The sequence below is a fragment of the Micropterus salmoides genome, unplaced genomic scaffold (assembly GCF_014851395.1).
Source record: "Micropterus salmoides isolate LMB-PRFRI ecotype aquatic unplaced genomic scaffold, ASM1485139v1 Ms_hic_scaffold_2, whole genome shotgun sequence".
Lineage (NCBI taxonomy): Eukaryota > Metazoa > Chordata > Actinopteri > Centrarchiformes > Centrarchidae > Micropterus > Micropterus salmoides.
Genome location: NW_024041150.1, coordinates 9,881,760 through 10,008,588, shown reverse-complemented (window position 1 = coordinate 10,008,588; position 126,829 = coordinate 9,881,760). Strand labels below are relative to the sequence as shown.

The following is a 126,829-nucleotide window of genomic DNA, read 5'->3' as shown; positions in this document are numbered from 1 at the left end:
ACTGAATATGACAAACATTTAAGCCATTGGAAATTTATTACCAAGGAATGACATTACAAGGCACATTCAGATTGTCTTACCTGTGTTAAAGCAGATAGTTCAATACATTCTGCTATTTGAATTCCAGTGTAAATAAAATTCCCCAAATTTACCCACATTTCAAAGCTTCAATTTCAAGACTTTGATGATGAACATGTCATCGTACATATATGAGATGTCAGTGGTCTGTGATGTGTATTTGCTTAAACACTGGGATGGTACAAACATCCTGTATTTCAACAACTGGCCATCGTTTAATTGAAGTGGTCATATTATGCTCATTTTCAGGTTCATAATTTTATTTAGGGGTTGTACCAGAACAGGTATACATGATTTCATGTTCATAAAACACCATATTTATTGTCACACTGCACGTTGCTGTAGCACCTCTTTTCACCCTGCATGTTATACGCTCCGTTTTTGCTAAGGAGTAATGCATCTCAATTCTTCAAGATCTTTGTTGGGAGTTGCACATGCGCAGTTACTGGGTAAGGACTACTAGCCAATCAGAAGCAGAGTAGGGCGTGTCCTGAAAAGCCTGAAAACAGCTTTGGCTAAGCTGTACATATATAACCAGCTTAGCAACATGGACTGGAGCAAAAGTTTCAGAGTGGTGACTTATTAATTTGTAACAAATGAATCTTTCATCTATAAAGTTTCAACTGAGCTCTGTCTCTACTTCACGGTAACAACTTAATGTCCATTGACTGCATGGAGGGTAGCTAGTGTTTGGAAGGGAGAGGAGAGGCAGCAGGTGGACATCTTGTCACCGTGTGCTGAAGCTCTGTGTTTTTTCCACCGGTGTTTTTGAGGGAGTGTCTGACTAGCCGCTAGGCGAGCATAATGAAACAAGAACGTTACAACATTACAAGTACGTCACATAATGCGACATAACATGGTAATGGGAAAAAAGGCTGGACTACAAACAAGCTGTTTTCAGGCAGTTCAGAACAGTGTTTTCTGTGGGACTTTGGGCTTTTTCACTTTGCAAACCTATTTACATGATATATTTACATTTATTTATTTAGCTGACGCTTTTATCCAAAGCGACTTACAATTTCTATACATGTCAGAGGTTGCACGCCTCTGGAGAAACTAGGGGTTAAGTGTCTTGCTCAGGGACCCAATGGTGGATGGGTCACAGCGGGAAATTTAACCCGGGTCTCTCACACCAAAGGCATGTGTCTTATATATTGCGCCAAAAAAGCTATGTAAGAAAATAAAGGACAATGAAAAAGCCTAAAAGCATTATATGACCTCTTTAACTTCTGTTCATGGTTCCAATGACTTAATTGACTCCTTGACCTTTTGTCTGGCACCACCGCTAGCTCAGAATTACCCCCAACAGACAACAAAGTCAGATTTACACGATATTTGCTGTGGACATTTATGCTTCCCAGAGGATGGAACCTTTCAATGTTTTTTTCATAAGATAGAAGATTGTGTTCTCCAGGGGATGAACTCCATGGCCTTTCCTCTGACACTATGTTTTATTCTTTTTTAAATAAGTAAGGCCTCAGGAATAATTACAGTAAATCATCAGTACGTTGGTCTTTCTGTCCAACACTGAGCTAATGCGGAGTGTAATGAACATTTCAGTTGGACTGGTGCTGCTAGCAGTAATTCTACTTTCTACATTAACTATTCAGATGGGTGAGTGCTTAATATCCATAAACAAGCTGCAGCAGAAAGCTTTAACTTCAAAATGTTGTAACTAATGTCATATAAGGCTAAACCTGTGGGTTTTAGACCACATTCTACATTCAATGGAATGTCAATCAGTGATAATACTGTATGGTAACATAACATAATACATCATATCAGTCTTTACAGACAATGTTTGTAATTTATAATGAAACCAGTTACCATAACCCAATGAAGCAGCCTCTCTGCTATAACATATACCAAGAGTTGCCTGATATATAAATATAAATACGTATCACAATGCTGGAAGCAGTTTTTAGTTTTTCAGTTATTACCAACCACAGATAAATTTTAGCTCAGTTATCAACATTCTTGTTTTAACAGTCCCATAGTTTCCTAGCAATTTTCTAGAAAGGCCCTAATGTGTAACTGCAAATTCAATCAATTGGTTACTAATTATTCGGCTAATAGAGACAGTGTTTATAGGTTACACTTCCAATTACTTAACTCCAATTAACTGCTGGTAAGACTGTTTTCAGAGTATTTTAGTCAGTCTCAACAGGTCAGGTAAAATGAAAAAAATGTAAACTTGTCATCTGGCAAACATTCAACAGACATGAAGAAAAAAGTTCCCAATAATAAACATTTACCTGGGTTTAAATAGATTTCTATCAATATTTTCAAGTCATTAAGATTTTAACACTTCTCTGGAATTGAACAACTAAACAAACTTAAATGAGCAGGGTTTCTATTTTCTCCATAATTCGGTTGACCTGCCTTTTACAGCTCCTGACCTCTGCTTGAGTAATTGATAATCTATGTATTTCATTGCACAGAAATATAAGAAAACTGAATTTCAACACAAAACTCTGGGTCCAAGCAACATCAGTCCAACAACATCTCATTTGAGGTGGACCCTGTTTCCACTGCAGATACATAACGTAATTTGCAGCTATTATTTATATGCTACACTGCTGGGGTTTGAATTATTGGACAATGAAACAAGACTACACTGTAAAATGTGGACAATACAGAACTGGAAAGTAACAACCCAACATAAAAAATAAATAGATTGGATTAAGACAGAGATTAATAAATGGATCCAATTTACATTCATTATTCATCATTTTTTTTAAATAACGTTTTTTCAGTGGAAAAGGGCTGCATCTTTCCTAGTAGGAAGTGGGTAATACTAAGGTTGACTAGACAAAAAAATATATATTTTAAATAGTGAATAATGAATGTTCCAGTATTACCCTCCTCCTACTATGAAAGATGCATCACTTGAAGTCTGAGTTGAGATGCAGCTCTCATCAAGTGTAGACCTGCAGGTTCGGGTAAGCTTACTGGACGGCATTGTCTGCAGTAGTTCACCTTCTCTTCCCCTCTCTCTGCCACGCTCTCAAACACAGAGAGCTCTCTAACTGCTACAGCCGCAGGATCAGTACCCAGGAGAGGAGAGGAGTCAGTCCTGACATTTGATCTAGGCCCTGCTATAATGTATAAAGCTGGAGGTTTTGGGGTCGAGTTTGGCTGGTGTATTAACGCTTATTTTTGCGGGGTGAGTGGTGCGGACTGGCTCTCATAACAGTGAAAGCGACCCATGAAAACGAGGAATTTAAGAAATTAAATTCATTTGACCTGTTATGGTCTAAATGCAAGTTTGGAGGGTTTTTTTCACCATAGCAACGATAACATTTTAATAAATTTGTCTAGTGTCACCTACAGTCACAAAATGGTCAACTGAGAATTTAAACACTGTTAGGAATCCGTTTTTATTTTATTTTTTATATATTTTTTAAATAGTGAATAATGAATGTTCCAGTATTACCCTCCTCCTACTATGAAAGATGCATCACTTGAAGTCTGAGTTGAGATGCAGCTCTCATCAAGTGTAAACCTAACAAACATAATATGTTTGTAGTTCAGTTTAAAATCACACTCAATTACATTATTTTTCCTGAAACCCTAAATCTATCAATATTTATATCTTATAAATTTATATTTATATATAAGTAGAAGTAGAGAACGCTTTCAGATAGTGATGATGCAACCTAAGCTGGCACGTGTTACAGAACATAAAAATGCCAGACCAGCATACTACTCGTCATTAATAGAGGAAAATAAGAACAACTTTTCTTTCTTCTTTTCACCACTGTAGCCAGGCTGAGCCAGGCTGACAAGAGAGTCACAGCTCTATTTAGCCATGTATTCCCATAGCTCTCAGTAGTAACGACATTAGCTTCTTTAATGATACAATTCTAACAATTAGAAACAAAATTCACCAAGACCTGCCCTCAACTGGCACCGACTTATCTCTAAACTCAGGAACCTTAGAAACAGCTGTAAAACCAGATACATGTTTAGACTGTTTTGCTTCCCTCGATCTTTACCAACTAACTTCAATAATTCCTTCATCTAAACAATCAGCCTGCCTCTTAGACCCCATCCCGACTAGGTTGCTTGAAGAAGTTTTACCCTTAGTCAGCACTTCTCTACTAGATATGATCAATCTATCTTTATCAACAGGCTATGTACCACAGTACTTTAAAGTAGCTGTAATAAAACCTCTTCTGAAAAAGCCCAAACTTGATCCAGGGGTTTTTAGAAAACTACAGACCTATATCTAAACTTTGACCTTGACCTTTAACCTTTAACCCTTGAGAAAGCAATGGCCAAACAGTTGTGTGACTTTCAACATAGCAACAGTTTGAGGATTTTCAGTCAGGATTTAAAGTTCATCATAGCACAGAGACAGCACTGGTGAAAATTACTAACGACCTCATAATTGCATCAGACAAAGGACTTGTTCCCGTTTTATTAGATCTTAGCGCTGCATTTGATACCATTGACCATCAAATCCTATTATAGAGACTGGAACATTCAATTGGCATTAAAGGAACCGCTCTAAACTGGTTTAAGTCCTATTTTTCAGATCGATTTCAGTTTGTACATGTTAACGATGAGTCCTCCATGCATGCCAAAGTTAGTCATGGAGTTCCACAAGGATCTGTGCTGGGACCAATCCTCTTCACTTTATATATGCTTCCTTTAGGCAATATTATCAGGAAACACTCCTTAAACTTTCATTTTTATGCAGATGATACTCAATTAAATCTATCGATCAAGCCAGATGAAACTAATCAATTAACAAAATGAACAAAAATGTGCCTTCAGGATGATAAAACCTGTAATTTTCTAATGTTAAACTAATAAAACTGAAGTCATAGTACTGGGGTCCCAGCACCTCCGTGACGCATTATCTAAAGATATAGTTACTCTGGATGGCATCGCCCTGGCCTCCAGCACCACTGTGAGGAATCTTGGAGTTATCTTTGATCAGGACATGTCATGTAAGTCTCACATTAAGCAAATTTCAAGGACCGCCTTTTTTCACCTACGTAATATTGCAAAAATCAGGAACATCCTGTCTAAAAATGATGCAGAAAAACTAGTCCATGCATTTGTTACTTTTAGGCTGGATTACTGCAATTCAATCAGTCTGAAAAGTCCATCAAGACTCTTCAGCTGATTCAGAATGCTGCAGCACGTGTTCTGACAGGAACCAGGAAAAGAGATCACATTTCTCCTGTTTTAGCTTCTCTGCATTGGCTTCCAGTAAAATCCAGAATAGAATTTAAAATCATTCTTCTCACATACAAAGCTCTTAATGGTCAGGCACCATCTTATCTTAAAGAGCTCATAGTACCTTACTACCCCACCAGAGCACTGCGCTCCCAGAATGCAGGGTTACTTGTGGTTCCTAGAGTCTCCAAAAGTAGACTAGGAGCCAGAGGGTTCAGCTATCAAGCTCCTCTCCTGTGGAACCAGGTTCCAGTTTGGGTTCAGGAGGCAGACACCATCTCCACATTTAAGAGTAGGCTTAAGACTTTCCTCTTTGATAAAGCTTATAGTTAGGGCTGGCTCAGGTGAGTCCTGAACCATCCCTTAGTTATGCTGCTATAGGCCTAGACTGCCGGGGGATTTCATGATGCACTGAGCTCCTCTCTCCTCTACTTTCTCTCCCTCTGTATGCAACCTCATCCCATTAATGCATGTTACCAAATTCCTCCCTCCCTCTTTATGGTTCACTTTCTCTCGCTCTCTCTCTCTCTCACCCACCCCCAACCAGTCGAGGCATTCTGGCCGCCCATCCTGAACCATGGCTTTAATCTTTAACACTTGAGAAAACTAAAGTCAAATTTTATGCTTTTAAGACCTTATAAGACCTCAACAAATATAAATTTAAGGCACAGGTCTCGTTGAAACAGAAAGGGTCCAAATAGTGTAGAAGGTGGAAGTAATAAGAAAGCAATAAAAATAACCATTGAGTAAAATTAAATGAAGGCTTGAAGGAAATGTGAAAAAAAATGGAATTAATGGGATGAGATGGATGATGTTGATTTGAAGGAGGGGTATCTCTTCAGAAATGAAAACCAGTGAAATTAAGAACTTTTGTGACTCCACAAGGGCTTTTCTTTTCTTTTATCATCTCTACTATGCAGCATCATTCTATCCCTTCCTCTCTCCTCATCAGCACAACTCCTCCTCTCTAGCCAATCATTTTTGTTTCCATTCTTCTCTGTTCCTCGTCCTGTTGACTGCAGCACATTGTTTCTCTATATGTCTCCAGTAGATCCTTTCACTCCAGGTTATCTGACAGGAGAAACAGGGCAAAGATTTGATTAACATGTTGTAGTACTAGTTCTTTTTTTGTGTACAAATGGTTGTTGCTCTGATATGGAATAAATATAGTCCCAAATGTATTGTAGCTGTGTGAAAAAGTTTTGTACTCGTGAAAATGTTTTGAACTTGTGAAAATGTTTTGTAGCTGTGTGAAAAAGTTTTGTAGCTGTGTGAAAAAGTTTTGTACTTGTGAAAATGTTTTGTAGCTGTGTGGGAAAGTTTTGTACTCGTGAAAATGTTTTGTAGCTGTGTGGGAAAGTTTTGTACTCGTGAAAATGTTTTGTAGCTGTGTGAAAAAGTTTTGTACTCGTGAAAATGTTTTGTAGCTGTGTGGGAAAGTTTTGTACTCGTGAAAATGCTTTGTACCTGTGTGGAAAATGTTTGAATGTGTATCTGAATATCAGAAAAATCCAAAGTTTACAGGTACGGATCGATTCTACAGTTACAAAACAAATCTACATTTACAAATACTTTTGTCCCACATTTGACATGTTCTACTGGATAGCCAATGGGAGTGCTCGGGTTAACATGTCATTTGACTATCCAATCAGGAATCTCAGTTCACCATCCAATCACAGATCCAGGAAGGCAGGCCTTTCTTGCCGACAGGAAGTGCCCCGTGAAGTAACTTTTACTCACGGTCAAACCAGTGAACTGTACCTGTAAACTTTGGATTTTCACAAAACATTTTCACGAGTACAAAACTTTTTCACACAGCTACAATACATCTGGGACTATATTTATTCCATACTCCACCACTTTCAGTTATAGGCATGAAACACAGTTTGCTGTCCAAGAGTCAAAATCAATGAGTGTTGCTAAAATATAGCGACATAAGCCCAAACATGGTAAGTGCACTTTTCTTATCTGTCTTTGAAGGGAAACAGAGGCCAGATGTGTCTTGGTTGGCTTTTAAACAAAGGACTAAACGAATCACATTTCACACACAGTTCAGATTCACATTCAGCACTATGAATATTCTCCACAAGGGGGAACCGTTTGTTGGCTGTCATGCAAATCTGACTCATACCAACCTGCAAACCAGGGCTGATTATCTTTGGAAATTTTTAAATACAAGAGGCAATAGGAAAGCTTAGTTTACATACCGTTCTCAATACAGTCCTTGATAAACAGTTCTCAAATGCAATCCTAGACAAATTAATTTGCAGAGTTTTTGTCAACTTTAGTCCTTAAAAACAGACAAAGTTATTATTGTAGGGGATTTTAATATTCATGTGGACGAATGACAGCTTCAGTATTGCATTTATCTCTCTGTTAGATTCCATTGGCTTCTCTCAGAGTCGACTCACTGTTTTAATCACACCCTTGACCTTGTTTTGGTATATGGTATTTTAATTGAACATTTAATAGTGTTCCCACAGAATCCCTCTTTATCTGACCACTGTTTGATAACTTGAGTTTGTATTGCTGAACTACATGCCATTGGGCAAAAATTTCTATACAAGATGTCTGTCTGATAGTGCCATAGCTAAATTTAAGGATGCGATTCCATCAGCTCTAAATACATTATCTAGTCACAAAGTAACGGAGGACTCCTATGCTAATTTCAGTCCCTCCCAAATCGATCATCTTGTTGATAGTGCTGCAGGCTCGCTGCGAATGACACTCGACTCTGTAGCCCCCTCTAAAAAAGAAAATACTAAAACAAAGACGGTTAGTTCCATGGTATAATACTGAAACTCGCAAATTAAAGCAAATATCGCGGAAACTTGAGAGGAATTGGCGTTCCACCAAAGTGGAAAATTCTCGTTTAATCTGGCAAGATAGTCTTAAAACTTCGTCCTCCGTAATGCCAGAGCAGTGTACTACTCGTCATTAATAAAGGAAAATAGGAACAACCTCAGGTTTCTTTTCAGCACTGTAGCCAGGCTGACAGAGAGTCACAGCTCTATTGAGCAAAGTACTCCCATAGCTCTCAGTAGTTACAACTTCATGAGCTTCTTTAATGATAAAATTCTAACTATTAGAAACAAAATTCACCAAGACCTGCCCTCAACTGGCACCGACTTTTCTAAACTCAGGAACCTTAGAAACAGCTGTAAAACCAGATACATGTTTAGACTGTTTTGCCTCCCTCAATCTTTACCAACTAACTTCAATAATTTCTTCATCTAAACCATCAACCTGCCTCTTAGACCCCATCCCGACTAGGCTGCTTAAAGAAGTTTTACCCTTAGTCAGCACTTCTATACTAGATATGATCAATCTATCTTTATCAACAGGCTATGTACCACAGTACTTTAAAGTAGCTGTAATTAAACCTCTTCTGAAAAAGCCCAAACTTAATCCGGATGTTTTAGCCAACTATAGACCTATATCTAACCTTCCATTTCTCTCTAAGGTTCTGGAGAAAGCAGTTGCTAAACAGCTGTGTGACTTTCTACAGAGCAATAGTTTATTTGAGGATTTTCAGTCAGGATTTAGAGCTCATCATAGCACAGAGACAGCACTGGTAAAAATTACTAACGACCTCATAATTGCATCAGACAAAGGACTTGTCTCTGTACTGGTTTTATTAGATCTTAGTGCTGCATTTGATACCATTGACCATCAGATCCTATTGCAGAGACTGGAACATTTCATTGGCATTAAAGCGACCGCTCTAAGCTGGTTTAAGTCCTATTTATCAGATCGATTTCAGTTTGTACATGTTAACAATCAAGGATCTGTCCTCAGACCAATCCTCTTCACTTTATATATGCTCCCCTTAGGCAATATTATCAGGAAATATTCCATAAGCTTTCATTGTTATGCAGATGATACTCAGTTATATCTATCGATCAAGCCAGATGAAACTCATCAGTTAGCTAAACTTCAAATGTGCCTTCAGGATGTTAAAACCTGTGGACCCAGGTTCCAGTTTGGGTTCAGGAGGCAGACACCATCTCCACATTTAAGAGTAGGCTTAAGACTTTCCTCTTTGATAAAGCTTATAGTTAGGGCTGGCTCAGCTGTTATAGGTCTAGACTGCCAGGGGATTGCCCATGATGCACTGAGCTCCTCTCTCCTCTACTTTCTCTCCCTCTGTATGCAACCTCATCCCATTAATGCATGTTACTAACACAACTTCTCCCCTTTCTGGTAGTCTTGTACTTTCTCGTCCCTCTCCTCTCTCCTCCTATCACTTCCTGCAGGTTTTCTGGCTCTGGAGCTGTGGAGTCTGGATCTGTGGTTGCGGGTCACCTGCTGCCCCCGTGTTCCTGCTCGACACCCTCTGCTACAACAACTATTGTTACTAGTCCTATTGTTATTATTGTTATTATAATCATTAACATTACAATTTTTATCATTAATACTACTATAAATATTTATACCATTTTTCATTTAGTCTATAGCAACATCTCCTTTACTGTCTGTACCTCTGTGTGTATATTGTGTAGGCTGCCTCCCTCCCCTCTCTCTCTCCTTCCATCACTCTCTCTTGCTCTCTGTTCCCCTCTCTCTCTCTCTCGCCCTCTCTCTCTCCTTCACCCCAACCGGTCGAGGCAGATGGCCGCCCACCCTAAGCCATGGTTCTGCTCGAGGTTTCTGCCTCTTAAAAGGAAGTTTTTCCTTGCCTCTGTCGCCTAGTGCTGCTCTTGGTGGGAACTGTTGGGCTTCTGTAAATAACATCATAGAGTACGGTCTAGACCTGCTCTTTTATGAAAAGCGCTGTGAGATAACTGTTGTTGTGATTTGGCGCTATATAAATAAAATTGAATTGAATTGAATTGAAATGCATAATTTAAAACAGTAGACCCGAAATGGTTAGTTGATTAATTGATTTTGAAAGTCTGAATTGTTTTATGGCCAGAAACTTAATCCATAAATATTTTGATAATTAAAGAACAAACTAACTGTTGGTTAACCATGTGCCCCCTATAGTGTTGGAAATTATGGTTTGATAGTATTATGGTATTATTCTTGACTGCTTGTCTGCTCAAAATTTTACCTTTTTTTTAAACAAGTCTCTGAGTGCCTCAGTGTTAAACTGAAGAATTTTTCTTTTGACTTTTTGATATATTTTGTGCCACGAAGCCTCATGATTTTTATAGCACACTATTTCCTGTTTAAACTGAATTATTTAAGCCATACTGACAATGTTAGTGTAGGCAGATATATTTTATCCCACAAGCCACAACATCACAGATTTGACAGAAGCCTGCTGTGTTGCACAGCTGTATGGTAGTGAACACACCTGGGTGTTTACTACTGTAATAAGACTTCTATGGGTTCCACCACCCTGGGTTCCTGTAGAGTCAAAAAAATCCAGAAAGGGTCTTCCTATCTTCACAAAGGTTTGAGAGGACTCTGAGTGTGTATTTATTTATTTCTAGATTTAGAAAACAACATCTCTGACCCAATGAAAAAAAAGGACGGGGGAGCGTTCCGTTTTAAGGATCACATGTGTGTAGTGACAGCTAATACACAAAATTGGTAAAAGAGCATTCCGTGATGTTAAACCAAATATGCACAGACTGGGTCAGGATCAAACTGGATTTCAAACATCTCACTAAAACCTTTAAAAGTACTTGTCCAGAACATGTGCATTACATCCAGGGCATAATGGCTCAGTGTTCATATAAATCTTTACCAATCTCTAATCTTTCCCCCTACCATTATTTTGGAGAAGAACGACCCCCCACCCCCGAAAGAAAATATTGTACATTTTAAAGTTAAATGCATTAATTTAGGAAGGAATCTATGAAGAACTTTGCACTCTTGTAAACCATGTTGTGCTCTGGTAAACTATTTAATCATAAACCCATGGTATAGCTATAAATGTGATGTGATGAAACAGCAACAAAAGTCAACCAATTTATCTAATGTTTTTCCAGCAACCCTAAATCAAAGAATAGAAAATAGAATTAATAATTATATAATAGTAATTTCCCTAACATTTTATTGTTGTTGTTTTTTTTACTTTTAATGGACACATGTATATTTGTTCCATACTTTCTGTGAACATATCCAATTAATCTTATTTCCATACCGTATACACTTTATTTTGAAAACTAGACGTTGTCATGTTTATCCTCACACTAAATTCATCAAGTCAAAATAAAGTCAAAATAAATAGATAAATTATGTAAAATGAAGACTTCACAGCCTCTCTTCAGGTCAGACTCTCATACAGCAACACATGTCTTTGTAAAGTGAGAAAATAACAGGAAGGATAAAGTCGCTAACCTGCTAACCTAGTTTCAGTGGATTTACCATAAAGGCTTTAGTATGTGTGCACTCCAAATTTAGGTGTGGCTAACTTAATTGCCTTCTCACGAACGAGTGACAGAAACAGGCCGTTAATGTTACCGTAGTTACCTCAAAAGAAAAGTTGTTGTCTGGAGTTGGATGCCAAAGTGTGTCAGCATGCGAGCTTACCGCAGCACCCAGATAACACGTTAGAGGTTATCAAGCCACATGGCCCAATGTAAGCAGCTTGTCTGTCTATTCTGAAAATAAACATATTTCACTAAATATAAATGTAAAACCATATTATAAAAGTGTGTGTTAAAAGAAATGGATTTGTTCTAGTAAAAACAAATCACCAATTAACATAGGCCAACATTGTTTGTATAAAATAGTGTGTGTTATATGTGTTTAACAGAAAGTGTGAATATTATATAGGCCTAAGTCTGCAAAAGTAAAGTTCCTTTCATTGTCTGTATTTGTTTGTCTGTATGGTGGACTTAAAGTAGTGGATAGTATAAGACCCAGCAAAACCAAAGAGAATGACTAGTTCACTTGTAAAAGCAATTTTATGAAGTTAGAACAGATAACTTAGCAGAGGATGCCTGACATCTAAAATAATTGGAACCATTTAAAAACTCTTATGTAACTCTATTAGCTGTAAAGTAATTACTTTGAGGTAGCCTGGGCTTTTATTTGAGATGTGGTGGGTTAATATGACTTATATTTCAGTGTTACAATTGCCCCCACACACTGCAACTTCTTGCATTTAATTAAATATTTTACTCTTGTTCTTATACGTGAAAATATATCAATTGTATTATTAATTAGTGCACATATACAGTATATCTTGTATCAAAAGATGACTAGTGTAGTATCTCAAGTAGTTTGTGAGTTATTAAGGAAAATGTAAAATATGTTACAATTGCCCCCGGTCTCCCCAACTTTTAATGCATCATACATTTACTCTTACTTGAATAGATTTTTAGAGAAAAATCATTACTTTTTCTCCGTTACATTTGGATACATTCATCATGTAACTTCTATTTATTTATTATTTTATGCATTCATGATCTTTGAGGTGGGTGGGTTGGAAGCTAGTCCCAAGTCTGCTTGTGCTTTGTTATCACGCATTAACATGACTGTTCAGAGCAGAACAATGGCTGAAGTGGCATTTAAATGTTGCTAGCAGATCACTATTTTGATAACACATTTTGTGCATGGTGCAGACAACCCGGTCCCACCCCAGGGCATCCATACTAACGCTTTGTCAGGCTTTCTCAAACCGACGCTTTGTCAGGCTTTCTCAAACCGACGCTTTGTCAGGCTTTCTCAAACCGACGCTTTGTCAGGCTTTCTCAAACCGACGCTTTGTCAGGCTTTCTCAAACCGACGCTTTGTCAGGCTTTCTCAAACCGACGCTTTGTCAGGCTTTCTCAAACCGACGCTTTGTCAGGCTTTCTCAAACCGACGCTTTGTCAGGCTTTCTCAAAGCGTTGATATTTGATGCGCTGGAAGAGGTGGTAAAGGGGGGGCTCCGGTTGTGAAATCAGTAAAGTAGTACTTATGTACTCTTACTCGAGTAGTTATTTTGATGACAACTTTTACTTCTACACGAGTACTTGTTTTTGCAGTAAAAGTACCAGTACTTTTACTTGAGTGCAGTTTTTGGCTACTCATCTGCATAATACCTATCCTTACATAACATGGTTTTACGTCAGGTTTCCCACAGTTTTAACCACTTTTACCTGCATTCCTCCATACTCTGACTAAACATTTAAACTGGTGCCAGAAACATGTATTCTGATCCTGAACTTACTAAACATAAAGAATTACCACTGCAGACCACTGTAATTGTACATTTAGATAGAAATTAAAGTGAATTAAAATAGGCCATTTCATAAATGCGAGGTCATTATACACTGTAAGCATATCAAAGCTGTTTTCTTACCTGCTGTGTGCCTCTTGGATTGGTTCCAGCACCAACACCTTACACTCTCTCTTGGCTATTTTGTCCATTGAAATGACGCTGGGGTCAGGGGGCAGGTAGAGGGCTCTGCCCGTTGGAGATCCAACAGGAGGGGTGATGGCCCCACACTCCACCACACTGCCTGACCTGGAGCAAGCAGAGAATTACAGATGGTTCAATCTGACACACCATTTGAAGAAGTCCAAAGAGTTATACATTTCCAAACGTACATCAGCTTTTGGGCTAAGGCAAGGGGAACCATTGGTGAGATGCTGATCAATAGGGCTGGCAGACAGATGTTAACTTCACTGCAGCCAGAAAGTACCGCCTCACTTAGAAGCCTGTCTAATGGTAAGAGGAAGGGCATTCCCACCCTTGAGGTGATGCATCGTGTTATTGAATTGAATCGCTGACCTGATAATCGTAATCGAATCGAATTGTGAGACCAGTGAGGATGCACACCCCTAGTGGACACCACAGAGAGTCCGCTGCTGCACTTCCGCATTTCCACGCTCCACCTTTTTCATTCTGTCAACATTATGTTATCAATTAACCTCTAGATAATTGATTGACATTTGTGAATCGATTCATAATCGTCCAAGTCCACATCACGATGCATCTAAAAATCAATTATTTTCCACACCCCTAATCAGCAGCCTCTATGAACAACGTTAATGGCAGAGGCAAAGAGGACGTTGACGGAGGAAGCTAAGAAGTGAAGAAGAGTGACCAAGCAGGGGGCGTGGGGGGGTTATCAAATCTTACACAATGTTGCTTTAACAGAAAGATATTGGAAACATTGTTCCACACTAATCCTCCATACCTGACCTGGTGAGACCTGGATAGATGCGGATATGAGAAGCTCTGGGATCGGTTTAGCCTGTGTACATCCAGCAGCTTTCTGACTGCAGGGCTGGATGACATAGATGAGGTCCTCAGTGGCGATCGGGGATCCACTGGAGGGGTGGACACCGAGGCTATAAACTGGAGCTTCAGTTTCATATGCTGGCTCAACTACAGTGTAGGATAGAGATGGAAAAGATGAGTATTACTGAATGTAGCAGTGTTCATTTTGTCATCAAAATCTATGACTAAAATATTTTTTCATAACATTGAATCACGTGAAACCAATTTGTGGTGAACTGGGTAATGGACTAATAACTAATAATGGACTAATAACTGTTTTTAATGCATCTGTGGAAACATGCATTATAACAGTGTAAAACATATTCAAGATATGTATGTACCACATTTATTATACCAAATGTCATCTGCCTCCCAAAATCATTTCAGCGAAGGAAAATATTACCTTTGATAAATTAGGTAAGTATGAAATGTTAAAATAACATTTATATTTAGACATTTTAGCATATTATTTAATTACAACAAACCACCACAACAAGATAAGCAAACTGCAGAAGAGTTGAAAGTTTTCATTTGTTTTTAGTCTTAAAAATGATCAAAGGACTGTAATTTCAACTGTTCTGCAGTTCATATCAGTTGATTCTACAGCTGGATATTAGTAAAAAAAGAAATGGTAACCTTATTTATGTCTACAATTTGTTGAAAACATCAAAGTTGTTGTGAGTGCTAATTATTTTACTTTAGATTATCAGCTATGCAAAAACGGAAAGAGAAAGAAAGATAGATTTAGGTGATATGAGATGGACCACAAAAGAAGAAATAACTCAGCTTGGATTCATTACAGCCATTCAATAAAGGAACACTTGTAGTGCTGTCAGTATACAGGCAAGCAGTGACATCCCCACACTCAGACAAATAATTTTCTTTGGTACCTCAAAAAGTCCAATCCTTAGGATCTGGAAGGCCACAGTGAATGAGAGGGTGGAGCCCTTCCTACACTGTCCCAGGTGGTTGAGGGAAGACTGGCACACCACTGCCCCTCTGGGGTCCTGCTTATCTCCACTTTGAGCTGAGGAACAAAAGAATGAATGGAGGTAGGGACCAGTTGTCAGGGGCAGAGGAGATAACAAGCACATGTAGGAGAAAACATGTTTAAGTAGATTAGGATCGAAAACTGGATCGCTCAATAGAGGTTTGCTTGAAGGCAGAATGAGTTGGATTTGTCAGTTGCGGTTTGCAAACAAAATTTAATGTTGCTTCCCCAATCTTCTAAACAGAAGGTCAGAGGTTCGATCCCCTGGCTCCTCCAGTATGCATGTTGACATGTCCTTGGCAAGATACCGAGGTAAATGGACTGTTTTCTGTTTGACAGTTGTCAAACCATATTCATACCTTCCTCTCATCCTCTTATTGACTGGGGGCTGCACATCCACTACTTAAAGGCTGACACCCAGAAACAGAAGGTAGTGTCTCTGTAGATACAGACAACAGCACACACTTCTAGTTGGCCATAAGTGATCATTGAGAGGGACTATTACAGCCTAAGCATGAAACATTTGAGGACCCTATTGAAATGCAAGGAATTCTTTGTTTGTTTCTAATTCTTTTTCCAAATTAATCACATTTTTGATGGCCTAAAGGTACATAACCCCTACAATATAAGTCCCATAAAATGATGTTTTTTATCTTGTGTGCACAAAAAAATTCAAATTAAAACATGGCTACAAGATTCCCACGTTTTACTTAACTTGTGGCCCCAAGATAAGTTTATATGAATAGAGCCCGCACAATGGAGCAGCTTTTCTTCCCAAAGTAGAGAGTGCACAGTGCCTGCTCCAGCTGCCACCTGCTTAAACCACTCCATGGGTATGGAAAGATTGAACGCAGCCGGTGATACCGCATTCATTATAACCACAAGTGACTTGAGACTTGACTTGGACTCTAGCTCAAAGACTTGTGAGCTTCTCTGTCTGTGACTAATGTTTGCATGTAATGTGCGACTTAGAAAGAGCAGTGAAAACGCCTTTCATTGTATATATTCTGGCATATAATTCAGCACCACGGACAGAGAGCGGAGGTTCATTCATTCATCATTAGATATTGGTAATTTATTTAAACTTCACCAAAAATAAAGAAATGTATTGAATTACATGCTCATTTTCAGTTATTGTTTTCTGAATAAATGATGGCTGGTAGCCTACTGAGCGAAAGCCAAGATCAGTTTCACCGGTGACATTATATCTAATGAATTCAACATTGGGCATCGCTATAACACAAATTGCAACCAATGATGATTAGAGATATCAAATGCTATGCACAACGAGAGGAGTCTGTTAATATATCAGAATCAATAGATGTACATTGCCTAGCCTACATCTGTCCTGCATACTAAATGGGCCTTAATATGCATTTAATGAAAAGGGACAGTATTTCTGCTGGCTTTTGAAAGGGTGATACAGGCTGCTTTCCAACACGGCCACCAGTGGCACAGATGTGCATTTACTGGATTGAGTTACATGTATGACAAGTAAATCAACATATGACATGACATGTATAGCCGCATGTCGTCATTCCACCGCTGGTTGTCGAGGTGGTGTCCAGCAAACGATGTGGGCTTTGTAGATCATTGGCAGACTTTCTGGGGAAGACCTGGTCTGATCCGGAGAGACGGCATCCATCCCACTTGGGAAGGAGCAGCTCTCATTTCTAGAAATCTGGCCAAGTTTATTAGTGGACCAAATAGAAATCTGGCCAAGTTTATTAGTGGACCAAATCCATGACAACCCAGAGTCGCAGTCTAACACACTTCTCTGCTCCTCCATTTCAGGAGTTACTTAGTGAAAATCCTATAGTGACGGTGTCTGCCCCCCCGACCATCGAAATTATTTAAATCAAAGGTAAACAGAAGAAGAGCTGTGCATAAAAACCAAAAATTAAAACCACAAGAGCAATAGTGCAAACTAATAAGAGAGTTAAATGTGGACTCTTAAACATCAGATCTCTCTCTTCTAAAGGTGTACTAGTAAATGAACTAATATCAGATTATGATATTGATTTATTTTGTCTTACTGAAACCTGGCTGGGTGATGGAGAATATGTTAGCCTAAATGAATCCACCCCTCCCAGTCATATTAATACTCACATTCCTCGAGGCACAGGCCGAGGAGGTGGAGTTGCAGCTATCTTCGACTCTAGCCTACTAATCAGCTCTAAACCTAAACCAAACTATAACTCATTTGAAAGCATTGTTCTTGGTCTTTCGCACCCAAGTTAGAAATCACTGCAACCAATTCTCTTCGTTATAGTGTACCGAGCACCTGGTCCGTACTCTGTATTCTTATCTGAATTTACAGAGTTTTTGTCAACTTTAGTCCTTAAAACAGACAAAGTTATTATTGTAGGGGACTTTGATGGCAGGGTGGTGATGGCGCAATCGATAAGACACATGTCTTTGGTGTTAGAGACCTGGGTTCAATTCCCCACTGTGACCCTGAGCAAGACACTTAAACCCTAGTTGCTCCAGAGACATGTGACCTCTGACGTGTATAGAAATTATAAGTCGCTTTGGATAAAAGCGTCACGTAAATGTAATTTTAATATTCACGTGAACGTTGAGAATGACAGCTTCAGTACTGCGTTTATCTCTCTTTTGATTCCATTGGCTTCTCTGTGTTCATGAACAGACTCACTGTTTTAACCACACCCTTGACCTTGTTCTGGTATATGGTATTGAAATTGAACATTTAATAGTGTTCCCACAGAATCCCTCTTTGTCTGACCACTGTTTGATAACTTGAGTTTGTATTGCTGAACTACACCCCATTGGGCAAAAATTTCTATACAAGATGTCTGTCTGATAGTGCTGTAGCTAAATTTAAGGATGCGATTCCATCAGCTCTAAATTCATTATCAAGTCACAAAGTAACGGAGGACTCCTATGCTAATTTCAGTCCCTCCCAAATCGATCATCTTGTTGATAGTGCTGCAGGCTCGCTGCGAATGACACTCGACTCTGTAGCCCCTCTAAAAAAGAAAATAATAAAACAAAGACGGTTAGCTCCATGGTATAATACAGAAACTCGCAAATTAAAGCAAATATCGCGGAAACTTGAGAGGAATTGGCATTCCACCAAAGTGGAAAATTCTCATTTAATTTGGCAAGATAGTCTTAAAACTTGGCTGTTTTAAGACTGACAAAGCTGTTCTTCATCTAAACCATCAATTTGCCTCTTAGACCCCCGACTAGGTTGCTTAAAGAAGTTTTGCCCTTAGTCAAAATTCTATACTAGATATGATCAATCTATCTTTATCAACAGGCCACAGTACTTTAAAGTAGCTGTAATTAAACCTCTTCTGAAAAAGCCCAAACTTGATCCGGATGTTTTAGCCAACTATAGACCTATATCTAACCTTCCATTTCTCTCTAAGGTTCTGGAGAAATCAGTTGCTAAACAGCTGTGTGACTTTCTACAGAGCAATAGTTTATTTGAGGATTTTCAGTCAGGATTTAGAGCTCATCAAAGCACAGAGACAGCACTGGTGAAAATTACTAACGACCTCCTTATTGCATCAGACAAAGGACTTGTCTCTGTACTGGTTTTATTAGATCTTAGTGCTGCATTTGATACCATTGACCATCAGATCCTATTGCAGAGACTGGAACATTTCATTGGCATTAAAGGAACCGCTCTAAGCTGGTTTAAGTCCTATTTATCAGATCGATTTCAGTTTGTACATGTTAACGATGAGTCCTCCATGCACGCCAAAGTTAGTCATGGAGTTCCATAAGGATCTGACCTCGGACCAATCCTTATATATGCTTCCTTTAGGCAATATTATCAGGAAATATTCCATAAGCTTTCATTGTTATGCAGATGATACTCAGTTATATCTATCGATCAAGCCAGATGAAACTCATCATTTAGCTAAACTTCAAATGTGCCTTCAGGATGTTAAAACCTGGATGACCTGTAATTTTCTAATGTTAAACTCAGATAAAACTGAAGTTATTGTTCTGGGGCCCAAGCACCTCCGTGATGCATTGTCTTCAAGATATAGTTTCCCTGGATGGCATCGCCCTGGCCTCCAGCACCACTGTGAGGAATCTTGGAGTTATCTTTGATCAGGACATGTCGTTTAAGTCTCACATTAAGCAAATTTCAAGGATCGCCTTTTTTCACCTACGTAATATTGCGAAAATCAGGAACATCCTGTCTAAAAATGATGCAGAAAAACTAGTCCATACATTTGTTACTTCTAGGCTGGATTACTGCAATTCCTTATTATCAGGCTGCTCGAAAAAGTCCGTTAAGACTCTTCAGCTGATCCAGAACCAACAGACAGGAACCAAGAAAACAGATCATATTTCTCCTGTCTTAGCTTCTCTGCATTGGCTTCCAGTAAAATCCAGAAATCATTCTTCTTACCTACAAAGCTCTTAATGGTCAGGCACCATCTTATCTTAAAGAGCTCATAGTACCTTACTACCCCACCAGAGCACTGCGCTCCCAGAATGCATTATTGGACATGATAAATACCGAGTGACATTTATACATTAACGGCATTTCAGACGATGGCATGTAATACTTATTTTGTCCACTTCGGGGAGCTCAGGTTACATGAGGATAGCTCTGATTGATCCTAAAACAATCTTCTTAAGAGCTGGGGAATTTAGTAATTTTTAACCTTAAATTCAAGCTGGAAAAGTGTAGGATGACATTTCTTTATCATATCCTTTCTAAAGGAAAGTGCTGAGAACAAGCATTGGTTACACATAAAATGAAGGAATGTCATTATAATAATAATAATAATAATAATCCTTATTTGTAGAGCACTTTTCAAAAACAAGTTACAAAGTGCTTTAACAAGTGTAAAGAATAATACAAAAAAAAGATAAGAGCATGAAAATTTAATATAAAATTAGTAAAATACAATAAAATAAAAGGGATAAAAAAGTCAAATAAGATCGGGAAAAGCTCTCCTATAAAAGTATGTTTTAAGAAGGGACTTAAAAGAGTTCACTGACTCAGCCGACCTGATTTCCTCGGGCAGGCTGTTCCAGAGCCTCGGGGCCCTGACAGCAAACGCTCTGTCCCCTTTAGTTTTCAGTCGAGACTCTGGAACAGACAACAGACCTCTGCCCGAGGATCTCAAGGTACGTGCTGGTGCGTATGGGACTAAAAGGTCAGAAATATAACAAGGCGAGAGGCCATGAAGAGCTTTAAAAGTGATCAATAGAATTTTAAAGTCAATTCTAAAACATACTGGGAGCCAGTGTAATGAAGCTAAAATAGGAGTAATGTGGTCATATTTCTTTGTTCTGGTTAAAAGCCTGGCAGCTGAGTTCTGGACAGTCTGGAGTCGATCAATAGATTTTTGGGTTAAACAGGTGAAAAGGCTGTTGCAATAATCCAGGCGTGATGAGATGAAGGCGTGTAAAATGGTCTCGGTGTCCTTAAAAGTTAACATAGATCGAATTTTAGCTATATTTCTAAGTTGATAAAAACATGATTGAACAAGCTTTGTGGTGTGCTGCTCGAAATTTAAATTACTATCAAACCAAACACCAAGGTTCTTTGCCACAGGCTTAATGTGATTTACTAGGGAACCAGCAGATGGCAGTATTTGATTTGCCATCTGCTGGGACCCGATGACCAGGATTTCTGTTTTGTCTGAGTTCAGCTGGAGGAAATTATTTGACATCCATTTTTTAACTTCACAAAGGCAGTTGTTAAGTGAACTCAGCATTCCAGGGTCTGTGGATCTGACGGGCAAGTATATTTGTGTGTCATCAGCATAAATATGAAAAGAAATGCCATGTTTATGGATAATATGTCCAAGGGGAAGCAGATACAAGGAAAACAAAATGGGTCCTAAGACAACCCCTGAGGCACACCATATTTAACTGGACAGAATGAAGAGACATAGTTGTTTACAGACACGCAAAACTTCCTATTTGACAGGTAGGATGAAAACCATTCTAGAGCAGTACCAGAGATCCCCACCCAGTGCCTCAGTCTGTCTAACATGATGTTGTGATCAATGGTGTCAAAAGCAGCGCTAAGGTCCAGGAGTACAAGGACTGAGCACATACCTTCATCAGCAGACATTAAAAGGTCATTGGTGACTTTAAGCAGGGCAGTCTCAGTGCTGTGGTACTTCCTAAAACCAGACTGAAACTTTTCAAATATTTTGTTATTTTCCAGCACAGTGAGCAGCTGTTTGGACACAATTCTTTCTAGAATCTTTGCAGTAAAAGGCAGTTTTGAAATTGGTCTAAAATTTTGTGGGAGGGAGGGATCTAAACCAGGTTTCTTTAAAAGTGGGTTCACGCAAGCCGTTTTAAAATAATCAGGGACACAACCAGTAGATAGGGAGCTGTTGAAAACAGAGATCAAATGGGGCCCAACAGAATCTATTACTTTAGTAAAAATTTTGTAGGTATTATATCAAGTGGGCTGGAGGACACTCTCATTTGTGATATTGTTTTTAAAAGCTCAGACAAGTCGATGGGATAAAACTGGTTAAAACTCTGTTGTTGCTGGTGAGGAACCTCTGAGTAAGAGGCCACGGGGGTAATAGAGGCTCTGATTGACACCACCTTATTGGTAAAATAAGATAAAAACAATTCACAGTCATCATTACTTCCAGCTGAGGCACAAGGAGGGGTTGGGTTTACCAGCTGATCCACAGTCTTAAACAGAAACCTGGGATTGTGTTTATGTGTAGTAATGAGTTCAGAAAAATAGTGTGTTCTCGCATCCTTAACCATTTTATTGTAGTTAATTAATAAATCCTTCAGACTGAGGTAATGGACTTGGAGACTGGATTTTTTCCATCTGCGCTCTGCTTTCCTGCATTCCCTTTTTAGGCTGCGAATGCTGTCATTTATCCAGGGTTGTTTACTAGCTTTAGACATAGGCCTAACCTTTAGAGGAGCAGTAATATTTAGTGACGACAAGCAGATATGATTGAAGTGATCAACCAGATTGTTGGTGTTGGAATCAGACAGGTGTTGGCTTTGGCTCTGAAAGACTGCGCAAAACTTTGAAACACTTTGTTCATTAAAGATGCGACAACACACGGAGCTTGGTGAGGCGGCGTGAGTAACAGGCGAATCGCAGCTAAAAACAATACATCTGTGGTCAGATATGGTCATGTCCACTAATTCCACAGAGGAAATGCTGATACCCAGGGTAAAAACCAAGTCCAGTGTATGACCACGGTTATGTGTTTGCCCTTTGACATGTTGTTTGAAGTTAAAAGAAGTGGCCATATTTAAAAAGTCAGTTGCATTAACATTGTTGGGGTCATCAACATGAATATTAAAATCGCCACAAAGAACAAAGAACAGAGAACAATTCTGTCATTAACCTTGCTGAAAATTAAAACCCAGCAAAATTTACTTATTTAGATTCTTTAAACAACAACAAGGTAACGTAACTACTCAAATAGAGCCAACCGCCACTACTAACTTAGCAAGGATTATTGGTTAAACAGAACAACAGTTTATAATGAAACATTATTTTTGCTGAAGAAGGCAGGAGTTGTTAAGTAAATGTAAATGCTCCGTATTTGTATAGCGCCATTCTAGTCTTTTCAACCACTCAAAGCGCTTTTACACTACATCTGCATTCACCAGTCACACACATTCACACACTGAGCCTAAGTGCTCAAACAGAAACTAACATTCACACCCATTCATACACCGGCGGAACAGCCGCCAGGAGCAATTCGGGGTTCAGTATCTTGCCCAAGGACACTTTGACATGCAGCCTGGGGGAGCCGGGATTGAGCCGCCGACCTTCCGATTAACGGCCAACCCGCTCTACCTGAGCCACAGCCGCATGGGTATTAATTCTCATAAATTTATTAAAACAATGTAGTCATGCTACAATAGGCAACAAGTATCTGCAGTGCATCTCTGGCAAACAGTGTCCATCTTGACAGCGTTTCAGCACCATGCATCATCAATGTAAAAACACAGAGTCTGCCTTCTCTCTTCTCGCTGGAGTCTTGCGCTGACAGCTGGAACGTGGTGCGCTTGTGGACTGCTTGATCTGGGATGTTGATAAGCAGGTAGAGATGTGGGCACAACAGTCTTGGACTTCCCTTCCTTGGCCAACCTGAGTCCCATTTTGTCCAAAACAAACCTTTAGGAGCAGCCTTAAATCCAAGCTGGGCCAACATGGCTAAAATCATGGCTCTCTTTTCTCTCCTCATGGGCGATCATGACAACCCCTTAACGCTGCCTTTGCCATAGCATAAATCACCCCCAAGTTAAAATAAAAGTTTATCAAATAGTCTCTATCCATAGGTATCACCCAAGGTGTGCTTTATGCGGGTGGCAGCAGGAGCAGGCGCAGTGTATGCTCTGCTTTGGCTCTTGTTATACACTTATCTCATGGACGAGGTAATTAAAGACGTGGTATTATGCTCATTTTCAGGTTCAAAATCCTATTTAGGGGTTGTACCAAAACAGGTTTACATGGTTTAATTTTCAAAAAACACCATAATTTTTGTCATACTGCACATTGCTGCAGTTCCTTTTTTCAGCCTGTGTTGAACGCTTCGTTTTAGCTATGGAGTGATACATCTTGTCTCTAAATGAACTTTGTTGGGAATTTCAAATGGGCAGTTCCTAGTTAAGGACTACTAGCCAATCAGAAGCAGAGAAAGGCGGGTCAGTGAAGAGACCGCTTCGATTCAGCTGTAGACTATATGTTCCCGACCAGGTTGGCAATTTGGAGTGAAGCAAGAGTTTCAGAGTGCTGAGTTATTAATCTGTAATAAAAGTATCTTTCATCCATAAAGTTTTAACTGAGCTCTGTCTCTACATCACAGTAACAACTTTATGTCCATTGACTGCTTGGAGGGTAGCTAGTGTTTGGAAGGAGACGAGAGGTGTGCTGCAGCTCACTGTTTGTCCACCGGTGTTTTTAGGGCGTGTCGGAGTAGTAGCTCAGCGAGCATTATGACCATTATTTTCATTGTGATGTCACAAGAAAGGGAAGTAAAGGCAGGACTACAAACGAGCTATTTTTCAACTAGAGAGTATTAATATACTACTTTGTCTGTTCTATTATTTATTTAATTATGTATTGATTTGTCACCGGGCTGGACAGGGGGGGGCACAAACAGACAGCACAGAGAAAGGACAACACCTGTAAGAGAAGGGGGATGGAAGGTGGGGACAACAGGGAAAAGCAGTGGGAAACACCAATTGCAGAAAGCAACAAAACCTGCAATAGAACAGAGAGGGGGGCTTGGGGAGGAGAAAAACAACAACAAACAAACACAAACAATAAAAATAATAATAATAGTAAAAGAAAACCAGCCGAATAGCAGCAATAAACAGCTGACATAGTAAGACAACTAAGAGAACAATGAAAACAAGAAACAGTCAAGCACAATAAATACAGTGGGTACGGAAAGTATTCAGACCCCTTTAAATTTTTCACTCTTTGTTTCATTGCAGCCATTTTCCAAAAATCAAAAAAGTTCATTTTATGTCTCAGTAATGTACACTCAGCACCCCATCTTGACAGAAAAAAACAGAAATGTAGAAATTTTTGCAAATTTATTAAAAAAGAAAAACTGAAATATCACATGGTCAAAAGTATTCAGACCCTTTGCCGTGACACTCATATTTAACTCAGGTGCTGTCTATTTCTTCTGATCATCCTTGAGATGGTTCTACTCCTTCATTGGAGTCCTGCTGTGTGTAAATGAACTGACTGGACTTGATTAGGAAAGCCACACACCTGTCTATATAAGACCTTACAGCTCACAGTGCATGTCAGAGCAAATGAGAATCATGAGGTCAAAGGAACTGCCTGAAGAGCTCAGAGACAGAATTGTGGCAAGGCACAGATCTGGCCAAGGTTACAAAAAAATTTCTGCTGCACTTAAGGTTCCTAAGAGCACAGTGGCCTCCATAATCCTCAAATGGAAGACGTTTGGGACGACCAGAACCCTTCCTAGAGCTGGCCGTCCGGCCAAACTGAGCTATCGGGGGAGAAGAGCCTTGGTGAGAGAGGTAAAGAAGAACCCAAAGGTCACTGTGGCTGAGCTCCAGAGATGCAGTCGGGAGATGGGAGAAAGTTGTAGTAAGTCAACCATCACTGCAGCAATCCACCAGTCGGGGCTTTATGGCAGAGTGGCCCGACGGAAGCCTCTCCTCAGTGCAAGACACATGAAAGCCCGCATGGAGTTTGCTTAAAAACACCTGAAGGACTCCAAGATGGTGATAAATAAGATCCTCTGGTCTGATGAGACCAAGATAGAACTTTTTGGCCTTAATTCTAAGCGGTATGTGTGGAGAAAACCAGGCACTGCTCATCACCTGTCCAATACAGTCTCAACAGTGAAGCATGGTGGTGGCAGCATCATGCTGTGGGGGTGTTTTTCAGCTGCAGGGACAGGACGACTGGTTGCAATCGAGGGAAAGATGAATGCGGCCAAGTACAGGGATATCTTGGACGAAAACCTTTTCCAGAGTGCTCTGGACCTCAGACTGGGCCGAAGGTTTACCTTCCAACAAGACAATGACCCTAAGCACAGCGCTAAAATAACGAAGGAGTGGCTTCACAACAACTCCGTGGCTGTTCTTGAATGGCCCAGCCAGAGCCCTGACTTAAACCCAATTGAGCATCTCTGGAGAGACCTGAAAATGGCTGTCCACCAACGTTTACCATCCAACCTGACAGAACTGGAGAGGATCTGCAAGGAGGAATGGCAGAGGATACCCAAATCCAGATGTGAAAAACTTGTTGCATCTTTCCCAAAACGACTCATGGCTGTATTAGATCAAAAGGGTGCTTCTACTAAATACTGAGCAAAGGGTCTGAATACTTATGACCATGTGATATTTCAGTATTTCTTTTTTAATAAATTTGCAAAAATTTCTACATTTCTGTTTTTTTCTGTCAAGATGGGGTGCTGAGTGTACATTACTGAGAAATAAAATGAACTTTTTTGATTTTTGGAAAATGGCTGCAATGAAACAAAGAGTGAAAAATTTAAAGGGGTCTGAATACTTTCCGTACCCACTGTAAGCAACACAGCACAGCCACGAGAGTTGGAATAATAACAATTAATTGAAATAAGTAACTGAAAGAAAAGCATCAGGAATAATTCTACCAGGGACAACCTACATTTGTTTGTGTCTATGTGTGAGACTGATTGTGTCTGTGTGCGTGTGGGTGAATGTGTCTGTATGTGTGTGTGTGTGTACATGTGTGTGCGCTTAAGCCTGTTAAAGAATGTAGTTGTTAGTGAGAGTGGGACGCCACACAGACACCAGCAACAGGCAGGCAAGAACCCCAGTAGCCAATAGGGGTGGGAGAATTTTTAAAAACAAATTTAAAAAAATAAAAATATGACTCCCAGATGCACTGCGATGCAAACGCGGAAGACCCCGACCCAACCAACAGACGACCCAAAAAATGCAATGCAATGCCGACGGAACGCAAGAGGCGTAAGGAAATGCCTCCCCCGGACTCCAATGCACAAACTAAACGCCCAGTAACCATCCAGAGACCCTGCACAGGGAAGGAAAAAAAAAAAAAAAAAAATACCACGATGCATCTTGATGCATTGGCAATCGCCCCATAATCCCACCGCAGCCCTCCAAACCGCAACCGGATCAACCCACGCAGCGCCCAGAGACCCCCACCCCTAGTAGCCAGGGCACCCCGCGACCCCCCAAAGCGCAAAGGACCCCAGACTGCATGTCCCGGGGGAAGCTGCGCCCCACCACGAGGAGGAACAACTGTGAGAGAGCAGGCAGGGAGAAGCAGCGGGAGCCCCCCGGGGATACACCACCCGCCCAGAAATGGGCAAAAGCTAGAAGCCCGAGTCCCCAGACCCTTAGGTCCAGAGTGGGCCCCCATGCCAGGGGAGCCACGACCCCCCCAATCCGCCCCAGACCAGGCAAGGCCCCCACCCAAGGGTTTATGTAGTGAGACATGACCAAAGGGCGGAAGGTGAAGGAGTGAAGGAGGTCATAGGGAGGCTGGAATGGTCCTCCCCACTGGGACCAGATCCTGACTGGCCCCATCATTCAGTCCCGTCCCCCACCCCCTAAGCAGGAGGACGACAGGTCCCTCCATCCCAGGGCTTATAGCAAGAGCCCCTCTAGCACCGGCAGCACCCCAGAGTCAGCGACAACCCCGCCAAGCCCCAGGACAGGTCCGGGGGGCCCAGCCCCCCCAGCGCGCAGACACGCCCCAGACCCAGAGGTTCCAAAGCCCCGAGCCCCACACACCCCCGAGGCAGCTGAGCGTAGCCCCGACCCAAAGCCCAACAATCCCTCGCCCTCGCCAGTCCACACCCACACCTGAGGCCCCCAACCCCCAACAGGCACGCAAGCCAATCATGACCTACAGGTGAGCCAACCAACACTACCCCGCTACCAATCTATCTAACGCCCCACAACAGCCAAGTAATGCGCTGCACAGGAGGGATGCCAGCCGGCGCAAACTGCCCCCATCCCCTCTGCAGCCAGGGAGACCACAGACCCCCAACCAAGGCTACACCATGACCCACACCGCACGTTCACCACCGGACAAAAACCCACCACAAGCATTCCCCCCGCCCACTGCCCCCCGCCCGGAGCCACACGCCCGGAGCCACAGGGAGGCAGCCAAGCACCGAGCGCCACCACATCCGCACAGCGCACGAGTCAAAATCACCACCCATGCACCGATACCAACAACTTAGCCATATCGATAGGTCTTCACATATCTTCTGCCAGAACTTTTGAACAGGTGCACATTGCCACATAACATGAGTGTAACTATCAGATATGTTACTGGAGCAGTTCCAGCAGATGTTTGACTACATAAAACCCATTCTGAACATCCTTTGTCCAGTATAGTGTGTTCTATGGAGAGTTTTATACTGTATGAGTTGTAGATTGGGATTTGTAGTCATTCTAAAGGTATTTAAACATATCTGCATCCAGAAGTTTTGGTTTGGACTAATTCTTTACACTTGCAGCATAAACAATCAAGCAACTACATTTATGTCTTATGTCTGAAATAATGACATCCAAATGTGGTATAACACTGTTTATTGTTATTATATACTACTAAAACTACAACCTATCACAAATAGATCATTTTTAAAACATCAATAAAAATAAGTATATACCAGACCAGGTGTGTCCTGATGTATCTTGACTGATTATGAAGATAGTTCAGACTGTACTCGTAGCATCGTATCGCTGCTGTGGAGATGATTAAATATATCACAGTATATTTTGCTGTATCTAGCAACACAGTTGGGGCAGGGACACCTGACTGAACCCCATGTTGACGGGGATAATCAGGTGTCCTGGTTCTGCTTCTAGGCATCTCCTCAGTAGTAGACAACCGGAGGAGGAGGAGCATGGCACTCTGGAGGTTTGCGATGTAACTGTAGTCCTTCTCCACCTTCAATGAGTACAAGCTCCACTTCCTGGACTTTTTGTTGTACACCTTGCTGTATAATAATAATACAAATAATATAAATATAATACAGAAAGGAGGATCAGCTTAGTGAAAAGTTTCTAACACCTGACATTGTTCTCTTATAGAGTAATTAGGAAACTATTTCCACATAAAATGCAATCAATAACAATAAATCAGCACCATCTACCTGTATTCCTCATACTGTTTAATATTTTTTGACTCATCACTTATAAATGTATTGAGTAAATTGCACAAGAGTACTCATAATGCAACATACTGAACTGTGTCATCAGCTTTTCTCCTGGCTGGTCTGTGGACATGGTGGTTGTAATCCAGACCAGCCAGCTTGGTCCGATCAGTGCACTGGTGAGAAGCAATGGGTGTTGGAAGACTGCAGGTGACCTGAGGGCGCAGTAGAAATAAAACATACAGGATTTTTTACTTCTGGTAAAATAAGTAATGGCATAACACCAGTTACAGTAAAAGGTTTTCACACAGTAGGATTAGCTACGAACAATGTCAAACTATATTATAGGGACCTTTAGCCATCATTGTTTATGTACACTAACGTTGAAATGTCTTTTTCATAACTACAAACACACAACTACATCATTTGTAAAAGAGAAACATACAGTCAAACGCCTGAAGACACAAGATAATCACACAAACAGATTAGATACAAGGTGTAAACATAGTATAATAAACCTAGATGGTGAATAACTAAACCGGCGCAGTCTACACCTACATTGTCTTACCTAATATTAGCATTGGAAAACACAGCTTGCGCTGCTGTTTTCCAGCTCACCTACAGCTAGATAGAATTCGTCGTCTCTACTCTGGCTCCTACACCAGCCTGCACTCGTAGAAACCGTTAGCTGTATGCTAAGTAGCTAGCTACGTTTGCTAGCGATGAAAGTAACAAATTACCATCAAAATGATAAAAGCCAGATTACCTGTCCAGCAGAAATAAAGCCACACGGTGTAACTTTTCAGCCCCTTGGTGTTCCTCAGTTGTCAGTAACTATCGTTGAAAAGCCACGCAGATACCTCCGGTCTGACCGCTTCGCTCGTCAGGTCTGAGAGAGCTGACCGGGTGCGCGCACGGGTGCAGCTCCTCTAGCAGCACGGCTGGTAGCCATAGCAGCAAGGGAGAGTCACCCAGCCAATCATTGCATTCAGTCCGAATGAAACGAGTGGCTAGTTTACTGCAGCCCTGAGAGGACTACAGACAGACAATTTTTATACTCTCCTTTTCAGAGCACCTAACTTTTTAATATGCCTTGGTGTATAAAGACAGTTTCAACAAATATGACAAAAAGTGTTTCAGAAGCAACTTGTGTGTTGGTAAAGAGAATTGAATGAACAAATGATTTTTGTGCTGATAAGTGAAGCATCTTATCATATGGGCATCTTTTTAATGGAGCTGAGATGCTGTGTATGTCACAAAATGCAATGAAAACTCCATTAGAGAGTGGTAGCTGAAGGAAGCTTACATTGGTGTGCCTTTAAGATAATTACTATTCACTCAACTGGACAAAATGTAATGAACTGATATTTATTTTTTATTTTTATTTTTTTAACACAGCACAATGATATGTAGTGGATGAGATTGGGTAATGGCAAAATCTGCTACTTACCATCAGAATTCCAGATCAGACGGACGGCCAGGAAGTCCCGCAAGTTGTTCAGCAGGGTGTATTTTACCCAGAAGTGTTCCAGAGGCCTGACCACACTGGGACAGGAAGCTGTCATCACCAACCGAGGACGATCCAAGCAGATACTGGGCAATGAGTAAAAACTAGAAATGTATCTGGAGAGAAAGCATACAAGTATCTTAATTTCCTGTAATATACATTTTGAGTTGTCATAGCAGGAAAAGGAAAATGGAATATAGACATTTTTAATGTAATCACCTACACCAGGGCTTTTCTTGCTATGACATTTCATAAAATCAATATATCTCACTGTACAACAATGTAGGTAGTGAGATCTGCTAAATGGCCATATAGAAAATGTTACCTTTACCTTGTGGAAGGCAGTGTTGGAGTGTACCATTGTAACACAGCGACCAATGAGACTTCCAAACCCTACAGAAATATATACTCGTTAGGACACATGATTTCATACAGAAAGGAGTATGTTTCATAAATCCAATGACACATGATGCTATTTGGTAGATCTTCATGAAACATTTAGGACGTTCTGGGAATGTTTAGGGCAGAGGTCACTAATAGGCAGACCACGGTTCGGATCCGGACCCAGCGGCCATATTGTCCAGCAAACCCGGACGTACAGGCGATCTATTATTGAGAATTACTACCTCGTGACGGAGCGTTTCTATTTTTAAATGCACAGCTTTTCGAGCACTTACTGTCCTCGTTTAGCGACACAGGCAACTCACAGACCAATCGCATGTGCTCTAATCGTCTCATATGATGCTGCTCAGCCAATCAAATCTGTGCATTGTTAAGCATTGCCAGAGCTGTTAACGGCCCTGAACATTGCAAGTTGAGTCCGCGAGTGAGGTACACAGAAGAAGAGAGGAGACTTCACATGGCTTTTAACCAAGAATGTACAGATTCATATTCACATGTACATTCTTCCCACAGGCAGTTCAAAACCAGAATATATCATATCTCCAATCCTAGCTTGAGCTCACATTTCTCACTAAACAAGAGAAAGTAGGGAATTGGTAGCCATATAAGAGGGAATGAAAGAGAAGAGGGGGCATTACAGCTGTTCATTTGTTAAGATGTGTTAAGTGTTAATTATAAAATTGGTTGAGACTGAACTTCAGTCACTAAAAGCTACAGTTTTTATTTAATTTTTTAAATGCAGCCTTTAGATTACTTAAATTTAGAATTTATTATTAGAGTAGTTATTTATTATCCCTTCAGTCAGTTGTTGACTAAAAACATATGTTGATACAACTATGCTATACGTTATGGTAGGCTACAGTATGATAACGTAAGTTGATGTTCCGGACCTTTGCTTTGTGAGATTTTCTCTAACTGGACCTATTTAATTCACTCAAAGCACTTTTACACTACATTGCATTAACCCTTTCACAAACATTCATACACTGATGGACATTTCAGTGTTCAGTATCTTGCCCAAGGACACTTCAACATGCAGCCTGGAGGAGCCAGACTTCCGATTAACAGGCAACCTGCTCTACCATTACTACTCTATATTTTTTTTTCCGATTGAGGTCTTTCCATTACGTTTACTGAACATTTTCAGAACATACTCCCAACAAAGTTTGCAGAACCTTTAGGGGATCAACTTAGAATGTTTTTATTGCCCCTCGCGACCCTGTACGCAGGATAAGCAGTTGACGATGGATGGATGGGTGGATGGATGTTGTGCCATGTGCATAACTGATTATAATTTATACAGTTTGTAGATCATTTGTATTCACAACAATGAATTATGATTAGGGAAGTGATTTCCTTTGTCATCTGAAAGAGAAGTTAATCTCAGTAAGAACAGCTGATTGAATAAAGAACAACTGAAGGAAGACAGCCTTCATCATGCCATCTCACCTCACTGGAGTCCTCCTCTGCTTTGTCTTGTAGCTGCAGCTGAAACAGGAAGTTCTGTTCCTCCAGGGCACTGAGCATGCTGGGTAAACGTGATGACTCACTGTCTATCCGATAGAATGAAGCCATGTTGACCTCAGCTGATTGGTGGCTTTAGTGGAAAGTGAAAACAAAGAAGTGTTTGTTGGGAGAATAAAGACTTGAGATTTGAAGATTTGCCCACATTTACTGAATTCTGTAAACATTTGGGGTCAGCAGTCATCCCAAAACCTGATTATTTCATTTCAGAACTGGAAACATCCAGACATCTACCCATTCAAATTTTAAAATTATATTTTTATATGTCAGAAAATTAACTATACACACTTTTGTGAGCGAGCGGAGGTGATGAGCGAATTTATGTGCTTTGCTCTGCAATGAAATACAATTTTAAATGAGTCTACTAAAAAAAAATAATGGCGGTCAGCGTCGATATTGTGGCAGGTCGCCTCAAATAAATCAAGGTATGGAAAACACTGACAATTTTTCCATCTTTCACGGACATCACAGCCTCTTTGTGCTGATTTTAAAGAGTGCCTCCTGCTTATCTGTGAGTAGAGTCTTGTATTTGCTGAAACTCCTCTCACAGTTAACTGAGCTGACTGGGAAGAAAATGTAGGGCACTGCCAGCCCTGCAACCCTCAGAAATCTCACACTCAGGCCCCTCCGGTATTCAGCAAGATCCAAACCAAGTGTGAAGAAACTGCTACAGAAACTGCTGTGGGACGGTTATTGTCCTTTAAATACGTAGGTTATTACTTGAAAAGTAGGTAAAGACATACAAGGAATTTGCTTTGACATTTTGGTGCATAACAATAACAGTATGTAGAAAATATATATAATGTAATAAAAAATATGAACAATATGACACCAAAAACGATGTTCTGCAATCTCTTGTATCAGTTTTGTCCACAACTACTGATAATTTCTGCCCCCGGACGGTCTCCATATGATGCTCAAACACACAAGGCTACTCTCATGTTCGGACAACGTCCCTCCTTTATTTACAATGCTTAACCATAAAAAGATGTAGCTTTCTCATTTTGTCCAACAGAATGTCTGACTCCTCGGCGAAGTCTTTGACAAACTTGTTTCTTGCATCTGCTGACGTGGTTGCACTTTTGAGAGTTGGCTGTGATATTTTGATTGTAGTTATACATAGTATCTTAGGGCTTTTTGTGTTTTTGTTTATAAACTCTTTTCTGCCGTCCCTCTCTAGTAATATTTACCAGAGAAGAGCTCTTAAATATTGGACTTTCAACTGCTCACACTACTCCACCACTCTGTATGGGATCCTCGGGAGACACCGAAGGGGAAAGTGTGCTGGCACATTGGTTAAACTGAGACAGCGGGGTTTTCGCACTGCGCTCCCTTCTATCCACCTGCCGAATGTCCGCTCTCTGGCCAACAAAATGGATGAACTGCTGCTCTTCAACAGAACTAACTCGGACTTCTGCAGATTGGCCGCCCTCTGTTTTACTTAATCCTGGCTCACCCCGCAAATCCCAGACAGCGTACCTGACCTGCCGGGATTTAATGTCATCTGTGCAGATCGCGAAAGGGAGCTCACAGGAAAAACAAGGGCAGGCGCACTCTGTCTATACATAAACGGGGATTGGTGTACAGATGTTACAGTGTATAAATCATGCAGCCCTCACTTAGACATTATTTAAAAACTGTAAAACTTTTTATTCACCACAGGAGCTTTCCTCGTTTGTTTACATTCCACCTCAGGCCTGTGTTAGTGAGGCGTTACTACACCTAGCCGACCAGATAACTAACGTGGAGAAAAAACATACAGACTCCCTACTCCCCTTGCTGGACCCCTGCAGTTTGCCCAAACGGCTAACAGGTCAGTGGATGATGCAGTCAACTTGGGACTCGGGAACATATGCAAGGATCCTGTTCTTCAGCTCGGCGTTCAACACCATCATCCTGGACATCCTCAGCACCAAACTCACCCAGCTCACTGTGCCAGCCTCCACCTGTCAGTGGATCACAGACTTCCTGACTGACAGGAGTCAGGAAGTGAGGCTGTGAAACATCACATCAAGCAGCTGCTGATCCAGTTCTACACGGCCATCATCCAGTCTGTCCTCTGCACCTCCATCACTGTCTGGTTAGGATCTGCCACAAAAAGGACAGGAGCAGACTACAACGGACAGCCAGGACTGTAGAAAAGATCATCAGTGCCAACCTGCCCTCCAGTCAGGACTTATACATTTCCAGCGTCAGGAAACGGGCATGAAACATCACTGCAGATCTATCTCACCCCGGACACAACCTGTTCCAACTTCTCCCCTCTGGTAGGCGCTACAGAGCACTGTACGCCAAAACCAACAGACTTCCCACAAGCCATCACTCTGATGTACAGCTGATTCTGACTCACAGTGTCAGGAACAATTCCTGCGCACCCACCTACCTCAAGTTTGTAACACTAGCAAAAAATACTTATTTATTCCAGCACTATGCTCCATCGCACTGTGTACATATATGCATGCATATGTACCTGCATATCACATCCTCCTACCTCCAACATGTACATAATTAATGATAATAATAATTATACTCTTGCATCCATTTGTGTTCTCTATACTGTAGCCTGTGTCTGATTATATTATTGTGTTATTGTATTACAATTGTAATTGTAATTGAGTAATCACATTGTGAGTCAAATTCCTCGTGTGGATACACATACCTGGCGAATAAAACTGATTCTGATTATATTGCCCAGAGCAGTACCTAACCCACTATCGACTTGTGAAATAAAGAACGTAAAACCCAACGCTCTGCACAGACAAAGACAGACAGAGAGGTGCTGATTTTGACGACAAACAAAGATGGACATCCACAATATCTGAAACATGATGCCACAGGGCTGAATAACACTGAGATTTGGGAAGTTTCTACGGATGTTTAAAACGGATTTATTTATTTATTCCCATGGTTTGAGGTCACCAGTGGAATCCATTGTAGCTGCTGTGAATCCAAGCACAATACAGCTGATGGTGAGCTTCTGGCAGTAAAAAGATCCGTTTGGTTGAGTATTCCTTTAAAGTGAAGTGGTGTGAGCTGTAGTTCCTAGTATTGCATTGACAGCACATACTGATGTTGCCAATCCATACTGATGTTTCTCTTGCTGTATTTCCCCACCTAGATGGCTTCACATCCACAGGGTTGACCATGCCAAGCATTTTGTTTGTTTGTGCATTCTTACATTGACTAAAGGCTGATTTATACTCCTGTGTTGACAGTATAACTGTACCTCCAACTAGCGTTTTGGCAGTGTGATTGCAGAATGACACAAACAACAACACCCAAGTTTAAAAGCATGGCTACGGCGTAGACTCGACGCAGAAGTATAAATCAGGCTTATGTTTCCCATGCAGACCCTAATGCTCCTCTGCTACATATTTTTTTTTATCTGAGAGTACACAGTAAGTACACATGTACTTACCAGACATTGTCGACTCTGAGAACTGAACCATCTGGCATCATTGGGAGGTAGGACGAGTTAAAGTTAGGAAGGATCTTCACATCTCTGACACACACCTCCTCCTGAGAGCTGCAGTTTAACACTGAGGAGCGAGAGGCAGCAAAACTCATTACACATCAGCTGTTTGTGAAGTCATTCTAATTGTAATGGTTACAGTTGTTGAGAATGGTTGATGAAGCATTAATGAAACAACACTTTGGTGTTTGTCATCCTCCACAAATAATAAAATGGAGACATTTTGACTTGTAGCAGCAGAAAAGCAGAGGTTTAAATTAGAAAATAACTGATAGCTGAATGCCATTTAGCTGCTTCAGTTTCAGGGTCCCAGTACAAACACATTTACACCATGGGCCTGATTTACTAACATCCCGAATAAAGAGTACTAAATTGCATCCAAAACAGAAACTAACATTCACACACTGGTGGAACAGCCACCAGGGGCAATTCGGGATTCAGTGTCTTGCCGAAGGAGACTTGGAGGAGACGGGGACTGAACTGCTGACCTTCCAATTAACGGGCAACCCGCTTTACCTCCTGAGCCACAGCCGCACTACACGTATATATAATCTGAAGCTATTTGCACAAACATTTAAGTTGCTCAAACAGCAGCAGTGACTCATGAGTATAAATTCCAACCCCTTTTTTAGCATTTCACCAGACAACTTTGATAGCCACAAGATAAGGCTGTTGCCTGGTGTCCCACCATGAATACAGTCACACTGTAATTTTAAAAATCACACATTTTGCTCTACAGGCAGAAAACATGCAACATAATACCTCCTTCTAGATTTAAAATAAATACATGATGGATGGAAATAAATACACCATAGTCATTCAGAAAATCCTATCATCCATCCAGTCATTCATTCAGGACAGGGGCAAACTCGCATGTGCAAAATCCTCTCGTTTAGGAACAAAATTATTTATTCTTACAGGCAGAACCGTTAAACAATAAAACTTAAGAGCTTACTAATGCTTTATCTGCCATGTGAAAACTATATGAATGAGAGTTTTCAGTAGTTACACCACACGAGCCAAAACACAAATGGCAATAAGAGCACAAACATTTGGTCCTCGATTTAGAATCACTTACATTCCTCATGTTACTTGTCAACTTATTTAAAATATAAATAGCAGCAGTCCCCGACAACTGGAAAGCAACCACTGCATAAAAACCTTGGTTTGTTTCATTCAGTGCGTCCCAATTACTGTATGTGGAAATCGTATGTACCTGCCAATCCTGCACTGACAGATACAGATACAGTATGCTGGAATGATCCAGACGCGAGGAAATGCCAGCAGATTGTGCTTCATCCAGACAGAGGGAAAAATCACCAACTGTCCACACCGTGCCCGTTCGCTCCACAATCTCCTGTCCCTGGCCTGTACACCCCAACGGCCCATTCCCTCTCTGATACCTACAATGGGTTGTGTCGCTATTACAACCGGCACGCTGTGAACAGTTGGTGATCGTTCCCTCTGGCTGGATGAGTTTTACGCGTAATCCATGCACTACTGAAGCTGGGGGCTCTCCGCAGCACCTAGCAACTTTCTAAATTCTTCCATCTCATGGATAAAATAAGTCAGGTCGAAACAAAATTTGCATTTTTGGCATGAATTAATACAACAGTATTGCCAAATCTAAAGGAAAATACAATAAAATTCGATTCACATAGTTCATCAAATAAATAAAACAATTGTATTTCAATACATTGGACATAGAATAATGTATATGTAATAATGTAATGGTTTGCACCTTCCTTTCAAACATTTAAATACAGAGGCTGTTGCACTCACATGAAATTGCGTTTAGGCTTGGTAGATCCCATTGCGTGTAGTAAATAAATGTATTTGCATGTTACGCCCCAAACTGCATATACATAGGCAAAAGTACTAAATGAACAACAGGTGCCATCTTGCACTTTTGACGTCATTCTGCGTGCACGCCGTTAGTTAGTAGCTTACATGCTAATTTGCTAGTGATATCAAGTTTGCACATGTTTTTACTCACGCAAACCTTTAGTAAATCAGGCCCCAGGTGTATTTCTGGAATTATTCTGGATTTTATTTTTTTTAAATAAAAAAGAGCCAGACTCCAACAAGCCATCCATAGGGTCCACAATTACACATAGGTAAGTCATTCGCTAGCTTTGAGGGAATCTGGGGTTTTGGGGTTACTATAATAGATAAAGAGTGTATTTTTAAAGATCTATGAGTGTATATGAGTGTAATGCTGGTCTACCTTTTAGGACAGTCAGGTGCTTTCCAGAGACAGTCATCTGCTGACACTGGACTGTGGGAGGTGGAAGAACATTCAGGATGGTGCTGACTGGGAAATAAGACAAAGACACAACAGTCAAAACCAGGCATGTTACATAAAGGTGCTGGACAAATTCACATAATTGGTTCTAATGACATAAAATTTATAATCCATTAGGACTGATTTTATATGCCAGAATTCTGAAGTCCTAAAGCCTGGCAAGTTACAGGTTTCTCACAACTCCACAGATGAGGGAGTGACAGCCTGTGTGAGTGATTGTGTTTTTGATTTATTATTCTCTGTTTTGAGCCTGGGGCATATACCACAAAGAGAGTTCAACATACCCAGGATATCTTGTCGTTATCTGGCTTCCCTAATGCTAACAATTACACTCAGGATAAGCGGTCCCACAAAGCTGGTTATCACCTTGGTAAGTCAACCAAGGTTTTCCCTATCCAGCCGTGAGCGTGGGGGCAGAGCTAGACTCTCAGCATAGTGGGGGCGGAGCTTCATCACAGGGCCCACCTGCTACATAGTCATTAATACAAAGTTTAAATGACCCCAGACTCTGATCAACAGCCACAACTGATCGCAGCCACTCTAGTCAATGCTTGTGCTCACACCAGAAGTGTCTCTCCTTTTCACAGGCATTTTCAATATAAAATACCCTGTACAGACCCCCGATCGTATATCAACATAAACACTGCTAGAAGAGACAAAAACCGAAACAATTTAACTAAGTAGCCTACTTAATCATAGCAGAAGCACAAAAAGCATCACTGATTACCAAATCAACAAAATCTAAACATGTCAGCACAATCAGGCAGGCAAAACGCTCTTATTCTGAAATGCTCCTTGAGGGCTCTGCAGACGCTGGAACGAAAGTGGGTCTGTGAAGAAGGTAGTAGAAGCACCAAAAGGACATATTAAAAACAAGTCATTAACGTGGGGTAGGCTGCATGCTCCGCTGCTGAAACACTTAAGCTGATGATACATGGGGCAACTTTTTGAACAATGTTGCTGGTGGCAAGTCCAACTATGCTTTGAACGGATAGCGTCGGCGCGGGGTGGCGGGAGAAGGGGATTACAGTAGTAATCTTTACTCATTACCATTGACAGCAACATTGCCCAGCACCATTGCTCTAAACGTTGCTCTGTGTATCATGAACTTTAGGCCGACAGGAAACAGAATTGATTAGTTCACCACTCTCAGCTGTGGGTCTCTAGGTTTGAGTCGTTCATTTGTTACGTGACAGCTACTGTGGAGCAGGAATGAACGACTCGTTCACCGCTCACATGGGTCCTCAGTCTTTCTTCATTCGGCAGGCTGAGTGACTGCCAGCGCCGGAGAATGAGAGGCAGGTCGGCTGTCAGGTAACAGTCACTGGACTGACATTATATAGCTATTTTGTTAATTATGTGACATTTAACAAAGCATAACGTTATTACAGCGCAGTGATGTTGTGCTAAGTTTTAGTTTTAACACAGTAACTTTAGTCCTGCTAGTGTTTAACATTACAGCCAACAGCTGATGAGAGTTGTTCTGGGTCCACTTAAGAGCCCTGACAGGGTTCTACCTGGAGCCGAATTACCTCAGAGGTCGTCTCCTCTCCAAAACAAATAGACCCGGTCATTAAAACATTAACACACAGCCACGTAGCAATGTTAGCGTTAGCCATGTAAACAGCTAACAGCTGATCCAGGTCCGCCAGAGAACGCAACGTAACTTTTCCTTTCTATTTCCCAACAGAGCCGTGCTGTTGTTTCACAGCTCGTGACTGGTGAACAACCTGCAGTGTTTGAGAGCGATGTGCTCAAGTGTGTTTCTCTGTCTGCAGAATCCAGACCTGATGTGGCCCACTCTGCGTTCAGAACTACCACACTGCTGCGTTTATGTGTTTATTTCTTTGTTCCTCTCTTTGTGCTGGAGTTCTTTAAGAACTTGGTGGCTTGATCCAGATTATTATTAAATTGGTTGAATTTTAATAAGGGTGTGTTTATTCATATAGGGTATCAAGCTTATTACTTCAATATATTTACTGCAAATCTGATATTAATATTTTACTCATGGATAGGGACGTTAGGCTCCTGTATGAATGAGCACTTTAGAGATAATGATAGTAATTATATACATAAGCCTTTATATGGCTATTTGAGAACGGCGCTGTTTTTTAATCGCCCACTAGAGGGCTGCAGCGCCACAATAACCAGCCTAGTTCAAATCATAGACTGTATATAAGAAATGGACGTAGTCATCGTGACGGTTTGTGGACTGCCGTTTTGAAGCCTCGAGTTTGGCCGATAGGGCGCCGCCATGTCGAGTTTTTGCAACCAGGAAGTGCCCGGAAGTGACGATACGACGGCCATGTGCGGAGTTAGCTAGCTTGCTTAGCTAAGTGCAACTGTAACTCACATTAACTGTCATTTTAACAGGGCTGATAACTCTGTCTAGCGAACAACAGTCTTAAAACTAAATGTACTCACCAGAGAAAGAGAACAGCCGACTCCTAATAAGCTTTTTCAGCGGCGCTGATTAAATTTACACAGGGCCGAGGGTATGACTCGGCTCTAGCCTGATTGACAGGTTGCCATGGTAACGGTAAATCAATCATAGATAGTCCCACCCTGAAGCATACTCTGCTTTGTGGTCTATTTTAAAATAGACGGGACCATAATTTACTAAATGAACATCATTTTGTATTGAAGACTTGAAACTAGCAACTGAGACCATAAACTCATCAGGAAAGTGTTTACTAGGGTAATTATTCAGCTGAGAAGTAGGGTCATTTTCCCATTATTTCTAATGGAGCCGGACTTCTTTTTGCAACCAGAAGAGTCTCCCCCAGCTGGATTTTCAATAGAATGCAGGTTTAAGGGACTTCCGCATCGGCTTCATATTGTAGACCGGAAGCTTCCCGCTTGGTTCAAATGAACTCCGTCCCTCAGAGTTCCCATGAGGCATGGCGGTGAAGAGAGTTTTGTTAAAATTTGCTAATATGTCTCCTATTTATTTGAAATACAAAAGTTACTTTGTGATTTGTTTTTTTTTTTAAACGTGTCTGCTTAGAATATAGTGTTTTTTGTTGGTAATTGTCATTCTTGTGGTGGTTTACTATTGGAACCAGGATTGAAGTGCCTGTTTCATTTGATAAGAACGGCTGCACTGGCTTTCTTTGCATTGATAGATACTTGCATACAACAACAAACAAGTGTTATAATGTTCGCGGCCCCTACCCACCCGGGACCCTGGGTCGGCCACCCCCACGTACCTCTGCTTATGCGTGAGCACGTGTAACAGAGGTTATGTAGTATATTATTCCACTTGCTATAAGTCATTCATTTATTATCCATGTATCTTTGGGGATTTATTGGCTCAAGGGCGCCTTCTCTCAGACGTAGTAGGTAAATACTACTAACGCGCCTGTAACGTTAGTTCATGAGAGACGTGCCCGAGGTGAGTTGCTAAACGCAGCGCTGTGTACAAATATTGTGTATTATGCCTGTTAAAATTAACTACATGAACACATGTGCACTGTAACTTATGGAGAGGTTGATAAGACCAGTTATGAGTGGGTTGTTGTACTCTTAAAGTGGTATAGTGTTTAAGTAACGACAAAATGCATCTTCTAACTAGCTAGCATCGGTGCTAAAATAACTTGCTGTTCTTTAGTAGTGTGCTGTGTGTGAGCTGCCTAAAGCTGTATGACTGACCAGTACATATTCTGTTCCTGTCCAGGTACATATTTTTGTGTTATTTTATTTGTAACATTAACTAACGGGCCTGTAACGTTGTTATGGTGAGTTCCATTTGACATGGGAAGTCGGAATTTCCGAATTCCTAGTTGGAACTTTCAACTGAAACGTCCCCTGAAGTCAGATTTCCGACTCGGGAAGTCGGGAGACCTGCACTACCCCGACTTCGTGATCCAAGATGGCTGTCGGGGTATCAACAGTTAGTGAAAGCTGTAGTTTATACTATTTATTAGCACTTCTGTGTACTTGTGACTCATATAAATGTTCGTACACAAAGTGCTGTCCAACAACTGTCTGTGGATGTGTTGCTACAGTGTTTAGTGTGAGTAAATACCGCACAATGCGTTTTTTTAATGAACCGTCGTATCAATAGCTAACCTGGCTAGTTGTAAACAAACAGCTGGTCGAGCGAGGTTTTCCGACTTGTTAACTGGAACGCCGTCAACTCGGGTGTGACGTCATTCCCAGCTCCGACCTCCGACTTCCGAGGTAAATGGAATGCAGCATAAGTTCATGAGAGACGTGCCCAAGTGTGCTGTGTGTGAGCTGCCTAAAGCGAGCCAACTTGTATGACTGACCAGTACATATTCTGTTCCTGTCCAGATAATAAACGGCTGCATTGAGAGATAAACGCCTCGTACTCATCATTTCAAATACACAACGCAGATTCGAGGGGTTGATTGAACCAGCCAGCTGCAGTGAAGTGTAGTTGAGTGTGGTTACACACGTTCACATAAAAGAGGGGGTGTTAGCAGCAGATGACCGACCGCAGACATGAACAAGTCTACTGTCAGCAGAAGCAGAATATTTCACTAAGGAAGAGCAAACTGTAACACTACAGAAATACAACAAGAAAATCGCAGACAGTGTGAATGCCTAAATGAACAGTCACAGTCTATAATAATGCATTGATTTGTGTAGGGGTTGTGCTTGAGCTTTGTGTCGGCGTTTCCACATTAAAAGACTTGGGCACTGAATAAGTGGTTGTTCCACCTCACTTTAGGAACTTCTCGTCACTTAAAAAATGAGATTCATTCACATTCAAAAGTGTTCCAAACATTGTTCTACATTAACTTCATAAAGCAATGAAACGAAAAACCCATTCATGCAATAAAATGTGCTCAAATAGTGGTTGAAATATTGAATTCTCAATATTTAGGCTATTCAAAACTCACCTCAATACCTGTGCCCACGCAAAAGGTGAAGCAGAACGTGACCAGCCTCTGTGATAGCCTATAAGATAGCTACTAACCTAAAATAAATAGCCCTACATTCATATTAAAATTTTATTCAATATCCCTACCAAACTGCTCATAATATTCAGCCTCACATAAGAAAAATGAAACCCATTTATTTTAATGGCTGCGACAGGCTGTGTGAAACTGGGCAGCAAATAAAGAATAAACACATTTCAAAAAAAGTAAGTAGCCTAACTGTAAAATATATATATATATATATATATTCAATAGTGGCTTACATGGCTTTTCAATCAGTCTCTGTAGGATGATATTGAGATAGTGTACAAAAGTTTCTCCACATCACCGCAGCAAATATAAATCGTTATCATGTTGGAATGACTGTAGGCAAGACTCACTTGTCTTTGTACTCCTCACCTGGTTGCCACCACACACGCTTGACACCATCTGAACCATATAAATTTATCTTGGTCTCATCAGACCACAGGACATGGTTTCAGTAATCCATGTCCTTAGTCTGCTTGTCTTCAGCAAACTGTTTGCGGGCTTTCTTGTGCATCATCATTAGAAGAGGCTTCCTTCTGGGACGACAGCCATTCAGACCAATTTGATGCAGTGTGCGGCGTATGGTCTGAGCGCTGACAGGCTGACCCCCCCACCCCTTCGACCTATGCAGCAATGCTGGGAGTGAGGGGTGTACTCACTTTTGTGAGATACTGTACGTAGCCTACTTAACCTTAGTAGAAGCACAAAAAGCAACGACAACTGAACAAATTCACAAAATCTGAACAAGTCAGCAAAATCAGGCAGGCAAAACACTCTTATTCTGAAATTCTTCATGTGGATGTAGCCAAGCGGAGCGAAACAGGCTCACAGAAAGCTGTTATGCAGTGGCTAACACACATGCCTTTGGTGTGAGAGACCTGGGTTCAAACCCCCACTGTGACACATCCACCAATGTGTCCCTTAGCAAGACACTTAACCCCTAGTTGCTCCAGAGGCGGGCAACCTCTGACATACTTAGCAATTATAAGTCGCTTTGGATAATAGTGTCAGCTAAATGAATAAATGTAAACGTAAATACAGCTAACGTTAAATGGTCAGCGAGCAAAACCTTCCTCATCTTCTCCCCGTTTTCTTCTGTCTGACCGCTTTAGCTGCTGCCGACGTCTCTCTGTCTGTCATAGAGCGGCCTGAACACCAGCATTTCTCCCATTGCTCCAGTGGCGAGTCCAACTATATTTAGAACGATTAGCGGCGGGGCGGGGGATTACGGTAGGTTGTTGTCTTAAAAGTTACTGGCACACTGCTCATAAATTATTTTTCTCATTGCACATCTGTTTTTAGGGGCATATGCGAGAGCCCGGTGTGGCCGGAGATAATGAGCAGACTGCAGCGCACACAAGAGAAGAGAGTATTACACAATTTCTCTTTTATTAAATCGCACACTTTTTGAAATGTGATTAAGTACAACACTTTAATTACTGTCTTATACGAATAACAAATCTTTTTAGATGTATTTACATGATAAATAAATGTATTATTATCATTAAAACATATTTCATTGAGTCTACAACACTGAATTTGGAAAAGGTTGTTAGGGACTCCATCTGTGTCCCTATAAGACTAACGGCCAAGGTTGGGTGGGTGTCGATGCAGGGTTTGAAAAATGTAAACCATTGTCCATAATGCCTAATGACGGGCCTCCCCAATCAAACCCTTACCATTTGGTTCTGTCTGCTTCTGGGTTTTAGCTACCAATTCTGACAAGGTTAGACCATAAATGTTTCGGGCCCACAAAGCTCATGTCTGGTGGTGAGAGAAACAGTGTGTTTACCCTGTGCCTTGAAGTTACTGTGGTCCTGTCTGAAGGTGTGTGTTGGACTCCTGAGCTGCAGAAGAGTCAGGTAGCCATGTTCCCTCACCTCCACCTTCTCCTCTTCCTGCTTCCACACAGTCACTATGATCTGACATCACACAGAGGCAGACAAACTCACAACCGGACCAGACAGTTATACTGCATTCCAATATACTGTAAATATATAAAGTAATGTGTAAAAGATTTGTGCTGTAAAGTATGAATGCTTTCAAAAATATACATGTTAACAGATCATATTTATAAATTCACACAATGCAAAGTGAGTAAAATCAAAATCAAATTAGTATTTGGTGTGACCACCTTTTTCCTTTAAACAGCATCAGTTCTTCTAGGTACACCTGCACATAGTGTAAAACTTTGATTAATAGCCTGGGATTTACTTGCAAAAATTGATGAATTGACCCTGCCTATATTTGGGACAGGCGTCTATATGGGACTGAAATCAAACTGTTTCAACCAGTATGAATATTACTTGTACAAAAATCATATCAAATCATTCATTTGATCTAGCTCCTCCAACTGACAGCTTAATCACTTTTATTTTGTAGGCAGCAAGGTAATGAAAACAAGCATACCCAACAACACAGAGCAGGATGCAGAGAAACATGTGGCAGAAATTAGCAGACAGTTAGCAATGGACTTCATGTGACAGTAATGTTATTCCCAGGACAGGATTATTTTTTATGAAAAGCTGTTCTGATTCTTTTAATCAGTGGACCCTTACAGACTAAAGGAATATAAATAATGGTGGAATAGACACATTACAAACTTAAGTGCGTGTCAAAGAGCGCTTCATGCAGTACCATCAGGGAGGCAGTCTGGCTCTGGAGCTGTGGAGTCTGGATCTGTGGCTGCGGGTCACCACAGAAGGACTGTGGGGTTCTCCAAGATGTTTGGAATAACCTACCTGCAGAGTTCCTTCAAAAAATATGTGCACCGAGAAGAACTGATGCTGTTTGAAGGCACACAAGTTTTGTTTTGTTTTTGTGTGTTAATTCAGTTTTCAGCTGTGATTCACGGTGCTCTTTCACCAGGGAGGAGCTCATGAACATCAGGGGAACAACTCCAGCGGATTTTATTCCCACTTTTCTTGCTTCATCAGTGGAATTATTGGACATTTTGGTGAAGGGCTCGCTCACTGTCGTTCTTGCTGTGAAGCGCCGCAGGAGAGGGTTATGAGCCGGGTCACTTGTGCGTCTTTGCCGGCGGGGACTCCGCACACCGCTACCGGCAATATTTCTCTCCAACGTGCGCGCACTGTGCAATAAACTGGACGAACTTGTGGGGAAAAACAGAGACTTTTATTCATTTATTTATTCTGTGCTTCAAGGAGACCTGGCTGTGTGAACACCGGACTCTGCGCTGCAGCTGGCTGGCTTCCAACTGTACAGAGCGGACCGCGACAATGGCTGGTGTACCGACGTGACAGTGATTCAGCAGCACTGCTCTCCTAATCTGGAATCTCTTATCATTAACTGTAAACCGTTTTACTCCCCACGTGAGTTTGCTTCATTTACGCTTCTGGTTGGTGTTTACATCTCGCCGCACACAAACGTTCAGGACGCACAGAGCACGCTGGCCGACCGGATACTGTGTGTGTAGAGCAGACAAACCCGGACTCCCTTGTTACTGTTCTCGGTGACTTTAACAGGGGAAATCTCAGCCAAGAACTCCCAAATACAGACAGTTTATAAAGTGTCCAACCAGACAGGGGAACACTCTGGATCACTGGTACACCACAGTTAGCAGTGCCTTTCACGCCATCACACGTGCTACACTGGGACACTCTGATCACGTGATGGTCCATCTGATTCCTGCTTACAGGCAAAAACTAAAGCTCTGTAAACCTGTAGTGAGGACATCAAAGAAGTGGACTAGTGAAGCTGTTGAGGACCTCCAGGCATGTTTGGACTGCACTGACTGGGAGGTTTTCAAGAATGCTTCCAACAATCTGGATGGGTTTACAGAGGCTTGTACGTCCTACATCAGCTTCTGTGAGGACAGCTGCATTCCAACACGGACCAGGGAGAGTTATAACAGTTATAACAAACCCTGGTTTACAGCTACGCTCAGACAGCTCAGGTTGGAAAAGGAGGAGGCATTTAGGAGTGGTGACAGGTGCAGGGCGTTAAAGTAGAGGTTTAGCAGGGAGGTGCGAGAAGCTAAACGACTGTACTCAGAGAGACTAAAGAACCAGTTCTCTGCAAACGACGCCAAGATTCAGACAGATCACAAACTATAAACCCAAAGTCCTCCACTCCATAAACGATTCTCGCCTGGCAAATGAACCAGTTATTTTTCTTTCTTTTTTTTTTTGCCCAGCAGCCTGGTATAGAGTATGATGACCTGAATACCATATTGTGCCAGATAGATTTTACTTTAACAAGAGAGTATTAATATACTCCTTTGTCTGTTTTATTATTTATTTAATTATGTATTGATTTGTCACCGGGCTGGACAGGGGGGCAGACACGGGGATGGGGGGGCACAAACAGACAGCACAGAGAAAGGACAACACCTGTAAGAGAAGGGGGATGGAAGGTGGGGACAACAGGGAAAAGCAGAGGGAAACACCAATTGCAGAAAGCAACGTAACCTGCAATAGAACAGAGAGGGGGGCTTGGGGGGAACAAAACAACAAACAAACAAACAAAACAAACAATAAAAATAATAATAATAGTAAAAGAAAACCAGCCGAACAGCAGCAATAAACAGCTGACATAGTAAGACAACTAAGAGAACAATGAAAACAAGAACGGTTTACAGAGGCGTGTACGTCCTACATCAGCTTCACAACACAGCACAGCCACGAAAGCTGGAATAATAACAATTAATTTCAATAAGTAACTGAAAGAAAAGCATCAGGAATAATTCTACCAGGGACAACCTTGTTTGTGTCTATGTGTGAGACTGTGTGTGTCTGTGTGCGTGTGGGTGAATGTGTCTGTATGTGTGTGTGTGTACATGTGTGTGCGCTTAAGCCTGTTAAAGAATGTAGTTGCTGTGCTACACCTACCCCAGCAACAGGCAGGCAAGAACTGGGGTTCTTGCCTGCCTGTTGCTGAACCAGTTCTACTGCCGCTTTGAGAGTCAATCGGACACCATCCCCCGTGACTCCTCCACTCAGCTTCAGCCTCAGTCCACCACTTCTTCTCCTCATTCTTCAGAGCTGGCCAGCTCCACCCCCTCCCCTCCTCTCTCCATCACAGAGACAGAAGTCAACGGTCTTTTCAGGAGGCAGAAACCCCACAAAGCAGCTGGGCCGGACTCTGTCTCCCCATCCACCCTGAAGCACTGTGCTGATCAGCTGTCTCCGGTGTTCACAGACATTTTTAACCCCTGGGAGCTGGGAAAACATGTGGAGGTTTTGAAGCCAGCCTGCTTCAAAGCCTCCACCATCATCTCTGTCCCCAAGAAACCAAGGACCACTGGACTAAACGACTGCAGACCAGTCGCCCTGACTTCTGTGGTTATGAAGTCCTTTGAACACCTTGTGTTGTCCCACCTAAAATCCATGAGAGACCCATTCCTGGACCCCCTGCAGTTCGCCTACAGAGCCAACAGCTGCACCTCCAGTCATCAGTCTGACAAGCTTCTGAAGTTTGCGGACGACACCACCCTCATTGGGCTCATCTCTGGTGGGGACGAGTCCGCCTACAGGTGGGAGATCGACCATCTGGTGACCTGGTGCAGCCAGAACAGTCTCGAGCTCAACGCTCAGAAGACAGTGGAGATGGTCGTGGATTTTAGAAAGAGCACAGCCCCACCCTCCCCCATCATCCTGTGTGACTTCCCAGTTCCTGGGTACCATCATCTCCCAGGACCTCAAGTGGGAGCTGAACATCACCTCCCTCACCAAGAAGGCCCAGCAGAGGATGTATTTCCTGCGGCAGCTGAAGAAGTTCAGCCTGCCAAAGACAGTGATGGTGCACTTCTACACCGCCATCATTGAGTCCATCCTCACCTCCTCCATCACCATCTGGTACGCTGCTGCCACTGCCAGGGACAAGGGCAGGCTGCAGCGCATCATTCGCTCTGCAGAGAAGGTGATTGGCTGCAATCTTCCTTCTCTCCTGGACCTGTACACCTCGAGGACTCTGAAGCGAGCAGGAAAGATTGCAGCTGACTCCGGACACAAACTGTTTCAGACTCTTCCGACACTCCCCCCTTGCAAATGATAGAAATGTTTCATCTCGTGTCAGGCACAGACCTGGCACGTTGCACATATTTGTTGTTGATTGTTGATCTTTGTTGTTGTACATTTTTATGTTGTAAGTTTATATATTTATATTTACACAATATTCTCTTCCGTTCCGTTACTTCTGCACGGCACAGACCCAGAATAATGCACATGTATATATCTGCAACATTGTTCCTCCATGCCATATTTATTTATTTCTACATTTATTTATGTTGACTGTATGTTTGTCTACGTGTAGCACCTTATCACCACAGCAAATTCCTCGTATGTTTAAAACACTACTTGGCAATAAAGCTCCTTCTGATTCTGATTTGATTTAGATTTTTCTTCTGATAAATGTAATCTATTGACATACATGCTATTTGAAAGCATTCTTACTTTACAGCATTTTTCCACACCTGCCTAAAACCTTTGCACAGTACTGTGAGATCTCCCTCAGTGCCCTGAGATAACTTCTGTTATGATTTGGCTCTATATAAATATCGATGAAGTGAACTGTAGGTTCCAAATAGGGATAATTCTTTTTTTATCACAACTTTGGTCTTAGTTCTGTACTTTGCCTATAATTTCAATGTTATGACAAAACTGTACTCTCTAAAGTAGTGGACGTTAACAACAGACAATTTGGGTACTTAAAATGTTTCTTGACCTGTCAGGTCCCAGATTTCAGTAACTTGGGAACAAAGTTACTATTACAACTTTAAAAATGGACAAAATTGTGAAACTAAGACTCCAGAAGTAATAAATTGGAATTAACCTTTCTAGGTAACCTCTCAGTACATTCACAGTTCATACACAGTTTGGCTGCCATTTAGTTAAACGTATGCTAATTTGATAAACAAATCACACTGAACTGTTTTTATCCATCTTTTAAAAGATGCCAAAACACAATATTTACTACATGTGTGTAAATAAATGTGTGGGCAATATGGATGAAATTCACTATTACATATTGCATGTACATTATTAGTGTAGTAATTTTATATCCCATATCAACCATATATCAATATAGAGGTGCATCTTAGAAAATAAGAACATTGTGAAAACGTTCTCTCCTCCCCATGATTTAAGTCAAAAAGTAAAACTTTCGTTCCTAGTGTCCAGCCCCTCCAGAGCCAGAGACGATGTCAGAAGTGTCTCACCTGGGCTAAGGAGAAAAGAAAAAAAGCCAGTTTTGACTTTGCAGAAGGTCTAGATTTTGTCATTATACATTATTCTAATATTTTGAAAATCTAGAATATATGAAAGTTTTACTTTTGGGCATAAATTAAGGGAAAAACATTTTCACAATATTCAAGGTTTGTTTTTTTTTAAAAATCAAGGTAATTATATTAATTATAATTAATAATTAAATGGAACGGTAATTAAAGGAACAATCCTGTAAATTAAACAATGCCATAAAATAGTCCTGGGGTCTCATTTATAAACGGTGTGTACGTACAAAACAGGGCTGGAAATGTGCGTACGCCACTTCCCAAGCAAAGGCTGTGATCTATAAAAAACAAACTTGATGGGAAAATATGCAGTGCTGTAAGTAAACTCTGAACTATGCGTACGCACAAAGAGGAGAAATGAGAAACGGCGACTCACATGGCAGAAGGATGAAACGGTTTGAAATGAAAGGCCTACTATTGTGTAAAATAAATCGTAATATTACCTCTGAGTATTATAGGCTTAAAGCCTTTCTGAATAAACAAACACATGTTTGATTGACTTTCCCTGAAGTGCACAAAAAACCCCACATAATTTAAGACCATTTGCAGTGCATAAAAAGAAACACATTTAGGATGATAAACACAAACGGAGATATCTGTTTCTGCAAAAGAACGCCTTAAATATGTTATACAGTTTAATACGGAATCGTATTAATACTTGCATGCTGTGCAATTTATTCTAATAAACAGGAGCAAAATGAACAGGAGGACAAATTACATTTAAATTGATGCCGTTTTCAAAGTGTCAGTTGAGTAAATAGGAGAGCATAGTTTCATATTGCCTACATGTTCGTTGCCTTTTCGAGCCAAACGCTATGCGCCAGCGCGGGAATGTGATGCACTGCTTATAAAAACACATTATGGAAATATAACACTATTTTGTGTCATTTACAACAAGTCATATTTATCATCATCAGCATCAGCAGCCTCATTAAGTGAGTGGAGTGTTTGTGTAGCCAAATAAATGTTCAAACACAAGCGGGATGCATTTAGTTTAATCTCTTTTCAAACGTGGGAATCCAAATTAGACCTGGGTCATCCTGTCTTGCGTGTGTGTTCTCCTCCAGCCAGTGAGGGGTGGAGCTCCGGTGCCCCCTTTCCTCTGGTGCACAAGCGTTGCGTGAAAGTGCGTTTTTTACCCACCAAACAACATGCTTCAGCTTCACCAAAAGGAACATCAGTGTCTTACTGAGTTAAACTTCATTATGTCAGATTTTGCTTCTTTTTCTTTCTGCAGTCAGTACGTATTAATATTAATGACTGTCATTTCACTGACCATTTATAGGCAACTATGGGCGTTGAGCTCGCTCACATGCGCCACATTTCAAGTAGATTGTGATTTATAAAGGAACTTGCTTACAACTGTGCGTACGCACGGTTTTATAAGTCTGAATATTTTTTGGCGTACGCCATTTTTGGCTTTTGGGGGCACGTAAACTTTTAGTTTCTACGCACAGTTTTATAAATGAGACCCCTGCTCACTGATGAGCAACATTGCCCCCAAGAGTCTAATATAGCCAGAGATCAATGGAATAGTTACTGCAATATCAACAGAACAATTAACAGATTTATAGGTATATAAATAGGTAGATTTATAGGTAACTCCCTTTGTTTGTATGCAGGTGTTTCTGACCTTGGCTTTGACTGTGTTGACTGGCAGCTTGTCCAAAGAGACAGTGAGACAGAAGATAACCTGGTCGTCCAACACCAGAGCAGACTGCAGGAGGATAAGCAGAGATGTCTGTGAAGATTCTCAGTCATTAGTCAACTGAGTGGCAGGGAGTCCCAGCTATTTAACCTCTGTGGGGTCTGAAGATTCTCAGTCTCAGTAGAGAACTGTGAAGTCCTGGTGAACTCCAGGCCCAAGAAGGTTAAGGCAGTGCTGGAAAATAATGGTGGCCACACAAAATATTGACTCTTCAGGCCCAATTTGGACATTTTCACTTAGCGGTGTACTTACTTTTGTTGCCAACAGTTTAGACATTAATGGCTGTTGGATGTGTTATTTTGAGGGGACAGCAAATTTACATTGTTACAAGCTGTACACTCACTACTTTACATTGTAGCAAAGTGTCATTTCTTCAGAGTTGTCACATGAAAAAATATAATCAGATATTTACAAGAATGTACTCACTTTTGTGAGATACTGTATAATAGTTTTTAAAAACAGTATTCAATTTTAAAATTTCAATAAATGAATGATGTTTGCTACATAAATGAGTAATTCTGGTAAATAATTGTGATCTCAGTATTGATCAAAATAATTGTAATTATGATTATGAACAGCCCTACATGAACATTTAATTTAATTAATGAAATACGACTTTTGTTATGTGAAACTACACCTCTGCCTTTTTTTCTGTACAGTTTAACCCTTCATTCAATAAAGTTTTTTTCATTGTTAACTCTTGTTAAAAATATGACATGGTTTAAAAATTTGGTGAAGAGTGCTTTATGACTTGTTTATGACGCGAAACTCAAAGTTTAGGACTTGGGACTGCAGCACAACAGGAACACGTGAAGCAAAATCATCCCGGAGCGCTTTGTCAAGACAGCAACAAGACAGCACCTCACCTTGTTTCCTTTTTGTCCCCACACAAGCAAGGTACATTAGGATGATCAACATGAGGAGTTTTTTTGTTTCTGTTAGTAGTAGAAATCAAAATGTATTTTTTTAAATGTTTCCTTCTCACCCCCGTGTAAAAAGTAATTTCTGCACATTTCTGTCATGGTAACGTAATGTACGTCATCTAACGTCTGGCTATTTTATATTTCCTGCTTATTTAACACCATGTATGAGTGAGAAAACAGCTTAAAGTAACCTTACAGACTGTTGTTAGTCTGTGCCTGTTGTTATAATCTGTAAATCAATTCAGTTATTGTCTTTGCCCCACACTGATGCAGAAACACATAAGCCAGTGATTATCTCACTGCATATTACTCAGTGATGAAAAAAATCCATGTCAGAAACAAGTTTTAAGTACTTAAGGTCTGTTATTATTATCATAACACAGCAGTGACGTGGAAATTAGAGAATTTTAAAATATGCCTATATTCTAATGAGCTTTTTGTCTCTTTTCAGGATGATTGAATAAAATATTGAATTATTAATGAGCGTAATTTCTGATATTATTTATTTTGGATAAATGTATTATTATTAAAATTGTTGTATTAATTGAGAAATTAAAAAACCCTTTAGAATAATCCTAAATAAATTATAGTTTAATCGAAAACAAACATTTTTTAAATTTATCTAAATTGTGCCTGGAGGACTATCTTAGTTTTGCAAAACTGAATATATTCTCCTTGTTAATAACCATGTTGACTTGTTTTGCCAAGTACACAAACCATACTACATTGAACACCTACAATCCTCTGAACTTTAACCAAGAAATATGACTGTTCAGACAGTACATGCCAAAGCCAATCACCTCTCTCCATACAACACAGAAGAAAGACTGCTCTATATTTGGTGCACCACCGCTGCAGAATGAATGAGCGCAGCTTCTAAAATTTTACACGATCATTAATATCAACGTGCAAACTTTATTTTTACTCGCACAGTGTGCGACGCGGTCACACTAAATGCTCAGCTAGCTTCCTCTTCTCATTCTTCAAAGGACGCGACAAGTGCTGTTATAAGAGCAGGAAGTTGAGTCTTTAAAGGCAGTGTAGTGTGTGCGTGTGTGTGAGTGAGAGAGTGTGTGTGTGTAAGCGAATTTGAGAGAGCGAGAAGCAGAAAGTGATGCTGAATGCGAGCATAGCAGAGGAAAAGACTAGCAGTAAGTTGATGAGACAGACAGTAAATGTACAGTGTAGGTCACAGTGTGTCCGTTAATAAAAGTCTGTCCGCTGTTTCCCTAACTGCTGGAAAGTCAAGGCTGTATAACATGACCCTGTGCTTCAGACTCCAGTCTGGAAGCTGAGCAGGAGTAGACGGGGCGGAGTCACAGTGGGGGAATATTAACAGGAGCCCTAGGCAGGAAGCCCCACAGACAGGCAAGACAGCAGCGGAGATCCTAAGGATATATGATCTCCAGGTGAATTTAAGATTAACTAGCCATGGCCACAGTGTTGATCATATAATGTGCAGTCTTTCAGATTGGGACAGCTCTACTATAATTGTAAAATTTGATCATGTCTTCACATTTATTGTTTTGTGATGACTAGGATGATAGAGCATCTACTTTCATTGTCGTTCCCCATTTCTTGCCAAAACCGGGTCGCAGAGTGCTGTTGCTGGTAAGCAGAGTAGAAGTCATAGGTAGAAGCACAAAAAGGACAAAATAACAACAAGCCAACAATGCGCTCAGCTCCTGAAATGTGTCTGAGACGCTTCTAGTGTAATCGATAATCGTGATTATCACTTTGGCTGTAATCGTGCAGCCCCATCCCCAGGTCAATCCATGTTGATGAAATAGTCAATGACAAGCTCAGTACTTCCAGGACAGTTGTCATTCACTTTTTGGAAGCTGCAAATACCAGCAAAGGTGAAGGATGAATTAGGCTGTGATGTGCCAATTATCCTGACAGACAGCCAAGGAAATGAAATAGTGGACTCAGAGGGTACATGAAGTTGTATGATCAGAAAGTTGCTTCTAATTTGAATTTTCTAATTAATGTTAAGTGTTGTTTTAATACAAAAGTGAAGTAAATATTTTCTGACTCCTAAGGTTCCTATTACTAGAAACAGAACTCCTGAAAAATCTCATCAGTATATGTTATTTGCTTTAAGATTATTTGTTCCATTACTTTTGCTCACCTAAGAATGCTGTGGTCTAATACAAACAGTGATATGTCCAAAGTTGCTTAACACATCTAGATGTGAATACCAGGAAATGAGAGCTGAAATTCTGAACTCTTGTCTCATACTCATCTTAAATCCAAATGTCTTCAGTGAACAACAAAAACAAAAAGGAATTTGCCTTACCGTTCCAATACTGTTGGAAACGTAGTGACAAAATGCGCTCTGTAGCACTGTTTGTCCTTTTTGGGCTACTGTAGAAACATGGTGGTGCTACATGGTGATAACCATGTAAGGGGACCCGCGGTTACTTAGATAGAAATGGCTCATTCTAAAGTAATAAAAACACAATGGTTTATTATGTAAGGTCTTTATTCACCACTGAAAACATAGTTATGGATCTTATATTGCGTCTCTGTCACTAGAACCTCAGACATTTTACACTGGAACTTTAATTACTCTAATTACCTTATTTATTTATTTATTGGGGACGATAGAAAATGTGTTTGGGACAAATATTCTGTAGGACGCCTCTAGGACGAAAGGTGTGGAGGACTGATCCTGAGAAATTCAGAAATAAATACAGAAATAAATAAATGCTCAATAAATAACTAAGCATCTGTTTAAATGCACTTCAAATAAAGTAAATAAATAAATGTAAACAGTAATTAAATTATACAAGGAGACATAAATGTATATATCTATTTTAATTAGATTCTTTATTTATTCACCTTTGTAATAATTACCTTATTTGTTTATTGTCCGTTATAATCTTCAACTTTATTTATTAATTACATCTTTTTTAAATGTATTTATTTATGTGTGTGTTAATATTTTTGTCTGTTTTATTCTTCCGTTGCATTTTCTACCCTATTTATTTCCCTAATGGTATTTATTTCTGCCTGTCCGTTTTACATTTCTCTATGCATTTCTGCCTCATTATGCAAATGAGGAGGGGCTGTGTCTCAAGGGGTCATCTTCTCCCCTATTGGTGGACCAGTCAGATGGGAAAGCTCTTGGACTACTCTACCTGCACACATCTACAAGCTTGCTCCTCACAAAGTCAAATGGCTTCCATCAGTGCTCTGACGTGTTTAGAAACTCTATTTGAAGACAATACTACCAGCAATGTCTTCCTTCTCTTTTCACGTAGAAGCTCCGACAGACAGTGCTTTCAGTTTGCTGCATGCATGGACACAGAACTGCGGTATAGGGAGAAGCACACGGTCAGCTGGCTGCAGCTAAATCTGGAGTGCACTCGTATTCAATTCTGTATGGTAAATTCAGTTTTAACGGAGCAGAGCGAGTTGACAGGCAGAGTTAGAGACTTTTTCTGTCCGTTTCTCTCTTTACAAAGACGCATGCTGCAGTCTGAGAGTCTTATCTGAAGAGAGGCAATGAAGTCTCAGTAGTAAGCGATGCGAGCACCACATACAACATAATGTATCAAATTACACAACGGATATACAGTATTTTACAGTATGAAAATAAGATTAATTGGATTATATTCACAAGAAGTATAAAACATTTTACATGTATCTATTAAAAGTAAAATAACACAAATGTCAGGGTACTTAGATTTAAGTACTGCAGTTGTACATTGAAGCACCTTCCTACCTTTCTGATAGGAAGTCTTCTTGAGATGGTATAAAACATTTCTCCTTAAATTCTAATTTGAGTTGCGGACAACTATGACCCCATGAATATTTCACTGCCCAAGTCAGCTATAACACATGTCTTGTTCATTAGACTACATGCTGTACAGTATTTGACTACAGATTTTGTCCCAGGATTTCTTATGCATTTCTTCTTCTTCGTTGCATGATTTAGAATAATAAGGTGAGAAATGAGTCTGTTCTGAGTTCATCCTGCACTGCAGCAGCTAATAAAGTCCATTTAATCCCAAAAACGCTTTTCTTTTAGGCAGGCTGGAGCAGAAAACAACTCACCTTTCTCAAGTTGTACAGTAATGTCACATATGTATGAAGGTGGATCAAACAAGCTAATCTTAAATGTCAAAGTAGAGAGGAGCCTAGTAGGCCTATTTATTTTCATTCATTACACAATATGAATAAACTATTGTAGTGAACAACAGTGTGGATTTGTGCATTTTATATTAAATAATTTAGAGAATCAACTCCTCTTTTCTCTCCCAGAGAGAAGGAGGGGGGTTTGATTATCAACCCTCTACAGACGGCTCAAGAGACCCCAAAAGAAGGGGGTGGAAAGGTTGCTTTCCCTAAGTGCTATTCCTGAGCAGTTGATCGTAAAACTGCCACAATTGGCAACAGCCAAGATAACTCTCTGGGTGCCTGAATTGTTAAAATGACAAAGAAACTAACCAGAGATTACAAACAGCCTATCAGAGCTCTTCTTAAAGAAAGGGGCAGGAAACCCTAAACTGCCCCACACATGTAACCATGGCAGCTGACCTTGCTCTGTGTTTAATTACCTCTCATCAAAGGGATACTCCACCTCACACCCAGGTGTGACAAAATCAAGGGCACCAAGGTAGGCCCTGAACTTTATGTAAACAAAGACTGCAGTCTCCAAAGACTCAAAACATTACCTGTTTAATTAAATAATCTTTTAGTTACTTGATTACATTTGCCTCTATTTGAGTAGTTATGTTACCATGTTGTTGCTATCTGTTGTTGATATTATTGCTGAAAAGAATCTATATAAGTTACTTTTGCACTCCTTCATTTTATGTGAAACCAATGCTTGTTCACAATACTTTCTCACACAATTCCTTTAGAAATGATGATAAAGAAATGTCATACTATACTCTATTAATTGCCAGAATTTAAGGCTAAATAACTACATTTTCCAGCTCCTGAGAAGATTGTTTTGGGATTAATCTAAGCTGTTGTCATGTAACCTGAGCTCCCCCAAATGGACGAAATAAGTATTACATGCCATCATTCTAAAATGCTAACCTTTTAAGCTCTAATTACAGACAATTTCCTGTTACCAAATGATTAAACTTAGAACGGTACAACCGTTTGACCATTGAGGTTTGATTGTGGAAAATATTTGATTAGAATACCCGCAAATAGATTTTCTTTTCCTTTTTATAGACATATTAAAATTTTAGAAAGACAGTCCCTCAGGAAAACGGAAACGGCCCGCCCTGCGGAAACCGATGGACTGCCCTCTGGAGAACCACGCCCCAGACAACAAAAGAGCGACACACGACGTTGTTCACTCTCTTCCTCTTCGCTCTGCTCTCTGGACGCTTCCCTCAAAACGGCGCTTCAGCAGGCGCCCGGCGTGCTCTCCCGGCAACGCCCTAAGAATTCGACCAGCGCAACGAAGTCTTTGTTTCGCTTGAAGCTACACACGCGAAGTGCCGCGACATCGATTTGTCCCTCAGTTCCAGCAACTTTACTTGTTTTATTTTCTTTCTTTTGTTTTGTTAAAAGTTATCAGTCCGTTAAGTTACACTGGTCTAATTCAGGAACGACCAAGTTCCCTTTTAAGCTTTTTCGTCGAGCTAACTTCACCGAGGTCAGACCCATTCACGTGGTCTCACCAGCGGCAACGAAGGACACCTGAAAAACAGCCAAATTGCCATACGGAGGACGGTCAACCCCTGAGGGTTTTTCTTCAATCAGACACGGAGGATCCCTAGCAAAAAGCCAGGATCGGGCAGCTAGCATGCAGGACCCGTGCAACAGGCCAAAGCAGGCTGTCGACAAGCAGTAAGACCAAAACCAAGCATTCTGTGGTCAGGGATGTCCCATAGTGTTAATATTGTCTTTTTAACTCCTAAACTCATAGCTTACTTTCATTAGTTTTCCTCTGCCGTATGAGTCAAATGCTTCCCACAATCGAACCTCCATTCTCATTGTTTAGCCATTGTTTATTTCCCTGATGTATTTAACCACCTTTTTATATCACCTTAGTTAGTTAATAAATTCACTGTAACCAAGGAATTCTGTGTGTTGCCTATTTCTAAGTCCCTGCCAAGAGAATTGACCCTTTAGATATGAGACTGACTGATTGATTTAAGATAATTGAGCGATTATTAACTAACTGATCACTGGTGAATAATTGCATAATTATTAAAAGCTACCTAGAAGTCCGGAGACTCTAGGTTAATAATTCCGGTGGTGCCCCTTTGCGAAACAAGAGCTTTTTATGGATTGATATTTTCTGAATATTAAAATTCATAATTGGGTATTAATTCTCATATATTTATTCAAATTCATATGTAGTTAGGACATGCTACACTATGCAGACAGTTGTAAAAAATCTTGAATGATCTCCACTTGTTATAGTTACACAGTATTAGGGGTGTGGGCTGTATTAAAAGTATCCACTGTTCTCCCATGCTCTAACACACAGTGACGAATATACCTTTGCTGGTATTTGTTCAACCGTTGCAGCTTTCAAAAAGTGAATGACAACTGTCCTGGAAGTACTGAGCTTGTCATTGACTATTTCATCAACATGGATTGACCTGGGGATGGGGCTGCACGATTACGGCCAAAGTGATAATCACGATTATCGATTACACTAGAAGCGTCTCAGACACATTTCATGAGCTGAGCACATTGTTGGCTTGTTGTTATTTTGTCTTTTTGTTCTTCTACCTATGACTTCTACTCTGCTTACCAGCAACAGCACTCTGCGACCCGGTTTTGGCAAGAAATGGGGAAATTTACCTATGAGCATTTATTTATTTCTGTATTTATTTCTGAATTTGACCACATGAAAAAGAAGGAAGACATGGCTGGTAGTATTGTCTTCACATAAGAGTTTCTAAACACCTTTCTAAGCACACTGAAAGAAGCCATCTGACTGTGTGAGGAATAAGCTTGAATCTAATAAAAATAGATATATACATTTATGTCTCCTGTATAATTTAATTACTGCTTACATTTATTTATTTACTTTATTTTTTGTGTGCATTTAATCAGATGCTTATTTGTTGAGCATTTATTTATTTCTGTATTTATTTCTGAATTTGTCAGGATCAGTCCTCCATAGAAAGGGACTGTGTAGACCTGTGTTTATTTATTACGCTTAGCAAATGACAAACTGAAACGACCGAGCGCTGACTACAACGGAGGCCATCTACTAACACTGTTATTACAGTCACGCCAGACTCACACAGGAGGCCGGCTGTTCACCTGTTCCCGCGGTAGGCTCCAGATCTATCGGTCCTCTCAATCACAAACGGCTTGCTGACCTCTCAATCGCGCTGTGTAGGCTAGCGTTAAGCGCCACACATCAATCTTCCAATAACGTCGACTAGCGGCGACAATCATCTCCACCCAGTTGATGAAACTCAGCATACGTTGTGATCGTAAAGTAACCCGCGCACGCTGAGACGCTGCCAGCAGACTCGCTGGTAGAGTTTTGCATTATAAACATCTAAAACCTGAAGCACAATCCGGCCCTGTTTGGGACTGTGAGCTGCACTTTATCGGAGCTGCAGAAGTTAACATGAGGATTTGCGCAGAGATGTCTGCCTGATTGGCAGTGATGGTTTCAGTTTCTACCTCTGATGATGTGCAGCGCACTGGGTCTCATTCAGTACAGTCTGAAGGGGAGCACAGCAGAGTATAGGTCTGGTAGAATTTTAAAAAAGATTATGAATTCTGATTAAATAATGATGTTAGTCTCATAATATAACGATTTTCTTCTGGACATGTCAGAGAACACAGATATGTGAGATTCTGAATGTGCAGAAAGTTTTGAACATGAGCAGAAAAGCTGCTGAAACAAAGAGTTTATGACTGAACTGAAATTAAATAATTTATCATCGAGGTAAAAAGGTGCCCCAACAGATAACTTTTCAGTTTTGTTTATAAATCTTTTTGTTTGAATTAAGCAAAAGGAATATTATTTATTGAATCAATTTATAATAATTTATTATGTCACTAACAACTATAGAGGATAATAAAGTAAAGAAACAACATTTTGTTTTTGGGACGCTATACGTTAACAAATTGTTTTTCAGGACAGTTCCCGGACGGAGGTCAAAAAAAATTAGTCTGGAGCCCTGTGCTGTACTCATTACGGGACTTTAGCTGTGAAGATGACTGAGAAACAGCCACAGAGGGAAAGGTCTGAGGAATTGTGAAACAAGTTATATGACAAGGCGAGGGGAAGACCTGTGTTAACATCTGTGAGGGGTTTCAATGCTGGATAAATCTATGAGATTTGAAAGCAATGAAAACCGATGCTGAGGTTGCTCCGTTTCTGCTGGACAGGTGAGTAGGCTAACGTTAGCTTTGCTGTTCCACATACATGACAGGTTCAGTATGTCTGTCTGTTTTCATGTTTGTGATGATCCCAGCTGGCTAGCTTCGTTAGCTTTGCCGCAGCGGTCTGTGTGTGTGTGTCGTAGAGGATTAATAGAAGAAGCGTGTGTGTGAACGGGTGTCCCGGTGATTAGAGAGAAACGGGTCAACAATAAGGCATGTTCAGCAGTAAACGTACAGTAGAAGTTACAATGGCCGGTGGATAAAGACTGCAGCTTCTCAGGACTAAAGAGGAGCTCCCCTGGGTGTTGCTGCCAACTGTTGAATAAAGAGTGAAGGAAGTTAGCACTGACTTCGACCCTGGAGATAAACAGTCGCTCCTGTGCTTCCCAACTCTTATCTCAGTCACTGTATTTTTGTAAAAACTATTTCAAATAACTCGCTAGTTTTTTACTCTGTTGTGTTTTCGATGCTGCGTTTGTGTGCTTACATGTCATTTGTTTGATGATGTTTGTTCACTAATTATAACTATTGAAGTTACTCTTGATCTAATCCTACCAATTAATAAACTAGACTCTGTGCCTTGGATTTAGGCTTAGAAAAGTATTTTGCTTCAATACATATTTAGGTGACAGGCTTGTTGTCACGCCTACATTACTGCTAAAACATGATTATAGTTTGCTGTTGGTTTGTAAAAGATGGCCCTCTGCAGCCAGACTGTCCACGTTTGTTGTTGGTCATCTGCTGACAACACCGGCCCTTTCTGTGAACGCACTCATGGCTGACTCAAACACTCAAACAAAACTAAAGCAGAAGAATAAAGACACAGTGAGTGTAGAAAGGAAGTGGTTTCTTGTCAGCTCATTAATGTGAAGGTTACTTCCTATTTCCGGCAGGTAGGCCAGTTATGAGTGGTGATGACAGAGTTTAAAGGTTAGAGACATGTGATCTTAAAAGTCATTCAATACATTTAAAAGTACTTGTTTTACATTTAATACAGACCGTTTTGGATACAGTGAAGAGCAAAGGGACATGTGGGGAAACGCGGCCACCAGAAACCCCTTACAAAATATTTTTAAGTTACTCAATTACTCGTACTTTCTCCTTCTTACCTTCTCCGGTTCCCTCCCATACTGTCGTCCCTCACTGGCCGAGCTGTGCATAAGAAGTGGGCTGCACGGTCTGAAAACCCGGTTACTGTCCGGTGTTGTTCCCCGGTTCTCTGCGGTTTCAGACTCCACTCCTGGCTCCTCTTCTCCGCCGTCCTCGCTGAAGCTGCTCTGGAGGTCTGGCTGGTATTCACCGACACTGGGTCTCAGCTGCTGACTCTCGGCGACGCACACACTCGCCAGAGCAGACAGAGAACCCACCAGGTCCCTCCAAGGCGAAACACCGGAGCCGTCATCCCTGCCCGCCGCGTTCCGGCGCAGGACCAGCAGGAACTGGACGGTCTCCCCGAAGTAAACGTGGTTTCGCCGCGGAAGAGTAGTGTACTCCGCCGGATCTGACAGACTCGATAATGGAGCAGTAGGAAAATACATAAAATACTCGCATTGTGATTCCATCCCTTCAAGCATAAAGAAACTAATATTAGTAGCTCTGAACTATCTGCTGTAGTGCACCGGTCTTTACTGGTACGATAAAAAAAGTCCGTGTCAAAAGACAAGCTAACTAAAACAGCCAACTAACGTTACTTGTATTATCGGAAACAGCATAGTTAAAGTCATGTTCTAACGATGGATATCCATCCTCACAACTTCACGTCCTTTCATTAGCACTAAACAACGCTTGGAACAACCGGACTCGATAGTTTTCTTCCTAGCATGACGAAGGCATAACCCGCCCTACTCTGCCTCTGATTGGCTTACCTTGATATCCTTACCCAAACCCAACCAATCTCACTCCTCTTGCCTAAACTGTTTTTTAAATCATCTTTCTTGCAAAAAGGGGGTTACAATTCAGATGCGACTTAAAGAGATACATAAAAGTAGGTCTATACAAACATATAAAACACAGACAAGATGATATAAAGCCCTATGGAGGACTGATTCTGACAAATTCAGAAATAAACACAGAAATAAATAAATGCTCAATAAATAAATAAGCATCTGATTAAATGCACAAAAAAATTAAGTAAATAAATAATTGTAAGCAGTAATTAAATTATACAAGGAGACATAAATGTATATATCTATTTTAATTAGATTCTTTATTTATTAACCTTTTTAATAATTACCTTAATTATTTATTGTCCGTTATAATCTTCAATTGTATTTATTAATTACTTTCTTTAATTAAAATAGATATATACATTTGTCTCCTTGTATAATTTAATTACTGCTTACATTTATTTATTTACTTTATTTTTTTGTGCATTTAATCAGATGCTTATTTATTTATTAAGCATTTATTTATTTCTGTATTTATTTCTCAATTTTTCAGGATCAGTCCTCCATACAGAGGTGTGCAACCTCTGACATGTAAAGCAAAGTGTCAGCTAAAGCTAAATGAATAAATATAATATAAATATATTATATAAAGCTATATAAATTACTATTAAATTTTGAACAAAAATCTGAAATTAATTTAGCGTCATTAGTAACGACCCCATTAATATTTAAATTATGGATGGAAGTGATTTTCTATCTGTATTTTCAAGACAGAAAAAGTAGGCAGGCTCCCCCTCCTTCAGCCATCTCTCCTAGACCTTACAAAGTAGTAGTCTTCTTTTTGTCGATATAACTTGTCTAATTTGTTTTGGGGTTCTAATATAATAGAATTGCTTATCCTCTGAAACTTCATTGAGAGTCTCTGATAAAACGAAGAAATTTTACTTTTGACTTCCTCTTCTTCTGCTCCTTTGGCAATTAATGTTCCATATTTTCTTAAGAATTTTTCTGATTCAAACTTTAAGTCGTTCCCAATTAGTGTCGTAGGGGTATTCCCATTTTAGCCTTGTTGTAAAAAATAGTAATTAACTTCATAATGAGGAGAACCTCGGTTTTGTCACTGTTAAGTTTGAGGAAGTTGCAAAAGAACCAGGATTTGATTTCCGTTAGGCAATCAGAGAGGGAGGTGGGAGGGAGAGATGCGGTAGGTTTGGTGGACAGGTAGAGCTGGGTGTCTTCCGCATAGCAGTGGAAATGGATGTTAAATTTACGAAAGATATGGCCAAGAGGAAGCAGATAGATTATGAACAGAAGGGGCCCCAGGACAGAGCCCTGGGGAACACCGGTCAGGGGATAGCTCTGATTTGAAATGTTTGAGCTGGATGAACTGTGTGCGGCCAGAGAGATATAATTTAAACCAGTTCAAGGGTGTATCAGTGAAACCAATAGAGACTAATCTGTCGAGGAGGATGTTATGAGAGATTGTGTAAAAGGCTGCACTCAGATCAAGGAGGATAAGAACAGTTAGTAGTCCGGAATCAGCTGCCATGAGAAGATCATTGGTGATTTTACGATCGCTGTTTCTGTGCTATGGCAGGGATGGAAACCAGATTGGAATTGTTCATAGAGGTTATTGTCAGACATGTGTGCATGGACCTGAGATGCAAATGTTTTAGATTTTAGAAAGAAAAGGTAGGTTAGAGATGGGACAGAAGTTGTTGAAATTGTTGGGGTCTGCACCAGGTTTCTTAAGAATAGAAGTTATTGCAGCTTATTTTAGAGACGTGGGAACAATACCAGAGGTGAGAGAGGAATGTATAATGGTAGTTATTTGGGAAGAGAGAGAGGGTAAGCAGGCTTTTACTAAGACGGTAGGAAGAGGGTCAAGCTGACAAGTAGTTGGTTTCGAATTTCTAATAATGTCCAATATTTCAGCAACAGAGGGAAGCAAGAAACTTGAAAATTAATAAGAAAGAGGTGTCGGGAGAACTGAAAAAGACAGACTGTGAGAGGTATTAGTAGTCAGTTGCTGGTGAATCTTGTGTACTTTGGAATTAAAAAATGATATTAAGGAGTTACAGTAAGCAGATGAGTACAGATGAGGCGCGAGACAGTCCAGTGGTCGTAGTATGTTATTGACCATGGAGAACAGGGTTCTGGTATTACCTTCGCCTGAACCGATTATATCTGCATAATAGGCTGTAGAAAGAGCATCCTTGTAGTGGAGAATGTGGTTTTTGTACATTTCTTGGTGCACGAGTCCAGTTTTCTTGTAAAGGCGTTCCAGGTGATGACCTCTTACCTTGAGCTGGCGTAATTCTGATGTAACCATGGGGCAGAATGGGTGAAGTAAACAGTTCGGGTTTTTAAAGGAGCCAGAGAATTTTAAATGTTTTGTAGGCCATCGTTGTAATGAAACACCAGATCATTAGGGTTGGAAAAACAGTTTATACTGGGGAGGCAGTCACATTCAGTAGAGAGAGTATTAAATTAATGTCCTTAATATTTCTGAATGAAATGACACGTGGCAGTTTTATTTTGGACAGTGTTAGGTTGACATTAAAAGAAATTAACATGTGATCAGAAATGGGGAGGTTGGCCACAGTGCAACCATGAGGAGTGACACCTAAGCAGCAAACCAAGTCCAAAACATGACCTTTGGAGTGAGTGGTAAAGTGAATATGTTGCTCCAATCCAAAACTGTCCAGGCAAGATGTAAATTCCCTTGTGTTTGCATTAGAGGTATTGTCCATATGTATATTAAAATCCCCCAGCAGCATTACGTTAGGGGAGAGTGAGCAGATAAATGTGAGAAAAGCAGCAAATTCATTTATAAAGTCAGTATTGGGCTTGGACAATACAAAGTTGCCACTATAGTAGGAATAGGGCCGTTCAGTTGTAGGGCAATAGATTCAAATGAACTGTGAGAGGGTACAGAAACGGGTGAGATTTTCCACTTCTTGCGGTAAATTATGGTTATTGCCATGTTTCAGTTAAACACAGAAAATCAAACTTACGATCACTCAGAAGATCCTGGAGGAGAGGACCCTTGTCCGTTAGAGAGCGGGTGTTGAGCAGTCCGAAGCTGACGTTGTTGAGGCCATGTTGGATGTTGGCGTTAGCCGACTTGGCTAGGCTGACAATGTGGTCAACTTTTCGTGTGAAGTTCTTGGGACCAGATTTTATTGCTTTGGAGTTGTCGATGTAGAAACTCCGTCGGGATCCACGGTGGATGTACTTCCAACGGGTTTTGACGAGCATAATCCAGACAGCGATGCAGCGCCAACGGTGGGTCAGACAGGTGGAAGCGTAGCTGCAGGAGTTCAGCCGCTGTGTATTGGAGTATCGCTGTCGTTGGAGCCAGCATGAAAGATTGTTGCCGGTGTGACACCAAAATGTGTGACCTATCAGATTCTGTGACCCAAATGGCAAGTTAAGCACCAGAGGCTTTGTTAACAATGTGAAGCGGTAGCAGTTTGGTTGGGTTTAGGTACCAAAAGTACTTGGTTGGTTTTAGGCACCAAAAGTACTTGGTTATGGTTAGGAAAACATCGTCGTTTGGGTGTAGTCACAGAATCTGATAGGTCACAGATTTTGGTGTTACACCGGCGGCAGTGTTGAGCCAAGCAGGCAGAGAAAGCAGCCAAGTGGGGAGCGGGAGCCCCGGTGGTAACGTTACAGGTAAGCTAGTCCAAACAACAACACCGGATAATCTAATCGTATGCCGATGTGGCCAGATCAGACTACAACTTTCAAGAGTCAGTTAAAACAGCGTGAGATCAGGCCAGAGTGAATCAGTAAAAAAAAAAATAAATCAAGGACGGTTAAAATTAACTAAACAACAGTAAAAGGGGGGGCCGGAGAGTAGCGGCAGCTAACCGCGCCAGCGTTCACTCTCCAAATGAATTTATCTATGATCAGTGAGGGGTGTGGCAAGGATATTTACTGTAATTTTCTCTTTTAACAGCCAAAAATCAATGCGTGACTGGTTGGATCCTGATCTGCTGCTCTAAGTGAAGGAACTTTCATTTTTCTCTCCATGCATCCACAATGTTACATTTTCCCATAAGTGTTTTAAGGTTTGTGCTGAGGGAGGAGAGCTGGCCAGGAGGCCACCTGTCAATAGCATTATCTAGAGCAATATTAAAGTCTTAAAAGAAGAGAGTTTGGGTATTTGGTGAATATAATTCTTTCCTCTTTTGAATCAAGTAACTTATTCTCAAGTTTGTGTTAGGGTTAGGGTTAGTAAATAAGGCTTTCCTTTTACAAATCTGTCTTAATCCCCTGGCATTTAGAGAAACAATAGAAAAAGACAAAGTTATTAATGAACACAAACAAGGAATAAACTAGAAGGTGATCAATAACCAGTTAGGTAGGAGTGTATCACTCACTGGATAAGGGGACCGAGTGCTGCTTCATAAGAAAAATAAAGGGAAAGGGGAAAGGAAATAGTCCCGGCCAACTATAAAACACAGTGCTCTGAGCTGCCTCGGTTATTAAGTGGCCTTAAAAAGCAAAACGTAATACAAATGGCAGCAATTTTGTGAACTATAATAGCTTTGCAGAGTCTTAGTTACAGTACAACAGAAACTATAACATTAGGATATCAACTCTGAATGTAGTGCAAGTCAATCCAATAGGTGCATTTGTGCTATTAGGCAGTAGGCAAGTCTGTTTCTTAGGTGGGGAAGGGGACTTCTTACCCGCTGATAAATCTACAACCTCCAATGAAGTAGGCTGGTTTGCCCTCCTCTCAAGCTTTTTTTTATCACTGGTCACAGTTTGCTGGATTCTCCATGGAGTTCTGTGTCTGACTTCCTGCCTGGTTCAATCTGCTCTGTGCTGCTTGACGCGGCTAGCGGCAAAAAGCCGTTATACTAGCGTGGTCTGTTTCCACGGCCATAAATCTGTGCAACCTTGCCGTTGGGCATGCCGTCAAGAGTGGCTGATCGTCAGCAATATGAAAATACACTGCTCAAAAAAATAAAGGGAACACTAAAATAACAGCCTAGATCTGAATGAAGGAAATAATCTCATTAAATACTCCTTTATTTACATAGTTGAATTGCTGACAACAAAATCACACAAAAATTATCAATGGAAATCAAATTTATCAACCCGTGGAGGTCTGGATTTGGAGTCACACTCAAAATCAAAGTGGAAAACCACACTACAGGCCGATCCAACTTTGATGTAATGTCCTTAAAACAAGTCTAAATGAGGCTCAGTAGTGTGTGTGGCCTCCACGTGCCTGTACGACCTCCCTACAACGCCTGGGCATGCTCCTGATGAGGTGGCGGATGGTCTCCTGAGGGATCTCCTCCCAGACCTGGACTAAAGCATCCGCCAACTCCTGGACAGTCTGTGGTGCAACGTGGCGTTGGTGGATGGAGCGAGACATGATGTCCCAGATGTGCTCAATTGGATTCAGGTCTGGGGAACGGGCAGGCCAGTCCATAGCATCAATGCCTTCCTCTTGCAGGAACTGCTGACACACTCCAGCCACATGAGGTCTAGCATTGTGTTGCATTAGGAGGAACCCAGGGCCAACCGCACCAGCATATGGTCTCACAAGGGGTCTGAGGATCTCATCTCGGTACCTAATGGCAGTCAGGCTACCTCTGGCGAGCACATGGAGGGCTGTGCGGCCCCCCAAAGAAATGCCACCCCACACCATTACTGACCCACCGCCAAACCGGTCATGCTGGAGGATGTTGCAGGCAGCAGAACGTTCTCCACGGCGTCTCCAGACTCTGTCACGTCTGTCACATGTGCTCAGTGTGAACCTGCTTTCATCAATTTGCCAATCTTGGTGTTCTCTGCACGTCCTGCACGGTGTTGGGCTGTAAGCACAACCCCCACCTGTGGACGTCGGGCCCTCATACCACCCTCATGGAGTCTGTTTCTGACCGTTTGAGCAGACACATGCACACTTGTGGCCTTCTTGAGGTCATTTTGCAGGGCTCTGGCAGTGCTCCTCCTGCTCCTCCTTGCACAAAGGCAGAGGTAGCGGTCCTGCTGCTGGGTTGTTGCCCTCCTACGGCCTCCTCCACGTCTCCTGATGTACTGGCCTGTCTCCTGGTAGCGCCTCCGTGCTCTGGACACTACGCTGACAGACACAGCAAACCTTCTTGCCACAGCTCGCATTGATGTGCCGTCCTGGATGAGCTGCACTACCTGAGCCACTTGTGTGGGTTGTAGACTCCGTCTCATGCTACCACTAGAGTGAAAGCACCGCCAGCATTCAAAAGTGACCAAAACATCAGCCAGGAAGCATAGGAACTGAGAAGTGGTCTGTGGTCACCACCTGCAGAACCACTCCTTTATTGGGGGGGTCTTGCTAATTGCCTATAATTTCCACCTGTTGTCTTTTCCATTTGCACAACAGCATGTGAAATTGATTGTCAGTCAGTGTTGCTTCCTAAGTGGACAGTTTGATTTCACAGGAGTGTGATTGACTTGATCTGAATACGCTTCCCCTGATATCTTAAATAAAGATGACATAATATTTTCATGATTAGGCTTTGTCACCTCTCCCTTCCTCATGTTTCTCTGTTTCCCCTTCCCTGCTGCTCTCAGTTTTGTCTGTCATGTCCTGTCTGTGTGTGTTTGTGGGCGTGTCGGACTCTGGCTCCTGGCTCATCACCACCTGCAACGTCTCGCACCTGTGGCTCATGAAGCAATCAACCTATGCAGTGAAATACTCTGCTTCTTCCTCCACTCTTCACTTGGAGGACTACTCCTGGCACTTCCTTGTTCAAAAGTTTTATTTTGGGGGAAAACACGGGAAAAGTTGGACACCGGTTTGGATATTTCAACGTTGTTGTTGTCTTCGTCGTCAAATACTAAGGGCATGGATCATATGGTATAACTAGCGTGCAGGTAGCGCAGTTTTTCCCATGGCTGTAGTTATCAGAAGCAGGCTAACGTTGCACTGAGCCAGCCTGAGAACGAAGGCGGACATTTTGAGAAGGACAGTGTGGGCGACACGAGACGGTTGGCACGGCCGGGGCTGTGAATGGTCGGAGAGATGTCAGAGAGAAGTGAATTTGGAATGGACATAGGTTCCGGTGGTGGGGAAAATGAAAAAGATGGTATATGGCATACTCAGAAAGTTAGGCGAAAAAATAAAAAGCCTAGACAGCTAACTGAGTCTTCCCAGTCTGATAAAGCTGATGAACACAGGTAGTAGAAGTAACAACACAGTTTAAAGTAGTTGTGAAACTGGTTAAAGAGGGCGTGTCGTTTAGTAAATGGAACCCGGTTAAGCTTACAAAGGAGATAAACACACTAGTTGGAAAAGTGAAATGTGCGAAAGTTTTGCGGGACGGGTCATCTGTAATGATGCCAAACACAAAGAGAGAGCGCTCAGTTTGAATAAGGTTCTGGGTGAAAATGTGAGTGGAAAGTATTTGCGTGGTCTTATTACAGGCATTCCACCTGAGGTCCCAGTTGAAGAAATTAAATCCAATGTATCAGGAGGAAAGGTTGTAGAAGTTAGACGACTAAAAATGAACAGAAATGGGGAAAGGAGCGATAGTTCTTCAGTCATGTTCAAGTTTGAAGAGAGGGTTCTACCAGATAAAGTCTATGTTGGTTACATGAGTTATGGCTTTCGGCCATTTATTCCTCCACTACTTCGATGTTTCAAGTGTCAACAGTTTGGACATGTCGCGGCAGTATGTAAGGGGAAGCAGAGGTGTGGGAGATGCGCCAGGGATCATGAATATGGGAAATGTGAGCTGCCTTGAAATGTTGTAACTGTGGAGGTGAGCATAGCTCAGCTTACAGGGGATGTGCAGTTAACAAAAGAGCTGTAGTGGTACAGAAGGTTAAAATCCAAACTGGGGTCTCATATGCGGAAGCGGCTAGGAAAGTACCTGTTCAGCCAACTGTACAGTTGAATAAAACAGCAGCTGTAGAGGCGCGCAGTTCTGCTTGTCAGGGATGCAGTAAGATCAAAGAGGATACCCTACTCATGAGAAAAGATGACTTTGTTCTGTTCATGGTAGAGGTTATTAATTGCACTGCTCAAGCTGAAAGGAAGATGGAAAAAAATTTATATTATTTATAATTGTAAAAGCAGCGCAGAAAGATCTGGGTTTTAAAAACACTAGCTGGGAATCAGTGGAAGAGAGATTAAATGAGAGTCAGTTTTCATCCCAACCTCAACCATGGAGTGGTGTACCGTCTGTCTCATGATAATTCTCCAGTGGAATGCGAGAAGTCTCATCAGTAATGGTCAAGAGTTTAAGAAGTACATTTCTGATTTGGGAGACAGGCCCCATATAATATGTATACAGGAAACGTGGCTTAAGCCTCAGTTAGATTTTATTAATTTTATTATTCAAGGTTACACAGCAATAAGAAATAATAGGATGGATTGACAAGGTGGGGGAGTAGCAACATTTGTTCAACGATGGCCTGAGGTACAAAGTTGAAAATATAGGGCAGGAGCATGAATCAGTAGTTGTTAAAATCTGGACAGGTAATGATCAAGTTTCAGTGGTTAATTTATAATCCTAGTAAGAGGTTGAGTATTGAGGACCTAGGTGCTGTAAGTGGACAGATTCACAGAAAGGTAGTGTGGTGCAGTGATTTTAATTCTCATAATGTATTATGGGGAAGCCTGAATACAGATGCAAATGGTGTGATTATTGAGGAGTTCCTTGAATTGAATTTGCTTGTTTGCGTTAATGATGGTAGACGTACAAGATACGACACAGAAACACAGAGAGTTCTTTGGATTTAACATTTGTATTGAGTGGAGTGGCAGGTATTACATCCTGGGAGGTGTTAAATGACTCACCTATGGGTAGTGATCACTTTCCCATAATTGCAACAGTTGGAACTGATGTAACTAAAGAAGATGAAGTGCGGGTACCGAGATGGAGGTTAGATAAAGCCAACTGGGAATTATTTCAAGTTTTAGCTGATAGGCAGTGTGGTGAATTAGATGAAAGGTGTTTGAATGATGTGGAATTACTTAACTCTGAACTTGTGTCTGCTATTCTTCAGGCAGCTGAGGTCTCAATTCCAAAGGCTGGTGGAAGAGGACTTAATAAGTCTATACCATGGTGGAGTGAGCAGTGTAGTGCTGCAATTAAAGAGAGAAGTAAGGCATTTGAGCAGATAAGGAAGAATCATACACTTAAGGCTTTAGTCCAGTATAAGAGAGCGCAGGCTGTTGTTAGAAGGACTGTTAGAGCTGCTAAAAGGGTTTACTGGAGGGAGTATTGTAATACTATTGGGAGAGAAACTAAGCTGTCAGATGTCTTTTCAAAGTGGTTTTCGTAAGGGAAGAAATACGATGGACGCAATTCTATGTTTGGAGTCAGAAGTGAGAAAAGCCCAAACAAGCAAAGAAATAGTGGTGGCTGCCTTTTTTGATGTAGAAAAAGCTTACAATATGTTATGGAAGGAGGGATTGTTGATGAAGCTTGAGAAGCTTGGTATTGGAGGTAAGCTTTATAATTGGGTACTGGATTTTTTATTTGGAAGAGAAATTGAGGTTAGAGTTGGCACGGCCTATTCTAGTACATATGCTGTAGAGAATGGTACACTGCAAGGCAGCATCTGTAGTCCAGTGCTTTTCAACATCATGATAAATGACATTTTCAATCGAATTGACAGAAGTATAGGCAAGTCCTTATATGCAGATGACTGGGCCCTTTGGGTGCGGGGGTGTAATCTGAAGTACCTGGAAAAGAAGATGCAAGATGCAATTGTGGTGGTGGAGGAATGGGCTAATAAGTGGGGCTTCAGAATGTCTGTTGCTAAGACCCAAGTTATTTGCTTTTCAAGACAACATAAAGACATTACATTAAAACTTTACGAGCAAAAGCTGGAACAAGTGAGTGCTGCAAGATTTTTGGGAGTTATATTTGACGAGAAACTTACCTGGAAGCAGCACATAGATTATGTTCAAAACAAGTGTAAAAAAGTTAATAATTTGTTGAGGTGTTTGTCTGGTCAGGACTGGGGAGCTGCGAGAGGAGCATTGTTGAGGATTTACCAGGCTCTCATGAGGTCTTCCCTTGATTATGGCTGTTTAGCATATATGGGAGCTGCTGAAAGTCATTTGATTAAGTTGGACAGAGAACAATAACAAGGGTTGCGTATATGTTGCGGAGCTTTTAGATCGTCTCCTGTTGCTGCTTTGCAGGTTGAGTCTGGAGAACTTCCGATACGGTTAAGGAGAGTTAAGCTAATGTGTGTGTGTACTGGGTCAATCTCCAGGGTAGCTGTGTTCACCCAGCAAAAGCTATGTTGCAGGATTGTTGGGAACATCAGGAGTCTGTCTACTATAGCTTTGGGTGGATTGGGGGTATTAAAGCTCAGAATGTAGGCCTGACACAGTTTAAGTTCAGTTTGACTGTAACATGTTCATCTATACCTCCATGGTTGTTTGTTATGCCAGTAGTGGACTTGCAGCTACAACTGGCACTGAAAAAGAAAAGTAGGGGTACCCCAGAATGGCTTGTTGTTCAAAATTATTTTGGGCGAGCACCTTGTACTGTATACTGATGGGTCTAAAGATGCCAACAATGGCAGAACAGGAGCGGCAGTGAGTATTCCACAATATAACATCAAAATTAAAAGAAGAACTTCTGATTATCTTGCAGTGTATACTGTTGAACTCACTGCCATTGCTTTAGCTCTTAATTGATTGCTTATGAATTGCATTGGAGGCATAAACAGAGCTGTAGTTGCCTCAGACAGTCAAGCTGTGTTAAAAACAGGAAAGTCATGCAGACTAGATCTCTTATACAAAATATACCACATATTGTTTCAGCTGCATAGTAAAGATGTTTGTGTTCAGTTTGTCTGGGTTGCTGCCCATGTAGGTGTTGGTGTTGATGGAAATGAAGAGGCTAGCTAAACAGGCCCTGAAATTGGATGTGGTTAATATCAATGTCCCTTTGTGCAAAGCTGAGGGGAAATCTATTATTCAGAATAAAGTGATTGGGATGTGGCAAGAGCAGTGGGATAGTAATGACACTGGCAGACATCTTTACTGTGTGCAAAGAAATGTGGGAGGGGGTAGGTCTAGGGATGGAAGCCGGAGAGAAGAGGCAGTGCTGACACATTTGAGGATTGGCCATTCAGGTCTCGATAGATCTTTGTTCCGTATAGGGAAACATCAGACAGGAGCCTGTAAGCCAGAAAAAGCTGAGCATGTCCTAATAGAGTGCAGTAATTACATGGAGGAGCGTACATCAGTCCTCCATAAAGAAGGGAAAGCGCTTACTTTAGTTCATCTCTTAGGAGATGTATCTAGAAGTGTTAAAAATCAAGTTATGAGGTTTCTGCCACTGTGTTTAAATCGACCTTCCAATGTCGGCTGTCTGCATCTGTCACCTATTCTAGATTTGAGTTGCAGCTATTTGAATTAAACGCCTCCTTTCAGACCTCCCACAACCCCCCCCCCCCCGCGCTCGCCTTCACGCGCTTAATCCGGAAGGGGCGGATGATGTGGAGGGGGGGGAGCAAAACAGGCCCTTAGGAACACTATGAAATTGATGACATTTCAGTTACCTATATGCAACTAAATTAAAGTTTAATGTATTATAATCCTTATGCATATCACAAATGTTTAAGAACCCTATGAATTTCGTGATATTATAGTTATCTGTATACAAATAAATTAAAGTGTATCCTTATGTACATCACAAACATTAAGAACCCTATGAAATTCAAGATATTATCTATATAAAAATAAATTTACGTATAGTGTATTAGAATCCTTAAACCATATAGACTTGAAAGCAGATAGTGCAGAGAATCTTGCTTTCTTGGAGGTGAGTTGTTATTTGTGTGAGAGTTGAAGTGGTTTCTGGGGTTTCTCTTTTGACATCGCCCACCTTGGGGCCACAGTGGTGCAATCGGAAGTCTAGTTCAACAAAACACCTTAAGCAATAGTAGTTGCTCAAAGAGTTTGACGTGACTAGTGCTGTTTTCTGGGGTTTTTCCATTTAACAATGCCCGCCATAGGGGCTACAGCACTGCAACAACAAGTCTGAGCCGACACAACATCTCAACCCCAATGTGAGTTTACGAGGTTTTGTCCACGTGTGAGGCAGCGCCATTTCCAATCCCTTCAAACGCTTACAACTGTCTATAAATGGTTAGTGGAATTAATATTAATACGTACTGACTTTGGGAAGAAAAGGAGTCAAACTCTGACAGAGGAGCTACACAACGAGATTTAACTCAGTGGTTAAACTGTCATATAACAAAAAACAGATGGCTCTCACAAGATGTTTACAAATGCGTGTGTGATTATTTATCGTTCTTGTTTTAAACTGATTATGCATGAGAACACCAAAACACAAGGCTCTCGAGAAGGGACTTCAATCGATATGCATGTTATTATGGGGTTGATCCGCTTTATAGCTTTGATGGGTGCAAGAATAGGATACGTCCCCCACATCATATAGACAGGTTTTCTAGCAGTCCATCGTTAATGTGTTGTGTATGATTTCTGCTAAGTTTCTCATGGGCGGAGAGAGTAATGCGCCCATCAACCTGTTAAAAGCAGGTGCCTGACGGCTTGCGCTGAAGTGAATCTTGAATGTAGAAAACCTAACATCCGTCTGATCAACGTAAGATCAGACACGGGGTAGATCCGTTTTGATAGGGTTGTTTATATTGACAGCCTGTCAATAGCCACACAGTTGCCTGTTTGACATGAACGCATGAAGGCGGCTGTATATTCACCGCCATCTAACTCTGCATAGACCATAATATAGGGTAGCCTACATTAGTCTATGTGATGCGGTGTTGTCATCCGGAACTAAATGTTACGAGGAGCAAACGGTATAGTTTGTGAAAGGGATGGATTTATGCATGAGAACACAAAACAGATGTCTCTCACATGATGTTTACAAATGTGTGCGCGAGTGTTTATTTATCGTTCTTGTTTTAAAACTCTCGGTAACAAATATTTCAAATGCATGCGCTCCTGCACCATAGGAAAAGAGGCTCCGTGGCTCCCCTCTCTTCATGACCGATCTGCAGGAAGGGGGCATTCCTCCTGAGTAGTGACGTCACTGACCGAAGGGGGGACCCCCACACACACACCCGCAAGACGGTATGATCCCGGTACTAATTTGGATTCCCCTGTTTGAAAAGAGAGTAAACCAAATGCATTACATCTGTGTTTAAACATGTATTCAGGTTACACAAACAATCCACTCGCTTAACAACGATGGCGATGAGTTAAAAGAAATAGCCTGTGACTTGTTGTAAACGACATTGAAATAGTGTTATTTTCCATGACAGCACATCACATCCATACACTGGCGTAAAGCGTTTGGCTCGAGTAGGAAGAAAACATGTGATAACATTATACTATGCACTAGTAATTTGCTCGACGGACGCATTGAAAACGGCTTCAATTTAAATGTGATTTGTCCTCCTGTTCACCTTGAGAATAAATTGTCGTGCATACAAGTAATTAATATGATTCCTGATTAAACGGTCCAAAACATTTGAGGTGTTCTTTTGCCGAAACGGAATCTCCACTTGTGTTTATTATCCTCAGTCATGGTTCTTTTTGTGTGTCACATATCATCTTAAATTATGTTGGTTGTTTTTGTTTTAGAAATTTAGAAAGGCTTTTAGGCTTTAAGCCTATACTACTCAGAGGTAATATTTCGATGTATTTACACAGTTGTAGGACTATTCACTTCAAACAGTTTAATCCTCTTCCGTGTGAGTCACCATTTCTCATTTCTCCTCTTTATGTGCGTACACATGGTTCAGAGTTTACTTACAGGATGCACATTTTCAATGTCTTTAACAAGTTTGTTTTTTATGGTTCACAACTTTTGCTAGGGAACTGGCATTAGTTGTTGTCACCTATTGTAGAAATATTTCTTTCTACTTACTGTATTGTCGTCTTCTGTGTTTCTTTCTTAGAACAATCATGTGTTTTGCCTGCAACATCTTAATTATTAGCTAGTAAACAAAATATGTCAGGGCCAAAGCCTTTTTTTTCCAGTTTTATATTGCGTCACATGAGCGTTTTCAGACTCAGATCGCATTAAAAGAAATCTTTACTGCAAACTATGCACGGAGCATCTCCATCTCAGAGAGTGAATATTATTAAATCTGCATCACCAGACCTTTTGGTAGCGTTATGCAAAATAGCTTACAATGTTTTAAAAGGTAAAATTCCTTTAAATAAGACACAGTATTAAAAAAGAAGGGGAGATTAGACTGCTCGCCAATAAAAAGGTTTGCACTTCAAAGAAAAAGAAGACGCTTAAACAGCCTGGCAGTTTTCTTCTCCCCCTCCTGAGTATCGCTGTGCCTTTCTGGACATTCTGGATCAAAAGACTGAAGATCTTCATCAAAAAGCAAAAAAATATTCCATCGCATTGCAGAGGTTTCTCACCATGGTAAACCAAGTAGAAAAAGACCAGAACACACTAACTTTGTCAATGCCGGTCGCTGAGGATTTTCACTCTTCAGAGCAGAAGAATCAAGAAAGAGATTTTGTTTTTGAAGAAGTTTTAAAAAAAAATTTCCTCCTCAAAAAACATATCTGCATGGACTGAACATGGGGAGTTTGTGTTTAATGGTAATGTTATTAAAGGCTCTCATGTGTATGATTTGATAAGAGGAGTAACTGCTTCTCACAACGTGTCTGACAGCCAGAGACCTACAGGTTGGGATGAATATCTGCAATCGTTGGCTATACTGAATATACCTTTATCAGTTGTACCAAATCAACAGGTCAAAAGAAAAATTGACGAGATTAAGAGACTTTTGGAGAATCTTCTCCTCTTATTACTGGACTGCCATCTACACCTCTTGTTACCAGAGGGCATTGATTAGCAAACAATGAAACAAGTCCCTTTGTATCTCCTGAAATGCGATTGAGTGTGTTTTTATTTATATCACCATAATAACAAAAAACATTGTTGTACACGTTTCAATCTATAAATCATTTTGATAATGAATGGCACACAACTTCTAATATTATACACATTTAAAAGAATCTGATACTTGGACACACTGGTTACATTCTGCATAATTATTTTGACCACATACAACCGAGGGTCGTATTTTTTTCACAAATTTGCACTCCATTAAATCAATGCATGACCGTTTATTACTATATATTACTTCCGGCGCTGACGAGAGCAGCAGCTGGTTGCAACAGCTCCTCATTTCTTCTATCTTTTGTCTTATTTTTTATGCAGCCATATTATCTGCCACGGGAGTTTTCACATGTTAGTGTGATAGCGGTGTACGTGCCTCCCTCTGCGAATGCCGAGACAGCAACGGACGTCCTGCACTCAGTCACCAGCAGGCTCCAGACACAGCACCCACAGGCCCTCTTCCTGATCTATGGAGATTTTAACCATGCTTCTGCTCTGCATGAGAAGATTTTTTCAGAAGCGGCTCTCTGCTCCGCAGAGAAGAGATAGCAGGCAGGTCTATTTTTGACGCAAGCCACATCAAGCAGCACAGAGCAGATCGAACCAGGCAGGAAGTCAGACACATAACGGCATAGAGAATTCGGTCATTTTTCTAAATTAAAAAACCCCATGGAGACTCTGATCGTAAAACAATAAACACAGTTAAAACAGAAACAAAAAGAAATCATTTAACCACATAGCCTACTTAATCATAGTAGAAGCACAAAATGTAAACTATAAGGACCAAATCAACAAAATCTAAACATGTCAGCAAAATCAGGCAGGCAAAATGCTCTGATTCTGAAACACTCCCTGTGGGAAATGCAGCCTGATGTTGACAACAGAGTCACAGAGCTGTGAAGAAGGTAGTTGAAGCACAAAAAGGACAAATTAATAACAGGTAAATAATGTGGAGCAGGCTACACGCTCCGATGCTGACACGCTTCTGAGAAGCTTCCATTGGACTTTGACGCTGGGCTATGGACGGATCAAAAGCGGCTACGGCATGTTATGACTGTGCCACGAAGTCAGTGGACTTCAGGAGTTAAACTGTTAGTTGATGAGATCATTTAATTTAACGTTAATGTAGGCTACAGTACAATGACATGTATGTGGTGATGGAGCAGTGGATAAGACATGCCTTTGCTGTGAGAGACCCGGGTTCAGTTTCCCACAGTGACACATCCACCATTGTGTGATAACAGCGTCAGCTAAAGTAATAAATGTAAATGTACAATGCTGTTGTTGAGAGTTGGGAACTGGGGAGAGTTGGGAACTGCCAGTGAAAATGGATTTGGTTCTGCGGTCAGCGAGGGTCAGCCCCACGTCCTCTCCTCTTACTCCTCCTTCGTGGACGAGATGCGGAGAGTCTTCGATCGCCCGGTGTGGGTTTAACCGGGTCACCTTCTCTCCCTCCGCCAGGGCCATCGGAGCGTGGCGGAGTATTCGTTTGACTTCCGTATTCTGGTGGCCAATTCGGGCTGGAACAATGAGGTCCTTCGGTGCATATTCCTGGACGGCCTCAACAATCGCATTAAAGACTTAATGGCCATTAGGGACGCGCCGGGGGACCTAGATGCTTTGGTCGAGGCCGCCACCGACCTGGACAATCACTTGCGAGAGAGGGAGAGGGATCGTACCGCTCGCACCTCTCATTGTCTCGGGCCGCTGTCTCGCCGTCCCCCGTGCCACGCCCCGCTGCTCCACCGGGTCCCGCCGGCACTCCCAGCAACACCTCTGCTCTCTTCCTCACCACCTCCTGAGCCCATGCAGTTAGGCCGCACCCACCTCTCCCCGGAAGAGCGTGAGTGGCGCCGCTTGGCTGGTGAGTGTTACTATTGTGGAAAGCCCGGCCATTTCCTGTCTGCTTGTCCCGTGCACCCAAAAGTACCGGCAGAATTTCCTCGCCCCACCCTGGAACTCTCTTCGACCCCTCCCTCTCCTGGGGGAGTGCGACCCTCCATCTCGGGGCCCTCATCGACTCGGGCGCTGGTTTCTCTTGATGCCCCCTTCACACCACGGGCCTTAATGGCCAAACCGTCACCCATCGCCCCTCCCGACCTTACCGGTGTCCCGCATGTCTATCACGACCTCGCTCAAGTTTTTAGCAAGGACCAGGCTCTGTCTTTACCCCCCCCCCCCACCGCCCCTACGACTGCTCCATAGACCTCCTCTCTCTTCAAGTCACCTCTACAACCTGTCGCGTCCGGAGAGTGAGTCTATGGAGTAGTACATCAAAGACTCTCTGGCTGCCGGCATAATCCGCCCCTCTTCCTCACTGCTAGGGGCTGGCTTCTTTTTTGTCGCTAAAAAAGACCAGACCCTTCGCCCCTGCAATGATTACCGGGGGCTCAATGCCATCACCATAAAAAATAAGTACCCCCTCCTGCTCATGGACTCCGTCTTCAAGTCCCTCTCTCGGTCCACTATTTTTACCAAATTAGATTTAAGAAACACTTACCACCCGGTGTGAAACCGTGAGGGGGACGAATGGAAAACCGGTCACTATGATTATTTAGTCATGCCCTTCGGTCTCACCAACGCCCCCGCAGTCTTCCAAGCATTAATCAATGACGTCCTCCGAGATTTCCTCCACTTCTTCGTCTTTGTGTATCTGCAAAATATCCTGATCTTCTCCCGCGACCCTGCCCAACACGTCGAGCATGTCCGTCTGGCCCTACAGCGGCTTCTAGAGAACAGACTCTTTGTCAAAGCCGAGAAATGTGAGTTCCACGCCCTCACAGTCCAGTTCCTTGGTTTCATAATCAAGGGGGGGCGTCTCCGTGCCAACCCATCAAAGATTCAGGCGGTTGCAGATTGGCCAACCCCCACCTCCGTAAAACAGGTACAGCGCTGTCTTGGCTTCGCAAATTTCTAACGTCGATTCATCCGCAACTTCAGCACCATCGCTGCCCCCCTCACCCGTCTCACCTCCTCCTCGGTTTCTTTCATCTGGTCTGCAGAGGCCGCTGCAGCCTTCTCCCAACCCTGTTCACCTCCACCCCCGTCCTCACCAACCCCGACCCCTCCCTTCAGTTCATGGTTGAGGTGGACGCCACGGACGTCGGCGTAGGCGCCAGCCTTTCCCAGCGCTCCCCTGTGGACGCCAAACTCCACCCCTGCGCCTTCTTTTCACGCCGGCTGTCCGTGAGCTGCTGGCTATCAAACTGGCTCTGGAGGAATGGAGGCACTGGCCCCTCAAGTGTCCGCTCCCGGGTCCTCCAATGGGCGCACGCCTCCAGGTTCAGCTGCCACCCAGGGATGGCTCGCACCCTCTTCCTGCTCCTCCAGCAGTTCTGGTGGCCCACCATGGACAAGGACTGTCGGGCCTTTGTAGCAGCCTGCGAGGTGTGCGCCCACGCCAAACTGTCCCACCAGCCACCCGCCAGTCTGCTCCGCCCCCTTCCGGTCCCCGGTCGCCCCTGATCCCATATCGCCCTGGATTTCGTCACCGGCCTCCGCAGTTCTAATGGAAACACATTCATCCTCACAGTGGTCGACCACTTCTCCAAGTCCGCCCACTTTGTCCCCCCTGTCTCCCCACCTCTCTGGAAACTGCCCGCCTCCTCATAGACCATGTTTTACGCCTCCACGGCATCCCCCTGGACATAGTTTCTGACAGGGGCCCCCAATTCACCTCGTAAGTTTGGAAGGCTTTCTGCCATGCGTTTGGAGCCACTCTCCTCCGGTTATCATCCCCAGACCAACGGGCAGACCGAGCGGGTCAACCAGGACCTGGGGGCGGCGCTCATGTGTGTAGCATACCGTAGACCCACCTCCTGGAGTTCCTACATCCCCTGGATCGAGTATGCCCACAACTCCCAAATCTGCTCCGCCACTGGTATGTCTCCGTTCATGTGTTCCCTGGGTTATCAACCCCCCCTTGTTCCCGTCACTAGAAGAGGAGGTAGCGGTTCCTTCGGTACAAGCCCATCTTCGACGCTGCCACAGAGTCTGGAGGGAGGCCAGGGCGGCTCTGCAGCACACCGCAGCCCGCAACCGCCAGTTGGCGGACCGCCGCCGGACCCCTGCGCCTGCCTACCGGCCGGGGCAGCAGGTCTAGCTTTCCTCCAAGGATCTCCCCCTACAGACCTCCTTGAAAAAACTCACCCCCCGGTTCATTGGCCCTTGCCCCATCGAGGCCATCATCAACCCCTCCGCCTGACCCTCCCTCCTCACCTTAACGTCCACCCCGTCTTCCATATCCATATCAAGCCCATTTCCACCAACTCCCTCTCCATACCAGCGGCGGCGCCTCCCCCTCCTCAAATAATTGATGGCCACCCTGCCTACTCAGTTTGCCGCCTCCTCGATGTACAACGTAGAGGCCGGGGATACCGGTACCTGGTGGATTGGGCCGGCTACAGCCCAGAGGAACTTTCCTGGATCCCCACCTGCCAAATCCTGGACAAGTCCCTCCTGACAGACTTCTAACGGGCCCACCCTGACAAGCCGGGGGGTCTGCCTGGAGGCGTCCGTTGAGGGGGGGGCCCTGTTGCGGTGGCAGCCCGGCTACAACAAGTCCACGACAACAAGACCTGAACCAATGCTGAGGAAGGTGTTGGATTCCAACAAGGGTGTCAACCTGAGACACAGTGACACCAGCCGCACTATGACTAACAAAGACAAACTTCCAGACAAGCTGTCATGGACAACAGGTTTGGTGACGTGGGGTCTGGAATCCTGAGCAATTCAGAGATAGTGAGTTTCCAACAATGGCCTGTTCCAGAAAACAGTGCAGGATTAGCACTGCAAAGCAACTTGCATTTACTTAATGATAAATTTTAATTAAAAAAAAGACCCATGCACAAATTTCTAATGCCATGGAGCAGTTTGATTTTCTATTATGTTTTGGGTACAGCAGCACAATATTTCTGCTTAATATAAAAAATATACCACTTTAAAATATTAGTATCAAGTGTGAGACGCTGTCTGACATGCTCTAGGTCCATCCGTCCTCCCCCTCAATCAAAGACTTTGACCCCAGCCCAGCAATTGAGATGTGGCATTCCAGCAGCGTATATGGTCAAGGAAATCAGCCCTCATGGAAGATGCAGCTACAGCAGAGGTCTAGGAAGAACAGTGTGTCTGTTCATCTTTTGTGGACTCAGCAGTCAGTATATTATAACTGTCTGTGACAGGGGAAATCAATAAATAAAAAGATTTTAAAAAATGTATATTCTAAGAGTGATAAATTATATTGATTTCGTTAATAACTTGACAGCACTCAAATGTGTATTCTTAACACGTTCATGAACGATGTTTGTGCATTTCCTGTATTTCACCTACAATTTATGAGGCTAAACAAATTGGCTGGTAAGAAGCCTGTGTGGCTAGTGGATTTTAAAATCCACCTGCCACAGTGGCTGGTGATCACTATTCAGGTGATCATCGTAGTCTCTTTATCACACAACACAAGGTCATACAACGAAATGAAAGCAAATCATTCTCAAATGACTTGACTACATGGCTATAAAACAAACAAAAAACAAGACCATGGTGCTTCAAGTTTTTGCTGTTTTTCATTGTCACAGGAAATACCATTATGTTGTGCTGACTGTGAAGTAAAAACCACAGCAGACAGATGACTCACTTTGAAGTGCTCTGACTGCTCACAAGCAAACCAGTCTGTTACTCTTCTACCCAGTACCACAGCAGCTAGCGAGGCGCTTACATGGGTTTCTGTGTGTGCGCTGCTTTCCTCCCAAACCACATGACAAGCAGGTTAGCAAATATAGGTACTAGACAAGAGATACCCACTGCTCCTACATACTCTGGATGGGTTGCATACAGATAATTAACTTCCTCTGTGAGAATCAATAAATTAAACTTTTAAATATAAATGTTCTATTTATGACTTGTATTGTTTACTTATAGTAATTTCCCAGACAAGCAAACACTAAGGAGATAACAAAAGAATAATTCACTTGCTCTGGGAAACAATGGAATCTCTTCAGAACCTCCTTAAAGTTCCCATGAAATGGAAAACCGAGTGCTATTTTATTCTGAATATGTATTTCCTGTGAAAATAGCTTTGTCTTATTTGGCGTTTATAGTTGCCAATAGCGCTGAGTGTGTGTTACTACCCCTTCCCGTAATGTAGACTGGGCTGAGGACAGCTAGCTTCACGTTCTAACCAGGCTAACTAGCTAACAACAGATACAGTTAGCAGCACTTAGCAGTTTAACAAAAAGTAAAGCTACCTGTAAATCAACTCCTCGTAGTCCGGCCTCAAATTTGCAAATTGCGACATTTCTCATGTAGCAGTTGCTAAAAGAACAGAAAGATTTTGTTGTTCTGCTGTCTTCAGCAAATTTACTCAAAATTGTTAAAGTGTAAAAATTTCTTCTAAATGCAGTCCATTTGTTCACAGTATAGGTATCAAAGTTGCAGAGGCTGAGAGTGAAGGGCATCCTCCTGGTAGGTGGTGCATGTTTTTATTGAATCTGTTGTAATCTTTTGTTAATCAGCTGCTATGATGACAGCAGCATGTGTAGATGCAGCAGCTGCTCCTTCAAACTTCACTACATTTTTGTTTTTCATCTGTTTTTTCCAGCTATATTGCTGAAACATGTCTTCAGAAAAGGAAGAGAGTTTTGGATTAGGGAGCAGCAGGCCCTCTATCAACCGGTGATCGCTCAGAGGAGAGGAAAGACAGCCGGGTTAGGAACCATGCTGGGTCAGCTTGGACTTAAAGTAGTCATATTATGCTCATTGTCAGGTTCATAATTGTATTTAGGGTTGTACCAGAACAGGTTCATGTGTTCATTTTCAAAAATCATCATTTTTTGTCATACTGCACATTGCTGCTGCACCTCTTTTCACCCTGTGTGTTGAAGGCTCTGATCTTTGTTGGGAGAAGCACATGGGCAGTACCTAGTTAACGCTAAAACGGCTAGCATTCTAGCAGCTCCCTACAGGTGCCGCAACGGTCTGGCAGACCTTCATAGGCATGATGCAGTTGTTGGGAGGGATGGTGGAGATTTGCACTGTTGTCTATATACAGTATCCCTGCCTCTGCTTAAGTATTTTAATTCCTGGTTTCATGGTGATTTATACTGCTTCACCCATAAACCATATAGAATATCCAAATAAAAATATTCTTTTTAAAAGTTGGGAGACAGCCTGCTAACGACTGTAATGGAAATTAAACCATTAGTGAGTCTTCTGAAATAAAGAATTCAATCCAGATGTCTTTTAAGGGTGTTATTCTTTGCAAAGGGTCAGACACACATGCAGAGTGCAACCAGTCTGCAGAGTGCAAGACCAAGAGCCAGTGAAGAAGAAGGTGATTGTATACTGTAAGGGTATTACGCAGCTATCTTAGCGAGGAAGGGAGTAGAGTACAACTGCCCTGAGATGAAGGCCTATCAAGGACAGTCAGATAAGAAAACTCTCTAATGAGCATCTTTCTCATGGGAAACTTCACCTAACTGCAACCTAATAAAAAGATCAAAAATTATAGTGAAACATTGGTCTATAATAATGAAGCATGCAGGGTGAAACGGTAAACTTCCATCACACGACCCGTCAAAGCAGGCAGAAATCTGTCATCAAAGCAGACTGTTTTCTTAGTCTGGCAGATAGGCATATACTGTTGCCTATTTATGTTTATGATGACGGCGCGTTGTTTTCAGTTAGTTTCAGTTCAGTTATTCTTTTAGAATGTGCTGCTACATGTCTCACATCCAAATGGACCACTTTGCTTAACAATGTAAAAAATAAAACTACACTCTAACTTGTATAGGCAAGTTATATATGTAAATATTGGTAAATGTATTTTAATAAACACTCAGCAGAATGAAATAGATAATAATGGAAGAAACTGTTTTTATTGACGCTGCTGCAGTCCGCCTATTTTACAGCTGCTGGGCTGAGGGCTGTTTCACAAAAGCTGAATTTAGAAATCCAGGATAACAGAAAAACCTAGGCTTGACCTAGTGTTTATCACACTCCTGTGCATACTGGCTTTATCCATTTCACGAAGGCCAAACCAGGCTGCCTGTGTGAGTGATACATAGTAGCCTATGTCTGTCCCTCAGAATTCCCATGATGCATCACGTGAAGGGAGTTTTGTTAAAATTTGCTGATAAGTTTCCCATTTGTTTGAAATACAAATGTTACTTAATGATTCATGTTTTTTTAAACGTCTTTGCTTAGAATATAGTGTTAGTGTTAGTATAGTGTTTTGTTGGTTATTGTCATTGTTGTGGTGGTTTACTAGCCAGATTTTGCTAGTCTTGTCAAATGATCAAATAGAAACTTAAGATTGGGCAGTCATTTACATATTACCCAGCAATCATCACTGCATATGTTACGTGACATGAATACCAGAGAAAACAACACTAAAATCATTCTGTTGAATCTGTGGAAACTCCATCCATTCATGGGCACAAGGCGGGGTACACCCTGGACAGGTCGCAAGTCCATCGCAGGGCCACATGTCTTTGGATGGTGGGAGGAAGCTGGAGCACCCGGAGAGAACTCTGTGGAATCTATTATTTTATATTTTACAATATACCTAATAGCATCCTGCTTGCTGCAGACTTTTGTGTGTAAAACTACTGACTGCATTCTGTAGTTTTACACATATAAGTCTGTGGTGTCTGACACCACAGCAAAGGGGGACATGCAGATATGAGGGTATATATAGCACTTACTGCATCTTCAGTTTAGAATATGCTGAGAGATGAAATGCATACCTGCTATTGAGTGATGAGAATTGATGCATTATTAACACGGTGGTCCAATAAAGTCTGGGCCCCGGTGTAGGTGCACTGGCTATAACTACCCCCCTGGCTTGACCTAGTGTGATCAGCGCATCCTGGCTTAATCTGTTTGATGAAGGCTGAGGAGGAGCGACTATGTCATGCCAGGTGTGACTGTGATTCTGTAATTGAGATATGATCAAGAAGACGGGTGCTCATTGACTTTTTCTAACTTTAATTAACAAACGTAACGATAGTATGAATACGATAGAACTGTCAAAAGTTCTTGATAAGGTAGTAAAGCATGGCGTCTGTCTTGGAGAATTTGCTAGTGACCAGCTTCCTAAAACAGTTATTAAATAGAGACCCGCCATGTTGGTGGTAAACACAGACCCCTCCCACAACAACACTGGGTCCCTATCTATATTCACAAGCAGGGTGTGGGATCAATCTTTGACAGTTTTGGGAATTCTCCGGTATACTCACATTTTCCTGAATCCTTTTCTGTCTTTCTCAACAGTAATTGTAAGTCCATGCAACATTCTGTTAGACAAGTGCAAGATGTGGATTCTGTAGTGTGCGGTCAGCATTGTGTGTTTTTTCTTTACCATATGGATAGAGGGTTATCTTATGACAATGTAATGACTAATTATAGTAATAAACGGTCATGAGTACATTCGCTGCAAGTCTTCACACAACGCAGAAGGCGATTTTAACGCAATAATGTGAATAAAGACAACTTCCATTACTACAGCTGTATGAACCCAAAGTAAACATTTTGCTGTGATTAAATAGCAATAAACGGATTAAACTGATGCTGAAATAACTACAAAATGACGCAGATTTGTTAAACATATGAATTCATGCTTTGTCAGGTGTGTCAGCAAGACAGCAGGATTAACAACTTCTAAAATGTTTGTTTTCTGAACGGAGTCTGGATCAATCAGGGCTATTCCATGCTAACTTGGTCACAGTGAAGTACAATGATTGCTGGACTAAAGTTACAGACACATGTTTTCTGAACTCACCAGGTAGTTCAACCTCCTCCCCTCTTTTCTCCAAGTAATGTCCAGTTTTGTCCGTTTTTTATATAAATATGAAGTCTTAGTCCGACAGAGCTAACGACGCAAACAACAACACTGGAACCAGATATGCATGGAAGCTAGCTGCTGAGAAGCTCCAATGAAGATAAATCAACATTGTAATCCCAAAAACTTAAGTAAAAAGCTAATTTAATAAAAGCAGTTTTATCCGAGCTACTCCCGCATAGCTGTTAGAGCTTAATCCAGTCCGACTACGGGTGTTTATTTGTCCAGAGGTTACAGCGCTGCTCCCTGCTCCTCTCCCCCAAGTTTAGCAGCTCTCAGCTGGCCAGCATATTTTCAATCTCCTGCTCTGTCTGGCCCTCTCCACACATCGCTCGGAAGCCGTCCGTGACGTACGGACAATCTCAACACTGATAGGCTATCACTACTCAGTATCATGCTTGTTTGTTTATTTGTTTGTTTATTTATTTATTACAGGGACAGTGCATATTCATAAACATTTCTGTCAATATGCCAGAATTTTTCATCTGCAGTCCCTAGACAGATGTTAAGAGTCACCCTAAAAAAGATTACATAGTACATAGCACTAAAAAATTAAGATACATTTAGTAAAATATCTATTATATTAGAATATACAATCTAAACACATCAAAACAACAATCGGACAAACATCACGTAAAAACATGACACACACATAAGGAAAAAAAAGTCAACAGTGTGCGTCAAGAGCATGTGTAGTAATAGGTTAATGTTGACAGCTCTGATGATCAATAAGCCATTTCCTTAACTGAATCTTAAATGAACTATACGTGTGTATATTTCTGATAGTTATGGGGGTGAGGTTCCACTCAGCAGCAGCTAGAACAGAAAAAGCAGTATGACCAAATACACTTTTCCTAAAGGGAATGATACAATCTCCCCTAGCTGCACCTCTGGTCCTGCAGGAATCAGCTGTTCGGGTATTGACAAACTGTTGGAGGGGAGGGGAAGATAAACCATGAATAATTTTATAAATAAGACATAGATTTGAGTATTTAACCATATTATCCCAACTGAGCAATCTATATTTTTGTAATATTGGACAGTGATGAGAAATACATGGTTTCTTATCCAGAGTTTTAACAGTTCGTTTGTAAAGTGATTGCAGAGGTTTCAAAGATGTAATACTAGCTTGTGCCCAAATGGGTAGACAGTAAGTGATGTGTGAGAAAATCATAGAGTGCATGTACATTTTTGCTGCCTGTGTGGACATTTGATGGCGAATGTGTCTAAAGTTACTGAGACTATATTTAATTCGATTACAGACCACTTTTACATGTGATGAGAATGATAACTTTGAATCAATTAAAACTCCCAGATATTTGTATTCTGACACGATCTGCAATTTTTCCCCTGAAACAAAAATATCTGGCTCGACACTGAAGTTTTTGTGGGACTTAGTAAAAAACATTGCTACTGTTTTTGATGTATTCAGCTGCAGGCAGGAGTGTTTCAACCAAGCTGTGATGCTATCCATGGAGTTAGTGAGCTTCTCAACCACCTGAGCGATATTCCTACTGTGTGCATAGACTACGGTGTCATCAGCATACATCTGCACAAAAACATCAGGACAAGCGAGTGGGAGGTCATTTATATAAATGGAGAATAACAGAGGCCCTAAATTAGATCCCTGAGGAAGACCGGTGGACAGACCCAAGGCCGCCGATTTAGATGATTGAACTCTGACATGTTGGGAACGGTCAGTGAGATAAGACTCAACCCATTTAAGTGCATCTGAGGAAAAATTAAAATTACATAATTTTGTCAGTAAAATTTTATAATTAACAGTGTCAAAAGCCTTCCTGAGATCCAGAAATACCGCTCCAACAACCCCACCTTGATCTAACAGAGCTCTTATATTTTCAGTAAGGAAACAAGTCGCAGTCTCGGTGGAGTATTTTGCTCTAAAGCCAAACTGCATAGGGTGGAGAGCATAGGGAGTGGTGTTTAGATGGTTAATAATTTGCTTTGCAATCAGTTTCTCGGCAATCTTAGACATTGTGGGTAATATACTTATGGGCCTGTAGTTTGACATGGAATGAGGATCTCCACTTTTAAAAACTGGAACAACAACAGCTGGTTTCCACATGCTTGGGAACAAATTTTGAGAAATGGACAGATTAATAATTTTGGTGATGGGGGGTGTAATTGATGTACTTAAAGCCTTGAGCATCACCGTATCTATATCAAAAATATCTTTGCATCTCGATGGTCTGAATGATTTAATGGTCTGTGATACTTCTAGTTCTGTGATATTAAATACATTGAAAACTGATTGACTTGTGTCTATTGGCGGAGTAAATACGTTCTCAGGTGTAAAACAGCTTGCTATGTTAGCCACAGAATCAATAAAATAATGATTAAAAGCCTCTGCTACCTCTAGAGTATTGTTTACTTTAATTTCTACAGTTTTTTGTTCATTGGGTTGATCACCTGTCATTTTTCTTAGCTGGCTCCATATTACTTTAGGATTTCCATTAGATTTCTCAATTATAGTAATAAAGAAATCAGCCTTTGCTTTTCTTAATGACCTTACAACTTTATTTCTCAACATGGCGAAACATCCTCTGTCATGCGTTGATTTAGTTAAGAGCTAAGTCTCGCTCTTTCATGATTTTTATAATGTCTGGATTTATCCAAGGTACAGTGTTTTTGTTATGTTTGTACTTGATTTTTTGAGTGAATTCTTTAATAGTTCTCTCAAGTGTAATTAAAAATGTTTGGCTATCTTTGTCAGAGTCAACTAAGGGTAAAATGTCATCCCATTGAATTTGGTTAGCTGCGTCTAAAAAGTTTTGATATTTACTTTTAGGAATTGTAGTGGTGCCTTTTTTATTACTAGTACAAGAATGAAAGCGTTTTTTAGTAAGTTTCCCGGTGACAAGAGTTAAATTATGATCCGATAAACCTGTCAACATATTGAACGATTTTACAATTCTTTCTGGTCTATTGGTAAATATAAGATCGATTTGAGTCTTAGTAGAGTTAGTTATTCTCGTTGGCCCACGGACAACTTGTGTTAAATCAAACCTGTCTGTGATTTGTTTAAGCTTTTTTCTAGAGAGTTTGTCCTGCCAGTTAATGTTAAAATCCCCCATTATAATAATTTCTTTATCAAGATTGTTTTCTTTTAGCAGCTGCTCAAAGTTTTCATAAAAGCTGTTATCTGCAGAGGGAGGCCTGTACATTACAACAAGGACAAAGGACATTTGTGGGGAAAGCCTGACATTGAGCCCTAAACATTCTAGATTACAATTTTGTGACACTGTAATGTGCTTCTTATATAAACCATCACTCCTCCCCCCTTTTTTGATTCCTGTCTGTCTGTCCTGTATATATTATAACCAGGAATATTCAGAGCTGCTAATGGGGCATTTTGATTAAGCCAGGTTTCAGATAAGCATAAAAAGTCCAGGTTTGAACCCAGTAAAAGATGCTGTATTTGCTCACTTTTAGACAGTAAACTTCTAATATTTAAATGACCACCTAAAAGTCCCTTTGGTTTAGCTCTAGGGTCCCATACTGTTCGCGAATGGTTGACAGTCTGAAACACCTCCCACTTCCTGTTCTTTGCAATCCCTGGATTTATCCGTTTTCTGTTTACATTCTGCATTACTATGGGGACATGTGAAGCACACGTTTTTGAAATTGTCTCAGAACTTTGGGGTCTAGCCAACCCAGTAGAAACATGTGGTCCACCTGATGTCCCCGCGAGGTCATCGCTCTGTGGGATCGCCCCCCCTGATCCTCCGAGGACACGCCGCACTCCAGCCACGCCAACGCCGGCGCGAGAAACCTGCGCACGCCGATCCACCACCTTCAGCACCCCAGCACAAGCACGCCTCCCCGGCGCCCCATCCGCGACAGCACCAAACGAGGGCGACGGACAGGGAAGGTTAGAAAGTACAGGACCACACTGTAGTACATCATAAAACGGGCATACCTGTAGGACTGTAGTAGTACGCTCCTCTCCAGGCCTCTCCTCCAGTGTGACGCGGTGCAGTCCTGGGCATGGATGTATGTCTCCAGATAATATTAAACAGATTGTGATGATCAGTGCGTTGGTCCATTGTAGTCGTGAATTTGTCATAGTTTTTTTTTTTTGTAATTGTTTGTACAGCTGAGGATAAATGAAAGTCATAGCCACAAGATATTTCCCATAGCCAATGCTTGGCTTGTTATTGATTGTTTGTTTAAGAAGTAACGTTAGATCCATACTGCTGAAATATATTTTCCCACTGGAAAAAAGTTGTTGCTTGTTTTCAGCATGTTTAAGGTCTAAACCAACTTTAGATGGTATGAAACCCAAAATCAGAGTATATAGTAGAAGAGCCGTTACCATGCCTGCCATACCAGCGGCCATCTTGATTACCATCAAGATGCGACTTTCTCACTGGAGTTTCAATTATTCAACTCACGCGAATTCCTTCGCGTTGCCTTCGCACCACCCGACAGGAAATCGCAGCTCTACGCGTCTTTCCATTGACTTTTTTATGTAAACTCACCTCCCCAAACGCTCGCTTCGCTTTTGGTCTGAAAGCACCATAAGTTAGTCTTGAAGCAATAAGACTCGATATTAAAAGCACAGCAATACTCATGAGGGGGAGAAGAAAACCGCCAGAGTGTTTAAGCAGCGTCTTCTTTTTCTTTGAAACGCAAACCTTTTTATTGGCGATTAGTCTAATCCCCTCCTTCTTCTTTCATGTCAACCCGACAGCTGTGATCCCATCCTGTTCTCTCCCACCAACGTAATCACACACTCCCCCCTTACACTGGTGACACCGCTTGGACAGTTTCTTAATCTCCTTTTATTAACACAGTGGATTCTAATTATAGAAACAGTAAAAGCAACCTGAGTATGCCATCTCTTTCTGAGGGATATCTATGTAACTTGGAGAAGTCTTAAAAAACTTGAGTAAAGAAATCGATAATCCCTACACCTTTTCTTTAACTGTTTTAAGATTCTCAGTCATCCAGGTCATAGTTCTGCAGAACTGAAGAAGTCCTTTGGATGAGGGACGAAACGTCTTCCAGTATCTTCAACCAAGTCCAGTTGCCCTTGACTTTAACCTTCGTTGGATGTTTATGCAGTGTTTTGTAAATCTAGTCATCATGATGGCCATCAAAATATGTAAAAGACATATAGGATTCCTTACAATAAAACGGTTTTATCTTTTAATAGACCTACTGCTATATCTACATAGTTTATAGACGTTTCCGTTATGAGGCTGACACAGCTCCTCATATTTTATTCCTATACTCTGTGTGTTTATGAACATGTGCCTTTTCAATGTGCCATCATGAGCAGAACAGCTGCTCAGGCCGCGCAGGCAAAACCTAGCCAACTTTAACCTACACAATGGTAGCAAGGCACCTGCTGTAAGTCACGTACGCCTGGCAAACTGAGGCCAAGAATGAGATCATGACACATTGTGATTAATGGCGCCTGGTACTGCAAGGTACGGCCAGGTACTGCATGAAACCAAGCTTTGCACTGCCGAAACTAAACTTGTATGAGACACCCTCATGGTTGGCATTGTTGAATCACGTTATGCATGTAGACTGAAGTTGAAACATATTGGTGAATTTCTAGTCCAGTAATGTCAAAAATATAAAGAAGGATAAATTGTAACAATAATTACACATAATACTAGCTAAAAAGGAAGGTAGTAGGACATTAGTGAAAGGGTTAATTTGGTAAAACAGTACATAAAAACGAACACTAGATGGCAGCAAGGGAAAAGAAATTCACCAAAGGGGAGGAGTGGTCAGCGAACACTATAGGTGGAGTTAAGGTGTAACGCCCACCTGGAAGGAGGAGATAAGGTGGAGTTAAGGTGTAACGCCCACCTGGAAGGAGGAGATAAGGAGGAGTTAAGGTGTAACGCCCACCTGGAAGGAGGAGATAAGGTGGAGTTAGGGTGTAACGCCCACCTGGAAGAGAGATAAGGTGAATATAAGGCCATGTTCGCTGACCACAAACTCAGTTCCATCCTGAGACCTGCAGGGATGTTGCTCTGGTTTATCTGTCCTTTATTGGAATAAACTCTTTTGCACCGACTCTTGACCATCTCAAGTGAAGTCTGTGACTATGCAGTTTTTGACTAAAGAAGAAAGCTAGTAGAGTATTTATATTGAGTTTAATATGTTAGTTAGGGTAGGGACCAGGTCTTTCACTGGCCTGGCCGGTCCTTATTTCCAACCCAACAATGGAGTAAATCAGAACTGAGCCAGTCCATCACATTTATTAAAAAATTATATATGGTTGAAAATTAACAAACAGATGATTTGTGCTGAGCAACATGTCTACATGTGTGCCATCTATATACCTCCATCAGAACCCCTTACTACAACCCAGATATTTTGTCTATTCTTGAGGAGGAAGTTAACCATTATAAAACCGTGGGAAATGTATTACTCTGTGGGAACTTGAACGCTTGAACTGGGGAAAGAGCTGACACTATGAACACCCAGGGAGACAAACACTTACCTGGAAGCACCTGCTTCCCCCTCCCTGAATATCCTGCTAGAAAAAGCTTTGACAAGCTTACAAATACAAGCGGTATGCAGCTTCTACAGCTCTGCTGTACGCTGGGTCTGTACAGAGTCAACGGCAGGCTACGAGGGGACTCTCTGGGTCGCTACACTTACAGCTCAGCTCTTGGCAGTAGTACGGTAGATTATTTCATTACAGATCTAGATCCAATGTCTCTCAGAGCTTTCACAGTCAGTCCCCTCACATCCCTCTCAGACCACAGCAAAATCACTATCTATCTGAAAAGGGCTCAGTCTAAGTCTGGGGCCCCTAGTGCCTGTGAACTGTTTAACAGCACATACCCATTTAGATGGAGCCCAGACAGCATGGGGGCGTACCAAAAGGCACTGGAAAATCAAAACATACATGATTTAACTCATTAAATTAACTGAAACATTTCCCCAGAATAATTCTGGTGTAAATTCTGCTGTGGACAAAATCAATTCAATATTTCATCATTTGGCTTCATTGTCTAATTTGAAAGCCTCCAAACCAAAACCTCAACAAATGAACAATAACAAATGGTTTGACACTGAATGCAATCACCTAAGGAAAACCTTAAGGAAATTATCAAATGAAAAGCATAGGGACCCAGATAACCACAACAGACGCTGTCAATATTAGGCCACTCTGAAACAATACAAGTACACCCTAAAAACTAAGAAAGAACAACACAGCAAGAACCAGCTCTGTGAAATTGAGGAATCCTTAGAGTCCAACCTGTTCTGGGAGAAATGGAACAACCTAAACAAAACCCAGCAGGATGAATTGGCAATCCAAGATGGAAATACTTGGATTAATCACTTTAGTGAATTATACAGTAATATTACAAAAAATGATGATCAGTACAAGATATTCACGAAATGGAAAACTCTCTAGATTACCCTGTAACAGAACAAGAATTAACAGAAGTCATCCAGTCCCTGAAAGGAAAAAAGGCTTGTGGTATTGATGGAATCCTCAACGAAATGATCAAATACTCAGACCATAAAATCAGACTGGCTATACTAAAACTATTCAATACTATTCTAGCAACTGGAACTTTTCCAGACATCTGGAACAAAGGTTTAATAACCCCAATTCATAAATCCGGAGATAAATATGACCCAAATAATTACAGAGGAATATGTGTATCCAGTAACCTGGGAAAAATATTCTGCAACATCATTAATAAACGACTTGTCAACTTTGTTGATAACCACAATATTCTGCATAAATGCCAAATTGTTTTATTGCCAAATTGCCACACAACAGACCATATATTTACCCTCCAGACTCTAATTGATCAAGAATTAAACATTAAGAAAGAATGTGTATGCCTGTTTTGTTGACTTCCAAAAAGCCTTTGATTCCATCTGGCACGAGGGCCTCTTCTATAGGCTACTTGAAAGTGGCATTGGAGGAAAAACATATGATTTGATTAAGAACATGTATAAAAAAAGTGAATGTGCCATAAAGATTGGAAACAAACAAACAGCGTTCTTCTCCCAGGGCCGGGGAGTGAGGCAGGGATGCAATCTCAGTCCAATTCTCTTCAACCTATGTATCATAGAATTAGTAAACCAATTAGAAAGTTCCACGGAACCTGGCCTCCTCCTGAACGACACAGAGATCAGAGGTCTGCTGTATGCAGATGACTTAGTATTGCTCTCACCTACTAAAGAAGGTTTGCAGCAGCACCTTAACCTCCTTCAGAGATTCTGTCAGACCTGGGCCCTGACGCGTATACACGTACCACAGAAAATTTGTGCACGTAGGTGAAACGTGCGGCGGGGGCTGCTTCGTTAAAAGTCACTTCCTGTTGCCAGCAGGTGGCGCTATGACTGTGGGTGAATGTCGGCATGTACATGTGTTCAGGGTGGGACTCTCATCCTACATGTACAGTTTGGTCCAGATGTGAGCATGTACACTGAAGTTACGACAACTTCCGTGTCATGGCGAAGAGCTGATTTTTGACGCCACGCCACGGACACGCCCATTGACGAAAACTTGCAAATAGCACAACTTTTCATCTTCAATGCCTTTAGAAGGCACAGCACAAATTTGAGGTTGGTCGGACTAAATCCCTAGGAGGAGTTCGTTAAAGTACGAAGTGTGTAAATCATCCAAAATTTGACGTAAAATTCAAAATGGCCGACTTCCTGTTGGGTTTAGGCTATGGCTCCAAGAGACTTTTTTGTGCGTCTGGACAAGATACACGTACCACAGAAAATTCGTGCACGTAGGTGAAACGTGCGGCGGGGGCTGCTTCGTTAAAAGTCACTTCCTGTTGCCAGCAGGTGGCGCTATGACTGTGGGTGAATGTCAGCATGTACATGTGTTCAGGGCAAGACTCTCATCCTACATGTACAGTTTGGTGGTTCGGTGAGCATGTACACTGAAGATACGACAACTTCCGTGTCATGGCGAAGAGTTGATCTTTGACGCCACGCCACGGACACGCCCATTGACGAAAACTTGCAAATAGCACAACTTTTCATCTTCAATGCCTTTAGAAGGCACAGCAGAAATTTGAGGTCGGTCGGACTAAATCCCTAGGAGGAGTTCGTTAAAGTACGAAGTGTGTAAATCTTCCAAAATTTGACGTAAAATTCAAAATGGCCGACTTCCTGTTGGGTTTAGGCTATGGCTCCAAGAGACTTTTTTGTGCGTCTGGACAAGATACACGTACCACAGAAAATTCGTGCACGTAGGTGAAACGTGCGGCGGGGGCTGCTTCGTTAAAGGTCACTTTCTGTTGCCAGCAGGTGGCGCTATGACTGTGGGTGAATGTCGGCATGTACATGTGTTCAGGGCGGGACTCTCATCCTACATGTACAGTTTGGTCCAGATGTGAGCATGTACACTGGAGTTACAACAACTTCCTGTTTCATAGCGAATCATCGACGCCACGGACACGCCCATTGACGAAAACTCGCAAATAGCACAACTTTTCATCGTCAATGCCTTTAGAAGGCACAGCACAAATTTGACATCGATCCGACTAAATCCCTAGGAGGAGTTCGTTAAAGTACGAAGTGTGTAAATCATCCAAAAATGGCCGTAAAATTCAAAATGGCCGACTTCCTGTTGACTTTAGGCTATGGGTTCTTGAGGCTTTTTTGTGCGTCTTGATACGATACATGTCCCCAGAAAATTTCGTACATGTAGGTTGAACGTGAACGAGGGGCTAATCATTTCCAATTTTCTAGGTGGCGCTAGCGAGTCATTTTGCCACGCCCATGTGCGAAACTTGTAGAATACGAAATTTTTCACCGGTTCTGACATGTTTGCAAATTTTGGTGAGTTTTCGAGTATGTTTAGGCCATGTCATTTGGGCCTACTTTGCAGAAAAAAAAAAAAAAAATAATTAAAGCTGCAAGCAGCGTTGGGCGGGCCCTCGCACTTGTAGCGCGTCCGCGCGTGAACCGGCCGGGTTGCATATTCTGGAGCTCAGCCGGTGCGGCTGTGAATTTGTTACGCGGTTCTGACGCCGCATGAAGGTGCTATATGTCACTTCCTGTGTCCCCTATGTGGAGCTACATAGCACTTGCCGCTATGAATATAAATCGGTATTGGCGTGTAGATGTCTGGGGTGGGAGAGTTATCAAGCACGTAAAGTTTGTTTCAGATGTGACCATGTACACTGAACAATAATGTACCCAAACAATAAAATAAATTCCTTTTATATTTCCCTGCCTTGTTGTTTATGTGTACATACAGAGGAAGAATGTGAGAACAGCACACATTTCATCGTTACTGTGTTTCTGCTCCAGCCTGCCTAAAAGAAAAGCGTTTTTGGGATTAAATGGACTTTTTTAGCTGCTGCAGTGCAGGATGAACTCAGAATAGACCCATTTCTCACCTTATTATTCTAAACCATGCAACGAAGAAGAAGAAATGCATAATAAATCCTGGGACAAAATCTGTCCACAAATACTGTACAGCATGTAGTCTAATGAACAAGACTTGTGTTATAGCTGACTTGGGCAGTGAAATGTTTAATTTTTTTAATTCATGTGGTCATAGTTGTCCACAACTCAAATCAGAATATAAGAAGAAATGTTTTATACCACCTCAAGAAGGCTTCCTATTAGAAAGGTAGGAAGGTATTTCAAATGTACAACTGCAGTACTTAAATCTAAGTAAAGTAATTTCCCTGACATTACTGTGTTACGCATGTAACAGGTTTTATACTTCCTGTGAGTATAATCCAATCAATCTTATTTTCATACTGTATATCCGTTGTGTAATTTGATAAATTGTGTTGTATGTGGTGCTCGCATCGGCTACTACTGAGACTTCATTGCCCTCTTCAGAGAAGACTCTGACTGCAACATGCGTCTTTGTAAAGAGAGAAACAGACAGAAAAAGTCTCTAACTCTGCCTGTCAGCTCGCTCTGCTCCGTTAAAACTGAATTTACCATACAGAATTGAATACGAGTGCACTCCAGATTTAGCTGCAGCCAGCTGACCGTGTGCTTCTCCCTATACCGCAGTTCTGTGTCCATGCATGCAGCAAACTGAAAGCACTGTCTGTCGGAGCGTCTACGTGAAAAGAGAAGGAAGACATTGCTGGTAGTATTGTCTTCAGAGTTGTTAAACACCTCAGCGCACTGAAGGAAGCCATCTGACTGTGTGAGGGGCAAGATCGTTGATGTCTGCAGGCAGAGTAGGAGCTCTCCTGTCTGACTGGTCCACCAATAGCAGAGAAGATGACCCCTTGAGACACAGCCCCTCCTCATTTGCATAATGAGGCAGAAATGCATACAAAAATTTAAAAAAGACAGGCAGAAATAAATACCATGGGTGAAAATAAATAAGGTAAATAAATACAAAGGAAGAATAAAACAGACAAAAATATTAAAACACACACATAAATAAATACATAAAAAAATTAGTAATAAATAAAGTTGAATAAACAAATAAGGTAATTATAACAAAGGTGAATAGTAAAGGCACTAATTAAAATATATACATTTATGTCTCCTTGTATAATTTAATTACTACCTACATTTATTTATTTACTTTATTTTTTTGTGTATTTAATTGGATGCTTATTTATTTATTGAGCATTTATTTATTTCTGTATTTATTTCTGGCTGTGTCAGGATCGGTCCTCCATAACGGGGTGGGAGAGTTATCAAGCACGTAAAGTTTGGTTAAGATGTGAGCATGTACACTGAAGTTACAACAACTTCCTGTGTCATGGCGAAGACTTGATCTCTGACGCCACGCCACGGACACACCCATTGACGAAAACTCGCAAATAGCACAACTTTTCATCTTCAATGCCTTTAGAAGGCACAGCACAAATTTGAAGTCGGTCGGACTAAATCCCTAGGAGGAGTTCGTTAAAGTACGAAGTGTGTAAATCATCCAAAATTTGACGTAAAATTCAAAATGGCCGACTTCCTGTTGATTTTAGGGCATCGCTCCAAGAGGCTTTTTTGTGCGTCTGGACAAGATACACGTACCACAGAAAATTCGTGCACGTAGGTGAAACGTGCGGCGGGGGCTGCTTCGTTAAAAGTCACTTCCTGTTGCCAGCAGGTGGCGCTATGACTGTCTGTGAATGTCAGCATGTACATGTGTTCAGGGCGGGACTCTCATCCTACATGTACAGTTTGGTGCAGATGTGAGCATGTACACTGAAGTTACGACAACTTCCGTGTCATGGCGAAGACTTGATCTCTGACGCCACGCCACGGACACGCCCATTGACGAAAACTTGCAAATAGCACAACTTTTCATCTTCAATGCCTTTAGAAGGCACAGCACAAATTTGAGGTCGGTCGGACTAAATCCCTAGGAGGAGTTCGTTAAAGTACGAAGTGTGTAAATCATCCAAAATTTGACGTAAAATTCAAAATGGCCGACTTCCTGTTGGGTTTAGGCTATGGCTCCAAGAGACTTTTTTGTGCGTCTGGACAAGATACACGTACCACAGAAAATTCGTGCACGTAGGTGACACGTGCGGCGGGGGCTGCTTCGTTAAAGGTCACTTTCTGTTGCCAGCAGGTGGCGCTATGACTGTGGGTGAATGTCGGCATGTACATGTGTTCAGGGCGGGACTCTCATCCTACATGTACAGTTTGTCCAGATGTGAGCATGTACACTGAAGTTACAACAACTTCCTGTTTCATTGCGAATCATCGACGCCACGGACACGCCCATTGACGAAAACGCGCAAATAGCACAACTTTTCATCGTCAATGCCTTTAGAAGGCACAGCAGAAATTTGACGTCGATCCGACTAAATCCCTAGGAGGAGTTCGTTAAAGTACGAAGTGTGTAAATCATCCAAAATGGCCGTAAAATTCAAAATGGCCGACTTCCTGTTGACTTTAGGCTATGGGTTCTTGAGGCTTTTTTGTGCGTCTTGATACGATACATGTCCCCAGAAAATTTCGTACATGTAGGTTGAACGTGAACGAGGGGCTAATCATTTCCAATTTTCTAGGTGGCGCTAGCGAGTCATTTTGCCACGCCCATGTGCGAAACTTGTAGAATACGAAATTTTTCACCGGTTCTGACATGTTTGCAAATTTTGGTGAGTTTTCGAGTATGTTTAGGCCATGTCATTTGGGCCTACTTTGCAGAAAAAAAAAAAAAAAAAAAAAAAAAAAAATTAAAGCTGCAAGCAGCGTTGGGCGGGCCCTCGCACTTGTAAGCGCGTCCGCGTGTGAGCCGGCCGAGTTGCATATTCTGGAGCTCTGCCGGTGCGGCTGTGAATTTGCTACGCGGTTATGACGCCGCATGAAGGTGTTATATGTCACTTCCTGTGTCCCCTATGTGGAGCTACATAGCACTTGCCGCTATGAATATAAATCGGTTTGGCGTGTAGATGTCTGCGGGGTGGGAGAGTTATCAAGCACGTAAAGTTTGTTCAGATGTGAGCATGTACACTGAACAATAATGTACCCAAACAATAAAATAAATTCCTTTTATATTTCCCTGCCTTGTTGTTTATGTGTACATACAGAGGAAGAATGTGAGAACAGCACACATTTCATCGTTACTGTGTGCTGTACCGCAGTTCTGTGTCCATGCATGCAGCAAACTGAAAGCACTGTCTGTCGGAGCGTCTACGTGAAAAGAGAAGGAAGACATTGGCTGGTAGTGTCTTCAGAGTTGTTAAACACCTCAGCGCACTGAAGGAAGCCATCTGACTGTGTGAGGGGCAAGATCGTTGATGTCTGCAGGCAGAGTAGGAGCTCTCCTGTCTGACTGGTCCACCAATAGCAGAGAAGATGACCCCTTGAGACACAGCCCCTCCTCATTTGCATAATGAGCAGAAATGCATACAAAATTTAAAAAGACAGGCAGAAATAAATACCATGGGTGAAAATAAATAAGGTAAATAAATACAAAGGAAGAATAAAACAGACAAAAATATTAAAACACACACATAAATAAATATTAAAAAATTAGTAATAAATAAAGTTGAATAAACAAATAAGGTAATTATAACAAAGGTGAATAAGTAAAGGCACTAATTAAAATATATACATTTATGTCTCCTTGTATAATTTAATTACTACCTACATTTATTTATTTACTTTATTTTTTGTGTATTTAATTGGATGCTTATTTATTTATTGAGCATTTATTTATTTCTGTATTTATTTCTGACTGTGTCAGGATCGGTCCTCCATACGGGGGGAGAGTTATCAAGCACGTAAAGTTTGGTTCAGATGTGAGCATGTACACTGAAGTTACAACAACTTCCTGTGTCATGGCGAAGACTTGATCTTGACGCCACGCCACGGACACACCCATTGACGAAAACTCGCAAATAGCACAACTTTTCATCTTCAATGCCTTTAGAAGGCACAGCACAAATTTGAAGTCGGTCGGACTAAATCCCTAGGAGGAGTTCGTTAAAGTACGAAGTGTGTAAATCATCCAAAATTTGACGTAAAATTCAAAATGGCCGACTTCCTGTTGATTTTAGGGCATCGCTCCAAAGGCTTTTTTGTGCGTCTGGACAAGATACACGTACCACAGAAAATTCGTGCACGTAGGTAAAACGTGCGGCGGGGGCTGCTTCGTTAAAAGTCACTTCCTGTTGCCAGCAGGTGGCGCTATGACTGTCTGTGAATGTCAGCATGTACATGTGTTCAGGGGGACTCTCATCCTACATGTACAGTTTGGTCCAGATGTGAGCATGTACACTGAAGTTACGACAACTTCCGTGTCATGGCGAAGAGCTGATCTTTGACGCCACGCCACGGACACGCCCATTGACGAAAACTTGCAAATAGCACAACTTTTCATCTTCAATGCCTTTAGAAGGCACAGCACAAATTTGAGGTCGGTCGGACTAAATCCCTAGGAGGAGTTCGTTAAAGTACGAAGTGTGTAAATCATCCAAAATTTGACGTAAAATTCAAAATGGCCGACTTCCTGGGTTTAGGCTATGGCTCCAAGAGACTTTTTTGTGCGTCTGGACAAGATACACGTACCACAGAAAATTCGTGCACGTAGGTGAAACGTGCGGCGGGGGCTGCTTCGTTAAAGGTCACTTTCTGTTGCCAGCAGGTGGCGCTATGACTGTGGGTGAATGTCGGCATGTACATGTGTTCAGGGCGGGACTCTCATCCTACATGTACAGTTTGGTCCAGATGTGAGCATGTACACTGAAGTTACAACAACTTCCTGTTTCATGCGAATCATCGACGCCACGGACACGCCCATTGACGAAAACGCGCAAATAGCACAACTTTTCATCGTCAATGCCTTTAGAAGGCACAGCAGAAATTTGACGTCGATCCGACTAAATCCCTAGGAGGAGTTCGTTAAAGTACGAAGTGTGTAAATCATCCAAAAATGGCCTAAAATTCAAAATGGCCGACTTCCTGTTGACTTTAGGCTATGGGTTCTTGAGGCTTTTTTGTGCGTCTTGATACGATACATGTCCCCAGAAAATTTCGTACATGTAGGTTGAACGTGAACGAGGGGCTAATCATTTCCAATTTTCTAGGTGGCGCTAGCGAGTCATTTTGCCACGCCCATGTGCGAAACTTGTAGAATACGAAATTTTCACCGGTTCTGACATGTTTGCAAATTTTGGTGAGTTTTTATGTTTAGGCCATGTCATTTGGGCCTACTTTGCAGAAAAAAAAAAAAAATAAAAAAAATAATAAAGCTGCAAGCAGCGTTGGGCGGGCCCTCGCACTGTAGCGCGTCCGCGCGTGAGCCGGCCGAGTTGCACATTCTGGAGCTCTGCCGGTGCGGCTGTGAATTTCCTACGCGGTTCCGACGCCGCATGAATGTGCTATATGTCACTTCCTGTGTCCCCTATGTGGAGCTACATAGCACTTGCCGCTATGAAATAAATCGGTATTGACGTGTAGATGTCTGCGGGGTGGGAGAGTTATCAAGCACGTAAAGTTTGTTTCAGATGTGAGCATGTACACTGAACAATAATGTACCCAAACAATAAAATAAATTCCTTTTATATTTCCCTGCCTTGTTGTTTATGTGTACATACAGAGGAAGAATGTGAGAACAGCACACATTTCATCGTTACTGTGTGTTAGAGCATGGGAGAACAGTGGATACTTTTAATACAGCCCACACCCCTAATACTGTGTAACTATAACAAGTAGAGAACAGAAGAAAAAGATGTTCTTTCTTTACAACTGTCTGCATAGCTTATTCATATTGTGTAATGAATGAAAATAAATAGGCCTACTAGGCTCCTCTCTACTTTGACATTTAAGATTAGCTTGTTTGATCCACCTTCATACACATGTGACATTACTGTACAACTTGAGAAAGGTGAGTTTTTCTGCTCCAGCCTGCCTAAAAGAAAAGCGTTTTGGGATTAAATGGACTTTATTAGCTGCTGCAGTGCAGGATGAACTCAGAATAGACCCATTTCTCACCTTATTATTCTAAATCATGCAACGAAGAAGAAGAAATGCATAAGAAATCCTGGGACAAAATCTGTCCACAATACTGTACAGCATGTAGTCTGATGACAAGACTTGTGTTATAGCTGACTTGGGCAGTGAAATGTTTTTTTAATTCATGTGGTCATAGTTGTCCACAACTCAAATCAGAATATAAGAAGAAATGTTTTATACCACCTCAAGAAGGCTTCCTATCAGAAAGGTAGGAAGGTATTTCAAATGTACAACTGCAGTACTTAAATCTAAGTAAAGTAATTTCCCTGACATTTTGTGTACTTTACTTTTAATAGACCATGTAAGAGGTTTTATACTTCCTGTGAGTATAATCCAATCAATCTTATTTTCATACTGTATATCCGTTGTGTAATTTGATAAATTGTGTTGTATGTCGTGCTCGCATCTCAGAGAAGACTCTGACTGCAACATGCGTCTTTGTAAAGAGAGAAACGGACAGAAAAAGTCTCTAACTCTGCCTGTCAGCTCGCTCTGCTCCGTTAAAACTGAATTTACCATACAGAATTGAATACGAGTGCACTCCAGATTTAGCTGCAGCCAGCTGACCGTGTGCTTCTCCCTATACCGCAGTTCTGTGTCCATGCATGCAGCAAACTGAAAGCACTGTCTGTCGGTGCTTCTACGTGAAAAGAGAAGGAAGACATTGCTGGTAGTATTGTCTTCAGAGTTGTTAAACACCTCAGCGCACTGAAGGAAGCCATCTGACTGTGTGAGGGGCAAGATCGTTGATGTCTGCAGGCAGAGTAGGAGCTCTCCTGTCTGACTGGTCCACCAATAGCAGAGAAGATGACCCCTTGAGACACAGCCCCTCCTCATTTGCATAATGAGGCAGAAATGCATACAAAAATTTAAGACAGGCAGAAATAAATACCATGGGTGAAAATAAATAAGGTAAATAAATACAAAGGAAGAATAAAACAGACAAAATATAAAACACACACATAAATAAATACATTAAAAAAATTAGTAATAAATAAAGTTGAATAAACAAATAAGGTAATTATAACAAAGGTGAATAAGTAAAGGCACTAATTAAAATATACATTTATGTCTCCTTGTATAATTTAATTACTACCTACATTTATTTATTTACATTTTTTTGTGTATTTAATTGGATGCTTATTTATTTATTGAGCATTTATTTATTTCTGTATTTATTTCTGACTGTGTCAGGATCGGTCCTCCATAGCGGGGTGGGAGAGTTATCAAGCACGTAAAGTTTGGTTCAGATGTGAGCATGTACACTGAAGTTACAACAACTTCCTGTGTCATGGCGAAGACTTGATCTCTGACGCCACGCCACGGACACACCCATTGACGAAAACTCGCAAATAGCACAACTTTTCATCTTCAATGCCTTTAGAAGGCACAGCACAAATTTGAAGTCGGTCGGACTAAATCCCTAGGAGGAGTTCGTTAAAGTACGAAGTGTGTAAATCATCCAAAATTTGACGTAAAATTCAAAATGGCCGACTTCCTGTTGATTTTAGGGCATCGCTCCAAGAGGCTTTTTTGTGCGTCTGGACAAGATACACGTACCACAGAAAATTCGTGCACGTAGGTAAACGTGCGGCGGGGGCTGCTTCGTTAAAAGTCACTTCCTGTTGCCAGCAGGTGGCGCTATGACTGTCTGTGAATGTCAGCATGTACATGTGTTCAGGGCGGGACTCTCATCCTACATGTACAGTTTGGTCCAGATGTGAGCATGTACACTGAAGTTACGACAACTTCCGTGTCATGGCGAAGAGCTGATCTTTGACGCCACGCCACGGACACGCCCATTGACGAAAACTTGCAAATAGCACAACTTTTCATCTTCAATGCCTTTAGAAGGCACAGCACAAATTTGAGGTCGGTCGGACTAAATCCCTAGGAGGAGTTCGTTAAAGTACGAAGTGTGTAAATCATCCAAAATTTGACGTAAAATTCAAAATGGCCGACTTCCTTTGATTTTAGGCATCGCTCCAAGGCTTTTTTGTGCGTCTGGACAAGATACACGTACCACAGAAAATTCGTGCACGTAGGTGAAACGTGCGGCGGGGGCTGCTTCGTTAAAAGTCACTTCCTGTTGCCAGCAGGTGGCGCTATGACTGTGGGTGAATGTCAGCATGTACATGTGTTCAGGGCGGGACTCTCATCCTACATGTACAGTTTGGTCCAGATGTGAGCATGTACACTGAAGTTACGACAACTTCCGTGTCATGGCGAAGACTGATCTTTGACGCCACGCCACGGACACGCCCATTGACGAAAACTTGCAAATAGCACAACTTTTCATCTTCAATGCCTTTAGAAGGCACAGCAAAATTTGAGGTCGGTCGGACTAAATCCCTAGGAGGAGTTCGTTAAAGTACGAAGTGTGTAAATCATCCAAAATTTGACGTAAAATTCAAAATGGCCGACTTCCTGTTGGGTTTAGGCTATGGCTCCAAGACTTTTTTGTGCGTCTGGACAAGATACACGTACCACAGAAAATTCGTGCACGTAGGTGAAACGTGCGGCGGGGGCTGCTTCGTTAAAGGTCACTTTCTGTTGCCAGCAGGTGGCGCTATGACTGTGGGTGAATGTCGGCATGTACATGTGTTCAGGGCGGGACTTCATCCTATGTACAGTTTGGTCCAGATGTGAGCATGTACACTGAAGTTACAACAACTTCCTGTTTCAGCGAATCATCGACGCCACGGACACGCCCATTGACGAAAACGCGCAAATAGCACAACTTTTCATCGTCAATGCCTTTAGAAGGCACAGCAGAAATTTGACGTCGATCCGACTAAATCCCTAGGAGGAGTTCGTTAAAGTACGAAGTGTGTAAATCATCCAAAAATGGCCATAAAATTCAAAATGGCCGACTTCCTGTTGACTTTAGGCTATGGGTTCTTGAGGCTTTTTGTGCGTCTTGATACGATACATGTCCCCAGAAAATTTCGTACATGTAGGTTGAACGTGAACGAGGGGCTAATTTTTTCCAATTTTCTAGGTGGCGCTAGCGAGTCATTTTGCACGCCCATGTGCGAAACTTGTAGAATACGAAATTTTTCACCGGTTCTGACGTTTGCAAATTTTGGTGAGTTTTCGAGTATGTTTAGGCCATGTCATTTGGCCTACTTTGCAGAAAAAAAAAAAAAAAAAAAAATAAAGCTGCAAGCAGCGTTGGGCGGGCCCTCGCACTTAGTAAGCGCGTCCGCGCGTGAGCCGGCCGAGTTGCACATCTGGAGCTCTGCCGGTGCGGCTGTGAATTTCCTACGCGGTTCCGACGCCGCATGAAGGTGCTATATGTCACTTCCTGTGTCCCCTATGTGGAGCTACATAGCACTTGCCGCTATGAATATAAATCGGTATTGCGTGTAGATGTCTGCGGGGTGGGAGAGTTATCAAGCACGTAAAGTTTGTTTCAGATGTGAGCATGTACACTGAACAATAATGTACCCAAACAATAAAATAAATTCCTTTTATATTTCCCTGCCTTGTTGTTATGTGTACATACAGAGGAAGAATGTGAGAACAGCACACTTTCACGTTACGGTGTGTTAGAGCAGAAGAAAAAGAGGTTCTTTCTTTACAACTGTCTGCATAGCTTATTCATGTGTAATGAATGAAAATAAATAGGCCTACTAGGCTCCTCTCTACTTTGACATTTAAGATTAGCTTGTTTGATCCACCTTCATACACATGTGACATTACTGTACAACTTGAGAAAGGTGAGTTGTTTTCTGCTCCAGCCTGCCTAAAAGAAAAGCGTTTTGGGATTAAATGGACTTTATTAGCTGCTGCAGTGCAGGATGAACTCAGAATAGACCCATTTCTCACCTTTATTCTAAATCATGCAACGAAGAAGAAGAAATGCAAGAAATCCTGGGACAAAATCTGTCCACAATACTGTACAGCATGTAGTCTGATGATCAAGACTTGTGTTATAGCTGACTTGGGCAGTGAAATGTTTTTTAATTCATGTGGTCATAGTTGTCCACAACTCAAATCAGAATATAAGAAGAAATGTTTTATACCACCTCAAGAAGGCTTCCTATCAGAAAGGTAGGAAGGTATTTCAAATGTACAACTGCAGTACTTAAATCTAAGTAAAGTAATTTCCCTGACATTTTTGTGTTACTTACTTTTAATAGCCATGTAAGAGGTTTTATACTTCCTGTGAGTATAATCCAATCAATTATTTTCATACTGTATATCCGTTGTGTAATTTGATAAATTGTGTGTAGGTCGTGCTCGCATTCAGAGAAGACTCTGACTGCAACATGCGTCTTTGTAAAGAGAGAAACGGACAGAAAAAGTCTCTAACTCTGCCTGTCAGCTCGCTCTGCTCCGTTAAAACTGAATTACCATACAGAATTGAATACGAGTGCACTCCAGATTTAGCTGCAGCCAGCTGACCGTGTGCTTCTCCCTATACCGCAGTTCTGTGTCCATGCATGCAGCAAACTGAAAGCACTGTCTGTCGGGTCTACGTGAAAAGAGAAGGAAGACATTGCTGGTAGTATTGTCTTCAGAGTTGTTAAACACCTCAGCGCACTGAAGGAAGCCATCTGACTGTGTGAGGGGCAAGATCGTGATGTCTGCAGGCAGAGTAGGAGCTCTCCTGTCTGATGGTCCACCAATAGCAGAGAAGATGACCCCTTGAGACACAGCCCCTCCTCATTTGCATAATGAGGCAGAAATGCATACAAAAATTTAAAAGACAGGCAGAAATAAATACCATGGGTGAAAATAAATAAGGTAAATAAATACAAAGGAAGAATAAAACAGACAAAAATATTAAAACACACACATAAATAAATACATTAAAAAAATTAGTAATAAATAAAGTTGAATAAACAATAAGGTAATTATAACAAAGGTGAATAAGTAAAGGCACTAATTAAAATATTACATTTATGTCCTTGTATAATTTAATTACTACTACATTTATTTATTTACTTAATTTTTTGTGTATTTAATTGGATGCTTATTTATTTATTGAGCATTTATTTATTTCTGTTTATTTCTGACTGTGTCAGGATCGGTCTCCAAGCGGGGTGGGAGAGTTATCAAGCACGTAAAGTTTGGTTCAGATGTGAGCATGTACACTGAAGTTACAACAACTTCCTGTGTCATGGCGAAGACTTGATCTCTGACGCCACGCCACGGACACACCCATTGACGAAAACTCGCAAATAGCACAACTTTTCATCTTCAATGCCTTTAGAAGGCACAGCACAAATTTGAAGTCGGTCGGACTAAATCCCTAGGAGGAGTTCGTTAAAGTACGAAGTGTGTAAATCATCCAAATTTGACGTAAAATTCAAAATGGCCGACTTCCTGTTGATTTTAGGGCATCGCTCCAAGAGGCTTTTTTGTGCGTCTGGACAAGATACACGTACCACAGAAAATTCGTGCACGTAGGTAAAACGTGCGGCGGGGGCTGCTTCGTTAAAAGTCACTTCCTGTTGCCAGCAGGTGGCGCTATGACTGTCTGTGAATGTCAGCATGTACATGTGTTCAGGGCGGGACTCTCATCCTACATGTACAGTTTGGCAGATGTGAGCATGTACACTGAAGTTACGACAACTTCCGTGTCATGGCGAAGAGTTGATCTTTGACGCCACGCCACGGACACGCCCATTGACGAAAACTTGCAAATAGCACAACTTTTCATCTCAATGCCTTTAGAAGGCACAGCACAAATTTGAGGTCGGTCGGACTAAATCCCTAGGAGGAGTTCGTTAAAGTACGAAGTGTGTAAATCATCCAAAATTTGACGTAAAATTCAAAATGGCCGACTTCCTGTTGATTTTAGGCATCGCTCCAAGAGGCTTTTTTGTGCGTTGGACAAGATACACGTACCACAGAAAATTCGTGCACGGGAAAACGTGCGCGGGGGCTGCTTCGTTAAAAGTCATTCCTGTTGCCAGCAGGTGGCGCTATGACTGTCTGTGAATGTCAGCATGTACATGTTCAGGGCGGGACTCTCATCCTACATGTACAGTTTGGTCCAGATGTGAGCATGTACACTGAAGTTACGACAACTTGTGTCATGGCGAAGAGCTGATCTTTGACGCCACGCCACGGACACGCCCATTGACGAAAACTTGCAAATAGCACAACTTTTCATCTTCAATGCCTTTAGAAGGCACAGCACAAATTTGAGGTCGGTCGGACTAAATCCCTAGGAGGAGTTCGTTAAAGTACGAAGTGTGTAAATCATCCAAAATTTGACGTAAAATTCAAAATGGCCGACTTCCTGTTGATTTTAGGGCTATCGCTCCAAGAGGCTTTTTTGTGCGTCTGGACAAGATACACGTACCACAGAAAATTCGTGCACGTAGGTAAAACTGCGGGGGCTGCTTCGTTAAAAGTCACTTCTGTTGCCAGCAGGTGGCGCTATGACTGTGGGTGAATGTCGCATGTACATGTGTTCAGGGCGGGACTCTCATCCTACATGTACAGTTTGGTCCAGATGTGAGCATGTACACTGAAGTTACAACAACTTCCGTTTCATGGCGAAGCTGATCTTTGCGCCACGCCACGGACAGCCCATTGACGAAAACTGCAAATAGCACAACTTTTCATCGTCAATGCCTTTAGAAGGCACAGCAGAAATTTGAGGTCGGTCGAAAATCCCTAGGAGGAGTTCGTTAAAGTACGAAGTGTGTAAATCATCCAAAATTTGAGTAAAATTCAAAATGGCCGACTTCCTGTTGGGTTTAGGCTATGGCTCCAAGAGGCTTTTTTGTGCGTCTGGACAAGATACACGTACCACAGAAAATTCGTGCACGTAGGTAAAACGTGCGGCGGGGGCTGCTTCGTTAAAGGTCATGTTGCCAGCAGGTGGCGCTATGACTGTGGGTGAATGTCAGCATGTACATGTGTTCAGGGCGGGACTCTCATCCTACATGTACAGTTTGGTCCAGATGTGAGCATGTACACTGAAGTTACGACAACTTCCGTGTCATGGCGAAGAGCTGATCTTTGACGCCACGCCACGGACACGCCATTGACGAAAACTGCAAATAGCACAACTTTTCATCTTCAATGCCTTTAGAAGGCACAGCACAAATTTGAGGTCGGTCGGACTAAATCCCTAGGAGGAGTTCGTTAAAGTACGAAGTGTGTAAATCATCCAAAATTTGACGTAAAATTCAAAATGGCCGACTTCTGTTGTTTAGGCTATGGCTCCAAGAGACTTTTTTGTGCGTCTGGACAAGACACGTACCACAGACAGAAATTCGTGCAATAGGTGAAACGTGCGGGGGGGCTGCTTCGTTAAAGGTCACTTTCTGTTGCCAGCAGGTGGCGCTATGACTGTGGGTGAATGTCGGCATGTACATGTGTTCAGGGCGGGACTCCTCTACATGTACAGTTTGGTCCGATGTGAGCATGTACACTGAAGTTACAACAACTTCCTGTTTCATTGCGAATCATCGACGCCACGGACACGCCCATTGACGAAAACTGCAAATAGCACAACTTTCATCGTCAATGCCTTTAGAAGGCACAGCAGAAATTTGACGTCGATCCGACTAAATCCCTAGGAGGAGTTCGTTAAAGTACGAAGTATGTAAATCATCCAAAAATGGCCATAAAATTCAAAATGGCGATTCCTGTTGACTTTAGGCTATGGGTTCTTGAGGCTTTTTGTGCGTCTTGATACGATACATGTCCCCAGAAAATTGTACATGTAGGTTGAACGTGAACGAGGGCTATCATTTCCAATTTTCTAGGTGGCGCTAGCGAGTCATTTTGCCACGCCCATGTGCGAAACTTGTAGAATACGAAATTTTCCGGTTCTGACATGTTTGCAAATTTTGGTGAGTTTTCGAGTATGTTTAGGCCATGTCATTTGGGCCTACTTTGCAGAAAAAAAAAAAAAAAAAAAATTAAGCTGCAAGCAGCGTTGGGCGGCCCCTCGCACTTGTAGCGCGTCCGCGCGTGAGCCGGCCGAGTTGCACATTCTGGAGCTCTGCCGGTGCGGCTTGAATTTCCTACGCGTTCCGACGCCGCATGAATGGTGCTATATTCACTTCCTGTGTCCCCTATGTGGAGCTACAGCACTTGCCGCTATAATATAATCGGTATTGACGTGTAGATGTCTGCGGGGTGGGAGAGTTATCAAGCACGTAAGTTTGTTTCAGATGTGAACATGTACACTGAACAATAATGTACCCAAACAATAAAATAAATTCCTTTTATATTTCCCTGCCTTGTTGTTTATGTGTACATCAGGGAAGAATGTGAGAACACATCATGCCTCGTTACTGTTTGTTAGAGCAGAAGAAAAGATGTTCTTTCTTTACAACTGTCTGCATACTTATTCATATTGTGTAATGAATGAAAATAAATAGGCCTACTAGGCTCCTCTCTACTTTGACATTTAAGATTAGCTTGTTTGATCCACCTTCATACACATGTGACATTACTGTACACTTGAGAAAGGTGAGTTGTTTTCTGCTCCAGCCTGCCTAAAAGAAAAGCGTTTTTGGGATTAAATGGACTTTATTAGCTGCTGCAGTGCAGGATGAACTCAGAATAGACCCATTTCTCACCTTATTATTCTAAATCATGCAACGAAGAAGAAGAATGCATAAGAAATCCTGGGACAAAATCTGTCCACAATACTGTACAGCATGTAGTCTGATGATCAAGACTTGTGTTATAGCTGACTTGGGCAGTGAAATGTTTTTTTAATTCATGTGGTCATAGTTGTCCACACTCAAATCAGAATATAAGAAGAATGTTTTATACCACCTCAAGAAGGCTTCCTATCAGAAGGTAGGAAGGTATTTCAAATGTACAACTGCAGTACTTAAATCTAAGTAAAGTAATTTCCCTGACATTTTGTGTTACTTTACTTTTAATAGACCCATGTAAGAGGTTTTATACTTCCTGTGAGTATAATCCAATCAATCTTATTTCATACTGTATATCCGTTGTGTATTTGATAAATTGTGTTGTATGTCGTGCTCGCATCTCAGAAGACTCTGACTGCAACATGCGTCTTTGTAAAGAGAGAAACGACAGAAAAAGTCTCTAACTCTGCCTGTCAGCTCGCTCTGCTCCGTTAAAACTGAATTTACCATACAGAATTGAATACGAGTGCACTCCAGATTTAGCTGCAGCCAGCTGACCGTGTGCTTCTCCCTATACCGCAGTTCTGTGTCCATGCATGCAGCAAACTGAAAGCACTGTCTGTCGGAGCTTCTACGTGAAAAGAGAAGGAAGACATTGCTGGTAGTATTGTCTTCAGAGTTGTTAAACACCTCAGCGCACTGAAGGAAGCCATCTGACTGTGTGAGGGGCAAGATCGTTGATGTCTGCAGGCAGAGTAGGAGCTCTCCTGTCTGACTGGTCCACCAATAGCGAGAAATGACCCCTTGAGACACGCCCCTCCTCATTTGCATAATGAGCAGAAATGCATACAAAATTTAAAAGACAGGCAGAAATAAATACCATGGGTGAAAATAAATAAGGTAATAAATCAAAGGAAGAATAAAACAGACAAAAATATTAAAACCACCAAATAATACATTAAAAATTAGTAATAAATAAAGTTGAATAAACAAATAAGGTAATTATAACAAGGTGAATAAGTAAAGGCCTAATTAATATATACATTTATGTCTCCTTGTATATTTAATTACTACCTACATTTATTTATTTACTTAATTTTTTTGTGTATTTAATTGGATGCTTATTTATTTATTGAGCATTTATTTATTTCTGTATTTATTTCTGACTGTGTCAGGATCGGTCCTCCATAGCGGGTGGGAGAGTTATCAAGCACGTAAGTTTGGTTCAGATGTGAGCATGTACACTGAAGTTACAACAACTTCCTGTGTCATGGCGAAGACTTGATCTCTGACGCCACGCCACGGACACACCCATTGACGAAAACTCGCAAATAGCACAACTTTTCATCTTCAATGCCTTTAGAAGGCACAGCACAAATTTGAAGTCGGTCGGACTAAATCCCTAGGGGTTCGTTAAAGTACGAAGTGTGTAAATCATCCAAATTTGACGTAAATTCAAAATGGCCGACTTCCTGTTGATTTTAGGGCATCGCTCCAAGAGGCTTTTTTGTGCGTCTGGACAGATACACGTACCACAGAAAATTCGTGCACGTAGGTAAACGTGCGGCGGGGGCTGCTTCGTTAAAAGTCACTTCCTGTTGCCAGCAGGTGGCGCTATGACTGTCTGTGAATGTCAGCATGTACATGTGTTCAGGGCGGGACTCTCATCCTACATGTACAGTTTGGTCCAGATGTGAGCATGTACACTGAAGTTACGACAACTTCCGTGTCATGGCGAAGATTGATCTTTGACGCCACGCCACGGACACGCCCATTGACGAAAACTTGCAAATAGCACAACTTTTCATCTTCAATGCCTTTAGAAGGCACAGCACAAATTTGAGGTCGGTCGGACTAAATCCCTAGGAGGAGTTCGTTAAAGTACGAAGTGTGTAAATCATCCAAAATTTGACGTAAAATTCAAAATGGCCGACTTCCTGTTGATTTTAGGCATCGCTCCAAGAGGCTTTTTTGTGCGTCTGGACAAGATACACGTACCACAGAAAATTCGTGCACGTAGGTAAACGTGCGGCGGGGGCTGCTTCGTTAAAAGTCACTTCCTGTTGCCAGCAGGTGGCGCTATGACTGTCTGAATGTCAGCATGTACATGTGTTCAGGCGGGACTCTCATCCTACATGTACAGTTTTCCAGATGTGAGCATGTACACTGAAGTTACGACAACTTCCGTGTCATGGCGAAGAGTTATCTTTGACGCCACGCCACGGACACGCCCATTGACGAAAACTTGCAAATAGCACAACTTTTCATCTTCAATGCCTTTAGAAGGCACAGCACAAATTTGAGGTCGGTCGGACTAAATCCCTAGGAGGAGTTCGTTAAAGTACGAAGTGTGTAAATCATCCAAAATTTGACGTAAAATTCAAAATGGCCGACTTCCTGTTGATTTAGGCATGCTCCAAGAGGCTTTTTTGTGCGTCTGGACAAGATACACGTACCACAGAAAATTCGTGCACGTAGGTAAACGTGCGGCGGGGGCTGCTTCGTTAAAAGTCACTTCCTGTTGCCAGCAGGTGGCGCTATGACTGTGGGTGAATGTCAGCATGTACATGTGTTCAGGGGGACTCTCATCCTACATGTACAGTTTGGTCCAGATGTGAGCATGTACACTGAAGTTACGACAACTTCCGTGTCATGGCGAAGAGCTGATCTTTGACGCCACGCCACGGACACGCCCATTGACGAAAACTTGCAAATAGCACAACTTTTCATCTTCAATGCCTTTAGAAGGCACAGCACAAATTTGAGGTCGGTCGGACTAAATCCCTAGGAGGAGTTCGTTAAAGTACGAAGTGTGTAAATCATCCAAAATTTGACGTAAAATTCAAAATGGCCGACTTCCTGTTGATTTAGGCTATGGCTCCAAGACTTTTTTGTGCGTCTGGACAAGATACACGTACCACAGAAAATTCGTGCACGTAGGTGAAACGTGCGGCGGGGGCTGCTTCGTTAAAGGTCACTTTCTGTTGCCAGCAGGTGGCGCTATGACTGTGGGTGAATGTCGGCATGTACATGTGTTCAGGGCGGGACTCTCATCCTACATGTACAGTTTGGTCCGATGTGAGCATGTACACTGAAGTTACAACAACTTCCTGTTTCATTGCGAATCATCGACGCCACGGACACGCCCATTGACGAAAACGCAAATAGCACAACTTTTCATCGTCAATGCCTTTAGAAGGCACAGCAGAAATTTGACGTCGATCCGACTAAATCCCTAGGAGGAGTTCGTTAAAGTACGAAGTGTGTAAATCATCCAAAAATGGCCATAAAATTCAAAATGGCCGACTTCCTGTTGACTTTAGGCTATGGGTTCTTGAGGCTTTTTTGTGCGTCTTGATACGATACATGTCCCCAGAAAATTTCGTACATGTAGGTTGAACGTGAACGAGGGGCTATCATTTCCAATTTTCTAGGTGGCGCTAGCGAGTCATTTTGCCACGCCCATGTGCGAAACTTGTAGAAACGAAATTTTTCACCGGTTCTGACATGTTTGCAAATTTTGGTGAGTTTTCGAGTATGTTTAGGCCATGTCATTTGGGCCTACTTTGCAGAAAAAAAAAAAAAAAAAAAAAAATTCAATAGGGACCTCGCACGGTCGTGCTCGGCCCTAATTAAAGCTGCAAGCGTTGGGCGGGCCCTCGCACTTGTACGCGTCCGCGCGTGAGCCGGCCGAGTTGCACATTCTGGAGCTCTGCCGGTGCGGCTGTGAATTTCCTACGCGGTTCCGACGCCGCATGAAGTGCTATATGTCACTTCCTGTGTCCCCTATGTGGAGCTACATAGCACTTGCCGCTATGAATATAAATCGGTATTGGTGTAGATGTCTGCGGGGTGGGAGAGTTATCAAGCACGTAAAGTTTGTTTCAGATGTGAGCATGTACACTGAACAATAATGTACCCAAACAATAAAATAAATTCCTTTTATTTTCCCTGCCTTGTTGTTTATGTGTACATACAGAGGAAGATGTGAGAACAGCACACATTTCATCGTTACTGTGTGTTAGAGCATGGGAGAACAGTGGATACTTTTAATACAGCCCACACCCCTAATACTGTGTAACTATAACAAGTAGAGAACAGAGAAAAAGATGTTCTTTCTTTACAACTGTCTGCATAGCTTATTCATATTGTGTAATGAATGAAAATAAATAGGCCTACTAGGCTCCTCTCTACTTTGACATTTAAGATTAGCTTGTTTGATCCACCTTCATACACATGTGACATTACTGTACAACTTGAGAAAGGTGAGTTGTTTTCTGCTCCAGCCTGCCTAAAAGAAAAGCGTTTTGGGATTAAATGGACTTTATTAGCTGCTGCAGTGCAGGATGAACTCAGAATAGACCCATTTCTCACCTTATTATTCTAAATCATGCAACGAGAAGAAGAAATGCATAAGAAATCCTGGACAAAATCTGTCCACAAATACTGTACAGCATGTAGTCTGATGATCAAGACTTGTGTTATAGCTGACTTGGGCAGTGAAATGTTTTTTTTAATTCATGTGGTCATAGTTGTCCACAACTCAAATCAGAATATAAGAAGAAATGTTTTATACCACCTCAAGAAGGCTTCCTATCAGAAAGGTAGGAAGGTATTTCAAATGTACAACTGCAGTACTTAAATCTAAGTAAAGTAATTTCCCTGACATTTTTGTGTTACTTTACTTTTAATAGACCCATGTAGAGGTTTTATACTTCCTGTGAGTATAATCCAATCAATCTTATTTTCATACTGTATATCCTTGTGTAATTTGATAAATTGTGTTGTATGTCGTGCTCGCATCTCAGAGAAGACTCTGACTGCAACATGCGTCTTTGTAAAGAGAGAAACGACAGAAAAATCTCTAACTCTGCCTGTCAGCTCGCTCTGCTCCGTTAAAACTGAATTTACTACAGAATTGAATACGAGTGCACTCCAGATTTAGCTGCAGCCAGCTGACCGTGTGCTTCTCCCTATACCGCAGTTCTGTGTCCATGCATGCAGCAAACTGAAAGCACTGTCTGTCGGAGCTCTACGTGAAAAGAAGGAAGACATTGCTGGTAGTATTGTCTTCAGAGTTGTTAAACACCTCAGCGCACTGAAGGAAGCCATCTGACTGTGTGAGGGGCAAGATCGTTGATGTCTGCAGGCAGAGTAGGAGCTCTCCTGTCTGACTGGTCCACCAATAGCAGAGAAGATGACCCCTTGAGACACAGCCCCTCCTCATTTGCATAATGAGGCAGAAATGCATACAAAAATTTAAAAAAGACAGGCAGAAATAATACCATGGGTGAAAATAAATAAGGTAAATAAATACAAAGGAAGAATAAAACAGACAAAAATTAAACACACACATAAATAAATACATTAAAAAATTAGTATAAATAAAGTTGAATAAACAAATAAGGTAATTATAACAAAGGTGAATAAGTAAAGGCACTAATTAAAATATATACATTTATGTCTCCTTGTATAATTTAATTACTACCTACATTTATTTATTTACTTATTTTTTTGTGTATTTAATTGGATGCTTATTTATTTATTGAGCATTTATTTATTTCTGTATTTATTTCTGACTGTGTCAGGATCGGTCCTCCATAGCGGGGTGGGAGAGTTAAAGCACGTAAAGTTTGGTTCAGATGTGAGCATGTACACTGAAGTTACAACAACTTCCTGTGTCATGGCGAAGACTTGATCTCTGACGCCACGCCACGGACACACCCATTGACGAAAACTCGCAAATAGCACAACTTTTCATCTTCAATGTCTTTAGAAGGCACAGCACAAATTTGAAGTCGGTCGGACTAAATCCCTAGGAGGAGTTCGTTAAAGTACGAAGTGTGTAAATCATCCAAAATTTGACGTAAAATTCAAATGGCCGACTTCCTGTTGATTTTAGGGCATCGCTCCAAGAGGCTTTTTTGTGCGTCTGGACAAGATACACGTACCACAGAAAATTCGTGCACGTAGGTAAACGTGCGGCGGGGGCTGCTTCGTTAAAAGTCACTTCCTGTTGCCAGCAGGTGGCGCTATGACTGTCTGTGAATGTCAGCATGTACATGTGTTCAGGGCGGGACTCTCATCCTACATGTACAGTTTGGTCCAGATGTGAGCATGTACACTGAAGTTACGACAACTTCCGTGTCATGGCGAAGAGCTGATCTTTGACGCCACGCCACGGACACGCCCATTGACGAAAACTTGCAAATAGCACAACTTTTCATCTTCAATGCCTTTAGAAGGCACAGCAGAAATTTGAGGTCGGTCGGACTAAATCCCTAGGAGGAGTTTGTTAAAGTACGAAGTGTGTAAATCATCCAAAATTTGACGTAAATTCAAAATGGCCGACTTCCTGTTGGGTTTAGGCTATGGCTCCAAGACTTTTTTGTGCGTCTGGACAAGATACACGTACCACAGAAATTCGTGCACGTAGGTGAAACGTGCGGCGGGGGCTGCTTCGTTAAAAGTCACTTCCTGTTGCCAGCAGGTGGCGCTATGACTGTGGGTGAATGTCAGCATGTACATGTGTTCAGGGCGGGACTCTCATCCTACATGTACAGTTTGGTCCAGATGTGAGCATGTACACTGAAGTTACGACAACTTCCGTGTCATGGCGAAGAGCTGATCTTTGACGCCACGCCACGGACACGCCCATTGACGAAAACTTGCAAATAGCACAACTTTTCATCTTCAATGCCTTTAGAAGGCACAGCACAAATTTGAGGTCGGTCGGACTAAATCCCTAGGAGGAGTTCGTTAAAGTACGAAGTGTGTAAATCATCCAAAATTTGACGTAAAATTCAAAATGGCCGACTTCCTGTTGGTTTAGGCTATGGCTCCAAGAGCTTTTTTGTGCGTCTGGACAAGATACACGTACCACAGAAAATTCGTGCACGTAGGTGAAACGTGCGGCGGGGCTGCTTCGTTAAAGGTCACTTTCTGTTGCCAGCAGGTGGCGCTATGACTGTGGGTGAATGTCGGCATGTACATGTGTTCAGGGCGGGACTCTCATCCTACATGTACAGTTTGGTCCAGATGTGAGCATGTACACTGAAGTTACAACAACTTCCTGTTTCATTGCGAATCATCGACGCCACGGACACGCCCATTGACGAAAACTCGCAAATAGCACAACTTTTCATCGTCAATGCCTTTAGAAGGCACAGCAGAAATTTGACGTCGATCCGACTAAATCCCTAGGAGGAGTTCGTTAAAGTACGAAGTGTGTAAATCATCCAAAAATGGCCATAAAATTCAAAATGGCCGACTTCCTGTTGACTTTAGGCTATGGGTTCTTGAGGCTTTTTTGTGCGTCTTGATACGATACATGTCCCCAGAAAATTTCGTACATGTAGGTTGAACGTGAACGAGGGGCTAATTTTCCAATTTTCTAGGTGGCGCTAGCGAGTCATTTTGCACGCCATGTGCGAAACTTGTAGAATACGAAATTTTTCACCGGTTCTGACATGTTTGCAAATTTTGGTGAGTTTTCGAGTATGTTTAGGCCATGTCATTTGGCCTACTTTGCAGAAAAAAATAAATAAAATTAAAGCTGCAAGCAGCGTTGGGCGGGCCCTCGCACTTGTAAGCGCGTCCGCGTGTGAGCCGGCCGAGTTGCATATTCTGGAGCTCTGCCGGTGCGGCTGTGAATTTGCTACCGGTTATGACGCCGCATGAAGGTGCTATATGTCACTTCCTGTGTCCCCTATGTGGAGCTACATAGCACTTGCCGCTATGAATATAAATCGGTATTGACGTGTAGATGTCTGGGGGTGGGAGAGTTATCAAGCACGTAAAGTTTGTTTCAGATGTGAGCATGTACACTGAACAATAATGTACCCAACAATAAAATAAATTCCTTTTATTTCCCTGCCTTGTTGTTTATGTGTACATACAGAGGAAGAATGTGAGAACAGCACACATTTCATCGTTACTGTGTGCTGTACCGCAGTTCTGTGTCCATGCATGCAGCAAACTGAAAGCACTGTCTGTCGAGCGTCTACGTGAAAGAGAAGAACATTGCTGGTAGTGTCTTCAGAGTTGTTAAACACCTCAGCGCACTGAAGGAAGCCATCTGACTGTGTGAGGGGCAAGATCGTTGATGTCTGCAGGCAGAGTAGGCCTAGAGCTCTCCTGTCTGACTGGTCCACCAATAGCAGAGAAGATGACCCCTTGAGACACAGCCCCTCCTCATTTGCATAATGAGGCAGAAATGCATACAGAAATTTAAAAAGACAGGCGAAATAAATACCATGGGTGAAAATAAATAAGGTAAATACAAAGGAAGAATAAAACAGACAAAATATAAACACACACATAAATAAATATATTAAAAAATTAGTAATAAATAAAGTTGAATATAAAGAATATAATAAGGTAATTATAACAAAGGTGAATAAGTAAAGGCACTAATTAAAATATATACATTTATGTCTCCTTGTATAATTTAATTACTACCACATTTATTTATTTCTTTATTTTTGTGTATTTAATTGGATGCTTATTTATTTATTGAGCATTTATTTATTTCTGTATTTATTTCTGACTGTGTCAGTCGTCCTCCATAGCGGGGTGGGAGAGTTATCAAGCACGTAAAGTTTGGTTCAGATGTGAGCATGTACACTGAAGTTACAACAACTTCCTGTGTCATGGCGAAGACTTGATCTTTGACGCCACGCCACGGACACACCCATTGACGAAAACTCGCAAATAGCACAACTTTTCATCTTCAATGCCTTTAGAAGGCACAGCACAAATTTGAGTCGGTCGGACTAAATCCCTAGGAGGAGTTCGTTAAAGTACGAAGTGTGTAAATCATCCAAAATTTGACGTAAATTCAAAATGGCCGACTTCCTGTTGATTTTAGGGCATCGCTCCAAGAGGCTTTTTTGTGCGTCTGGACAAGATACACGTACCACAGAAAATTCGTGCACGTAGGTGAAACGTGCGGCGGGGGCTGCTTCGTTAAAAGTCACTTCCTGTTGCCAGCAGGTGGCGCTATGACTGTGGGTGAATGTCAGCATGTACATGTGTTCAGGGGGACTCTCATCCTACATGTACAGTTTGGTCCAGATGTGAGCATGTACACTGAAGTTACGACAACTTCCGTGTCATGGCGAAGAGTTGATCTTTGACGCCACGCCACGGACACGCCCATTGACGAAAACTTGCAAATAGCACAACTTTTCATCTTCAATGCCTTTAGAAGGCACAGCAAAATTTGAGGTCGGTCGGACTAAATCCCTAGGAGGAGTTCGTTAAAGTACGAAGTGTGTAAATCATCCAAAATTTGACGTAAAATTCAAAATGGCCGACTTCCTGTTGGGTTTAGGCTATGGCTCCAAGAGACTTTTTTGTGCGTCTGGACAAGATACACGTACCACAGAAAATTCGTGCACGTAGGTGAAACGTGCGGGGGGCTGCTTCGTTAAAGTCACTTTCTGTTGCCAGCAGGTGGCGCTATGACTGTGGGTGAATGTCGGCATGTACATGTGTTCAGGGCGGGACTCTCATCCTACATGTACAGTTTGGTCCAGATGTGAGCATGTACACTGAAGTTACAACAACTTCCTGTTTCATTGCGAATCATCGACGCCACGGACACGCCCATTGACGAAAACGCGCAAATAGCACAACTTTTCATCGTCAATGCCTTTAGAAGGCACAGCAGAAATTTGACGTCGATCCGACTAAATCCCTAGGAGGAGTTCGTTAAAGTACGAAGTGTAAATCATCCAAAAATGGCCATAAAATTCAAAATGGCCGACTTCCTGTTGACTTTAGGCTATGGTTCTTGAGGCTTTTTTGTGCGTCTTGATATGATACATGTCCCCAGAAAATTTCGTACATGTAGGTTGAACGTGAACGAGGGGCTAATTTTCCAATTTTCTAGGTGGCGCTAGCGAGTCATTTTGCACGCCCATGTGCGAAACTTGTAGAATACGAAATTTTTCACCGGTTCTGACATGTTTGCAAATTTTGGTGAGTTTTCGAGATGTTTAGGCCATGTCATTTGGGCCTACTTTGCAGAAAAAAAAAAAAAAAAAAATTAAAGCTGCAAGCAGCGTTGGGCGGGCCCTCGCACTTGTAGCGCGTCCGCGCGTGAGCCGGCCGAGTTGCACATTCTGGAGCTCTGCCGTGCGGCTGTGAATTTCCTACGCGGTTCCGACGCCGCATGAATGTGCTATATGTCACTTCCTGTGTCCCCTATGTGGAGCTACATAGCACTTGCCGCTATGAATATAAATCGGTATTGACGTGTAGATGTCTGCGGGGTGGGAGAGTTATCAAGCACGTAAAGTTTGTTTCAGATGTGACATGTACACTGAACAATAATGTACCCAAACAATAAAATAAATTCCTTTATATTTCCCTGCCTTGTTGTTTATGTGTACATACAGAGGAAGAATGTGAGAACAGCACACATTTCATCGTTTACTGTGTGTAGAGAGCAGAAGAAAAAGATGTTCTTTCTTTACAACTGTCTGCATAGCTTATTCATATTGTGTAATGAATGAAAATAAATAGGCCTACTAGGCTCCTCTCTACTTTGACATTTAAGATTAGCTTGTTTGATCCACCTTCATACACATGTGACATTACTGTACAACTTGAGAAAGGTGAGTTGTTTTCTGCTCCAGCCTGCCTAAAAGAAAAGCGTTTTTGGGATTAAATGGACTTTATTAGCTGCTGCAGTGCAGGATGAACTCAGAGACCCATTTCTCACCTTATTATTCTAAATCATGCAACGAAGAAGAAGAAATGCATAAGAAATCCTGGGACAAAATCTGTCCACAAATACTGTACAGCATGTAGTCTGATGACAAGACTTGTGTTATAGCTGACTTGGGCAGTGAAATGTTTTTTTAATTCATGTGGTCATAGTTGTCCACAACTCAAATCAGAATATAAGAAGAAATGTTTTATACCACCTCAAGAAGGCTTCCTATCAGAAAGGTAGGAAGGTATTTCAAATGTACAACTGCAGTACTTAAATCTAAGTAAAGTAATTTCCCTGACATTTTTGTTACTTTACTTTTTGTAAGAGGTTTTACTTCCTGTGAGTATAATCCAATCAATCTTATTTTCATACTGTATATCCGTTGTGTAATTTGATAAATTGTGTTGTATGTCGTGCTCGCATCTCAGAGAAGACTCTGACTGCAACATGCGTCTTTGTAAGAGAGAAACGGACAGAAAAAGTCTCTAACTCTGCCTGTCAGCTCGCTCTGCTCCGTTAAAACTGAATTTACCATACAGAATTGAATACGAGTGCACTCCAGATTTAGCTGCAGCCAGCTGACCGTGTGCTTCTCCCTATACCGCAGTTCTGTGTCCATGCATGCAGCAAACTGAAAGCACTGTCTGTCGTGCTTCTACGTGAAAAGAAGGAAGACATTGCTGGTAGTATTGTCTTCAGAGTTGTTAAACACCTCAGCGCACTGAAGGAAGCCATCTGACTGTGTGAGGGGCAAGATCGTTGATGTCTGCAGGCAGAGTAGGAGCTCTCCTGTCTGACTGGTCCACCAATAGCAGAGAAGATGACCCCTTGAGACACAGCCCCTCCTCATTTGCATAATGAGGCAGAAATGCATACAAAATTTAAAAAGACAGGCAGAAATAAATACCATGGGTGAAAATAAATAAGGTAAATAAATACAAAGGAAGAATAAAACAGACAAAAATATTAAAACACACACATAAATAAATACATTAAAAAAATTAGTAATAAATAAAGTTGAATAAACAAATAAGGTAATTATAACAAAGGTGAATAAGTAAAGGCACTAATTAAATATCATTTATGTCTCCTTGTATAATTTAATTACTACCTACATTTATTTATTTACTTATTTTTTTGTGTATTTAATTGGATGCTTATTTATTTATTGAGCATTTATTTATTTCTGTATTTATTTCTGACTGTGTCAGGATCGGTCCTCCATAGCGGGGTGGGAGAGTTATCAAGCACGTAAAGTTTGGTTCAGATGTGAGCATGTACACTGAAGTTACAACAACTTCCTGTGTCATGGCGAAGACTTGATCTCTGACGCCACGCCACGGACACACCCATTGACGAAAACTCGCAAATAGCACAACTTTTCATCTTCAATGCCTTTAGAAGGCACAGCACAAATTTGAAGTCGGTCGGACTAAATCCCTAGGAGGAGTTCGTTAAAGTACGAAGTGTGTAAATCATCCAAAATTTGACGTAAAATTCAAAATGGCCGACTTCCTGTTGATTTTAGGGCATCGCTCCAAGAGGCTTTTTTGTGCGTCTGGACAAGATACACGTACCACAGAAAATTCGTGCACGTAGGTAAAACGTGCGGCGGGGGCTGCTTCGTTAAAAGTCACTTCCTGTTGCCAGCAGGTGGCGCTATGACTGTCTGTGAATGTCAGCATGTACATGTGTTCAGGGCGGGACTCTCATCCTACATGTACAGTTTGGTCCAGATGTGAGCATGTACACTGAAGTTACGACAACTTCCGTGTCATGGCGAAGAGTGATCTTTGACGCCACGCCACGGACACGCCCATTGACGAAAACTTGCAAATAGCACAACTTTTCATCTTCAATGCCTTTAGAAGGCACAGCACAAATTTGAGGTCGGTCGGACTAAATCCCTAGGAGGAGTTCGTTAAAGTACGAAGTGTGTAAATCATCCAAAATTTGACGTAAAATTCAAAATGGCCGACTTCCTGTTGATTTTAGGGCATGCTCCAAGAGGCTTTTTTGTGCGTCTGGACAAGATACACGTACCACAGAAAATTCGTGCACGTAGGTAAAACGTGCGGGGGGGCTGCTTCGTTAAAAGTCACTTCCTGTTGCCAGCAGGTGGCGCTATGACTGTGGGTGAATGTCAGCATGTACATGTGTTCAGGGCGGGACTCTCATCCTACATGTACAGTTTGGTCCAGATGTGAGCATGTACACTGAAGTTACGACAACTTCCGTGTCATGGCGAAGAGTGATCTTTGACGCCACGCCACGGACACGCCCATTGACGAAAACTTGCAAATAGCACAACTTTTCATCTTCAATGCCTTTAGAAGGCACAGCACAAATTTGAGGTCGGTCGGACTAAATCCCTAGGAGGAGTTCGTTAAAGTACGAAGTGTGTAAATCATCCAAAATTTGACGTAAAATTCAAAATGGCCGACTTCCTGTTGATTTTAGGCTATGGCTCCAAGAGGCTTTTTTGTGCGTCTGGACAAGATACACGTACCACAGAAAATTCGTGCACGTAGGTGAAACGTGCGGCGGGGGCTGCTTCGTTAAAGGTCACTTTGTTGCCAGCAGGTGGCGCTATGACTGTGGGTGAATGTCGGCATGTACATGTGTTCAGGGCGGGACTCTCATCCTACATGTACAGTTTGGTCCAGATGTGAGCATGTACACTGAAGTTACAACAACTTCCTGTTTCATTGCGAATCATCGACGCCACGGACACGCCCATTGACGAAAACTCGCAAATAGCACAACTTTTCATCGTCAATGCCTTTAGAAGGCACAGCAGAAATTTGACGTCGATCCGACTAAATCCCTAGGAGGAGTTCGTTAAAGTACGAAGTGTGTAAATCATCCAAAATGGCCATAAAATTCAAAATGGCCGACTTCCTGTTGACTTTAGGCTATGGGTTCTTGAGGCTTTTTTGTGCGTCTTGATACATACATGTCCCCAGAAAATTTCGTACATGTAGGTTGAACGTGAACGAGGGGCTAATCATTTCCAATTTTCAGGTGGCGCTAGCGAGTCATTTTGCCACGCCCATGTGCGAAACTTGTAGAATACGAAATTTTTCACCGGTTCTGACAT

At 41.7% G+C, this 126,829-nt stretch overlaps 1 protein-coding gene across 3 annotated transcripts; it reads right to left on the bottom strand.

The window, feature by feature from the left end:
- Nucleotides 1-5,699: 5,699 nt before the first annotated feature.
- Nucleotides 5,700-63,206, bottom strand: trappc14 (trafficking protein particle complex 14). 3 transcript variants are annotated; one of them, XM_038732368.1, is made up of 12 exons: nucleotides 62,497-63,204; nucleotides 52,059-52,142; nucleotides 44,969-45,098; nucleotides 38,165-38,251; nucleotides 35,884-36,004; nucleotides 32,391-32,538; nucleotides 30,871-30,932; nucleotides 30,483-30,655; nucleotides 15,325-15,461; nucleotides 14,352-14,542; nucleotides 13,511-13,675; nucleotides 5,700-6,339 (listed from the first exon to the last, which is right to left on the bottom strand). In XM_038732368.1, the coding sequence occupies exons 1-12, from the start codon at nucleotides 62,959-62,961 to the stop codon at nucleotides 6,336-6,338; spliced, it is 1,767 nt and encodes a 588-aa protein (XP_038588296.1). In that variant the 5' UTR covers nucleotides 62,962-63,204; the 3' UTR covers nucleotides 5,700-6,335. The 3 variants fall into 3 exon arrangements, with proteins under 3 accessions (XP_038588296.1, XP_038588297.1, XP_038588295.1); XM_038732367.1 differs by lacking the exon at nucleotides 5,700-6,339 and adding an exon at nucleotides 11,669-11,822 and having other exon boundaries at nucleotides 62,497-63,205; XM_038732369.1 differs by lacking the exons at nucleotides 5,700-6,339; nucleotides 52,059-52,142 and adding an exon at nucleotides 11,592-11,822 and having other exon boundaries at nucleotides 62,497-63,206.
- Between the last annotated feature and the right edge of the window lie 63,623 nt (nucleotides 63,207-126,829).

What these genes read in the sequence shown, in the direction of transcription:
- trappc14 (XM_038732367.1), bottom strand. Translation starts at nt 62,961, where the DNA reads ATGCTTGAAGGGATGGAATCACAATGCGAGTATTTTATGTATTTTCCT. An exon ending in CAGAGGAGGACTCCAGTGAG is followed by an intron (nt 30,933 to 32,390) that starts GTGAGATGGCAT and finishes ATATTTCTGTAG; the next exon opens with GGTTTGGAAGTCTCATTGGT. An exon ending in CCAACACTGCCTTCCACAAG is followed by an intron (nt 30,656 to 30,870) that starts GTAAAGGTAACA and finishes CTTTCTCTCCAG; the next exon opens with ATACATTTCTAGTTTTTACT.